General features: G+C 44.2%; 2 protein-coding genes and 1 long non-coding RNA gene across 16 annotated transcripts; 2 read left to right on the forward strand and 1 right to left on the reverse strand.

Moving 5' to 3' along the window:
* Positions 1-23,401: 23,401 nt before the first annotated feature.
* On the forward strand, positions 23,402-74,202 carry LOC123768546 (uncharacterized). 5 transcript variants are annotated; one of them, XM_069336340.1, is made up of 18 exons: positions 23,403-23,723; positions 24,128-24,332; positions 25,859-25,981; positions 29,835-29,928; positions 33,302-33,455; positions 36,729-36,824; positions 39,458-39,663; positions 47,522-47,650; positions 49,601-49,766; positions 53,116-53,247; positions 56,562-56,643; positions 60,426-60,844; positions 61,771-61,910; positions 63,583-63,696; positions 65,964-66,082; positions 67,667-67,964; positions 68,825-68,972; positions 70,837-74,202. In XM_069336340.1, the coding sequence occupies exons 2-18, from the start codon at positions 24,146-24,148 to the stop codon at positions 71,287-71,289; spliced, it is 3,060 nt and encodes a 1,019-aa protein (XP_069192441.1). In that variant the 5' UTR covers positions 23,403-23,723; positions 24,128-24,145; the 3' UTR covers positions 71,290-74,202. The 5 variants fall into 5 exon arrangements, with proteins under 5 accessions (XP_069192444.1, XP_069192441.1, XP_069192443.1 ...); XM_069336342.1 differs by having other exon boundaries at positions 49,610-49,766; XM_069336343.1 differs by lacking the exon at positions 63,583-63,696 and having other exon boundaries at positions 23,402-23,723.
* Positions 68,830-115,657, reverse strand: LOC123768425 (uncharacterized). 10 transcript variants are annotated; one of them, XM_069336349.1, is made up of 9 exons: positions 96,818-96,962; positions 96,535-96,660; positions 95,907-95,954; positions 92,876-93,028; positions 89,579-89,703; positions 86,830-86,974; positions 84,575-84,679; positions 80,921-81,008; positions 68,830-68,965 (listed from the first exon to the last, which is right to left on the reverse strand). In XM_069336349.1, exons 1-9 carry the CDS (start codon positions 96,839-96,841, stop codon positions 68,949-68,951), a joined length of 831 nt encoding a protein of 276 aa, XP_069192450.1. In that variant the 5' UTR covers positions 96,842-96,962; the 3' UTR covers positions 68,830-68,948. The 10 variants fall into 10 exon arrangements, with proteins under 10 accessions (XP_069192450.1, XP_069192448.1, XP_045614899.2 ...); XM_069336347.1 differs by lacking the exons at positions 68,830-68,965; positions 96,818-96,962 and adding an exon at positions 115,630-115,657 and having other exon boundaries at positions 80,120-81,008; XM_045758943.2 differs by lacking the exons at positions 68,830-68,965; positions 96,818-96,962 and adding an exon at positions 98,221-98,268 and having other exon boundaries at positions 80,120-81,008.
* Positions 98,459-110,853, forward strand: LOC138371452 (uncharacterized). Its single transcript, XR_011230487.1, has 4 exons — positions 98,459-98,782; positions 101,682-101,844; positions 103,103-103,201; positions 110,755-110,853. It is a non-coding gene; the product is annotated as an uncharacterized lncRNA (long non-coding RNA).
* Positions 115,658-144,179: the final 28,522 nt, after the last annotated feature.

The raw sequence follows: 144,179 nt of genomic DNA on the forward strand, positions 1-144,179 counted from the left end.
AATCATTTAAAAGTTAATACATTTCACCTCCATAAGGTCCCAACTTGTTTAAGGTTTCAACTGTATCATCCAGCTCCCAGCCCCCCTATCATCCAGCTCCCAGCCCTCCTATCATCCAGCTCCTAGCCCCCTACCGTCCAGCGAGAGAGAGAGAGAGAGAGAGAGAGCGAGAGAGAAAGCACTAATAGGATGACTAATAGGATGAGTGTGCTGGACACGGGCGGGAGTTCAGTGGACATATCAGCAGGTTGTTGCTAAATGTATGCAGGTGGTGTGTCGTCAATTACTCGCCCGAGGGCTTATTGTCCATCACCAACGCTCACTCACTCACTCTCACTCGCTCACACACTCACTCTCACTCGCTCACACACTCACACATACGCACACACTAGCGGGATAATTGGAATTCAATAACACAATTACTATTCTGTAATTTGTCACTAACTGTCGCGTTTTGCGCATATTTTTCAAAGGCCTTTAATCACCAATAATACACAACTAGCGAACCCTAGTAAAGAACGTATAATAACTTACACAAATATTATATTTATACTATTAATCTGTTTAAATACAAAAAAAAGTTGACATAACTGCAAAAATTACAAGCGAAAAAGTTATAACATGATTATATAAATTTAGCCAATTACTTGAATTTAAAATATTTTTACATACCATAAAATTTTATTTGTTTTTTTTCAGATACGATCAATGATTTTGCGACCAAAACGGTGGTCAAAAACACTGGACATATTTCATTTTGGCTCCCAGCTCAGGTGTTACCAAACACACCTGCCTTCCCACCTCGAGACACCTGCTGTGTACACCTGTGAACCATCCACGTGGATGTGTTCGCCTCCTCCAATCCGTGGGTCGGGTCGGACATCGTCGATGGTAAGTGTGTGGACAGGGAAGACAAGGACACTGATTAGGGAGAGTGATTTATCAGTGGAATAGGAAAAAAATAGCATGTGTCATAACGCCGTAGAGTTTCTCATACATTCTTGTCAATTTATTTTCTTGTTAAATTCAAATTTTTATTCATGTAAAAGTACATACACAGAAGATGAGTTACAAACATAAAGTTGGATTTACAGATAGCGCTAGTACATACAACACCTAAAGCCAATAATACGCAAATCGCTATGCCCGAAAATATTGTATACTGTATATATATATTTTCCGTGCTTAGTACTTTTTATAATGAGTTACTCCTGCCTATTTATAAATTTCTTTATTAGCTGACATGTTCTATAATATTTGTTAACATATTATAATGAAAACTGAATAATATAGGGGTCGTGTCTGGGTCGCCTACACAATATGTTCCTATGTAATGAGAGAAGAGATTACGCAAGTTCCCACACACAACACGGAACGGCACCACATGAGGCTTCCACACCAGCCAGTCCTCACGACCGTTCACAGCCTCACTAAACTGTGGTAGTCAATTTCCCGAACCTAACCAAGAGCCCACGAATTAAAAAACAAGACAGCGTGTCAATTTGCGAGCAGCTATGATTTTTAGTATTTCAGTTTCTGGCCTTAGGGAATTTATACGTCAAAATGAGATGTACTGTTCGAGAGGCTCCTCCCGCCTAGCACACAAACAGGCTCCTCATACACACTATAGATCAGCCTAAATATACTTTATTTATTTATTTTTATTTATTTATTTATTAATATATACACAAGAAGGTACATTGGGATTGTGAGGATACATAGCATAGTAATTACATTCTTGTAAAGCCACTAGTACGCGCAGCGTTTCGGGCAGGTCCTTAATCTAAGAAACTTATAAGTTGGTAAATACTTGCAACATTTATAAAAATGATAACAGTTACATAGCATGAAAAAAATAAAAGATGAGAGAAAAATTGTAGGTATATTAAAGCACATACGTAGCTCAGAATGATGGCAATGACAGCTTGAATGGTAGTTTAACAAAACTTAGCAGGCACAATACAGCATATGGCTAGCACATAAAAGAAGACAGCAATGAACACAATGATAAAGTTGTTTGGTATACCACACAAGGGTCGCCCACACACGGCAGTTGATAGCCACCGAACATGACGCTTGGCGGCGCCCGTACACTACAAATTGACCCTCCATACAGCTCACAAGTAGACCCCCCCCCCACACTACACAAGCGGTCTACAAACACCCCCTTTACATTCACCGCATAACACACATGTTAGTCCCACATACCACACCTAGAAACAACACACCAGAGTTCAGCAGCGGTCAAGAGAGCGAGATCTCCCTCCCGTGTTGGGGAAACACAGAACTTGTGCTATAGTACGACATTATGATGTTATGAGTCGTCTTCGGTCCAAATCCATTACCATGAGAAACCACACCCACCCTTAATCTACCTGGATTTCAAAGTAATCCAATAAACACATCTAGATATTTGTGATGGTCTGAGAGCATATTGCGGTTCCAGTAATAGTCTGCATGTAAACTGGCAAGCGAATCTTTGTCGTAAACAGAGATTATCCACAACTTATAACTTTATTGTATTATAAATCGTTGGTTTAAAATATAAAGCGTATGCTGAAAACGTTTTTCTTTGAAGAATTTGGTTTTCTGTAAACGGAATTTGTGGGAACATTGAAATAGTTTTTGAATTCCATATTATCGTCAATAATACACCACTCTGTTCCCGCCACGGACCGCTTCACATAAACCGGAAAACTATTCTCTACTTACCTTGCAAAGACAAACTAACCTAACCTAACTTTCTTAGGCCTAATACACGATATCTGAGGCCTAATGTAGTACATATGTATGCTATACTAGGCCTAGGAATATTTAAGTATGCTTTGTAGCTTTTTTTGCGACTATAAAGTGAATAGTACAAAGTTCTACTATCTAGTTGCTTAGAACGGCAATCTTTGTACTATTGTTCACATACTTACAAAAATACTATCTTAACAGGAGAATGGATTGGATTACTTTAAATAAATAAACGTAAAATTATTTTTTTATTTTAGAAAGTGGTAAAATGCATTTTTGCGTCTGCAGTTGACGTAAAATATGAGTTCGCGTACACTCAGGATACTCTACAATGTATGGTGCCAACTAAACTTTAAATTATTAAAAATACAAGTGAAAATAAACACGTTATTACCTATATATTCCCTTCAGGAGAGTGAGAGTGACACACATGTTGACATATGGCGGCTGCTGCGCCAGTCTGGGAGGAGGGACCAGGTCTGTAAAGTTATAAATAATAAATAAATAAATAAATAAATAAATAAATAAATAAATAAATGTTTATTTAGGTAAGGTACATACATAAAGAGATTTTACAAAGTTTGTTGGATTAAAGTTGACCTACGGAGTTGACCTACACTAAAATATTTAAATGCTTAAATCTCAATTTAAACATCGACATTGTATTGTATTAGGTAACAAATTGTTTTATATAATTTTATTTTCTCAAAATAACATTACAGACATGTGTGGTGAATTGATAATGTTTATACATATTACACCTTGGTAAAGTAAACACAGTACCATTCCATCACAGGCGAGTCCCAGATTGGAATTCACTCCCAAATCTCGAAATATCCAAGTATTTTCAATACTAAATAATGTTATTATATGTATTATCTGTTTTTCAATAATAATAATGATTTTTAATTTGTTTGGAAATATATTACTTTGCAGCATAAATAGTATGTTGCGTCGGTGACCTGCAAGCGACCATGCTCACTAGGTTGAAGGTCGCTACTTTGATTCAACAACGGTTGAGGTCGCTGTACCTGGATATTACAGCTGTTGAGATCGCTGTACCTGGATATGACAGCTGTTGAGGTCGCTGTACCTGGATATGACAGCTGTTGAGATCGCTGTACCTGGATATGACAGCTGTTGAGGTCGCTGTACCTGGATATGACAGCTGTTGAGATCGCTGTACCTGGATATGACAGCTGTTGAGGTCGCTGTACCTGGATATGACAGCTGTTGAGGTCGCTGTACCTGGATATGACAGCTGTTGAGGTCGCTGTACCTGGATATGACAGCTGTTGAGATCGCTGTACCTGGATATGACAGCTGTTGAGGTCGCTGTACCTGGATATGACAGCTGTTGAGGTCGCTGTACCTGGATATGACAGCTGTTGATGTCGCTGTACCTGGATATGACAGCTGTTGATGTCGCTGTACCTGGATATGACAGCTGTTGATGTCGCTGTACCTGGATATGACAGCTGTTGAGGTCGCTGTACCTGGATATGACAGCTGTTGAGGTCGCTGTACCTGGATATGACAGCTGTTGAGGTCGCTGTACCTGGATATGACAGCTGTTGAGGTCGCTGTACCTGGATATAAGTTTAAACAAGCACTGAAACGCAAGATAGGATAACGCTCGGGACCTCCTGTAGAAATACAGTAACTAAAACATCCTTATTGTTCTGTGTTCTTCTGTCAGTCTTTATATATCTTACTCTCTCGTGCTGTCTCCCTATTGGTACGTTTGTCTATCTCTTCCTCTCTCTCTCTCTCTCTCATTCCTGTTCATACTAATGCGTCAGCAGGTCACCAACACTGGCAGTTGTATCAGTGGGACATAATAATAATAAATCAGTTGGATGTGTGTGTGCAGGCCGGGCCTTGTAGCACTATCATGCACCGGCTGTGTCCTCAATCATATCACTGTGTATTTTATATCTGGACTTTATTACTAATGTGTAGCCGTGTATAATGGATGGACATAAGTTAGCTCAAAATATTAGCAGTGGTAATATTCGTGTAAAGTTAATAATGTATGGAAGGATGCTACACACACTACTATTGGGAGTGAACTAATAAAGTAAATAAGTGTAATAATAATAATAATAATCTTACTTAACGAAATATGAAAGCAAAGGAAAGTGAAGAGCATTTCGGTCCGTCAGGACGGACCGAAACCTCTTCACTTTCCTAACCAATTACACCAGGGATGACAGGCACCATGGAACCCCTAGTGACATGGCCCACGGAATCGCACCAAATTGTGCCGAACACTGCAGTATATAGTTACCTTGGACAGTTTGAAGTCGTTATCATAATAAGACACCCAGCCTGGGTAGTTTGAGAATACGTGCCCAGGAGCTAACGCTCGACCTTGCAAGCACATTTAGGTGAATACACAGTTCCGCAATATACTCTCATTTCGTAGGACTTAAGCCGGCCAATTTAGAGTCAAGAGTTGAGTAAAGAGTAATTACGGACTTGCTGGGAACTTCCTTCTCACACACACACACACCAGGAAACAGTTTAGTAATTCCTGTATTTTGTCAATAACGGCATAAAAATGGTGGGAATTATTCCAAGGGAAAATAACTTGAATCGATAATTACAAAAGCCATTCTACTACATCTTGATATTGTTTACATGATTCATGACATGATTTTACTCTGGGTCGCTTATCTTCGACAAATTTACTTTCATTCAATTACAGTATATTTGAGACAGTTGATGGTGGAAAGGATTGTGCCGTTGTGTACCTTGATTTTAGCAGCTTTTGATACGGTGCCACATGAGAAACCGATTAGAAAGATAAGTAAGTGATTATCAAAAGAAGGCACCAACCAGGGAAGACTATATGTGGTTGTTAAAGAATCGCTACCTGGAACAAAGTTCCAAGTAGCACGGGCTATGGTGAGCCCGATGTAGCCAGCCCGTCCTCCTAAGATTTCCCAACGTTAAGAAAACGGCCAGTGTAAAGTCTGCTCTCCTAACCTGCCAGAGGACCCAAAACAGAAAACGGGACAGTACGTCAATTTCGCCAGCTGCTTCCATTTTCTAGTACGAGAATTTTTTTTACCTTAAGTAACGCATACGTGCGAAATGCGACGTTCTTGGTAGGAGGCCAGGTTGATGTAAACATCAGTGCCGCAGGATATTCAAAAGGCCTCCTTAACTGTAGCCTCTGTTTAACTCAACAGTAAAATGTGTACTTGGTTGTAACAACGATTCTTCGCGGTGGGGATCGTATTCCAGGGACCTGCCCGAAACGCTACGCGTACTAGTGGCTGTACAAGAATGTAACAACTCTTGTACATATCTCAAAAAAAGGGCGCTAAACATTACTGAGGATACACGGGCGACATCTCCCGTCACGCAGGGTGCAGTCGCACCTACACAGATCTCCAGTATCATCTATTGATACCGGTAATGGCTCAAAAGGGCCACCACTTACGGGCTATTCATGCCCGTGCCACCTTTTGGGTGGTTTAATCTCTAGCAATCAATCAATCAATGAGGATGCCAATATGAGAACAAATGTGCATAAGGCGAGCAATATCAAAGGTACCGTATGCACCAAGGATTCTATCGAGGGAAAAATAACCCTGATAGACTGTCAGGAAGCACGACACATGTACGATATTCAAAGATATGCAAAGAGGGACAATAAAGAGCGCTTCATTAAGTGCCCGTGAGTTTTTTTTTTTTGAGATATATACAAGAGTTGTTAATTCTTGTACAACCACTAGTACGCGTAGCGTTTCGGGCAGGTCCCTGGAACAGGGTTGCCAGTTTGGGCTACAAGTAGCGAATTGGGCTACTTTTGAGAGCCTCGCGCTCCCAAATTTTTAATTTCGCTACTTGCTACTTTTCGGGCTAATTTAAAAGCAAATTGGGCTAATTTGGGCTATTAATGTTAAGCAACTCAATGATGCTTATTTATGGTCAAATACAACACAAAGAAGCACCCCGCGATAGCAGCCATAGACTGACAATTTACATGCGAGCACAACACGCAGTATATCCTCTTACGACCAAAGATCACATTCACTCCAAAAAAATCTTCCACTTACAGGCTATTCATGCCTGTGCCACCTCTTTGGTAGCTTAATCTTCATTAATCAATCATAAATAAGGAACAACGATTTCAAGTTCAGTTAGTTTAGTTCATTTATTATGCACCCCATACCCATCCCGTGGGCGGTAGTGGAAAGGGTTACAGAGGCACATAATGGGCTCAGGGACTGAACCCCACAATTCATTTAGCTAAGCAAGTTACAATCTTTATGAGCTAGTTACAAAATTCAATATGTTGTCACATCAACAATGGGTTCGAGATCGACCTCAACTACAGGTTCTAAATTAAGCAACTGACATATGTGGAGAGCTAGTGTCACAATTTATATGTTTGTCCTGCACACCGCCCCCCATCCACTGAGCAGCGGTGGATAGGTTCAACAAGCCACAGCTTAGGACAGAAAACAGGAGATTTTTTTTCACCCATGTGGGGCATAACAATGCACAACTACCAAATCATCAACATTATCTTGGGGTCAGAATCCACCAATCACTGATAGTTGTACAACAAGTGGAAGCTGGAGTTATAAAAGCAAACCAAATCCTTTGGAATAGTCAAACGAAATTTTGACGAAGGAAAAGGTAGTTATACAACTGTATAAATCTCTGGTGTACTTCCACTTGGATTATTATATCCACGCACTGAGACCTCATCTTCAGAAAGACATATCTGCTTTGGAGAAAGTTCAACACCGGGCGACTAAAATCTTTCCCGAACTAAGTCGACTTTCATACCAGGAACGGTTGAGGGCCACAGGGACCAGACATGACAGGGCTGCTCTCGGCAAAACATTTAAATTACTGAATAATTTGGAAGATATTGACCCAGAACACTTCTTCAAAAGGCTAGATGTAAGACCAACAAGGAGCATTAACGGTTTCGAGCTCAACAAGCCACACTGAAGGATGGAAAATATTTGTTTTCACCCATAGAATTATAACGTTGTGGAAACGCATACCCGCCGAAGCCGTAAATGCCAAAACATTGCTCGATAAAATCACCAGGGCAAATAGGGGACATTTGACAAGCCGCCGGCTTCCTATCCTCACTGAGAGATAGTGACTGGTAAATTCAGGTAAATCTTAGCTAATTAAATAATCCTGAAAAGTTTGCATATTGAAGGCAGGGCTGTGTTAGCAGCATTATACTCTCTGAGCAAAGCAATGCACTGTTGCTCTCCAACCCAGATGGTGGGCACTGGGACCCATGCCTGTGGACCTGTACTTACAACCACGTTCTTGTCTGTGGACCCTCCCAACTTTGGTACGGCTCTCATTGTGCTTGGTAGAGTAAGGGGGGTGTTTGTCTGGTTAGGTGAGGTGTTTGTTGACCAAACCACACACTAGAAAGTGAAGGGACGACGACGTTTCGGCCCGTCCTGGACCATCCTCAAGTCAATTGTGCATTCTCACAATCGACTTGAGAATGGTCCAGGACGGACCGAAACGGCGTCGTCCCTTCACTTTCTAGTGTGTGGTTTAGTCAACATATTTCAGCCACGTTATTATGACTCCTCGTCTGCAGGTGTTTGTTTGCTAGGTCTGTAGGTACACAACTGGTCGGGTTCTGGTTACACTCGGACACGAGACGATTCGGCTACTCATTTTCTGTTTTAAAACCGGATGTAATTGTTATGCTAGGCTGTATTAGGTTATGTTATTAAGGTTAGGCTGCATTGGGCTCGGTTGGATTTGATTGTGTAACGTACGTTTATGTTACGTTGTTGGGTTGGTTAGATACACAGTGTTTAGCGAGTTTCATATTTATTTAGTAGTCCTGGATACAGCAGTGTCGTAGACGTTGAGACGAAGCCTGGAGCAGAGCAGAGAGCTGAGTGTGGCCGGAGTCGCGGAGCTCTATGTGGGAGAGCGTTGTAGCTGGATGCGGTCCTAGTCTGCTGTCTGCTCTGTGTCGAAGCTGTAGCGTCTTGGATCGATTAGAACTGCCTACACCGAGTACTACATTCTTGACTGGAGATTGTACTGGTTTGCTATTCTCAAATTGCTGACTTATATACGGTGACTACACCTCACAGTAAGATAGGAGGGTGGAAAAACCGTTACCTGTAAATAGGGATAGGATTATAGCTTGTGTAATTAGTTATGCCATTAAGATGATGAGATAATGGAGCGAGTATAAGTTTACTCGCTACAGGACTCCCCCTGCCAGGAAATGGAATAAAACAATATAACAAAAATACGAGGCTACTGTTCCTGGGTAGCTGTGGAACATGTAGTCTGGTACCAAAAGATGCAGGCTGTGTGTGGACAAGCTCGGTGTAGCAGGAGAGAAGAATGTGCATGATTGTTGCGTCCTTGGGTCGCTGGTGGAGCATTTAGATCTGGAGCGGATGGGCTCGGGCACCAGGACAATAGGAGGTAATGTAGGCACGTAGTTAGGACAACGAGGTAATCACTGCTAGAGCTGAATTGTCCTGGAGGCGACGAAGAGTCGGAAACGCAAGCTGTAAGTCCTGTACTGCGCAAGGTGCTTGAGTCGGCAGAGTATCAGAATGCAGTGAACGTGTAGATGAATCTGACGAAAGAGCAGCTGTCGTGGGCGTCCCTGTAGGACAAGCAGTGCCTTGGCAGCGACGGAGAATCGGCAGGACAAGCTGTAGATCCCACATTATGCAGTTACTGATGAAGCTGCCAGGTGAGTGAGTAACGATCGTGGAGCAGCAAGCCGTAGTAGATGAAAATGCAGAGATGATCGCGATGAAAATTATAGCTGTGGCGAGGGTGTTGGCAGCGTTCCGTGACAAGCGGCACAAGGTGGTCCACAACAAGCAACAGCAGGAGTGAAGGTCCAGTGAGAATCCATGTTGTAGTCCATCGTGGCTGGGTATCGTCGAAACTCTCTGGGGTCACCAATGTAACGTACGATTAAGTTACGTTGTTGGGTTGGTTAGATACACAGTGTTTAGTGAGTTTCATTTTTATTTAGTAGTCCTGGATACAGCAGTGTCGTAGACGTTGAGACGAAGCCTGGAGCAGAGCAGAGAGCTGAGTGAGGCCGGAGTCGCGGAGCTCTATGTGGGAGAGCGTTGTAGCTGGATGAGGTAAATTTTGACACTAGCTCTCCACATATGTCAGTTGCTTAATTTAGAACCTGTACTTGAGGTCGATCTCGAACCCATTGTTGATGTGACGACTTATATTGAATTTTGTAACTAGCTCATCAAGATTGTAACTTGCTAAGCTAAATGAATTGTGGGGTCCAGTCCCTGAGCCCATTATGTTCCTCTGTAACCCTCTCCACTACCGCCCACAAGATGAGTATGGGGTGCATAATAAATGAACTAAACTAAACTGGATGAGGTCGTAGTCTGCTGTCTGCTCTGTGTCGAAGCTGTAGCGTCTTGGGTCGATTAGAACTGCCTACACCGAGTACTACATTCTTGACTGGAGTTTGTACTGGTTTGCTATTGATTGATTGATGAAGATTAAGCCACCCAAAAGGTGGCACGGGCATGAATAGCCCGTAAGTGGTGGCGTCGCCACCACTTTTGAGCCATTACCAGTATCAAGAGCTGATACTGGCGATCTGTGGAGGTGCGACTGCACCCTGCGTGACGGGAGATGTCTCCCGTGGTTTGCTATTCTCAAATTGCTGGCTTATATACGGTGACTACACCTCACAGTAAGATAGGAGGGTGGAAAAACCGTTACCTGTAAATAGGGATAGGATTATAGCTTGTGTAATTAGTTATGCCATTAAGATGATGAGATAATGGAGCGAGTATAAGTTTACTCACTACAATTGGTTTGATTTGGGTTACGTTAGGTTGAGTTGAGCTAGGTTAGTCAGGTTTCAAAATTCAAAATTCCACTACGCCACGGAGCAGTCTCTGTGGCGCAGTAGTAAAGCACGTACCCGGCTCATCGCCAGCCCTTTGACCTGGGTTCGTATCCTGGCCGGGAAGGATTGACCGGGCGACAATCCTTAACTGTTCACTCAGTAGAGAATAGGTTGTTAAACGATTTGGCGGGTCATACTCCAGGGGAAAAAATAAGATTAAGGACCTGCCCGAAACGCTATGCGTGCTAGTGACTTTACAAGAATTTAAAAACTTTTTTATATATAAATAAAAAAATAAAAAAAAACGCCGACGAATCTTCTTGTGTGCGATAATAAAGAGAGAAATTGAATTGCGATGAGACTTGTATCTGGCATAATTAAAATCTTAACTTAAATAATTCGTTTGTTAGACAATATTTGATATGCAGATCTATAAATTACATTAGAAAGGCCTATAATGCATATAAATATTAATTTACACATTCCTGGCGCTATACGCTAGGAATTTCAATATGGCGTTCAAATAATTTTAGGCAGGGGGTCTCTGGGTCGCTTACGGGTGACCGGGTCATCGACTACGGGCCGCCAGTCGTCAAGAAGCAGCGGCGGCGTGCGGTGCGTCGCTCCCGTGTAGGTAAGACTGCTACTTTTTTTTTTTTTTTTTTTTTTCTCTCTCTCAAATATATCCGAGCCGTTGGGAGGTACGCGTGAATATATAGTCTACCTCCACCTACAATGCTTAATGCAGTTATAAACCCATGGAACTACCTACCCGCCGAAGCCGTAAATGTCAAAACACTGTTGAATTTTAAGATCTAGCGTGAAAAAAATCATCAAAATAAATGGGGGGACCTTTGACAGGCCGCCGGCTTCTAACAAGAAGCGGCTTCCTGTCTTCGTCGAGGCCACTAGTGTTAGTGAATCATAAGAACATAAGAACAAGGTAACTGCAGAAGGCCTATTGGCCCATACGAGGCAGCTCCTATCTATAACCACCCAATCCCACTCATATACATGTCCAACCCACGCTTGAAACAATCGAGGGACCCCACCTCCACCACGTTACGCGGTAATTGGTTCCACAAATCAACAATTCCCTGTTACCGAACCAGTATTTACCCAAGTCTTTCCTAAATCTAAACTTATCCAATTTATACCCATTGTTTCGTGTTCTGTCTTGTGTTGATACTTTTTTAGTTAGTTAGTTTAGTTCATTTATTATGCACCCCATACCCATCTTGTGGGTGGTAGTGGAAAGGGCATGTAATGGCTGTTATCCCCTTTGTTATGTCCATTCATCCACTTGTAAAGCTCTATCATGTCACCCCTAACTCTTCGATCGCCTTTCCAGTGAATGCAACTTAAGCTTTGTTAATCTTTCTTCATATGAAAGATTTCTAATTTGGGGAATTAACTTAGTCATCCTACGCTGGACACGTTCAAGTGAATTTATATCCATTCTATAATACGGCGACCAAAACTGAACTGCATAATCTAAATGGGACCTAACTAGAGCAAGATATAACTGAAGAACACCAGGTGTCTTGTTACTAACGCTTCGATTAATAAATCCCAGTGTCCTATTTGCCTTATTACGAACATTCAGGCATTGATCATTTTGTTTTAAATTCTTACTAATCATATCTCCCAGATCCCTTTCGCAATCCGACTTCGCAATCTCAACACCATCAAGCTCGTATCTTGTAACTATCATCATTACCTAGCCTCAGAACTTTACATTTATCAGCATTAAACTGCAGACTCGGGTAAATTCAGGTAAAATATAAAAGTATATCTAACTCGTTTTCTTTGAAACGGTCTGAATAATTTGATTTCTGCAAATGAAATTTATCTGAGGGGTCACTGACATATATTGGTCTCGACGAAAGAAAGGTTTAGTAGAAATTCTGAGAATCAAATAGTTTCCGACTTTCATATTATTTCACCTGTCAGCTAATATTAGGTGAACATGCTTGTGCTTTAATTTTATTTAGTAGCCCCTCATATATAATATGGTATAGGCGGTTCCATGGGTTTATATCCCTGTGGGTGAAAATATAGCTTATGTTTTCAGTCCTACACTGCGGCTTGTTGGACTTGAAACCGTTGTTCCTTGTTTGTGTTCCATCTGACCTTTTGAAGTTGTTCTCTGGATCCATATCTTCGAAACTGTTCAATATTTGAATAGGCAGGCGATGAGTCACAATAACGTGGCTGAAGTATGTTGACCAGACCACACACTAGAAGTTGAAGGGACGACGAGTTTCGGTCCGTCCTGGACCATTCTCAAGTCGATTCAAGTCGATATTTTAATAGTTTCGGTGAGATCCATCCTGGCATGCCTAGTTTGCAGTGTTGTTAGCCCAGTGACCCTCAACCGTTCATGGTATGAAACTAGACCTCATTCTGCAATTATTTTTGTCGCCTGGTGTTCAATTTTCTCCATGAAAGGTTGGGCGCGGGGTGGGTTCTCTGTCGGCCTCCAAGTGGGTTCTCTGTCGGGCTCCAAGTGGGTTCTCTGTCGGGCTCCAAGTGGGTTCTCTGTCGGGCTCCAAGTGGGTTCTCTGTCGGGCTCCAAGTGGGTTCTCTGTCGGGCTCCAAGTGGGTTCTCTGTCGGGCTCCAAGTGGGTTCTCTGTCGGGCTCCAAGTGGGTTCTCTGTCGGGCTCCAAGTGGGTTCTCTGTCGGGCCCCAAGTGGGTTCTGTCAGGCCCCAAGTGGGTTCTCTGTCGGGCCCCAAGTGGGTTCTCTGTCGGGCCCCAAGTGGGTTCTCTGTCGGGGCTCCGGGGTGGGTTGTCGGTCGGGGCTCCGGGGTGGGTTGTCGGTCGGGGCTCCGGGGTGGGTTGTCGGTCGGGGCTCCGGGGTGGGTTGTCGGTCGGGGCTCCGGGTGGGTTGTCGGTCGGGGCTCCGGGGTGGGTTGTCGGTCGGGGCTCCGGGGTGGGTTGTCGGTCGGGGCTCCGGGGTGGGTTGTCGGTCGGGGCTCCGGGGTGGGTTGTCGGTCGGGGCTCCGGGGTGGGTTGTCGGTCGGGGCTCCGGGGTGGGTTGTCGGTCGGGGCTCCGGGGTGGGTTGTCGGTCGGGGCTCCGGGGTGGGTTGTCGGTCGGGGCTCCGGGGTGGGTTGTCGGTCGGGGCTCTGGGCAGGCTTTAGGTACTCAACTGGCGGGCTCTGGGTGGGTGATTGTTTGGGCTCCAGGTGGGTGTCTGTCCGGCTTCGGGTGGGTTCTTGGTAGGGCTTGGGGGGGTGTGGGTTCTTCGTAGGGCTTGGGGGGGGTGTGGGTACTTGGTAGGGCTTGGGGGGGGGGGGGGTGTGGGTACTTGGTAGGGCTTGGGGGGGGGTGTGGGTACTTGGTAGGGCTTGGGGGGGTGTGGGTACTTGGTAGGGCTTGGGGGGGGTGTGGGTTCTTGGTAGGGCTTGGGGGGGGGGGTGTGGGTTCTTGGTAGGGCTTGGGGGGGGGGGTGTGGGTTCTTGGTAGGGCTTGGGGGGGTGTGGGTTCTTGGTAGGACTTGGGGGGGGTGTGGGTTCTTGGTAGGGCTTGGGGGGGTGTGGGTACTTGGTAGGGCTAGGGGGGGTGTGGGTTCTTGGTAGGGCTTGGGGGGTGTGGGTTCTTGGTAGGGCTTGGGGGGGTGTGGGTTCTTGGTAGGGCTTGGGGGGGTGTGGGTTCTTGGTAGGGCTTGGGGGGGTGTGGGTATTTGGTAGGGATTGGGGGGGTCTGGGTGGGTGATTGTTCGGGCTCCAGGTGGGTGTCTGTCCGGCTTCGGGTGGGTTCTCGGTAGGGCTTGGGGGTGGGTTCTTGGTAGGGCTTGGGGTGGGTTCTCGGTAGGGCTTGGGGGTGGGTTCTCGGTAGGGCTTGGGGCTGAGTTCTCGGTAGGGCTTGGGGCTGGGTTCTCGGTAGGGCTTGGGGCTGGGTTCTCGGTAGGGCTTGGGGCTGGGTTCTCGGTAGGGCTTGGGGCTGGGTTCTCGGTAGGGCTTGGGGGGTGGGTTCTCGGTAGGGCTTGGGGGGTGGGTTCTCGGTAGGGCTTGGGGGGGTGGGTTCTCGGTAGGGCTTGGGGGGTGGGTTCTCGGTAGGGCTCGGGGTGGGCTCTTTCGGGATCGGGATAGGCTCACGGGCTTGGGGAACCTCTGTAGGGCTCGGGGTAGGTTCTTGGTCGGGCTCAGGGTGGGTTCTCGGTAGGGCTCGGGGCGGGCTCCAGGTACTCAACTGACGGGTTCCAGTTCACTCAACTGGCGGGCTCCGGTTCACTCAACTGGCGGGCTCCGGTTTACTAAACTGGCGGGCTCCGGGTGTTTGACTGGTCGGGCTCCGGGTGGGTGACTGTTCGGGCTCCAGGTGGGTGTCTGTCCAGCTTCGGGTGGGTTCTTGGTAGGGCTTGGGGTGGGTTCTTGGTAGGGCTTTGGGCTGGGTTCTCGGTAGGGCTTTAGGCTGGGTTCTCGGTAGGGCTTGGGGGGGGTTCTCGGTAGGGCTTGGGGGGGTTCTCGGTAGGGTTTGGGGGGGTGGGTTCTCGGTAGGGTTTGGGGGGGTGGGTTCTCGGTAGGGCTTGGGGGGTAGGTTCTCGGTAGGGCTTGGGGGAGTGTGTTATCGGTAGGGCTTGGGGGGGTGGGTTCTCGGTAGGGCTTGGGGGGGTGGGTTCTCGGTAGGGCTTGGGGGGGGGGTTCTCGGTAGGGCTTGGGGGGGTGGGTTCTCGGTAGGGCTTGGGTTCTCGGAAGGGCTTGGGAGGTTGGTTCTCGGTAGGGGTCGGGGTGGGCTCTTTCGGGATCGGGTTAGGCTCTCGGGCTTGGGGAACCTCTGTAGGGCTCGGGGTAGGTTCTTGGTCGGGTTCAGGGTGGGTTCTCGGTAGGGCTCGGGGCGGGCTCCAGGTACTCAACTGACGGGTTCCAGTTCACTCAACTGGCGGGCTCCGGTTCACTCAACTGGCGGGCTCCGGTTTACTAAACTGGCGAGCTCCGGGTGTTTGACTGGTCGGGCTCCGGGTGGGTGACTGTTCGGGCTCCAGGTGGGTGTCTGTCCAGCTTCGGGTGGGTTCTTGGCAGGGCTTGGGGTGGGTTCTTGGTAGGTATTAGGGCTTGGGGGTGGGTTTTGGGAGGGCTTGGGGGGTGGGTTCTCGGTAGGGCTTGGGGGGTGGGTTCTCGGTAAGGCTTGGGGGGTGGGTTCTCGGTAGGGGTCGGGGTGGGTTCTCGGTAGGGGTCGGGGTGGGCTCTTTCGGGATCGGGATAGGCTCTCGGGCTTGGGGAACCTCTGTAGGGCTCGGGGTAGGTTCTTGGTCGGGCTCAGGGTGGGTTCTCGGTAGGGCTCGGGGCGGGCTCCAGGTACTCAACTGACGGGTTCCAGTTCACTCAACTGGCGGGCTCCGGTTCACTCAACTGGCGGGCTCCGGTTTACTAAACTGGCGGGCTCCGGGTGTTTGACTGGTCGGGCTCCGGGTGGGTGACTGTTCGGGCTCCAGGTGGGTATCTGTCCAGCTTCGGGTGGGTTCTTGGTAGGGCTTGGGGTGGGTTCTTGATAGGTATTAGGGCTGGGTTCTTGGTAGGGCTTGGGGCTGGGTTCTCGGTAGGGCTTGGGGGGGGGGTGGGTTCTCGGTAGGGCTTGGGGGGGTGGGTTCTCGGTAGGGCTTGGGAGGGTGGGTTCTCGGTAGGGCTTGGGGGGGTGGGTTCTCGGTAGGGCTTGGGGGGGTGGGTTCTCGGTAGGGCTTGGGAGGTTGGTTCTCGGTAGGGGTCGGGGTGGGCTCTTTCGGGATCGGGTTAGGCTCTCGGGCTTGGGGAACCTCTGTAGGGCTCGGGGTAGGTTCTTGGTCGGGCTCAGGGTGGGTTCTCGGTAGGGCTCGGGGCGGGCTCCAGGTACTCAACTGACGGGTTCCAGTTCACTCAACTGGCGGGCTCCGGTTCACTCAACTGGCGGGCTCCGGTTTACTAAACTGGCGGGCTCCGGGTGTTTGACTGGTCGGGCTCCGGGTGGGTGACTGTTCGGGCTCCAGGTGGGTGTCTGTCCAGCTTCGGGTGGGTTCTTGGTAGGGCTTGGGGTGGGTTCTTGGTAGGTATTAGGGCTGGGTTCTTGGTAGGGCTTGGGGGTGGGTTTTGGTAGGGCTTGGGGGTGGGTTCTCGGTAGGGCTTGAGGGGTGGGTTCTCGGTAGGGCTTGGGGGGTGGGTTCTCGGTAGGGCTCGGGGTGGGCTATTTCGGGATCGGGATAGGCTCTCGGGCTTGGGGAACCTCTGTAGGGCTCGGGGTAGGTTCTTGGTCGGGCTCAGGGTGGGTTCTCGGTAGGGCTCGGGGCGGGCTCCAGGTACTCAACTGACGGGTTCCAGTTCACTCAACTGGCGGGCTCCGGTTCACTCAACTGGCGGGCTCCGGTTTACTAAACTGGCGGGCTCCGGGTGTTTGACTGGTCGGGCTCCGGGTGGGTGACTGTTCGGGCTCCAGGTGGGTGTCTGTCCAGCTTCGGGTGGGTTCTTGGTAGGGCTTGGGGTGGGTTCTTGGTAGGTATTAGGGCTGGGTTCTTGGTAGGGCTTGGGGGTGGGTTTTGGTAGGGCTTGGGGGTGGGTTCTCGGTAGGGCTTGAGGGGTGGGTTCTCGGTAGGGCTTGGGGGGTGGGTTCTCGGTAGGGCTCGGGGTGGGCTATTTCGGGATCGGGATAGGCTCTCGGGCTTGGGGAACCTCTGTAGGGCTCGGGGTAGGTTCTTGGTCGGGCTCAGGGTGGGTTCTCGGTAGGGCTCGGGGCGGGCTCCAGGTACTCAACTGACGGGTTCCAGTTCACTCAACTGGCGGGCTCCGGTTCACTCAACTGGCGGGCTCCGGTTTACTAAACTGGCGGGCTCCGGGTGTTTGACTGGTCGGGCTCCGGGTGGGTGACTGTTCGGGCTCCAGGTGGGTGTCTGTCCAGCTTCGGGTGGCTTCTTGGTAGGGCTTGGGGTGGGTTCTTGGTAGGTATTAGGGCTGGGTTCTTGGTAGGGCTTGGGGCTGGGTTCTCGGTAGGGCTTGGGGGGTGGGTTCTCGGTAGGGCTTAGGGGGTGGGTTCTCGGTAGGGCTTGGGGGGGTGGGTTCTCGGTAGGGCTTGGGGGGGTGGGTTCTCGGTAGGGCTTGGGGGGGTGGGTTCTCGGTAGGGCCTGGGGGGGGGTGGGTTCTCGGTAGGGCTTGGGGGGGTGGGTTCTCGGTAGGGCTTGGGGGGTGGGTTCTCGGTAGGGCTTGGGAGGTTGGTTCTCGGTAGGGGTCGGGGTGGGCTCTTTCGGGATCGGGTTAGGCTCTCGGGCTTGGGGAACCTCTGTAGGGCTCGGGGTAGGTTCTTGGTCGGGCTCAGGGTGGGTTCTCGGTAGGGCTCGGGGCGGGCTCCAGGTACTCAACTGACGGGTTCCAGTTCACTCAACTGGCGGGCTCCGGTTCACTCAACTGGCGGGCTCCGGTTTACTAAACTGGCGGGCTCCGGGTGTTTGACTGGTCGGGCTCCGGGTGGGTGACTGTTCGGGCTCCTGGTGGGTGTCTGTCCAGCTTCGGGTGGGTTCTTGGTAGGGCTTGGGGTGGGTTCTTGGTAGGTATTAGGGCTGGGTTCTTGGTAGGGCTTGGGGCTGGGTTCTCGGTAGGGCTTGGGGGGTGGGTTCTCGGTAGGGGTTGGGGGGTAGGTTCTCGGTAGGGCTTGGGGGGGTGGGTTCTCGGTAGGGCTTGGGGGGGTGGGTTCTCGGTAGGGCTTGGGGGGGGTTCTCGGTAGGGCTAGGGGGGGTGGGTTCTCGGTAGGGCTTTGGGGGGTGGGTTCTCGGAAGGGCTTGGGAGGTTGGTTCTCGGTAGGGGTCGGGGTGGGCTCTTTCGGGATCGGGTTAGGCTCTCGGGCTTGGGGAACCTCTGTAGGGCTCGGGGTAGGTTCTTGGTCAGGCTCAGGGTGGGTTCTCGGTAGGGCTCGGGGCGGGCTCCAGGTACTCAACTGACGGGTTCCAGTTCACTCAACTGGCGGGCTCCGGTTCACTCAACTGGCGGGCTCCGGTTTACTAAACTGGCGGGCTCCGGGTGTTTGACTGGTCGGGCTCCGGGTGGGTGACTGTTCGGGCTCCAGGTGGGTGTCTGTCCAGCTTCGGGTGGGTTCTTGGTAGGGCTTGGGGTGGGTTCTTGGTAGGGCTTGGGGTGGGTTCTTGGTAGGGCTTGGGGTGGGTTCTTGGTAGGGCTTGGGGTGGATTCTTGGTAGGTATTAGGGCTTGGGGGTGGGTTTTGGTAGGGCTTGGGGGGTGGGTTCTCGGTAGGGCTTGGGGGGTGGTTTCTCGGTAGGGCTTGGGGGGTGGGTTCTCGGTAGGGGTCGGGGTGGGCTCTTTCGGGATCGGGATAGGCTCTCGGGCTTGGGGAACCTCTGTAGGGCTCGGGGTAGGTTCTTGGTCGGGCTCAGGGTGGGTTCTCGGTAGGGCTCGGGGCGGGCTCCAGGTACTCAACTGACGGGTTCCAGTTCACTCAACTGGCGGGCTCCGGTTCACTCAACTGGCGGGCTCCGGTTTACTAAACTGGCGGGCTCCGGGTGTTTGACTGGTCGGGCTCCGGGTGGGTGACTGTTCGGGCTCCAGGTGGGTGTCTGTCCAGCTTCGGGTGGGTTCTTGGTAGGGCTTGGGGTGGGTTCTTGGTAGGTATTAGGGCTGGGTTCTTGGTAGGGCTTGGGGGCTGGGTTCTCGGTAGGGCTTGGGGGGGTGGGTTCTCGGTAGGGCTTGGGGGGGTGGGTTCTCGGTAGGGCTTGGGAGGTTGGTTCTTGGTAGGGGTCGGGGTGGGCTCTTTCGGGATCGGGTTAGGCTCTCGGGCTTGGGGAACCTCTGTAGGGCTCGAGGTAGGTTCTTGGTCGGGCTCAGGGTGGGTTCTCGGTAGGGCTCGGGGCGGGCTCCAGGTACTCAACTGACGGGTTCCAGTTCACTCAACTGGCGGGCTCCGGTTCACTCAACTGGCGGGCTCCGGTTTACTAAACTGGCGGGCTCCGGGTGTTTGACTGGTCGGGCTCCGGGTGGGTGACTGTTCGGGCTCCAGGTGGGTGTCTGTCCAGCTTCGGGTGGGTTCTTGGTAGGGCTTGGGGTGGGTTCTTGGTAGGTATTAGGGCTGGGTTCTTGGTAGGGCTTGGGGGTGGGTTTTGGTAGGGCTTGGGGTGGGTTTTGGTAGGGCTTGGGGGGTGGGTTCTCGGTAGGGCTTGAGGGGTGGGTTCTCGGTAGGGCCTGGGGGGTGGGTTCTCGGTAGGGCTTGGGGGGTAGGTTCTCGGTAGGGCTTGGGGGAGTGTGTTCTCGGTAGGGCTTGGGGGGGTGGGTTCTCGGTAGGGCTTGGGGGGGTGGGTTCTCGGTAGGGCTTGGGGGGTTCTCGGTAGGGCTTGGGGGGGGGTTCTCGGTAGGGCTTGGGGGGGTGGGTTCTCGGTAGGGCTTGGGTTCTCGGAAGGGCTTGGGAGGTTGGTTCTCGGTAGGGGTCGGGGTGGGCTCTTTCGGGATCGGGTTAGGCTCTCGGGCTTGGGGAATCCCTCTGTAGGGCTCGGGGTAGGTTCTTGGTCGGGCTCAGGGTGGGTTCTCGGTAGGGCTCGGGGCGGGCTCCAGGTACTCAACTGACGGGTTCCAGTTCACTCAACTGGCGGGCTCCGGTTCACTCAACTGGCGGGCTCCGGTTTACTAAACTGGCGGGCTCCGGGTGTTTGACTGGTCGGGCTCCGGGTGGGTGACTGTTTGGGCTCCAGGTGGGTGTCTGTCCAGCTTCGGGTGGGTTCTTGGCAGGGCTTGGGGGTGGGTTTTGGTAGGGCTTGGGGGGTGGGTTCTCGGTAGGGCTTGGGGGGTGGGTTCTCGGTAGGGCTTGGGGGGTGGGTTCTCGGTAGGGGTCGGGGTGGGCTCTTACGCATGAATATATAGTCTACCTCCACCTACAATGCTTAATGCATTATACATTTGCTCGCTATTATAACATTGAGTTTTGTAATGTCTCGAGGCTCATTGTTTCCGTATTTTTTTTTTCATCCGGGTTGTGTAGTATTCAAATGTTTGTATTCCACTAATGCTAAATAGTCTGTCCTCTCTCGGATATTGTGGAAGATTTTGAGGATCATGATTTGCCAACATTATATGGGTAGGATATTATGTAGAATACACTTCCCCATAGTGTTAAACTACCCCGTCGTCAGACTAGGCTCGTTAACGCGGCGGTCGTCTCCCCCACATCCTAAGACGCATTTATTATCGTCTTTTATGTACTGTGTATTAAAAATAGTTTTTATCGTGTATAAATTAATTTTATATTCTATAATTAGGCGTATAGTAGGTTCGGTATTTAGGTTCTGTTGGCAATTATTTTCACTTGAAGTATGTGGAGGGAGAAGCATTTACAGTTGCCTGTCCTCAGGCCAGGCTCGCCTACACCGCCGCCTGTCCTCAGGCCAGGCTTCCCTACGCCGCCGCCCGACCCAAAGCCTCATTCATCAATTTTATCGCTGTGTATTTAGAATTATTCTCGCGTATAAGGTAATATTATTTCATCAAGATAATAGTTAACAACTAAGTTTAGTGACAAGCGACAGTCCAATGTACAAATACTGCAATAGTTTAGTTTAGTTCATTGATTATGCACCCCATACCCATCTTGTGGGCGGTAATGGAAAGGGTTACAGAGGCACATAATGGGCTCAGGGACTGAACCCCACAATTCATTTAGCTAAGCAAGTTACAATCTTGATACACAGTTTACATTTGGTCAGGTCTACATCAGCAGATAATGAGAATTCCCAGAGATACTTGTAACGGAGTCTAAGCCGAGCAGTAGTAACATCTAGAAGTCTGCTGATATTATTGGATGAACCATAGATGTGTGGCTCCTCTTGCATGATAGTATGATACTGCAATAGATAAACAACTTCCTGACAGGAAGGAGCGGGGACACTCCTCCGGGAACTGAATTTACCTGAGGGGCACTAACACTAGTGGCCTCGATGAGGGCAGTAAGCCGGCGGCTTGTCAAAGGTCCCCCCATTTGTTCTGATCTTTTCCAGCTTTATTTTAAAACCCAGCAGAGGTTTGGCGTTTACTGCTTCGGCGGGTAGGCGGTTCCACTGGTTTACAACCCTGTGGGTGAAAAAGCATTCTGGCTTGTTGAGTGTGAACCCGTTGCTCCTTGCTCGTGTAACATCTGACCTTTTGAAGACATTGTCCTGATCGACATTCTCCAAATTGTTTAGTATTTTAAAGGTTTCTATGAAGTCAGCCCTGTCATGCCTGGTTTGTGGTGTTGTTAGCCCTGTGGCCCTCAACCGTTCCTGATACAACAGATGACTAAGCTCTGGTATGATTTTTGTCTTAAGACATAGCTCCATAGCTCTGGTGAGACATGGCTCCAGAGCAGCTGTGTCTTTCTGAAGATGAGGTCTCCATGCCTGGATGCAATAATTCATGTGGGGGCGCACCAGCTACAGTATAAGTAGACCTAGGCGTGCGGTTACACAACTGGTCAGGCTCCGGTTACACAACTGGTCAAGCTTCGGTTACACAACTGGTCGGGCTCCGGGGGTGTCACTTGGGTTGTGGGTTGTGCATGGTCGGGCTTCAGTTTGTGCATGGTTGTGATCCAGAAGTTGTTTGTTTGATTTGTTAATGCTAGGCTTGCGGTTAGACAACTGGTCGGGCTTCGGTTACACAACTTGTCGGGTTCCGATTACATAACTCCAGGGATGTGACTTGTTGGGCTTTGGGTTGTGCATGGATGTGCTCCGGTTCGTACGTGGTTGTGCTGTGTTTGTGTACTAGTGCTCCAGGTTTGTTTGCTAGGGCTCTGTTTATATGTTTGCTAGAAATTCGAGTTTCTTTTTTTGTTATATAGTTCAATTGTTTGATATGGCTCCATAGTTGGTTTCTTGGGCAAGTGGAGGATTTTAGGTAGGGCTAATGAGATTTTTGTTTGGTCGAGCTAGGAATGGAGCTTGGTTGTGCTCTGGGACTGTTTAGCTTTGTGGGGGTTGGATGAGATGTATACTTGCTAGGCTTAAGGTTAGACAACTGGTCAGGGTCTGGTTACACAACTGGTCGGGCTTCAGTTACACAACTGGTCGGGCTCCGGTTAAATAACTGGTCGGGCTCCGGGGGTGTCACTTGAGCTGTGGGTTGTGCATGGTCAGGCTTCGGTTCGTGCATGGTTGTGCTTCAGCGGTTGTTTGTGTACTAGTGCTCCAGGTTTGTTTGCTAAGGCTCTGTAATAAATAATAAATAAATAAATAAATGTTTATTCAGGTAAAATACATACAAGAGGTTATACAAAAATTGATATTTATAGATAGAGCTAGTACATACAATGCCTAAAGCCACTATTACGCAAAGCGTTTCGGGCAGGAAAAACATTAAAAACTAAAACTTAATACTAATTGAAATTAAAGTATAAAATGTGTTGAGAACAAATAAAAATAAAAATAAAAAAGAGGGGAACATGGCAGAAAAAGCAGCACAAATACAATTAGGTCGACAAACAGCGTTTTTTAAAAAAACAGACATGAGTTGACAATATAGGGGTAAGGTAGGTTACAGGGAGTTAATTAGGTAGTGCTTAGTTTTTATCTTAAACTGGTTGAGAGAGGTGCAGTCTTTAACATGATTGGGAAGGTCATTCCACATTCTGGGTCCCTTGATTTGTAGAGCTCCCTTTATATGTTTATATGTGTGAACTATGTTTATATGTTTGCTAGAAATCCGGGTTTCTTTTTTTGTATGTATGTGTGTGTGTGCAGAAATAATACGAATAAAACAATTAACATCGTGTAGTGCACTCTATATATCAAAATATTACTTTGAAACCCATATCAGTCACAACAAAAAATTGGGCTACTCCTATTACAAATTCGCTACTTTTTGACCGTCAGCTCGCTACTTTCAGCAATTTGTATCTGGCAACCCTGCCCTATAATACGATCCCCGCCGCGAAGAATCGTTGTTACAACCAAGTACACATTTTACTGTTTTTTTGTTATACAGAGGCTACAGTTAAGGATTTGCGCCCAGTAAATCCTCCCCGGCCAGGATACGAACCCATGACACAGCGCTCGCGGAACGCCAGGCAAGTGTCTTACCACTGCACCACGGAGACTGGTGGAGACCGACGAACAAACCCTGCCACCGGACTTCGGCGGGTAGGCGGTTCCATGGGTTTATAACCCTTTGGGGTAAATATCATCTGTTTTTAGTCTTGCATTGTGGCTTGTTGAACTTGAAACCATTGCACCTTGTTTGTGTTACATATGACCTTTTGAAGAAATTGTCTGAATCAACATCTTCCAAGGTAAATTGTTCGGTATTTTTAAGGGTTCGATGAGATGAGCCCTGTCATGAGCCCTGCAGTGTTAGCCCTGTAGCTCTCAACCGTTCCTGGTATGAGAGTTGACTTAGTTCTGAAATGATTATTGTCGCCTAGTGTTGTATTTTCTCTAACGTAGCCATGTCCTGAAGATGAGGCCATCATATCATACCTATATCATATCGTAACTCATGTTTGTACAATGTGAATACAATATATTTAGTCTCAAATTTTCTATACAGTAATTGCATGCATACATAATATATTTTACAGATTCCAGTAACAGGAAAAATGCCCACAAGTAAAAGGCACAAGTATAAGGAAAAGCAAGGATGTAGAGTTAATTCAGAGGTGTTTGTGTATATAAATACAGGCCCTCAAATCAATGCTAGGGTGGAATGGAAGCAAGTCAGTGACCACTCTGTCACCCAGGTAGATCCTGATTCTGGTGTTCCTGTAGGGAGAACATATACATTTGGTAAGTTTTGTTTTTTGTATTTATGTACCTTTATGTTTATCATATGAAAATCCTAACCAGGGGAAATTGCTGAAACTGGTCCATCTTGATAATGCATTGGACTTGTTTCCCCTTCCCTCTGTTTAAGTCCCTTAACATGCTAAACATACACTCATTCCACATATTCTCATGTGCTATTTACATGTACAAAATCTTGTTCCTAAATGCTATTCTAAATCTGAAACTTTTCCTTGATAGGTGTAATAGAACCCATGACCACCACACTAGAAATAAATATCACTTTGATATTCCTAAAGTCAGGCTAAATCTGTGCAAACACTCCATGCAAATAAAAGGACCCAGTCTATGGAACTCACTCCTTAATGAATTAAAAAAATTTCCAACCTGTGCTTTATTCTAAACTGAAACCAAAAAGTACCTAATTTCATTATCATAGTTTCCTACCATGTTTCAAATTCACCTGTATCTTGTATTACCCACTTCTCCAATGTTAGTACTTAAGAGGTATACCTTCACCAGTGTAATCACCTCAGTCAATATATATATAACATTGTAGTTATATGTTGATCTAAAATTTTGCTACAATGTACCTTTTCATCTTATCTGATATGTTAGATTAAGAACCTGCCCAAAATGCTATGGGTGTTAATGGTTTTGCAAGAATGTAATAATACCAATTTTATGTAATCTCACCCACCCATTGTACCTTCTTGTGAATAAAATTATCATCATCAAAGCTTGGGGTCCAGGTAGTTCAGTTGGGTTCGTTCTCGATGCACAATCGAGAATTCCGGTTTCGAATCCCGGGCTGGACAGAAATGGTTGGGCACATTTCCTTTTACCTAATGTTCCTGTTCACCTAGCAGTAAGTAGGTACTCAAGTTCTTGTGGGGTTGCATCCTGGGTGGGGTCATTTATTCGGCCTGGGGGGAAGGGGGGACCTCGATAAAAGCCTAACGTGTATGAACACACACACACTCTGGCTTCCTGTTCCCCAACACAATAAATAAGTTGCCCGAAACGCATTGCGTAATAGTGGCTTTAGGCATTGTATGTACTAGCTCTATCTATATATCAATCCATTAATGTAACATCACTTGTATGTATATACCTTACCTGAATAAACATCTGAATCTGAATCTGAATCTGAAATTATTATAAAATTATTATCATGCAAAGTACATAGTATTTATGTTTTGAATGATGTTGCCCCATAGTTTGTAAGTGTTGCCAAATAATTATTATTTATTTGATGTTCCAAAATAATAATCCGTGTTCAATTTAGTAATGAGATACACAGTACTGTATATTGTACTGTCATATTCATATTTGATAGTATGATTTTTATGAACAGTATGGATATGAATTTTTGGAAACTATACATTGTACTTAGACTTATTGTATTTGAAATAGTTAGTAGGCCTAGTCTAACAGTTCAGTACAGTATTAACATTTGTTGAGATTAAATTATTCATGAGATATTTGTTCCAGTTTGGAATTACTGTATAGCATTATAACTTTTTCAGATAAAGTCTGTTTTGGAAAGTCAAATGAGTATATGTATGAGGAGTCAGTGAAGAGTTTGATCAAAAAGTTCCTCTACAAGAAGTTTAGTGGTGCAGTTATTCTTTATGGCACCTCTCGTACAGGTAATCAAAATATATAATCAAAGGCTGTTCTGTTGTTATTAGTACTGAAATTGTTTTTGCAATTAATATTTACTAAAGCTCTTTGGTCTATGACTGGTTTGATTCCTGCAGTAGGACAAAGACAGTTGGAAAATGTTGCATTTCACCTGATACCTCTGTTCACCTAGCAGTAAATACTGTACTGTAGGTGCCAAGGCATTAAGCAATTGCTGTGGGTTGTATACTGAGGAAGGTCAGTAGTTTACTGAAGGGAACCTCGATAAGGTTAAGTACAGGCTTCATGTCTCCGACAATGGGAAACAAATCGGTAGTTGTCACAGTAACAATAAGAACTCTGTTCAGCCTAATAAAAAAAAATTCTTTATCTTGTATCAGTACTGTACAATGAAATATGACCAGTGCATATTTTGATTTATAAATAAGTATTTATAATAATAATAATAATAATAATAATACCCAGAAATCACAATAGCGTGACATATCAAATGACAAATCCACAAGGGCCTTGATGAGGGCTCGAACCTACGCACGAGATGTTCCCAGCTGCGCCTTAGTCAACTGAGGTGCCACTCTCATCACGCCCCTTGTGGATTTGTTCAGTTAATAATAATAATAATAATAATAATAATAAATAATAATAATAATAATTTTTTTATTATTAAACTGAAACACAGTAAATAATTTATTGCTGCATACTAATAATATAGCAGGCAGTTCAGGCCAGTTCATAGTAACCAAGAGTTTAACAGATGGTATAACATGTACTCTACAATAACTGCATTTTCCTGCCTCTAGATTTTCAAGACAAGATTGTCTTTTTATTTTCTTCCATTCCTGTTTTTGTAATATTCACTCATACATCATTCTCACTTTTCTGGAAGAGCCCCTTGGTGATGCCTTGAAGCCATATCGCAGAGATGCTGCCCTCTACTGAGTTGGATCAGCCATAGGAGTGCTATTGGCCTACCAGGGACCAAAGTCAGAACCTGGCTCCCTCAGAGGCACAGGGAGCTGGGGATTGGTGTTTTCACCCGCACCAAAAAAACATCCAGAAAGTTGGTGAATCAGTATAAACTACTGCAAGGTTCACATAAAATGAATCGCTAAAACAGCCTACCAACTCCACAAATGAATGCTTAAATAAGAACATCTAAATGGTTCACTCAAAACTTAATTTGAACTCTAGTGTGGTGCCTAAGGGGATCCTGGGCCAGCAAGAGTCCATCCTGTCACTGATTGGAGCAATCTGACCTTGGTGAGTCACTGAACCATGGCGAGTCCTACTTCTTTTTAAAGATAATTGAAGGGAATCCTTTGGGCTCTGTTCTGTAGGGTCCATATGTTTGTATATCGTTCCTAACCTTCAGTATTTGTTCACAAGCATGTATTTACAAACCTCACTTCTTGCATGGAATAGATTTTATCTGTGCTATGAACTGCATGTGTTTAGAACAACCCTTCCACATGCAAAGTGTTTAGTGTTTCTCCCCACACTGACAGAGTGACTTCTCTGGTGTATTCGAGAGTTTGCCCCTGAGAGGGCCAGATCACTTGGGTAGAGAGCCTTACTGTGGGTAGTGCACAAGTTTGTGACTTTTTTTGTAGGACCCTATAGTTAGGGTATTCTGTTTGTTTTGTTGTGGGGTATGCTATTGCTCACATGCTTGTTTATACAGCACACCACAGACATCCTTCATGGCCAAGTTTATCCTGTAGGCTGCATTCAGTGTCTGCTCTTTTGGAAAAGCATCCCTAGTGCCTGGGTATTCTGCTTGATAACAATGCTTCAGGCCATGGTAACTCCCCTGTGGGTCTACAGTGTGGCTCATGATGGACTGACCTGTCGAGCCTGCCCTTGTTCCATGCATATTTTAAGGGCCTAGTTTGAGATTTCCAGTCAGTGACCTCTTTCCCTGATTCATGCATCTCTGCTCTGCCTGCAGCAGCATTGCTGTCTGATGTTGGATTAAAGAGAGTACTATGGCACATTTGTTATTCAAGCAGTCGTGGGAGTCTTAACTTTGCCTGCATGTTGTTTATTCTGGGCAGGGCTAGGCACAGGGCAGGGTTTATACTGGGTCCTCTGGTTCCACCCATTTTGTCACTGCTGAGACCATTACATTCAGCACCTCATCTGCCTTTCATTGGCTCTTGCTTCACCAGCTTCCTCTCCTGGCTTTTTGGGGGTGTGGTTAAGTGGTACTTTCCTTCTCTGCCACTGTGTCTTTTTTTTTTTTAAGATATATACAGGAGTTACATTCTTGTACAGCTACTAGTACGAGTAGCGTTTCGGGCAAATCCCTGGAATACGACCCCCCATGAAGAATCGTTTTTACAACCAAGTACCCATTTTACTGTTGAGTTAAACAGAGGTTACAGTTAAGGATTTGCGCTCAGTAAATCCTCCCCGGCCAGGATACGAACCCATGACAAAGCACTCGCGGAACGCCAGGCGAGTGTCTTACTACTACACCACGAAGACTGGTGAACAGACTGGTCTTTGCTGTTGCTTCAGTAACCAGTGCTCACCAGTCTTCCATGGTCAGTGGTCAGTTCACTTTATTGGGCACACAGGATGGCATGTGAGTTTGCAGCAGTATGGCATGCCCTTCGGAAGTTTCGTCTTCATTCGAGCTCCATCCTCTGATGCCCTTTCAACTTCTTCCTGGTAGTTCATTTGCTGAACTGTGAGTTGCTTCAGTCCTTCCTTTTGGAGCTGAGCTCTTTGTGTAGCTTGGCTTCTGTCTTATCAGGGTTTGGTTCTTCAGGTTGTTAATGTGTGTGGTGTGTGTAACATTTTCTTGGACAGTTTATCTCCCTTTAGTTCCATTCCCATGGAGTGAACTGTCGACGACACGTCCTTCTGTTGGCTTTGCGAGATGTTTTATTAACCTAATAATAATAATTATTAACGTGTAGATTTGGGTAGCTTTTGGTAAATGCATGTTTGTTTTTGGTTATATTTTATTTTAAAAGAGTACTATATTTCTAAATTGAATGAAGTCAAGCTCAAAATAAAAGTTTGTGTTATTCATATACAGTACTTATTTATCAGTTTCAGTGCTTCTTTATATTAAATTTCCTGAGAGAGATGGGGATGGTGGAAAAGAGGGAAGGAGAGGGAGGGGGGGGGGAAGAAAGGTAGAGATGAGAGGAGTGAGGAAGTGGGGGATAGTAGGCGGGAGGGATGAGGGAGGAGATTGGTAGAGAAGGTGGAGAGTTGGGAGATTTGGAGAGAGGGTGAAGAGAGTGGGAGAGGGCAGGAGACAGAAGACAGGGAAAGGAATTGAAAGATAAGGGGAGGGGAAAAAAAGAGAAGAGTGGGAGAGACCTGGGCATAGCCGGGTATCTCATCTACAGAAGATGTACACTACAGTCTACATCAGCGACAGAATTGAGTTAGTAGACCATTGGGCACTGGGAGCTCTGCCCCCCTCCCCCCTTCCCACTGGTAGAAGTAGAGCTAACAAACTTGTGCCTGTTTCAAGAGATTTGATAGTTTGTTTACATTGTTTGGGAGGTCGTTTGGTGGTTTTGAGGCTTCGGTCTCATTGAACCCAGTAGTGGTCTGTATTGGTTTGCTGAGTTTCTGGATGCATTCCTAGTGGGGTGGAGGAGTGTCACCTACTTCCTGTACCTCTGTAAGAGGACCAGGTTCTGGAACTGGTCCCTGGTAGGCCAAACAGAATTCTACAGCTGATGTGACCTAATAGCTAGGAGCCATCTCAGCAAGATGGCTCCTAGCTTTAGGGAGTCAAAAGGGGCTTTCCCTGTCAGAAACAGTTGGATATCATTTGAACAAATTGTCATTTAATATAATTGTCAAATTTACTATAAATATATATTTGAACAGGCAAGAGCAAATATTACAGGAAACTTTTCCACCTGGCCATCAATGATATCATGAACTATTTGAGGACCTTAACAAATTCTTCGTGTGTGTTGAGGTAAGCTAATAGGGTTTTGGTATATTGTACTGAATAATTTTTATTAGTTCTTGGTAATACATCCTTAGCAATAAATATATTTTAAAGAAATTACTAAAAAGGCTGATTGTGTACTTGATAGCTACAGTATATGTTTCCTGTAGAGACCTATATATTCTATTGTCAACCCATGTCTGTTTTTTTAAACAACGGTGTTTGTCGACCTAATTGTATTTGTACTGCTTTTTCAGCCATGTTCCCCCCTTATTTTTATTTTTATTTGTTCTCAACACATTTTATACTTTAACCCTTAAAGTGCGCATCACTTCATATGAAGTGTAAATCGTTTTACCAGTCAACTGCGCTTCACTTCATATGAAGTGTATGGGTACCGCGCACGATTTGAATGGCCCGCGGTGTAGCTGGGGGTCCCATACGCTGCCCAGGGGCTCTAGTAAACAGCGGCCATTTTGAAAAAAAATCCAGCTCACGCTCCGATGGCATGGGAGGCCTCAGTTTAGCGAGAGTCACCATGGCGAGCGCACGGTCAAACGCCTCACGAGCACGCATCACTCAGTCCCTCACCCCAGAGCAAATAGCCCACGAATTATTCTCTGAAGGTGAAGAAAGTGTGTTTGACGATTCAGACAACGATGAGGATTATACACAGTTGTCGGGAGATAGTAGCAGCAGCAGTGAAAGTGAGAATGACCGCCATGCCATGGCGAGGCCTATACGCTCTCCCATGCCTCCTCGCCCATTTTCTACCCCAATTCTACCACGACCTCACAGTTCCTGTGGATATTTTCTGTTTGAGGGTGACAAGTCAGAGGGAGGTGACTCCTTCTCTGGGTTTAGTGACTCAGATCAAAGTTTTATTGAGCCTGTGGCTGGTACCAGTGGTGTAACTGGGCGAGAAATTGTCGCGTCAGCAGCATCTCGCCCAGCCAAGCGCCACCGCATGGCACCACATGAGGGACCAAGACCCTCGTGTTCACGTGCACCCACCTCACGTGCACGTAGCCGCCGTGCTTCTCGCAGACGGTATTCAGCTCCTGGTCGCCGGTATGCATCGCTTCCTCGCCGTCTTTCCTCTGCATCTCGCAGGACGCCTGGTGTACTTGAGTGGAGTGATGGTGACGATTTTATTCCTAATATTCCTCACTTTGACGATAAAGATGTAGGGATTACAAACCTTTTCCCTAATCAAGGTGAGGACATGGCTGAGATGGAATATTTTACAGCATCCTATGATGAACCACTCATGGAATACATTGTACACCAAACGAACCTGCATGCTGCTTACCTGATTGAGAGGGAAATCACAGAATTTTCACGACTGCAGCGTTGGAAAAATACCACAGTGGCGGAAATGTATGTGTTTTTGGCACTCTGTTTGTTGATGAAGCACTGTCACAAACATGCAATAAATGACTATTGGAGCAAGGACAAGACAATACCAACACCTTTATTCGGGAAATATATGTCACGAGACAGGTTTCAGATACTCCTCAGGTGTCTACATTTTGGAAGTGTTCAGGACCGAACACCTGATGATAGACTGTGGCGAGTGAGGCACTACATGAACGATGTTATTGGAAAATTCAGAGATTTTTACGTACCAGCACAGAAGCTGGTGGTTGATGAATCTCTCATACTTTTCAAGGGACGTGTTCCATTCAAACAGTACATTCCCTCAAAACGAAACTGATTTGGCCTGAAATTTTTTGTTCTTTGTGATTGTGAGACAGGATACGTGTTACACATGATTCTGTACTCGGCTAGTGATGTAGACATTCCCGGTAACGACGAACATGGATTCTCGGGGAGTGTAGTGAAGACCATCATGGCTCCGTGGATGAACAAGGGACACATTTTATACACAGATAATTACTATACAAGTCCCTTGCTAGCTCGGTTCTTGCTAGAAAATAGAACCGGATTGGTTGGTACAGTAAAGCCACAACGAAGGGAAATGCCTGTGTTTGACAACGACATTGCAGTTGGTGAGTGTCAGAGGAGGAAAAGTGATAACATTCTGTCAGTTCGGTGGAAAGACAAAAGAGAGGTGAACTTGTTGACAACAATTCATGATGGAACAATGGTGAACAGTGGGAAAGTGAGCCATAAAACAAACGCACCACTATATAAGCCAGACTGTGTTTTAGACTATAATATCAACATGCGGTTGATTGATAAATCAGACATGATGATTGGCACTGCAGAGTGTGTGCGGAAGACATGTAGGTGGACGAAAAAAGTGTTCTTCCATCTTGTGGACATGAGCATGCTGAACTGTTTCAACATGTACCTTGTGAGAACTGGACGTAAGCCCACTTTCCGTGACTTTGTATTTGATGCTGCAATACAGTTATTAGGAAAGTTTGCAAAAGATGTCCCAGGTATTCAGCGGCCCATCATAAACCCACTGTTGCAGCATGCTGGTACTCCACGCCTCGCTCACACTGAAGGCTTCCTAGCACACAAACTTAAGTATTTGCCACCTGGTGTGAAGCGTGCAATAGCCCAACGTGATTGCTTGGTGTGTAAAACAACGACACGTAGAGACAAGAAACGGAAGCTTGTGCAAACATGGTGTGAAACGTGTGGTATCCCATTATGTGCTGTCGACTGCTTCAATGACTACCACAGTCTAGAAATCTTCTAAGTGTGCTTCAAAGTGTGTATAGCGTGTGCGAGTGTGTAAATATGTAAACATATAAGCAGAACATATAATATAATAGACTGTAATGACATATTATATTGCCGTAATTGAAAACATTTGTGTGCGCCTGTGTATACTCAAATATGTAACAATTATTGATACAAAATATGTTCAAACAGTATTTGAAACACAATTAGTGAAAAAAAATTAGATAAAATGCGCTTAGACATTGTAAATAAATAGCGCGAAAATATATTTGTGGCAACTCTGGCTGTTTGAGGACCGCGCGCAACATCTCCCGGGCGTGTACTGCATGAGCGACCATGCAGATTGTGACGTCATCGCAGAGCTTCTCGGCTCTATTGCAACAAAAGTAAGTACAATAGAATTTTTTTTTATTTTTCCCGTGATCAGTGAACAGAACTTAACAGATTAGCAAAAAAAAAAATTTTTTTTTTTTTTCAAAATGACATGCGCCTGTGTGGATAGCAGGATATTAGACCCCGAGCATGTTAAGGGTTAAACTCAATTAGTATTAAGTTTGTCTTTAATGTTTTTGCTGCCCGAAACGCTTTGCGTAAAAGTAGCTTTAGGCATTGTATGTACTAGCTCTATATATAAATCCATCAACTTTGTATCTTACGTTGTATGTATGTACCTTACCTGAATAAAAATTGATTTATTTATATATATTTATTTATTAGCAACTAATGTTAGGTCCATGTACAGGATGACATGTGTTGATGTTTACAAGGAAAACGTGGAGGACTTGCTTGTCTGTGATTTATTTAATGCCACACCTGCACTACAGCTAACTAGGGATGCCAATGACTTTGTTGTATGGTCAGGTGCTAGAACACCATTCATCACATCTAAAAAAGAGGTAATATGAATTAGTAGTTGTTCATTTTATTTTTTATTGAAATTATATAATGTATATAATATATACAGTACAGTATATACAGTGGAACCTCGAATGACGAGCGACTCCAGTTACGAGCATTTCGAGTAACGACCGAGCCACTGGCAGAAAATTTGTCTCGATTGACGGGCTTTCGCTCGATTAACCCTTAAACTGCGCAACACGTCATACGACGGGTTGAGTAACTTGCTATAAATTGCGCATCACGTCATATGACGTGATGGAGTACCGCGCAAGATTTGAGTGGCCAACAGGGTAGAGGGAACCCCATACACTGCCCAGGGGCTATAGTAAACAGTCGCCATTTTGTAAAAAAATCCAGCTCACACTACCAACGCATGGGAGACCCCAGTTACCCAGTGGTCACCATGGCGAGCACATGGCCGAACGCCTCCCGGGCATGCACCACGCAATCACTTACCCAAGAGCAAATAACCAGTGAATTATTTTCTGATGGTGAAGAAAGTGATTTTGATGTCTCTGACAATGATAAGGACTACACACAATTGACCGATGATAGTAACACAGACAGTGAAAATGAGATACAGCCTCCTCCCATGGTGAGGCCTACACGCTCACCCGTGCCTCCTCACCCAGTGTCTACTCCAATTCACCCACGACCACACAGTTCCTGTGCTTATTTAGAGTATGAGGATATTTTGGGCGATGAGTCAGAGGAAGGTGGCTCATTTTCTGGTTTTAGTGAAGTGGATTCAGAGCATAGTGTTACCGAGCCTGTTGCCAGTACCAGTGGTGTTACCGGGCGAGAAATTGTCGCGTCAGCAGCGTTTCGCCCACCCAAGCACCACCACATGGTACCACATGAGGAACCCCGGTTGGTACCACATGAGGAACTCGTCGTGCCCCTGTTGCGTCTCGCAGGACACCAGGTGTACTTGTGTGGAGTGATGGTGACGATTTTATTCCTCTAATTCCTGCCTTTGACAATAAAGACGTTGGGATTACAGAGCTTTTCCCTGATACTGGAGAGGACATGTGTGAAATGGATTATTTTACAGCATTCTATGATGAGCCACTCATGGAATATATTGTTCACCAAATGGACCTTTATGAGGCTCATCTCATTGGAAAAGAGCTGACAGAATATTCACAATTGCAGAGTTGGAAAAACACCACTGTAGGTGAAATGTATGTATTTTTAGCAATATGTATGTTGATGAAGCATTGTGTCAAACACACTATCACAGATTATTGGAGCAAAGACCAGACTATTCCAACACCTTTCTTTGGAAATATATGTCCCGAGACATGTTTCAGATACTCCTCAGGTGTCTTCATTTTGCAAGTAATGAGGACCAGACAGAAGATGATAGACTTTGGCGAGTCAGGCACTATATGAATGAAGTGATTGGAAAGTTCAGAGATTTTTACGTACCAGCACAGAAGCTGGTGATTGACGAATCCCTTGTGCTTTTCAAAGGACATGTTGCCTTCAAGCAGTATATGCCCTCCAAATAAAACAGATTTGGATTGAAATTCTTTGTTCTTTGTGACTGTGAAACAGGATACGTCTTACACATGATTCTGTATTCTGCTAGCGATACAGACATTCCCGGTAACGACCAACATGGTTTCTCAGGTAGTGTGGTGAAGTCACTGATGGCACTGTTGAAGCGATCATATGAGTCTGAGGAAATGGAATTGGAACAGAAAGCTTTACAAGAGACAAAGAAAAATCTGAAATATTTTTTCACATATGCAAAATCAAAATCAAAAACCTCGACCAATATTGGACCATTAATTACAAATGAAGGTACGTACATAAAGGACAACAAAGAGATTAGTGAAATTCTAAGAAGCCAGTATGAGGCTATGTTTAGCACACCAATAAACATGAAAGTTGATGACCCAGACAGCTTCTTTATGAATGACATTCAAGCTGCAGATAATATAACGAATATTACCACAAACTCGGAAGACTTTGAAAGAGAAATTGACAAAATGCCTATGCACTCAGCTCCTGGGCCTGACTCATGGAATTCAATATTCATAAAGAAATATAAAGAACCAGTACTGAGAGCACTCAGCGTAATATGGAGAAAGAGCCTGGATACAGGGGAGATACCAGCTGCACTTAAATCTGCAGATATAGCTCCGTTGCACAAGGGGGGGGGGGAATAAAGTCTTGACAAAAAATTATAGGCCAGTTGCACTAACATCACACATAATAAAAGTGTTTGAAAGAGTGATTAGGAATCAAATTTTTAGTTTTATGGAAAACAATGAATTGCACAACCCAGGACAACATGGATTTAGAGCGGGAAGATCCTGTCTGTCACAGTTACTCAACCACTATGACAAAATCACAGAAGCCCTAGAAGAAAAGCAAAATGAAGATGTTGTATACACAGACTTTGCAAAGGCGTTCGACAAATGTGACCATGGGGTGATAGCTCACAAAATGAGGTCAATGGGAATAACTGGAAAAGTAGGATGCTGGATACTCAATTTCCTGTCGAACAGAACACAAAGAGTAACAGTCAATCAAATAAAATAGAGTTCAAGCGATGTTAAAAGCTCTGTACATCAAGGTACAGTCCTTGCACCATTACTGTTCCTTATTCTCATATCAGATTTAGACAAAAATACACGTCACAGCTTCGTATCGTCCTTTGCAGATGACACAAAAATCAGCATGAAAATTACCTCTGCTGAAGACATTGAAAAACTACAAGCAGATGTCAACAAAGTTTTCGATTGGGCAGCAGAAAATAACATGATGTTTAACAGTGATAAATTTCAGGTACTCAGGTACGGCAAAAATGAGGATCTGAAACATAATACAGGGTACAAAACACAATCGAATCTTCCCATAGTAGAAAAACAGCATGTCAAGGATTTGGGAATAATGATGTCCGACGATCTAACGTTTAGGGAGCATAACCAAGCAAATATTGCGTCGGCCAAAAAATAATCGGATGGATTACGAGAACTTTCAAATCCAGGGATCCCATCACAATGGTTGTACTCAAGAGATGGTGGCAATAGGTAAATTTCCCTAAGGCCCAGGCAAGCTGTGGAGTGCCCTGTATTGTAATATATTAGAATCATTTATTTTCCAGGTTTTGCAGAGCTGCACATGCATTTGTAATGTTGATAACCCTTTGTTGCTTGTTCTTAACATAATTCCTTTGAACAATATTACTGTACAGTATTTATATCTTTTTCAAGAATTAAATCAATTAAGTTTACAATACTTTGATTTTCCACCAGATGATGTTTTTGTGCAGAAAAGCCTACATTGAGCATATAAGGCGAGGGAGGAAGGACAAAGATCGCTTAAAGTCGGATCATACTATTATACGCCTTGTAAGTAGTGCTAATGTAACTTTTAGCCCTTACTTAGAGAACCATTTATTTCAAAGGTAGCACAATCTATGTAGGATGTAGTAGGCAACATGCTGACAGTTTATTTCCACTCTTTTATTCAACCTATTAGACTTGTACTGAATTCTGAATTATATCTAGGATCACATTTGTTAAATAGTCAGAAGAATTACTTTCTAAATGTAATTTGAGAGGTTTATTAATGAGGTGTCATATTTGTGTGGAAATACTGTAGCATGGAAATAAAGGGAGGCAGTGCAACCTCGGTTCAGCGAATCTCCGTCTTGGTCGCACACTCACACAAAATACACATGCACACGCACACGCGTGCACACACACACACACACACAGCAGCGGTTGTGTGGTGCCCATATCTTAAGAAGCACATCAGCAAACTGGAAAAGGTGCAAAGACATGCTACTAAGTGGCTCCCAGAACTGAAGGGCAAGAGCTACGAGGAGAGGTTAGAGGCATTAAATATGCCAAAACTCAGACAGAAGAAAAAGGTGATATGATCACTGCATACAAAATAGTAACAGAAATTGATAAAATCGATAGGGAAGATTTCCTGAGACCTGGAACTTTAAGAACAAGAGGTTTTAGATTTAAACTAGCTAAACACAGATGCTGAAGAAATATAAGAAAATTCACTTTCTCAAACAGAGTGGTAGATGGTTGGAACAAGTTAGGTGAGAAGGTGGTGGAGGCCAAGACCGTCAGTAGTTTCAAAGCGTAGCGTTTCAAAGCGGCAGAGTTCCCCATAAGAGGTTGTTCTGGAAACTGGAACATATTGGAGGGGTGACAGGTAAGCTTCTAACATGGATGAAAAATTTCCTAACTGACAGAAAAATGACCGTAATCAGAGGCAAGATATCGGATTGGAGGAATGTCACGAGTGGAGTACCACAGGGTTCAGTTCTTGCACCGGTAATGTTCATTGTTTACATAAACGATCTACCAGTGGGAATACAGAATTATATGAACATGTTTGCTGATGATGCTAAGATAATAGGAAGGATAAGAAACTTAGATGATTGTCATGCCCTTCAAGATGACCTAGACAAAATAAGTATATGGAGCAGCACTTGGCAAATGGAATTTAATGTGAATAAATGCCATGTTATGGAATGTGGAATAGGAGAACATAGACCCCACACAACCAATATATTATGTGAGAAATCTTTAAAGAATTCTGATAAAGAGATCTAGGGATGGTTCTAGATAGAAAACTATCACCTGAGGATCAAATAAAGAACATTGTGTGAGGGGATTTTGCTATACTTTCTAACTTCAAAATTGCTTTTAAATATGGCGAATGATGGCGAAATTGAATTTGTTTACAGAAATTGTTTACGACTTTTGTTAGACCAGTCGCCTGATAGCTTAGTGGACAGCGCTCGGCACTTGTAGTCCTGAGGTTCCGGGTTCGATCCCCGGTGTATGCAGAAACAAATGGGCAGAGTTTCTTTCACCCTGATGTTCCTGTTCACCTAGCAGTAAATAGGTACCTGGGAGTTAGACAGCTGCTATGGGCTGCTTCCTGGGGATGTGTGTGTTTGTGTACTCACCTAGTTGTGCTTATGGTGGTTGAGCTCTGGCTCTTTGGTCACCACCAAAGGGTATGTGAGATACACACACCCACACACTGGTGTGTGTGGGTATGTGTGGGGGGAAAGTAAATTCAGTTGATTGAGTGACAGCTAAGAGGCGGGCTGAAAGAGCAGAGCTCAACCCCCACAAACACAACTAGGTGAATACAACTTGTCTCATTAATTTCGCGTCATCTGCAAACATTGACATATAGGACTTGACTCCTATAGGCATGTCTTTCATGTGTATTAAAAATAGAAATGGTCCCAGTTCCGATTTTTGAGGTACTCTACTTGTTACCGTTCGCCAGACTGATTTCTTGCCCCTTACTGTTACTGTGTGGAGCTATCTCAGTGCGGCTAGGTACAGATAGCCACCAAGGTCTTCCCAGAAAGTGGCATTTCATTACAGGCAACACTTGATTTTTTGTGCATTGTGACAGTCAGTAACTTAAATATCTGGAGATGGTCAACTTAAGGCAGTGAGAACACCTATAGGTTACACTTGCATATGTAATGAGAGAATTACATTTGTAAGGGTCATAAGAACATTTCTAATGGATGTTTGTGTTTAAGTTTTACTTGAAAAAGTTTTCCTTGGTGTATAAATTTTGTTGTACAGTATATTTGACTTTGATTTATTGCTTCCTCTTAATACTACAGCCTGAGGCTACAAACTTAATATACCCAGTTTCAAAAGGAAAAGATGATAAGGTCATTGTAAAATTTGTATAAACTTTTTTCTCTTTTTTGTTTCATCTCTCAAGTTGATTTCACTTATTTTAGTCATATTTTCAAATAATAACATGCTTTGATGGCCTAAATGCTCAGCTGCTGACTTATATCTACACAATATACTGTAATATACTGTACAATAAATTCATTACAAATAATTTTCATTATTCCAAGATGTAAATAAAATACAGGTATGGTAGATTCATTTGCAATTATTAATCATTTATCATTGTTTCATAATTTATTCTTTGATAAATGCAGCATGGTATATAATGTATCATTGTGTCCCAGATCCTGGAGAGTGCACCACACAGTACAAAAAATGATAAATGGGAGGTCACAAGTATGTTTACATCCTACTTGGATTTCGTACTAGTGGCTGGCTCAGAACTGACACCAACATATACAAGTTTGGCTGAAGAGCTAAATGTGGACCTTCTCACCAAGTCGTTCTTTAGTCTTCATAATTTTGTTAACCAGACACAAATGGATAAAAAGTGAGTAGATTTGATTCATTTTATATTGCCTTTATTTTGCTATTTATAAAATGACACCCACAGTTTGTTCATTTCTTCAAATACTGTATTGCAATGTGCAGTGCTGTATTCATTAACCAGGTACAATATCTAGCAAATGGAACGTGTAAGATTCTTAGTTCTAAAGATATTGCAGCAGATCAGTCCAGCACTTCCACTTTCGTAAGATGCTGTATTAAATTTGTCTAGCTTTTCCTTTCCTTTGCCTTTTATTTTATGTCAAGTTTATTAAAATATCTTTGGATTTATATAACCTTTACAGTAACTTAACCACTGCACTGCGCAAAGCGCCTTTAGGCGCTCAGAGAGTTGTGCTTTTTGTTTTCTGGGGGGAGCCCCGTCGGCTCCCCGGAGCTATCCCAGGCTGATATGCTAATGTCAGACTTTGGCATCAGTCATGTGTATGGAGTTCTTAGGCCTACCGGGGACCACGGCCAGAACCGGGCCCCCTCAGAGAGGCAAGGGGAGCAATGGCCTATAGAAGCCCCCGTGTTAGTGGAAGCATTCTATGTCTGCCATCGACCGGAACAGGCACCCAGAAAGGTAAGCGCCCCAAAACAAACCCCTATTCTGGTTAAAATTGCTACCTAAAACCGAACTAGTGGATAGAACTCCCCAACCGAAAACAAGCAAACTAGTGTGACGTCACACACTGCCGCGCCGCTGTCTGCGCAGCTCCCCCCTCCCCGGGAGGGGGAAGGGGGAGCCCCAGACCCCCCGCGCCGGCTACCCACACCTCAGTTCTTGAGGCTGATGCTATAGGCGATGGTCGTGTGCTCTGGCTCCGGTGTCGCTACTGCACTGTGCTTTGCGTGTGGTGTTAGTTTTGTGGGTGCGAGAGCCAGGAGTTATCTTCAGTACTCGGGCTGCATGCGCCTAGGGCTGCCTTCCCTAGGTGCCCTGTAAGTACTGCCCTTGGGGCTTGGGGCCACCTTCCACAGGCTCCTCGGGGTTTGCCTCTGCTGGTCCGTTTTACCTTTCGGTTTTTCGGCCGCCTGTTGGGCTCTTGGGTGTTCTGTTCTCCCTTGTTACCGGCAGGTAAGAGGCAGTTTGCACTGGTAGGGGCGCAGGGTGCTGCTCAGCTTGTATTTCCCGACATCGCGGCCGGCTCTGTTCCTTGGGGTTCGCTGTCCTCTTGCGGGGTTTTGTTTTTCTTTTTGTTTTTGCCTGGTGGGGGGTTCTGTCATTTTATTCAGTTTGTTTTTGCCCTTCCACTGTTCTCATCGGTGGCGCCCCCTGCTAGGTCCCCGTGAGTGTACACGTCCCTGGGGTTCAGCTTTAGAAGTTTGCTTGGTAGTTTTGGGCGCCGGTTTGCAGCACCCTGCCTGGGACTACCTGAGCGCGAGTCCTCTTAAAGTAAACGCTCAGGACCCTGGGAATCCCCTAGGGGGCGCGTGGGTCCGATGGATGTGACCCCGGAGTCCCCACTCGCTGTGTGCGAGTTTGAGGGTTGCTCGGTCCCCTTGTCTCAGGGTGACCCTCATTGTTTTTGCCTCTGCCACGCTGCCTTTTGGGTCGGTGATACTTTCGACCCTGAGTCCTGTGAGTGTTGCTGCTTGCTTGTGACTCAATTTACCCAATCCTCTGATTCTATTCGGGTACAGGCGGCACGTGCGTTGCAGTCTAGGTTTCGTCTGTTGCAACGCGCTCGGTTGGTTGCTTCCCCGGATGCCCCGGGGCTGCCCCTCTTTGCTTTTCGAGACCCGGACTTGGGGGTGGGGGTCGCTTCGATCCTGGTTCAGTCCGCACCTCCTCGTCCTTCCCCTTCTGTTCGTTTTGGTCCCCCGCCCCTGCTTCTGGCCCCGAAGCGTCTGAGGGTTTCGGGGTCGGAGCAGGGGTTACTTGATCTCGAGACTCGGGCAGCTTCGGGGGTTGCCCCTTCCGGGGGGGCGGCAGAGGCATTCGAGTCTTGTCTCCCGGCCGAAGCTTCAGGGTCTGACCAGTGGGCCCCTCTTCCTCCAGCGTTTCCGGCTGCTCCGTCCTTGTCTTGTGGGGTCGGGGCTTGGGGAGAGGACTCGGCCTCGGGTCCTGTGGTGACGGACCTCGAGGCTGGGGAGGGGCTGACTTGGGGGCCTTGGGCCCCACTGGACCCCGCCTGGGTTTTTCTTCCCACTGAGCGGGGCTTATTGTTACAAGGAGTGGGGTTTTCTTTCCCCCCCTCTGCGTACGAGTTGGATTTGGTGTAGGCCCCTCCCCGGGTACGGTTCCGTGTTCCCCCGGGTACGTCGGTTCCGTCCTTCCGGAGGTTTTCGGCTTATCGCATCCAACCTGGTGTGGTGCGAGCGGCCTTTGCAGCTTACCTCCTGCGTGACCCGGATTATGCCTCGGAAATGGATCCGTCCTCGTTCAGGCTTGGGACTTCGTTCCCTTTCTGGCTCCGTTACGAGGTTCCGGAGTCGTCCTGGCTAGCAGACTGCCCCTTGTTTGGTCTGGATTCCTGGCATTCCTTCTGTCGTTCCCGCGCGCTGGAGTGGCGGGAAGCTTCCACGGTGCTTCAGGTTTTCCTGGAGGGTGAACTTGAGTACCTGAATGAGTGCTTGTTTGCCCCTGCCCTTCCCCGCGATGTGGGCGTTATTCAGCTCCATGTGCAGGTTCCCTCCCTTTCGGCGGCGCTCGTGGCGGAGGACTTGCGCGCTCGGGGCCTTTTGTGTTCGGCCTTGCGGTTCTTTTCCCTCCTGGAGCTGTCTTCGGATTGGCTCGTGGAGGATGTGGGGACGCTTGGGTCCGTCCCGGGGTCCGGCACCTTGTCCTCGGCTGCGCGTTTGTCGGCTGCCTTGTTGAAGCTGTTCACGCCGATTTTGCGGGATGCGGTTTCCCTGTTCTATGCTTCCCGTCTCGCGTGTCGGCAGGCGGTGCTGGGTTCCTCCATGGGATCTGCTTGGGCTCTGGCTCATAGGCGTTCTTCACCTTTTTGTCCTCTCCTGTTTGGGGAGTCGGCCGTGGCGCAGTTTATTCAGGCTGCGTCGGCGGCTTGTCGTCCGATGTCGGACTTGTTGGTTTTCCGGGGGTCCCGGGGTGGGTCTTCCCGGAAAGGTCGTGCCAGGGCTCGGGGTTCCTCTCGTCGTGGTAGGCCTCTGGTGTCAGGTTTGGGGTTGGCTCCTCCTGCGGATCCTCCCTCGTCTGGTCGGCGCGGTGTTCGCGCTGTGCGGGGTTCTGGGTCTCGTAGGGGTCGCCGGCCCTTTCGTGGTTTGCCCCTTTGACGGGGCGATGGGGAGCGCGGCTTGCGCTGTTCGCCCGCGCCTGGTCCCACGATTCGTGGGCCTTTCGGGTCGTGTCTCGCGGCCTGCGGTGGCGTTGGGTGGCCCCTCCCCGCTTTGGGGGGTCGGGGCTGGCAGGGCAGGCTTCTTCCCCTGCGCTCTGTCGAGTCATCTTGGAGTGGGTACGCTTGGGCGTCGTCGAAACGACGTCGTCCCTCAGATGGGTTTCCCGTCTGTTTCCGGTTCCGAAACGGGACTGCGCGGACCTGCGGTTCATTCTGGACTTGTCCCGTCTGAACCCCTGGGTTCATTGCCCCTCCTTTCGGATGACTACGCTGTCTCAGGTTCGGCTCCTCTTGGAGCCGGGAGCTTGGATGGTGTCCCTGGACCTCTGGGACGCTTATTGGCATGTCCCGATTCATCCGCGGTTCAGGGACTGGCTCGGTTTTGTAGTGGGGCGTCTGAGTTACCGCTTTCGTTGTCTCCCGTTCGGGTTGAACCTGGCACCTCGCGTGTTCACACGCCTTACACGGGTTGTGGTGGCTCGTTTGCGTCTCCTAGGTGTTCGAGTGTTGGCCTACCTCGACGACTGGCTGGTTTGGGCTCCCAGCCAGTCAGCTTGCTTGCTAGCCAGGGATTTGGTTCTTTCCCAGCTCGCCGGGTTCGGGTTCTTGGTGAACTGGAGGAAGTCCCATCTGGTTCCCTCTCAGGTTCGGACATGGCTGGGTCTCGTGTGGGACTCTCGAACCGCCTCCTTGTCTCTCCCTCCGGAGTCTCTCCTGCGGCTGCAGTCCCGCCTTCGTCTGTTTCTGGAGGGCCCTCGGGTCACCCGGCGGTTGCTCGAGGGGCTGTGCGGGAGCCTGAACTTCGCGATGGTGGTCTACCCGCCGGGTCGGGTTTGGCTTCGACGGCTGTTCTGGTTCCTTCGGGGTTCCCCCTTCCGCCTCTCTCGCGATCGCAGAGTTCGACCCCCGGGGGACTTGCGTCGGTTGCTGCGTCACCGGTTTCCTCTTCGGGTTTTTCGGGGTTCAGTGCCTTGGCGCCTACCCGAGCCCTCGCTCGATGTGTACACGGATGCGTCGTCTCGGCTGGGGTTTTGTGACCAGTGCTCACCAGGCCGGCCAGGGGCGTTGGGATCCGTCCTTCCGTCGAGCTCACAGTACGGTGCGGGAGTTCGCGGCAGTGTGGTTTGCTCTGGGGAGGATTCGGGTGGCCCGCGGATCGACGATTCGGCTCCATTCGGACTGCTCTCCGGTGGTTCATTGCCTGAACCGCGGGGGTTCGATGCGGTCCTTGTCTCTTTGGGGTTGGTCGCTTCGGGTGACTCGTCTGCTGAGTTCTCGGGGTTTGGCTCTCCTGGCGGTTCACGTACGGGGCGTGTCCAACGTCTTGGCCGATGCCCTGTCTCGCTTCGTTCCTCTCTCCACGGAGTGGACGGTCGACGACGAGTCTTTCCTTTGGCTTTGCCAGACGTTCGGGCGCCCCGAGGTGGACCTCTTCGCGTCGGCGTGGTCGAGGCGTCTTCCCGTTTATGCGGCGCCCTTCCCCGATTGCGAGGCCGTCGGGGTCGATGCCTTTCGGCTCGACTGGACGAGGTGGGGGTTCCAGTATCTCTTTCCCCCGGTTCGGCTGTTGCTCCAGGTCCTGACTCGCTTAGAGACTTCCCGGGGGAGAGTTGTTCTTCTGGCCCCTTGGTGGCCGGCCCAGCCTTGGTTTCAGGCGCTGGTTGCTCGGTGTCCGAACCCGAGGGTTTTTCCCGCGGCTCCGCCTCTTTCAGCAGATCGGGCCGGTACGTCACGTAGCTGGTTCGATCTTCTCCTCGAGTCTTCGCGTATGGTTTTTTTGACTCGAGTCTATCATCATCTCTATGGTGATCAGGTGGCCTCCTTGTTGGTGTCCCACCTGAGGGCTTCTTCTCGGCGGCAGTATGCAGTTTTCCTGGCGGTCCTTCCGTTTCTTTTTGCGTCTTCGTCGTGTTAGCTCCTTGTCTGTTCGGGTGGTCTTGTCCTTCCTCTCGTGGTTGTTTGAGGACCGTCATCTTATGCCTAACACTGTCGCTTCGTATCGTGCGGCGCTGGCGGAGCCGCTTCAGCTTGCTTTCGGTATCGATGTTACGTCTGCGCCGTTTCGCAAGCTGTCTCGTGCATTGTTTCACCTCCGGCCTGCTCATGCGTCGCCTGAGCCGTCCTGGTCTTTGGACAGAGTGCTCGCTTTCCTTTCATCTCCTCGTTTCGTTGTGGCCCCTTCGGTCCAGGATTGTTTTTCCAAGGCACTTTTCTTGTTGGCTTTGGCCTCTGGGGGTCGGGTAGGGGAGCTTCATGCTCTCCTCCGGCGCAGGGGTTTCTGCTCTTTTGGTCGTGGTGATAGTTTTGTTCGTTTGCAGCCGTCTCCTTCTTTTCTGGCGAAGAATGAGACTGCTGCATTCCGGAGGGGTCCATGGGTGGTTGATGCTTGGTTGGTCTGGCCGGGGGTGCATCATGTTTTGTGATCGGCGGTTGCAGCCAGTTGTCTCGGCTTCGAGTTGAGGGGTGAGCGACGACCGCCTCCCGGGTAAGTCCCTCTTTTCTGTCTGTGGGTAGTTAGCTCCGGGGAGCCGACGGGGCTCCCCCCAGAAAACCAGCGTTGAATGTAATGAAACGCCATTTTCTGGGTGAGTCCCGGAGGCTCCCCGGCATCCCTCCCTCCCTCCGGTCGGCGGTTTTTCGCGTTTTTGACATCCAGCCTCAAGAACTGAGGTGTGGGTAGCCGGCGCGGGGGGTCTGGGGCTCCCCCTTCCCCCTCCCGGGGAGGGGGGAGCTGCGCAGACAGCGGCGCGGCAGTGTGTGACGTCACACTAGTTTGCTTGTTTTCGGTTGGGGAGTTCTATCCACTAGTTCGGTTTTAGGTAGCAATTTTAACCAGAATAGGGGTTTGTTTTGGGGCGCTTACCTTTCTGGGTGCCTGTTCCGGTCGATGGCAGACATAGAATGCTTCCACTAACACGGGGGCTTCTATAGGCCATTGCTCCCCTTGCCTCTCTGAGGGGGCCCGGTTCTGGCCGTGGTCCCCGGTAGGCCTAAGAACTCCATACACATGACTGATGCCAAAGTCTGACATTAGCATATCAGCCTGGGATAGCTCCGGGGAGCCTCTGGGACTCACCCAGAAAATGGCGTTTCATTACATTCAACGCTGGTTTTTTAATTTGGCTATATTTTAATGTTTTTTAATGTTTTCATTACTATTTGTGTTTTGAAATGGAAATAGTTGATTTTGGAAACATTTTGACATTAAATTTACCTGAACATTTGTAAAAATAACAAAAATATGTCCTTGACAATTGCACCAAGACGTTTTTGCCGAAAATAGGTGAGCAGTGCAAGGGTTAAGGGACTCAAAGCACTGGAATTGGCAAAAATATTGAAAACTCAAGATACTGTACAGTAAAACATGTCTACAAATACTCAAGGGATATGGCAATGCTCTGGTGCAAAGTGTCTTTATGATGTATATATGATATATTATACTGTACCCTTTTCTGTGGGGAAGCCCCGTCGGTTCCCTGGAGCTATTGGACTGATATTAGATAATATTAGTACGGGGCTTCAGTCATGTGCAGTTGTCATGTCTGCCGGAGACCACTAGCCAGAACATGGTCCCCTCAGAGAGGCACAGGGAGCAATGACATATGAAACTCTCATACATGAAAGTATTCATGTCTGCCATCGACCGGGGTTGAGCACCCAGAAAGGTAGGCGCTCCAAAACAGACCACTCCTGATAGAAAAATTGCAACCTGAGACCAAACAGAGGCTTTACCGCACGCCCCTCATTTGTGGCATTTCACTGAGCCGGCAGCCAGACCGTCAGTTTGTTGGCTGAAGCTAAACTGGGTGGAAGTCTGCTCTGGTTTCAGTTGCCTGATTAGCTTCACCCTGCTGGTGTCCCTGCTATGCATTGACTGTGGCCAGGAGTTCTGTACCAAGGGCTGTATGCGCTTAGGGCTCCCTTCCCTAGGTGCCCTGTGAATGCACCTCTTGGGGTTCAGAGTTATCTTCTCTGGGTTTTTCGGGTCCCCATTCCCATAGAGGTAGCAGCTGCTGGGCTTTTTGCCTCACCCTTGGGGTCAGCTTAGGTCTTGGTACTTTCGTTTGGCCGTAGGTAGGGAGTTGTTGTTGCTGGTTGAGGCACACGGTGCTGCCCAGCTTGCATAATCGCAGCGGCTGTGCGTCTTTCTGGTCCCCTGGGTTGTGGAGCTTCCTCGGGGTTATCTTTCCTACTTTTAGTTTTCTTTTGCCCATTGAGAGGGGGTCGGGGAGCTTCATGCTCTCCTCCGGCTCAGAGGCTTTTGCTTGTTTGGCCTGGCTGGATGTTTTGTTAGTTTGCAGTTGTCTCCTTCCCTTCTGGCGAAGAATGAGGTTTTCTTACTGCAAATTATGCAAGAAATCTCTTCATGAATGCTTCTGTCCTTCCACAGTAATCAAACCCAGAACTTGATGACTGTGACCCAGCTGTTCTTACCACTGCTTTACAGGTACAATAATTTTTATTGTGATTTTCTGCACCAAACTCTTATAAAAAAAAAATTCAGCAGATTAGTTTCTATTAAAGTGTGGTAAAAACTCAGCATGCTTTCTCTTTCAGTGAACTCTATGACAGTCGTAAGTCAACACTGATGCAGATACTTCGTGAGATGCTGATTGGCAAAGGTCACTCTGTGTTTGTGTGTTTTTGTGATTCAGCTGACTTCCACCATACTCGTGCTACACTCAAGTATGTAATTACCAATTTTTATTAAACTTACTTATAGTTATAGAATAGATCTCTGCTAGTGATGCCCTGTCTTTGTATAGTTTGCCATAAATATTTGTATACTACAGTATATTGTACTGTTAGTATAGAATTTAATCTCCAGCTGCCTATTACAACTATCTGTTGCTATTTGTGAAGAATGATTCTTCTTGTTTTTTCTGCATTGAGTTTTCAGCAGTTTAAAACTATTTTGAGCACTACGTGATGATGCAAATTACTCATTCAGTCAAGATACCGAGTCACTTCTAGGTCTCGTCAGTAACTGGACAAACAAAAGAATTGTATAACTTAATAAATGAAAATAATGAATGTGCTTTAAAATATAAAATTTCATTTACATACCATGAAGTGTTTCAAGAGATGGGATCAGATTGACAGAATAATTTTAATTTTCTAGGGTAATTTTCTAGTAGGAAGCTAGCTTGTTGAGATAGCTTCCCACTTTTGATCACATCAGTCATAAGAGTCCTGTTGGTTTACCGAGGGCTAAAGCCAGAACCTGGCTCCTGCTCTTAAAAACACAGAGAACTGGTTTATTGTTACGATCACGCCCACACTGAGAAAGCATTCAAAACTAGGCGAAACAATGCAGATAACTGCATGGTTAATTGACAGCCAGTACTTAGCACTATGACTGGATGTATGTATGTAGAGTATAGTGAGGGCTTGAACAGTTTTTACTGAAATAGTTATGCAAATTCAGGTGTTGTAGATAGACTTGCTTGAATTGTGCTATAGTGTAGCTGCAGATCATCAGCTAGTTTGTGTAAATTGTCTATGGCTGTTAAAGCTTAATGTTGGTATACTTCAAGGGTAGAGTTTTTAAATGGGCTGTGAAAACCAATAAAGGCTTCACCATGACAGGGTATAATTTGATTCAAAGGAAAAAGCCCTTGAACAAGGGGTTGGAAGACATTAAAAAGGACTGTAAAGCATTACTTTCCAGCCTTTTTGGGTTCTTTACCCCTTGCCTCTTGAATGTTGAATTCCAGCTTCTTGATGGCTGTTCTCCATCCAACCACTGTCATAGAATTCAAGTAACATGGAACAAAATGTTTGCCTTTAGGAGTGAACCTGCCAATACCTTTGCATAGGTTTACTTTCTCATGCCCCTAAAATGTTTTAATTAATACTGAGAATTTAAAAATAAACCTTTAGGATAATAAACAAAGAATATTGCATAAATCAAGCTTTGAATTTAAGCCTTACACCATTTGCTGATAACTTAATACTTTATAATTTTTTGTACTGTACAGTATATGCAAGAAGGTATAACGGGTTATATTGTTGTTGGTTTTGGTAATAAATTAATACATTCTCTCAAAGCTACTAATGCACATGTATTTACTGTATACTTCAAAATTATAGTCAAACTTTAAGTACATTCCTTGCAAACAAAGAATATCAATATCAAAATACAGTACTGTATGGGTGTATGGGTAGGAAAAATTGCTCTATCACATGCATTTGTTACGTCCATAGCTGAACTCATTTGGCTCCTGGCTGTCATTTACATGTTTGAGGTTCGATTCCCCAGTGCCAGAAACCTATAAGCATTTTGAGTCATTCCTCAACATTGGATCCATTCAAGTTTAGCTCATCCAGTATATTTTGTGTGCAGTATTATATATTGTGTGCAAAGGAATCACATTAACATGATGTATCAGTGAGAAAATCAATTGGAACCATGAAGAGGTTTCAAACCTGCACACTGGGTACTCCCAAGGACATGTTCTAAACCACTGAATACACTATAAGTAGTAATGTAACCTGGGATTGCATAGTATCTTGGTTAAATGATTTAAGGCATGCACTTGGGAGCACACAGTGTGCAGGTGTGAATCCTCCTTATTGCTCCAATTGATTTTCCTCACTATATATTGTATTACAAGTATATATTATACTGTATAGTAATTTCAGATTTGGAGTGGCTGCCGCTCGGCTTATTCAACACCCCAGGAAAAACAAATATCCTTTCTGTTATAGTATGCTAGGCACAATTGCTAGAAAGTTAAAAGAGAATGTGGTAGTGTTGAGGAAAAATAGACTAAAATTAAAAAGTATATTGGAATTTGAGGTGAGTTATACTCTTAAACTGTGGCTAAGAATGGTTTGGTGCTTACTAAATAAATATAAATTTTTGTATGCATGTATATATGTACGTATGTATGTATAGGTAATTATACATTACCTAAGTGGTCCATAGCCTAATGAGTATCCTAATTACCCTTTCATTATATATTATATATATTATCTCTGGATCAGGTGTTGGTCTTTCGCTTTTTCTCTTGGTTCACAATCATCCCTTCAGTCCACAATCCCTTTTTCAAGGCTGTTTTCTGTGGTACCCCTCCGACTCCCTGGAGCTATCAGACTGATAGCTTTATTAGTCTGGGACATCAGTTAATGGAGTTCTGCCTACCGGGGACCATGAGCCAGAACCTGGCCTCCTCAGAGAGGTACAGGGAGCAATGGTCTATGGAAACCCTCATGTGTTTGGGAACATTCCATGTCTGCCATCGACCAGGGTTAGGCACCCAGAAAATTAGGCATAACAAAAACAAACCCCACCTGGTAAGAAATTGCAACCGAAGACTGAACAAAGAGACAGAATTCCCCCAAAAACATAAGGAAACAAGCAAACGTCATTCACTCCCATTGAATGATAGTTAAGAAGCGAGTACCTCTCGCCTCTCTCGGGCGTCGTCCGTGCTGCTTGTCACCGCAGCCCTCCCCTCCTCAGGAGGGGGAGGGGGCAGGGGAGAGCTGCCTTGTTTCACTATTAGTCCACCTAGGGTATTTTGGTGGTCCTCCTCTAGGCCCCTATGCTTGTACACATCACAGGAGTTCAGTTTATAGCCCATCTCAATCTTTGTTTACATTTGGGGTCCACCGGCTTAGCAGCACCATGCCTGGGCTTCCAGTAGGCAAAAACCCCATCGATGCTTGGTTGACTGATGGATGTGTCTTGCGAGTCCCACCTCGCCTTGTGCAAGCTTGAAGGTTATACTGTACTGTGCCCTTGTCTCAGGGTGACAGTTTCCTGTTTTGCCTCCATCATGCTGCCTGTTGGGTCAACGACACCTTTCCTGCGGAGTCTCGCGAGACATGTTCTCTGCTCGTGCTCCAGTTCACTCATTCTACTGTAACTGAGATTAGGGTTCAGGCGGCTTCCGCATTGTATTTTAGGGTCAGGTTGTTGCAACATCCTAGCGCTAGGTTGGTTGCTCGCTCGGATGTTCCGGGCTGCCCTGTTTTGGTTTTAGGGACCCTGACTTGGGGGTGTTAGTTGCTCTTACTTTAGCATAAGGAAACAAGCGAGTACTACTGTCCATGCCCGGGAGTCCTTCCTTGGTTGGCGGTTCTCGCCCTGCTCCTGGCTCCTGAACATCTGAGGGTTTCGGAGTCGGGGCAGGGTTTAGTTGGTGGTGAGACTCGGGCGGCTTCGCGGGCTGCCCCATTCGAGTCAGAGACGGAGGCATTCAAGCCTGCTCCTCCTGCCATGGCTTCTGGGTCCTACCAGCAAACCCCCCCCCCTTCTTTGCTGCCTTTTCCCTGGACTCTTCAGGGGTAGAAGGTGTGGAGGATGGCTCTGCCCCGGGGTCTGGCTTGGAGGCTTCTGGGGTTGGGGAAGAGTCGTCCTGGGGGGCTTGGGTTCCTTGATCTTGCTTGGGTTTTGTTGCCCTCTTTGCGGGGTAAGTTGTTGCAGGGGGAGGGGTGTTCTTAACCCCCCTTCCCTGTACGAGTTTCATTTGGGGTCAGCTCCTCCCCAGGTTCCCTTGGGTTCCTCGGCTCTTTCTTTCCGGAGGTTTTCTGCCTCTCGAGTCCCGCCTAAGGCGGTTCGGGAGGCTCTTGCTCCTTAACTCCTGCGAGACCCAGATTTTGCCTCTGTGATGGATCCGTCCTCGTTTGAGTACAGCTCTGCTTTCCCATATTGGATGTGTTACGAGGTTCTGGAATCTTCCTGGTTAGCAGACTGCCCTTTCTTTCGCAGAGAGCGTGGCATGGGTTTTGTCAGACCCGCACGCTCAAATTGCAGGAGGCTGCTACTGTTCTGCAGGTTTACTGGGGAGGGGGGAGGTGATTTTTAGTGCCTTAATGCCTTTTCACCCATGTGCTTCCTTGGGATGTTGGCCTTGTGCAGCTGCACGTGCCGATTCCTGCCCTTTCGGCGTCTTTGGCGGCTGAGGTATTGCATGCTCTTTGCACGCAATACAAAGGTCTTGAATCACAAGACCTTTGCCCTTGGTCTTGCGATTCTTTTCCCTTCTTGAGTTGTCCTTGGACAGGCTTGGGGAGGATGTTGTGACGTCTGGTTCTGGGCCCTCGCCTGGGGCATCAGCCACGCTGTTGAAGCTGTTTGCGCGGGAAGAGGTGTGTCTGTTCTTTGCCTCTCACCTTGCGTGTCGCCAGGCAGTGCTCGCTCTCTCCTTTGATTCCGCTTGGGCCCTGGCTCTTAGGTTTTCATCACTTTTCTGTGGAGAGCCCCTTCGTCTCCCCGGAGCTATACCGAGCTGATGTGTATATATTAAACCATGACAACAATCAATCGAAGGAGTTCTAAGCCTACCGGGGACCAGAGCCAGAACCTTGCCCCCTCAAGAGAGGCACAAGGAGCAATGGCCTAAAGACATCCCCGTGTAATTGGAAGCAGTCTTTGCCATCTACCAGGTCAGGCACCCAGAAAGGTAGGAATCTCAAAACAAACTACTGCTGGTCAAAAATTGCAAGCCGAAAGGCGAACTAGCAAACAGAACTCCCCCAATTAAAAACAAGGAAACAAACATGTCACCACAACCGCCGCGCATCCGTCTGCACAACCCCCCTCCCCGGGAAGGGGGTGGGGGGTTAAGGACTCCTAGGGGCTAATGTAACTCATGTACGGAGCTAGCTTCAGGGAGCCACCCAGGCCTAACCAGAAAAAGGTATTCTCATTACATTTAATAATGACATATTTTTATATTTTTTTATTTTAACATGTAATTGATTATCGTAGTTTTATATTTGAACCAAAAAGGAATAGTAATTTTTCCTGTAGTCAGTAGCTTATTTGAACTGAACTAAAGATGGAGGAGAAAAAACTTAATAATCTGGCTGCTTTGTGCTGGCCATGTAATATTATGATGTCCAAAGTCAATGCACTTTGAACAAAACATGAATAATGCTCATCCCACAATTCAACCATTTATGTACATTTTGGTATCAAGAGTTCATAATTTCACTGCTATATTATTTTATATTTGCTTTTGAAAATACAGTAGTTATATTGAATGATAAATATTTTCTAGTCATCTGCTGCTTAAGATAAATTTGTTTGCACTTGTAGTCCATTAGACATGCAAATAATTTCTTTGTAATATCTCATCGTGAATTAGCCTTTCATAGTACTGTAATACCATATCTGAATTATTTGTATCTATTTTCAGAGCATGGAAACTGAGAAAAAGCTTCATGAACAATTTGTGCATCAGATGCATGACTACTTTACTGAAATTAAGGTGCTTTTAGATTTGGTTTTCCCACTACATCATAGTGATAAACCAGTGGACCAAATGCAGGTAGGCACTTTAAGCTTTTACTAAAGAAATATTAGTTCTAGAATACTAAATGCTATACAGTAAATGGCAAAGTAGGGAGGAATATGGCTCTGTAAAGGGGAACAAAGAATTAAGAAATGAGTTTATATTACATGCTAAAGAAGTGTTTTATTCTGTAGGAGATAGAGGTGTTAAGAAGCATGGATGGGATTAGTGAAGATAATTGTTTAAAAAGTACTGCAAAATATTCAGCCCATCCTCCTGTTTTGATAGTACTTATAGTAACGATGAGGACCAAACTACATATACCGACGTACAACGAAATTAGAAAGTAGAAATCTGAACTATTGAGTTGTCAAACCGGAAAACTATTTTTTTTACATCTTCTTTATGAATGACATTCAAGCTGCGGATAATATAATGGATATTAACACGAACTCGGAAGACTGAAAGAGAAATTGACAATATGCCTATGCACTCAGCTCCTGGGCCCGACTTATGGAATTCAATATTAATAAAGAAATGTAAAGTACCAGTAGCGTGAGCACTCAGCGTAATATGGAGAAAGAGCCTGGATACAGGGGAGATACCAGCTGCACTTAAATCTGCAGATATAGCTCCTCTGCACAAGGGTGGTAGTAAAGCCTTGGCAAAAAATTATAGACCAGTTGCACTAACATCACACATAATAAAAGTTTTTGAAAGAGTGATTAGGAATCAAATATCTAGTTTTATGGAAAATAATGAGCTACACAACCCAGGACAACATGGATTTAGAGCGGGCAGATCCTGTCTGTCAGTTACTCAACCACTATGACAAAATCACAGAAGCTCTACAAGAAAAAGCAAAATGCAGATGTATACACAGACTTTGCAAAGTAGGATGCTGGATATTCAATTTCCTGTAGAACAGAACATAAAGTGTAACAGTCAAATAAAATCGAGTCCAAGCGCAGTTAAAAGCTCTGTACCTCAAGGTACAGTCCTTGCACCACTGCTGTTCCTTATTCTCATATCAGATATAGACAAAAATACAAGTCACAGCCTTGTGTCATCCTTTGCAGATGACACAAAAATCAGCATGAAAATTACCTCTGCTGAAGACATTAAAAAATAACAAGCAGATATCAACAAAGTTTTTGATTGGGCAGCAGAAAATAACATGATGTTTAACAGTGATAAATTTCAGGTACTCAGGTACGGCAAAAATGAGGATCTGAAACATAATACAGGGTACAGAACACAATCGAATCTGCCCATAGTAGGAAACAGCATATCAAGGATTTGGGAATAATGATGTCCAACGATCTAACATTTAGGGAGCATAACTAAGCATATATTGCATCAGCCAGAAAAATGATAGGGTGGATTACGAGAACTTTCAAATCCAGGGATCCCATCACAGTGGTTGTACTGTTCAAGTCAGTTGTGTTGTCCTGTCTCGAGTACTGCTCAGTACTCACTTCCCCCTTCAGATCAGGAGAGATTGCAGAAATAGAGGGAATACAGAGAACATATACGGCACGCATAGACGCAATAAAGCACCTAAATTATCGGGATCGTCTCAAAGCTTTCCAAATGTACTCACTAGAAAGGAGATGAGAGAGATACCAAATAATATAAACATGGAAAATACTGGAGGGCCAGGTCCCTAATCTACACAGTAAAATAACAACGTACTGGAGTGAACGATATGGAAGAAAATGCAGAATAGAACCAGTGAAGAGCAGAGGTGCCATAGGCACAATCAGAGAACACTGTATAAACATCAGAGGTCCGTGGTTGTTCAGTGTCCTACCAGCGAGCATAAGAAATATTGCCGGAACAACCGTGGACATCTTCAAGAGAAACTAGACTGTTTTCTAAAAGAAGTTCCGGACCAACCGGGCTGTGGTGGGTATGTGGGCCTTCGGGCCGCTCCAAGCGGTCCAGCGTTTGGCCTGGTGGACCAAACTCTCACAAGTCAAGCTTGGCCTCGGGCCGGGCTTAGGGAATAGAAGAACTCCCAGAACCCCATCAAGCAGGTAGCAGGTAAGCAGGTAAGAGACAGTTAACATCAGTTATGTTACTTTTTGTTAGTATTGATTGCATTTCCAAGGGAAAACCAGTGATGACACACCATCACAGAAATATCGCTGTGGTTGTCCCAGGAAGAAGTTTTCAAGCTCTGTAAATGTTCTAAAAGGTACAATAGAGAGTACCCTTCATGTCTTATGGTATAGCAAGGTAGAGCTTACAGTAACACGAAGAGTATTTGCAGATATAGCTTGAAGGTAATCTGCAAGCGACAACTTGAAACCATTCCTGCAATGGTGATGCAGTGTAGGTATGTCATCCTTCCTGACTGTATGTTCCTGTCCAATTGACATAATGAAGCAATATCAGGGAGCAGAAGAATGATCTGAAGGCCATTTTTCATATTACTCAAACATATTACTCAAACTGGATGTTTTGTGAAATGTATTTAGAGAAAGTTCTGTGATGAATAGTTGTTACATTTGTGTACAAAGCTACATAAATGTAGCATTGAAAGTTGAGCATGTATAAATAATTGTCCTGTTTTCTGTGAGGGTTTGTATGATGGCTCCTTAGTGCTAGATACCTGGATACCTACACCAGGTCCTTGTGAATCATTGTAAACCTACTAGGGACAGTGGCCAAAATCTGGACCCCACTTGAAAGGGCACAAGGAGCAGGGAATACTAAATCTCCCTAACCATGAAATGGTTACCGTAAAGGTAACCAAATCCAAAATATATAATCAGCAAGGTAAACAAAGCATAGAAAATGAAACAAAGAAACCCCCCCCCCCTCCTGATATAAATGATCCACATGGTCACAAAGAAATCCTCTCATTAGTTCCACCTGTACACCACCAAGGGTCTGCACTCTCTCCTCCTCGATCCCCTAGCTTTCAACTGCACTGAACTTACCTGGTGCAATCATTTATGACTTCATGGTTATAGTCCTCATTCCCACCATCTCTTTGAGTCATAATTATTCAGATTAGTGATGACCATCTTAGACACTGTTTTTGTTCTGCAGAGAGTCATTTGCTTATATATTTGTTCTGCTCTTGGCCGAGTTTACTTCTGTGAACAGCACTGTACATTGAAGAGAACCCAAGGAGCAGCAGCTTAGGATGAGCTGATATTCCCTGCTCCTTGTGCTCCTTCATAGGGGGCCAGGTTTTGGCCTCTGTTCCCTGGTAGGCTTATAATAACTTGTAAGATCCTTGTATGGATTGAATTGGGTGGAGCTATCCAGGTAGCTAGCACCAAGGGACTACCGGTAAATGGAGTTTCATTATATTCAGTCCTGGTTTTTCACAACAGACAAGGAGACGTCCAGGTCGCAAGAAGAAATGCAATTCACAACCAGTATATTTAAAATATTGGGAGCCACTTGAGAAAATAAGTGAGTAAGCCTATTGTGTGATAATAGTTAATTCTTTGTTTTTCCTTTTCCATTTTCTTAATTTCACAAGATTTAATCTTTATTTTTTCTCTTTTCTGGTAAGAACCCTTTGGTGGCTGGGTCCCTTTAGCTATCTCGCTGAGATGGCACCCCGGTACTTGGCCATATCAGTTGCTGGAATCCTGTTTGGCCTACCTGGGACCAGAACCTAGCCCCCCTCACTGAAGTGCAGGAAGCAGGGGATGATTATCGTCACCCTCACTTGGAAAGTATCCAGAAAGTCAACAAAGTTTTTCAGACAACTAAGAGTCAGATAAAAAGAAAAATGAAGCAGTATATGACTGCAAATATTCCACCCACTAGTTTGTTCGAACTCCCTCCTAGTTACAGCTGATCAAAAACAGGTGGTACCACCACCACCAGCTGCTGCTGGCTTCCCCTGTCAACATTCCTCAGTCTTTTTCCTGATGTCTAACAGTTTGGACTACTCTTTGCGTTAGCGGCCTTTCAGGTCCAAACTATTTCTAAACGGGTGTTGGTCAGCCTTTGGACTCTGTCCTGTGGGGGACCCATTTGCTTGTGTATCATTATATGATTTGGTGTTAGCTTCAAGTCCATGTGTTTACAAACCTTACTTGTTGTGTGAACTTTAGAAAGTGTTCTCTTCAAGCTACATGTGCTTAGGGTAGCCCTTCCCAGAGCACTCATCTAGTGATACCCCTGCCCTGTCAAGGTAACTTCCCATGTGGGTTTGGCATTTCGTCCCATAGAAGCTCGCCCACTGTGTAGGGTGCCTCGCCCAGAGTGGTGCAAGGGGGTCTTTGATTCCTCTTGGAGGCTCCAAGGTTGGAGGCATTGTGGGGTTTATTGACAAGGGTTCACGTATTTGTACATATGACATGCCGCTTTGCTTTGTTTACTTTCTGGATGTTTACTTTCTTTGTTTACTTTGTGAGGGTGATCATCACAATCTTGTTACCTGCCCCCTCAGTGAGGGGGCCAAGTTCTGTCTCTGGTAGGCAATTAAGAACTTCTAAGGTTGAAGTGACTTATACAGTAGATATGTAGCTATCTCAGTGTGACTAGCTACAGGGAGCCACCAAGGCCCAACAAGAAAGAGGTGATACATTATATTCAATGCTGGTTTGTATATCCTCATTGTATGCTGTAGCATATGCACTTACTAAAATACATATCTCTGTCTATCCTGCACTTAGCCCTTTAACTGCGCAACGAGCCTGTAGGCCGATGTCTGGGGTGTGCTACGCGCCTCCAGGTATTTGTATTTTTCACGTTCCATTCATAACTCCCGCGGCTACATGGGGTTCACATCAGCTTCCTCAGGGCTCTTGTAAACAGAGGCTATCTTTAAAAAAAATCATGGTCCACATTCCCGGGTGTGAGAGCCTCAGTAGTGAGTGAGCATCCAAGGCTGGCACTCGCAGCATGAGCGCACAGCACTGCTGTTCAGAGTGTGACCACAGCATCGCCTAATAATGGCAAAATATATATATAACCTGTATTATTTAGCCATGATAGTATTATAGAAGAGCCTGAGTGTGATAATGACTGGGTACAGTACAATGTTCAAATATCAGTGATTCAATGCTGTTCACGATGTTCACAGCGCTAGCCACAGCACCACAGCATTATTTCGTCCATCTAGGAATCTTCAAACAACTTCTTAGGTTCCTTTTCAAGATAAACTTGTGGTCAATTATTCATTTACAGAAATTAGTGACCAGGATTGTGGTTATAATTAGCGTTGTGCGTAGTATTGTAGAATGAGGAATTTTGGTGAGGAAGGGAGAGAATTGAGGTAGTCACACTGTGTGTGTGTGGCAACCACTCTTATTTTGTTCACCATATCTTGAGGTTATCTTGAGATGATTTCGAGGCTTTTTAGTGTCCCCGCGGCCCGGTCCTCGACCAGGCCTCCACCCACAGGAAGCAGCCTGTGACAGCTGACTAACACCCAGGTACCTATTTTACTGCTAGGTAACAGGGGCATAGGGTGAAAGAAACTCTGCCCAATGTTTCTCGCCGGCGCCTGGGATCGAACCCAGGACCACAGGATCACAAGTCCAGCGTGCTGTCTGCTTGGACAGCACGCTGCTCCCCTTGGTGAGGAAGGTGACGTCGTAATTGTAGTGTCGTCTGCTGTGTGACTTCTCATGCAGTGTATGGTGGCCACTGTACTGTTTGGACACAATACCGGCTTACTTGCATAGTTCTGGTAAATAAAACATGTAGATAGATATATATAACATGTGTAAGTAGTGTATTAAAAACAATAACAGTATGGTGGGAGGAGTAATGTTGGCGAGTAAGATGTTAGAGTGAGGGAGGGCCTGTCTGGGTGTGGCTGTTCACACTCTCAATGTTCTGAATGCGTTGATGGTAAATGTATATAGTGTGTGACTGTGTATAGTGTGTACATATGTTGTAAATATACATAAATGAACATGAAACATTGGTGTGAATAACTGTATGATGGGAGGGGCAATGTTGGAGGAGTGCGGGAGGGCTGGCTGGGTGTGACAGCTCACACTCGCGGTGTTCTGAATGTGTTGATGGTGAATGTATATAGTGTGTGACAGTGTATAGTCTGTAAATAGATTGTATGTATACATAAATTTGCATGATACATGGTAAATATGTGTAACATATGTGTCATGCATGTAACACAGTGTCCTCGGACAGTACGGATGTTTTACTGCCATAGTGTAGCGTACGTGTTCATTATACATAGGATTAGCACGTAAAAACAAATAAAATGTATTTGGAACTGTGCGTAAAAAATGAACAAAAATATATTCGCGGCAACTCGCATGCCCCGCCCTGGGCGCCCTACTGGCCCCGGGAGCATACGTCACGGGCGAACGGAGAATGATGACGCCACGCCCCAACTTTCGGACCCCATAGCAGCCAAAGTAAGTACAATTTCAATTTTTTTTTTGACATACCCATACTGAGGGAAGGGTTTTTGACACTTTAAAAAAACAAAAGAATTTTTTCGAGAGAATTTATTTCCTGCACACTGGATGGGGGGTTGTCATATTTGGAGGTGGCACAGTTAAAGGGTTAAACCAACATATTCCTGAATTACACAATCATACCCCTAAACACATTCCCTCATTCTCTCTAGTATGAATACTCAATGTCTGAGACAGGAAGCCTGTTAGACAGAAGAATAAAAGTAATTATAGAAAGTTTATTGGCCTATATGAAGCAGCTCCTATTATATTCACCCAAACTCATTCATGTATGTGTTTAACCAATGCTTGAAAAATTTCAGTGATCCCATGTCTATTATTTTACTCCACAAACTATTCCATAAATGAACAACCCCACATTATTTTCAAAATAGTATTTACTCAAGCCTTTCCAAAATCTAAACTTACCCAATTTATGTGTACTTATTGACGTCCACCTAGCTAACAATTGACAGATATATAGGTGAACATATATTTGTTCGCCTTTTTACTGCTAGGTGAACAAATATATCTAGTGTAAAGAAACATGCCTAAATGTCTTGCCGTGCCCTCAATCCCTACAAATACAAAGTGGTAATAACAATAAATGAGCATGTTCTGATAGATGTACTGTACTTTTAATTCATTCACACACAAGATTTAATTTTTTTCCTACAATGCTTCATTGTAAATGACAGGGCATAATATTGATTGTCCAATAGTTAACACACTACAGTACTTTATTATATTTGTAATAATGCAGTTAATTTTAATATTATTTCAATTACAAAAACTTTCATATTGCAGATTATATTGGCAAATGGAAACCCCATTATCCAAGTAATAAAAAAGAAAAGCATCGAAATGCTTATGATGAAAATGAGACGCTGTTTATAACAAATATCTATGATAAAAGGTTCTTGGATAATCCTAAAATGAAGAACATGCAGAAAGATAAAGTTGGTTTACCAATGTATTATATGATGACTGGAAGTATAAAGAAACATGACAAAAGTAAATATTATGGGGGTTATGTTGACATTAAAGGCCTTGAGGCCAGAAGGTGCGATGATGGCACGAAAGAAAGAAAGCAGATGTCTTTCATAAACTATGTAAAGGGACCCTTGATTATTTCCAAGAACTGGATTGCTCACAATCTTCACAAAATCTCTGACTGCAACTTAATTAATGAAGCCTATTTACCGAGAGATCACAAACCCATGAAGGTAGGTTTAGTGTTACTGATATTCTTATCACTCAATCTTAATTACAAATTATTTGGCGAATAGTGACAATTTATATGAACACCATATGCAGTCATTGTTTTGTTGATCTGGGCCACTGTGGTATAGTCATTAACCAATTTCTTTATTATTGCTCTGTAGTTATACCAATGACAAATACAATATGGTTATAATACATCCATTTTGATGTAATGGATGTATTTTATTTTTTTATTTTTATGTTCAATCTTTCGTTAATTAGTTTACACAATATAGTGTTTAACAAAAACAGTGATTCAGTACCAGCATTATATTATAGGCTTACAACATAATATATAATCCTGTTGTACATAAATCTATTTCTGGCACAGCATAGAAGTGTTTCACAACCCACTCTTCTGCTATGATTTGGGAATGTTATCCAGGCATGAATTTAAATACTGGCAGGAAAGACAAATTCATGATTTTCAGATACCCGCAGGCTGTTGGTACATGATAACCTCATAGTAAGCAAGTATAATTGATAGTCTAGAATATGTTTGTGGGTTGTGGTCAACTTCATTACATTCAACAGATGTATTATAACCATAACCATATATACTCTACTAACATCATTGGTATAAACATGAGTACTAATGAAAAATTGAAAATGAAGATGACTGCATTTAAGAGAGTTAATGATGCCTCACCAACCATTCTAGGCAATGGGATTGAAGTTTTCACTTGAGTTGAGAGTTAAGAGTGTTGCCACAGATAGATTTTCTCTTTAAGGTTAAATGTGTATCTGTTAATAAAAAACATAGTAGGCAAATATAATCAGAGTGAGTGATTACTAATAACTGCATATGTATCCTACTTTAGTTTACTTGGCAGCCATTTTAAGGCTAATTTGAATGCAACTGAAACACTAAATAATATTGTAATTGCAGGTTTATTTTCCACTGAATAAGCTAAAACCAGCTGAGCATATTGGTTGTGCTGAAGATGGTTATACTCATTACCACCGACTCTTGTGGTGGATACTTCGCCACATTTATGACACAGGTGCTATAATTTATGAGAATGAAAAGTGAGTAAAAATACTCATTCTTTTATATATACTGTGTATATATATATTTTCTGGGTGAGTCCCGGAGGCTCCCCTGAGCTATCCAGGCTGAATGGATATGTATAACTTTCTGGCATCAGTCAATGCATGGAGTTCTTGCCTACCAGGGACCATGAGCCAGAACCTGGCCCCCTCTAGAGAGGCACGAGGAGCAATGGCCTATAGAAACCCCCCGTATAATTGGGAGCATTCTATGCTATGTCTGCCATCGACCGGGATAGGCTCCCAGAAAGGTAGGCGCCCCAAAACAAACCCCTATTCTGGTAAACTATTGCGACCGAAGACCGAACAGGTGGACAGAACTCCCCAAGCGAAAATTAGATAACCATCATGACGTCGTCATGTCGCCGCGCCACCGTCTGCGTAACCCCCCCCCTGCCCGGGAGGGGGAAGGGGGGATCCCCAGACCCCACTGTCGGTGACCCAACCATTAGTTCTTAGGCTGGATGTAAAAAACGCGAAAAACACCGCCGACCGGGGGGAGGGAGGGATGCCGGGGAGCCTCCGGGACTCGCCCAGACTCGCTCACTCAGCACTGGTCACACAGTCCCAGTCGAGAGACGACCTGTCCGTGAACACATAGAGCGAAGGCTCGGGGAGGCGCCAAGGCACTGAACCCCGAAAACCCCGAAGAGGAAGCCGGCGACGCAGCACTAACATAAGGTCCCCGGAGGACAAACCCAACGATCACTAGAGAGGTGGAAGGGGCGTCCCCAAAGGAACCAAAACAAACCCCAAAGCCAAACCCAACCCAGCGGGTATACCAGCACAGCGAAGTTCAGACTCCCGCACAACCGATCGAGCAACCACCGAGTGTATTACAAACTGCCACGTGAGCAACACAAATGCGAACAAGCCTGAATGGTCCCCAAGCATATATGCATCTGCAAACTCCACACCCCAGAAGTGGGGTGAAGTCCCCGGTAGGCCCATAGAACTCCATACACATGACTGATGCCAAAGTCTGACATTAGCATATCAGCCTAATAAGCTCTGGGGAGCCTCCGGGTCTCACCCAGAAAATGGCGTTTCATTACATTCAACGCTGGTTTTTTAAATAACCTTGGCCTAATCATATTTAAAATCTCCCCTTGAATACCATCATCTCTACCCTCATAATCAGTTTTTTCCTGAAGAACAGTATCAAAGGCTTTACTACAGCCTAAGTATATACTGCATTGTCAAAATCTTTTCCACTATTGATTGTTTCACATAGCCTTTGATGTAAAAAACTAGTAAGTTTGTTAAGCATGAATGAGCATTAGTACAGCCACTCTGCTGTTCCTTCTTCCATTTTATCTTTGTGAGGGTTGCACGCCTCCTGCAAGTAGTATTAGAGGGTTACTGCACTCAAGTTCAACATAGTTTTCCTTTGTAGTATATTTTGAATGCATTTATCTTTTATGCAGCATAACAAGGGATTGTGGTAAAGTATTTACTATCTCACAACAATAACATTCAACTATTGTCTGTTTTTCCACTTAATTTTATGCATAATAAGGTGAAATAATATCAAAAGTTCTTCACAAGTATGATTTTGTATAATTATTAGGAGTGATAATGAGAGCCTGTAGCTGAGGAAGCTGCAGCCATATATGTTAAACTATTACTGAAAATTCTTATTTTTTTACAGAGAAATATTGCAAGTTAAAATGCCAGATTTTATTGCTCTAAAAGAAGTTTTCATCAACCTGTATTTGACTCCATATCGTAGAACCATAAGACATTGGAAGATTAAGGCTGTTACGTAAGTACCAAACATATGATGCTACACAGTCCCACAGTCTACAACATATGATCCTACATGGATCCCCGCGATCCATGGCTCTTTATAGCCGGTCGCTCCACCCACCTTCTGGGTTCTCGGGGCTTAGCTCTCCGTGCCGTTCACATTCAGTGAGTGGCCACCGTCCTGGCAGCCGGCATGTCTCGCTTCATTCCTCTTTCCACAGAGTGGCAGGTCATCGCTGTCTCCTTCCTGTGGCTTTGTTAGACGTTTGGGCAGTTTGAGGTGAACCTCTGCGCGTCGGAGTGGTCCCTACGTCTACCCATTCCCTGACTGTGAGACCATTATGGTTGATGCTTTTCAGCAGGACTGGGTGGGTGGGGGGAGGGGTGTTGTTCCTTTAACTTTCTTCCCCAGTTTAGCTGTTGCTCTGGGTTTTTGCTAGGCTCGAATCTTATTGGGAGAGAGTGATTCTCCTGGCCCAATGGTGGCTGGTCCAGCCTTGGTTTCAGGTGCTGCTTGCTTGGTGTCTGAACCCAAGAGTTTATCTGCAGATCCACCTCTTTCAGCGGGTCGGGCCGGTGAGGTACCTCGCTGGTTTGACTTCCTCTTCTGCTCTTCATGTCTGTGGGTTTTTGATGTGGATGTATCACCCTTTTTCTGGTGATCCAGTGGATTCTTTGATGGTGTTCCACTTGCAATCTTCTTCTTATTGACTGTATGAAGTCTCCTGGTGGTCTTTCTGCCATTTTCTTTCACTTCGTGTCGGTTAGGGTTGTTTTATCCTTTCTTTCTTGGCCTTTCTGGGGGGAGCCCTATCGGCTCCCCAGAGCTATCCAGGCTGAATGGATATGTATAACTTTCTGGTATCAGTCAATGCATGGAGTCCTGAGCGTGGCCAAAGGGAGATCATTTGTTTATGGGCAGTGTACACGTGTTGGTGTTCCACAACCCTTATCATCAGGTCGTGTGTTTCATTACATTCAATGCTGGTTTTTGTTGGTTTTAGCCTCTGGGGGTCGGGTTAGGGAGCTTCATGCTTTTCTCCAGCACAGGAGGGTTCTGTTCCTTTGGTCTTCGGGTGGGTCGATTTATTAGTTTTGCAGCTCTCTCCTTCTTTTCTGACAAAGAATGAGATGGCTGGTTTCCGGAGGGGTCCGTGGGTTGTTGATGCTTGGGTAGGACGGGGGTGCATCATGTTTTGAGTTCGGTTGTTGCTTTACGTTGCTACCTGTGGGCCACTGGTTCAGTGACAAGGGCCATGCTCTTTATGGCCCTTGTCATAAGGGTAATAATTAGGGTTATCAAATTTAGTCATCCTACGGTCTTCCATCATGCCCATGATGTGAGGAAATATGCTGCTTTTGCAGCTGTATTTGGGAATATGTCTTGGGTTGACATTCGGGCACGGGGGTTTACGAAATTGAACATGGTCCTGGCCGCCAGATATCTTGTCAACGTTCCGGGCCCTCTGCGGCCTTGTGTTGCTTTGGTACGTCTGTTGTGGCTTGTTGTCTCCTCTTCCTCGTGAGACCTGCGGTGCTGCCGCCTCCCTGGTAAGTCTGTTTTTCCTTATCTATGACCAGTTAGCTTCAGGGAGTCAACGGGGCACAACACAGGAAACCAGCATTGAATGTAGTGAAACAGCATTTTCTGGGGGAGCCCCTGGAGGCTCTCTGACACCCTCCCTCCCTCTGGTCGGCGGTTTTCATCATTTAGCGGACTGGTGGGGTGAGCTTCTGGCTCACCTGGGCAGGCTTCCCCTCTCCCATTTGGGGGGGGGGGAGCCTAATGAGCAGGCGCATCAGTTGGATAACGATTTACTTGTTTTTGTTTTCTTTACTTGATTTAGAGGAGGGGGTTCTTTAGCTCTGTTCGGATGTAGGCTGCAATTTTCACCAATAGAGGGTTGTATGGGTCCGCCTATCTTTCTGGGTGCTTTTACCGGTGATGGCAGACATGACATACAGTACTCTAAATTTAGTATGTTCATATGGCTATTGCTTCCTGCAACTCTTTGAGTGGACTAGGTTCTTGCTCTGGTCTCCGGTAGGCATAAAACAACTCCCGTAACTAATGACCCAAACTAATATTGCACATGTTAGTTTGGATAGCTTCAGGTAGCCTCCGGGGCTCACCAAGAAAATGGCATTTCATTACATTCAATGCTGGTGTTTTGGGGGACATCAATTGTGTTTAGTAGTAGTAGTAGTAGTGGTGGTAATATTATAATTTACTGTACAGCAAAAACAAAATCAAATTTTTTTTAATCATAACTAATTTTCCAGGTATGATGATGGCAGAGTTTATATTCAAGATGATCATTCTTTAAAAAGAAAAAAAAACAAAATATCCCACGAGGCAGCTTTCAATGCCTTCTTACGAGGGCAAGTACTACCTCAGAAAGGTAAAGTGGTATTGTATTTCTTTAGCAGGAAATTTGTAGTTAGCAATATATTTACCTGCTGCTGCTCTCAGTAACTTTTCTCGGGGGGTGGGGACTTGGAGCGTGTGGGCTGGTGGCTCCCTGATGCCATCTTAAGATGGCTTCCCATTCTTGAGTCATATCCAACCCATCCTCAAACCAGTCCATTCCATTTTGTACACTCTGGTTTCCAGTGTAATGATCTGTACAGACCATGGTTCTCCCCTCTCCCTTTTCTCCCCCTCCCCTTTCTCCCCTTGCCATCATTTGTCTCCCCCTCCCTTTGGTCATCCCTCCTATTTGTCACAGTCCACCCTCACTGGTCATAACCCTGAGTCAAGAGGTTCTCTTTTGGCCCTCTCCGTTCGCCACTCCATTTATCCCACTCAATTTATCCCACTCAACATTCCTGATCTTGGTTGTGCGTGTGTGGCTTTGGGTCACAGGTTGCAGACAGTTGTCTCGACTTCAAGTTGAGGAGCATGTGGCAGCAGCCTCCTGGATAAGTTCCTCTTTTGCTTATCTTTGGTTATATAGTTCCTGGGGGGGGGGGGCAATGGTGCTCCCCACAGAAAACCAACGTGGAATGTAATGAAATGCCATTTTCTGGGTGAGCCCCCCAAATGCTCCCTGGCACCCACCCACCCTCCCTCCATTGGCAGTTTTATTTTGCTTTTGATGTTCAGCCTCTGAAATGGAGGTGTGAGTAGCCAGTGCATGGGAGGTTCCGGGTCTCCCTCCCCCCCTCTCCCAGGGGTGGGGATGACGTTTGCTTGTTTCCTTGGGTGTTGGGGGAGTTCTGCCTCTGTTCGGTCTTCAGTTGCAATTTTCTTACCAAGTGTGGTTTGTTTTGTTATTCCTACCTTTCTGGGTGCCTAACCTCGGTCGATGGCAGACATGGAATGCCCCCAACCACATGGGGGTTTCGATAGGCCGTTGCTCCCTGTGCCTCTCTGAGGGGGGCCAGGTTCTGACTTGTGGTCCCTGGTAAGCTGAACCCCAGAGTAATATATAACATATCAGTCTGATAGCTCCAGGGGGCCTCTGGGCTCACCAAGAGAATGGCGTTTCATTACATTCAGTGGTGGTTTTTTAATATTTGAGAAAATCTCGCTTTGGGAAAAGGGTACAACTTTCAAATGTAAGCAATAAAGGGATTAAAATATGTTGCATGCAAAGATGCACATATTAACAAAGACTTAATACATTATCTCATATTTAAAAGATTATGGGAAAAGGTATCAAATGGAAGACAAGAATATCAGTTACTTGTCAAAAAGATGTTCACAGATGAGAACTTATTTGGCCTTAAATTTATTTAAAAGCTCTCTAATGGGGAAATGAAGTACTAAATTTTCAGTGACAGCCTCCAGTTTAAACATTTGAGTTGTTTCTAATTAACTATAAGTATAATGAAGATTATCTAAACATTGATTTATCATATCCAAGAACTTAAATTTTATTCAGTAATTTATAAGATACTTACATAAAACTCAGCATTAAATGGGACTTAGTTGAGACATACATAATTACAGTAATGTATTAAAATAAATTTCTTTTACACAGAGGATTGTTGCTACAACAAGGAAAGTGTTAAATACAGAGGAGATTACTGGAATGTCTGCTGGGGTGAAGTAGATGGCTTAGGTTTGTTGTACAGTTCTAAAGTGGATATAATGGACCATTGGACTAAGCTATTCCAGTGGCATAAACCACAATCAGGTTTAGAAATAAATGTTGTCCCCCCTGAGGCTGATGCTCATGAATATAAAATTAGAATTGCGGAATCGGTGAGAACGGTCACATATAAGACCCATCTCTACAAAGCACCAGCTGACACTAAATCATGGAAAGAATACCAGTGGTAAGTAACACAGCTCAGTTTAGGTTATCACCAGCACTAAGAGGTCCATCATTACTTGATGAAATGTTATCAGTAGCTGAACATGCATCAGATTACAAAATTTGTTGGATTATTGTGTGCAATAGTCATGTATGCATCAGTGACTATATTAGCTCTACTGACAGTCATAATCTAACCAAAACCAGTTAGATATAAAACCTGAGCAGGAATAATATTATGATGCCATAGTGACAACACACCGTGTACATACAATACATTACCATATATAAAACAGTTTTATCTCTTATTTTGGTTAGGTTAGGATAGGCTGAGTTGGGTTGCATTTGGTTAGATTAGTTTTACTTAAAGTATAACGATGATGTAGAGTGGGGAAAATTTGTTGAAGTCTTTGATCCTACTCACCTAGACATGATTAGTATTTTATTATTATTGGTGATATTACTACAGTATATACAGTATTAGGTTAGGTGATAAGTCTTGTAAGTTATCTTCAATATTTGTCATTACCTCAAGAATAATACGTACAGTAAATAATATGGTGATGTCCTGAATATTACGGAACCTTGTTCATTGGTCACGTTTCACAATCAGGGGTAGGGTGACTCATTGCTTGTCTGATTAGCCAAAATATCAGATAGAAGGCATCAGTCAATCATAGCAACCTCCACATCTACACAATACCTGGATTTTGAATGTTATTTTCTGTACTCCTATATTTTCTTCAGATAGTATTCATTTTTAAACTCTATTATGAAAAACAAAATTTTTTCTTCATGTTTGAAAGCCTAAATTTACTTGTGGGTTAAGCTAAAATATCTTACTGTATGAAAATTAACATACACTATTTTTATTTACTTCAGGAACGAGATGTTAGATTGGTGGGCAGACTACCAGTTTGGAGGAGTTCCCAACATAATAGGTGGTGAGGTTGAGGGAGAGACGGTAACAGCTTTGAGGTTATTTTCTTCTGCCAATCTGCCTCTTTTAGCAAAACTCTGGTGCTGTAAGGTAAGAGAGAGAGAGAGAGAGAGGAGGTGGCGGGTGTGGACAAGATGGGTAGATTTGCTTATGCATGAACCAAATTGGGCCACCATTGGGTTACTTTTCTTTTGCAAACAGAGTGGTAAACAGTTGGAACAAGTTAATTAAGTGAGAAGGTGGTGGAGGCCAAAACTGTCAGTAATTTCAGAGCGTTATGATTCAATATTCAATAATTATTATACGACAGAGTTCTGGGAAGACGGGACACCACAAGCGTAGCTCTCATCCTGTAACTACACTTAGGGAATTATAATATGGCACTGCTGTAGTTTGAATTTAATTAATTTTGCTTCATTATATATACAGTACTGTTATTTTTGTACAGTATTGTATATTCAATGACTGACTCAAATTAAAAAAAAATTCTGCCTACAATGCCATGGAAGGTTGGGTAGAATATATGGTAAATGTCAACTTCAAGTAGAAGATTGTCCTTTTAGTTAAATTCTACACATTCAATAAATAAATTTTTAGTTGTTAACTTATGGATACATCAATTAACATATTAGGGGTTCCCCCAAAATATAGACAGCTTACATCAGTTGACTTTTTCAGTATATAAATTAGTGATAACTGAGTCCTGCTTTGAAATCCATACAAGAATTGTATCAAGATTTGACATTTCTCTGGCTGTTACTGTATTAATATGAGAGAAAACCTTGTTACAACACAAGTTATTAATCAAAAGAGTTTTGGAGCAGTTAAATAATTAAGTTTGAGACATACAATTGACTTCCACAGGAGAAATTATAAGATTATGGAGAAACTCTATCCACGTTTCAGGATTGTATATGACAAAATCTAAATTCAATAAACATGAAATTCTGTCTATCCAATAAAAAACAGTTTATGGACTTTTTTTTTTGTAATTCCATAATTTTGTTTACTAATTTGCAAAGAAAAAACTTGATTTTTCATATACTTATAGCATTACAAATTGCTTATACCTGTACTATAGTGCGGTATGACAGCTGAGTGAATTAGGTATTCCAAGGATTATTGGAACTGAGGACTACCTTAAAAATTAAATATATGTTGAATGCTCAGTCACATGTCTATTAAACTAGAACTACTTCCTATTTTCTGCCTTGATGTGCTGGCCTAGGTTTGATGAATAGTTTCGTAGTTTTAGATCTTAACATATTTGTCTCGAAGATTTACATACATCATCCCACTCATCCCTGAATTATAATTTGATAACTAAATACAAATTCCAATGGTTTTTGTAGCTAAATTTGTCATGTCATTTATTTTTAGTGCCACATATGATGCATTCATTCATTTTATTTAATAATAGGATAGAATTAATTTTGGATTATAATGCCACTTTTACAATCACAATTCTTAGTAAACGATAACTTTTCTCATATCGATATTTTCCGGAACTTGAAAAACCGTATACTGTATAGCTCAGACGTCCAATAACTTGGGCTGGACGGTAGTGCAACAGTCTCGATTCATGCAGATCGACATTCAATCCCCAACCGTCCAAATGGTTAGGCATCATTCCATCTCCCTGTCCCATCCCTAATCCTTATCCCTTCAAAGTGCTATGGAGTCATAACGGCTTGGCACTTTCCCCTGATAGTTGCCTTCTGGATGGAATATAAGATATCATGGGCAAATATTCTGAAGCATTTTCATTAGGGAATACGGCAGTGTATCCCACATGTTTAATGAGCATAAAAGGAAAAAATTACTATGGAATCCTTTCTGGAGCTGTAATTAAATCAATTAGGGGAAGTAAATAATCATAATAATAATGTGCTGTAAATAAGAGTGCTCATAAACACAACTATAATTGCATGTCAATATTTTGTTTTATTTTCAGGAATCTGGTTGGGATCCCAATATTTGTGAAAAATATATGTCCTCAGTTCTGCGTTTCATCAAAATGTGTTGCAGCAAGATTCCTAGAGAGGTCTTATCCTTTGAACTAAAAGAGAATGGTGATGTTGTGTGCATCAAGAGAAATTTTACCATAAAAAACAAAAATTTTGACCCCAACCAAATTTTGCCAAAAGAATTCATTCAAGAGGTATATCCAGAGTCTGGAAAGAAAAGGAGACCAAAACCTAAGATAATGACAGACCAGCCAATCCCTATGCGTCGTAGAATTAATAAAAGAAAAAATGCACCAGCTTGGCATCATTTTCTGCATTACAAACCAGGAGATAGCTCTTGCTCAGGCACGTCATCATGCTCACCAACAGTAGCAGCAGTATTTGGTTTACAGTCTCGACACTCCTCTGATGACCAAATGAAAGCAAAGAAGTACAGGTAACCTCTTGTAAACCAAGACAGATGGACAGTGTGACAAGAAATCAAATATTAAAGCAATGTTAGACAGGTTATATAATTAAAAGCAAACCAGAAAATTGATAGTTGAACAATATAGGCCAAACAGAATACCTAAAGTTGAGGATAGAAAGAATTACACAAGTTGTCTGAATACAAAGGGGAAGAAAATACTCAAGAGTTAGGAAGTTAAATTAGATGGCAAGCTCACTAAGTGAAGAATCTTATGAAAAAGTTAACGGGAACCATATCTAAGAAGAAGAAAGGTATAATTTCTAAGAACATTATAAAACTCAATGGATTTTGTAATTCTCAGGTTACAAATTATTCCATTCCTTGTTTTAATGGGTATGCTATCACTTCTAAAAAGTATTGTAGGAAAGAAGTTAAAGAAAATACAAGATGGAGAGGCACAGGGAGGAACAAGATGTATTATGTTAAGAGGAACAAAATTAAATGAGAAATAAGACCTATAGTTAGAAAAACTACAAATATTAAAATTTTTTTTTTTTTATTGCTTTATATTTTTCTTCAGGAGCCAAATGGTAACTCCCTGAAGTTGAAATAACCCTCACAAATGAATTACATTAGTTTTAAAGAGTCCTGTGTGGCCTATTGGGGACCAGAGTCAGAATCTTGCCCCCCCCCCCTCACGCAGGCACAGCATATTGTCGTGATCACCCTCAGTGAGAAAACATTCAGAAAGCATGTTTTCTTCTGGTTTCTTGGTTTCTATATTTTGGGCCTGGTGTTCAAATCCAGGCATTTTTCCATGGGTTTCCATTTTTCCTCTCAGCAGATCTGTCTAGTGACATGCCTTTCTGGTTCAACATTTTCTGCCAATCTACACGTCTGGACTTACTAATGCAAGTCTAATCATTTGTTCGGTATGCAGGTGGCCGAGTTGTTGGTGTCCCACCACAGTATATAATTTCTTGGCACTCCTTTCATCTCTTTGTTTCTTTGTTGCATTTCTTCTGTGTCTGGTCCGGTGGTTCTGTCCTGTTTGTCTTGGTTGCTTGTCGATTGCCATCTTATGCCTAATAATGTGCTGTCACCTCTTATCGTGCGACCATGGCGGATCTGTGCTTATTGGTCTTCGTGTCTTTGTTGTGGATGTTTCCTCTCCTTCATTTTGTAGTTTGTCTTGTGATTCCTTTCATCTCAGGCTAGCTCATGCTCCTCCTGAGCCATCTTGGTCTCTAGATCGGATGATAGTGTTTGTCCTTCCTTCAGCTCTTGGTTGCTCCTTTTGTCTGGGGTATGTTCCTTGAAGCTCTGTTTTTGTTGGCAATCGCTTCTGGTTGTCAGATGGGTAAACTTTATGCTCTTCTCCAGAGGCATGGGTTCTGTTCTTTTTACTCTGGTGGGCGATTTCTTCGTTTGCATCTTTCTCCTCCTTTTCTGGCAACAAACAAGATGATTGGCTTCTGTAGGGGCTCTTTGGTGGTTGATGCTTGGTTTGTCCAGCAGAGGTTGCATCATTTGTCAGGTTGTGGCAGTTCATTGTTATGGCGTGCCACCAGCACTGCTCCCATGAATGCACTATTTGTTGACCCGGTTTCCTTGGTTCACTGTTTCATGGCTCATTTGTTCCAGGTTGTCCACAGTCTCATAAAGTCTAGTCAGACTGCAGTCTACCCTTGTTTCCATGATGTTCCAGTGTTTGTGGCTTTGTCAGTGTTTTCATGTCGAGTGCTGATATTCGGTTTGGAGGTTTAATATGATCTGCGTGGCTTGTTACTTGATCAATATATCTGGTCCCCATCAGGCTCATGTTCCCCTGTGTCTGGTTTCCCATCTTAACAACTCATCTTTGTGATTTGCATTTCTACTCTTCTCTATATGTCACATGTTTTACTTCTCTGTTGTTAGCTTCAGGAGGACACCATTTGGATTCTCCAGAAAATCAGCATTGAATGTATAATAATGAAATGTTTTGCAAATGCCATGATTCTCTACCCTTACCCACTACCAGTTGGATTGGTTCATGATCTTTAAGCCCCAGACCGAGGCTAAAATTGTGTGGGCCAGGAGCTCCCAGTGCTGCTGTAACTGGAGAAGGGAGGAAAGGTATGTTCGAACTAGTTTCTGAGTTAATAATTTGTAGAGTCGTTTGGTTGTCTTTCTAAACTTCGCAAGTGTCTGTATTGCTTTCCTTACTTTCTGGATGTTTTCTTGGTGAGGATGATCGTAACAATCCCCTGCTCCCTGTGTCTCTAAGTGGGTGGCAGGTTCTGGATTCTGGTAAGTTCATTCAGACAAAGGGGACATTTCATTTCATTCTATACTGTTTTTTTTTTTTATGTGAATAGGCTGAGAGTGAATAAGAATCAACAGTAATAATAGTTCTCTCAAAGATAGTAAAAACATCAAGTATATTTGTGAATTTATTATTAATACTGCTAAGTGTTAGTTTTATTGGGATATATTTTTTACAGGATTTTCTTTTCAGCCAATCTGATCCAAGTCTTACAGTTTATGAAGTACAGTTCTAAATATTCCAGCTGGCCATAAAGAAAGGAATTGGCTATTATTTCTATCCAATATGAGAGTCAAGCTCAGGTATGTCAAGAATCATTTTGAAAACAAGCTTTTAACCTGTTCATAAATTTGGGGCTTAAACTTTAAATGTTGTACAACTCTCTTTACTGTTTAAATCTTCATACTACTGAAAGTATTAAAGTACAGTATTAAAGTTTTGTTAACTAATGGTATACAGGAGTGTTTCAAAGTGCTGTTTATTTTGGTATGACAATACTTTAGAGGAGTATCTTTTTAAAAAGTAATCACTGTACCATAAATATTTTTGTCAAGTTACTATATCAGTATAAAATGCTATTGTGTAATATGATTTGAGTCATATTACAATTAGAGTATGATAAACATTTACAGTCCATTTTGGTTTAATTTATCAATGTATAAAAAAATATGCAAATTCCAAAATACCAGCATTGAATGTAATGAAACGCCATTTTCTAGATGAGTCCCGGAGGATCCCTGGAGCTATTCAGGCTGATATGGATATCTCTAAACTTGCCATCAATCGATGAGGGTGGAGTTCTAGGCCTACCAGGGACCACGAGCCAGAACCTGGCCCCCCCTCAGAGTGGCACGAGGAGTAATGGCCGATAGAAATGCACATGTGATTTGGGAGCATTCTATATCTGCCATCGATCGGGACAGGCACCCAGAAAAGTAAGCGCCCCAAAACAAACCCCCTATTCTGGTAAATAGACAAAAGAGTGGACAGAACTCCCCAAATGAAAAAGAGCCAACAAGCATGACCTCACACGAGCCTCGCCGCATGTCTGCGCAGCTCCACCCTCCCTGGGAGGGAAAAGGTGGAGCCCCAGACCCTCGCCCTAGCAATCCTCACCCATTCTGAGGCTGAATATCAAAAAATGCAAAAACTGCCGACCAGAGGGAAAGAGGGTTGCCGGGGGAGCTTCCGGGACTCGCCCAGAAAGTGGCGTTTCATTACATTCAACACTGGTTTCTGGGAGGAGCCCCTACGGCTCTCCGGAGCTACTTCACTAAAGACGAAAAAGAAAGAAGGGGACTTTCCCGGGAGGCGGTCAGTGCTCACATCTACACTCGAAGTCAAGACAGGCTGCAGCCGCCGACCCAAAGCGACACAGGCCCGACCGGGCCCAGGAAGGTAAACAAGGTAGCGTGCAGCCAGGACCCTGTTCGACCGCCAAAACCCCGTGCCCGAATGTCAGTTCAGTACATGTTACCAAAGACGGCAGCAAGAGCAGCAAACTTACGAATGTTGTGGGCACTAGGATAGACCACAGGCTGGCTAGACTTAACTTTCGCACTCTTTTGACTATCCGAATAGTCAACAATTTTTCTTCCTAGTACTCTCGGTTGACTCGTCGATACGTCAATAATTTTAAAATATTTGTTAAGAAAAACACAAAATTTAAATTTTATCCGATCAATCTGAGAGTGGTTTTAAAATAAGCGCCTTTAGAATGCACACAATTTGATACAATATTGAAGATGTAGCCTGACAATGGAGGTCAGAACACTTGAAAGATTATAAATACTTTTGTGGTCTAAATATTAAAATATTTTTTTTAAATTCCATTTATTGTGCTATTATGGGACTAGTTTTAAAATGCCTGCCAATAGATTGCGAACAATTTGATACCAAAATGAAAGATGTAACACGAAAATTTATGTTTTCAAACTGAATGAGTATAAATATTAGGCTGCAGCGTGTCAATTGGTGCTCGTTCACAGGTAATGGTTGGTCGACTTCAGGCTATGCTGCAGGAAGTCACACCGGGCTTTTGGACCTTATATGCATATACCCCTGTAGGTAATTCTATTGCGAACAAAATGATACCAAAATGAACGACGTAGCACAAGAATTAAGGCGAGAAAACTGAAGCGAGTATACACATTTTACTGATTTTGTGCACTCACTGGTAACTTTGCCGAATTTAGGCTTTGCTGTGGGGAGTCACGCTGGGCTTTTGGACCTTATATGCATATACACCTGTAGGGAATTCTATTGCGAACACAATGATACCAAAACGCCTGTACCCACGAACAGAGAAGAAGGGAAACCGGATCAACCCAAAGCTCATCCCCGGACACAAAAGCCATGGCACGCAAATAACGGCGGAGGGCCGCAACCGGACACAACACATGATACACCCCCAATCTGATCAACTAAGCATCAACAACCAAAGGACCCCCTCCGGAAAGCAGCAGTATTATTCTTCGCCAGAAAAGGAGGAGACAGCTGGAGACGAATAAACCTATTACCATGACCAAAACGGCAGAAACCCTTGCGCCGGAGAAGAGCATGAAGCTCCAAACCCGATCCCCAGAGGCCAATGTCAACAGGAAAAAAAGAGCCTTAGAAAAACAATCCTGGACCGAAGGGGCCACAACAAACCAAAGAGAAGAGAGATAGGAGAGCACTGTCCAAAGACCAGGCGGCGCTTGAGCATGCCGGAGATGAAACAATGCACGAGACAGCTTGCGAAAAGGCCCAGAAGTAACATCTATACTGAAAGCAAGCTGCTGCGGCTCCTCCAGCGTCCCAGGATATGAGGAGACAGTATTCGGCATAAGATGACGGTCCTAGAACAACCAGGAGAGAAAGGACAACACCACCCGACCCGAAAGCGAAGTACTGTACAATGACGAAGAGTCAAAAAGAAACGGAAGGACCGCCAGGAAACTTCATACTACAGTACTACCAAGATGAAGCCCTCAGGTGAGACACCGTCAAGGAAGCCACCTGATCACCATACAGATGGTGATAAACTCTAGTAAAAAATATCAAATGTGCCACCATAAGAGCAGTACTGAAACAGAGAACAGCACAACAAGTCACAAAACCATACGTATCCTCATCAGCCGAAGAACTGCAGGGTGGATCGCCGGCGCGAGGGTCTGGGCTCTCCCTTCCCCCATACCGGGGAGTGCTGAGCTGCGCAGACATGCCATGCAGCTCCTGTGACATCATGCACGTTTTCATTTGGGGAGTTCTGTCCACTCGTTTGTCTATTTTTGTCGTTTTTAACCAGAATAGGGGTTTATTTTGGGGCGCTTACCTTTCCGGGTGCCTGTCCCGGTCGATGGCAGATATACAATGCTCTCAAATCACATGTGCATTTCTATAGGGGGCCCCCTCCCCCTCAGAGGCTCCTTGTGCCTCTGAGGGGGAGGGGGCCAGGTTCTGGCTCATGATCCCCGGTAGGCCTAGAACTTCACCCACATCGACTGATGCCAAAACTAGGGATATCCATATCAGCCTGGATAGCTCCAGGGAGCCTTAGGGGCTCCACCCAGAAAATGTGGCTGTCCATTAGTAAAATGAAGTATGTACTTGCATTAAATAAGGTAAAGGCAGAGACCATTGTGTGCAGTGATCTATTGGAGATACGCTTGATGCATTTGGAGAAATTAAACTGCAGTACATGAAATGCAAAAACACATGAAAATAATTACAATAACTGTATCGGGAAGCACATAGTCTCGCTGCTTATAATTAATTAGGAATACAGTGGAACCTCGGGTTACGAGCGTCCCTGTTTAAGAGTTTTTCGGGTTACGAGCCCGATTTGTTCGGAAAATTTGCATCGGGTTACGAGTTTGTTGATACACGTATGGGCCGACCTAGTGCATGGTGGCACGGCGATCGTGCCTCAGTTTACCAGTGCCTCGTGCCCAGTGACTATCCCGCCTGAATTCTTCACAAGGATTTATAGTTTTTTGTAGGATTTTTGGCCATTTGAGCATAAAAGTTATTATATATAGCTCGCCATGGGTCCCAAGAAAGCCAGTGGTAATGTTTAAGGCAAGAAATCGCATATAAGGATGACAGTAGAGGAAAACAAGAGATCATTTGGAAGCATTAAAATGGTACTCATGTTGTTGAACTAGCTAGGCAGTACAACAAATCCAGTCAACGATATATGCACTATACTTGCCAAGAAAAAGGACATTATGAGTGCTAAAGTGGCAAAAGACATATCAACAATCACGAAACAAAAACCACAAATACTTGAGGATGTGGAAAAGTTGTTATTAATTTGGATACACAACAAGGAGTTAGCGGGTGATAGTGTTTCAGAGGCCATCATTTGTGAGAAAGCCAGGGTATTGCACGAAGACCTTGTAAAGAAAACCCCTGGAACGAGTGCAGATACGATAGACTTTAAGGCAAGCGGGGGATGGTGTGACAAATTTAAAAAAAGGAGTGGTATTCATAGTGTTGAGGCATGGGGAGGCTGCCAGCTCAGACAAACCAGCAGCTGAAAGATTTATTGAAGAATTTAAAGAGTTTGTAGAGGGTGAGGGATACCCACCGCAACAAGTGTTTAATTGTGACGAAACAGGACTGTTTTGAAAAAGATTGCCTAAGAGGACATACATTACCAAGGAGGAAAAATCCTTGCCCGGACACAAGCCTATGAAACATAGGTTTACGCTTGTGCTGTGTGGAAATGCGAGTGGCGATTTGAAAATTAAACCCTTGCTTGTGTATCATTCTGAAAATCCAAGGGTTTTCAAAAAGTATGGTGTGCAGAAAAACCAAATGTGTGTGATGTGGAGGGCTAATAATAAGGCATGGGTGACTAGGATTTATTTTACGGAGTGGGTGAATGATGTGGTGTGCTCTGCCATACAATAATATCTGCAGGAGAAAAATTTGCCACTCAAGGCCCTGCTTCTCCTCGACAATGCTCCTGCTCATCCTCCAGGCATTGTTGAACAGGTACAGTAATTTTCTCACAGTAAAGTTCCTTCCTCCTAACACCACTCCTCTAATTCAGCCTATGGACCAGAAAATCATAGCAAATTTTAAGAAACGTTATGAAAAGGTACTTTTCCAGAAATGTTTTGAAGTGACTGAAGCAACAAACCTCAACCTCAAAGAGTTCTGGAAACACCATTTTAACATTTGTAGTGCTTTAAAATTCGTTGACAAAAGCCTGGCAAGAAGTGACTCAAAGAACCCTGATCTCTGGCTGGAAAAAATTGTGGCCTGAATGTGTGTCAGAACTAGACTTTGAGGGGTTTGAGCCTGTAAATGAAGTGCCTATTGTTGAGGAAATTGTTACTCTCTGCTGGAAGCTTGGGCTGGGCTTGGAATTGGATGGTGCTGATGTGGAGGAGTTGGTGGAAGAACACAATGAAGAACTGACCACCGAAGAACTCCAAGCCCTTCAAAAGAAGCAGCAAGAAGAGGCAGCTGAGGATATTTCTCCAATGAAGGAGGATGAGGCAGAAGGTGTCCCTTCCGCAACCATTAGGAAGTGGTGTCAGATGTGGGAAGAAATGCAAACTTTTATTGAAACGACTCGCCCAGAGAAAGCTGTAGTAGGCCATTGCATTAATCTTTTCAATGACAATGTGATGCCTCACTACAGACAAATGTTGCAAAGAAGGGAAAAACAATCTTCAATGGATCATTTTATTGTGAGAAAATCAAGCAGTGAGCCACAACCAGGACTTAGTGGTATGCAGGCAAAATGTGCAGGCAACTCCAGAAAGATCTTTACTGCCTGATGTTATAATGGAAGGGGACTCTTCTTCCATACAGTAACACCTCTCCTCCTCCCCCCTCCTCACCATCTTCCATATGCCAACAGCAGTCATCAGCAAGGGTAAGTAATAACTTGAACATACTTTTGTAGTGTGGATTTGGATGAATTAGGTAAAAAATTTAGTTTGAAGTGAAGTTTTTGGGTAGTCAGGAATGGATTAATTCATTTCCGATTACTTCTTATGGGGAAATTAGCTTCGGTTTACAAGCTGTCTCCAGGAACAGATTAAATTCTTAAACCAAGGTATCCCCTGTATTTGGGAATGTGGTAGTTAATACTATAAAATATAAATATATTTTTATTGAAAAAACATGCCATGTTAGATTGCATAACTACAGATTGAGAAGTATTTTGGTCAGAAGATTAAAGCAGTTGTAAATATTCTCAACCATGATATAATTTTTTTATCATAACTTTTGCCTTTCATAAACATAAGACAAAGAATCTAAACACTTATATAATTATATTATGGATAAGCAGTTGCTTTAAAATATAGCTGCTAATTAAAATAAAACTGGATGGAAGACTTCAGAGGGCATACATGCCACAAAATGGCATTGGTGCACAAAGTTGTTAAATAAAAGTAGATTCTCAATGTTACAGCTTGCTTAACATAAACTACAAATGTTTTAAAAATTACACTGAAACAGGGAAGCAAGAAAAGAATGAACAGATACATTTATGGATTGGAAAAAAATTATATTTTATTATATATATATATATATATATATATATATATATATATATATATATATATATATATATATATATATATATATATATATATATATATATATATATATATATATATATATATATATAATAAAAAATGTGTGTGTGTGTTAATTACACACACAAAAGATACACACACAGCTATGTGGGAAAGTTATTGGAAAACTTCTGGAACTTGCCTAATATAAGCCAGCAATTTTTACAAGTTTCCATATTCAATAAGAACTGCCAAAATTCCTTGGAAAAATGAACTGAAAGAAAATTATTTAAATCTACAAATTAAATGTCATTACCCATGTACAGTATTTCATTACCAACTAAATGTAATGCATTCTAGAAAAAACTAATTCTTTTGTAGAGCTCAAACTCATAATAACATGCACTACTCCCAATTAAATAAATAAAAAAATTACAAATTAAGAATTTAAATGTATTACTTGATGTACTGAAATAATTTAAATGAGTATTTTGGGTAAAACTATTACATAATGACAATTACAAAGTGAACATTGTTCATGTATTTCAGTAATGTGTAGTGGAAACAATATCCATATTAACTTTACATACAGAGTATTAACCAATGCATTCAAGGATCATTACCAACCTAAATTGAACAAAACTTGATATGATTCATTTAATTTTAAATTTGTATATATTTTTATATCACCGTGTTACAAAATTAGAGTATCTTCAGCTAATGCCTCCTGAGAATTATACAAATTTGGGTGAAAGAGTATTAGACATTTTCATGTCTAATATTTGAATTAAGACTAGAGGAAGCATGTGATAATAATTTACAGAGCTCACCTGCTGCACTTGCTGTTTTGCTAGCATCATCTAAGGCTTCCTGCATGAACTTGAGTCGCCCATTACTAGCTTTTTCTTGATCATCATTCTACAATAGTAAACAAAGTAATTTCCTTTCAGGCAAATTGAAATTATAAATTTATGATGAAAGCATTACATAAAAGAATATTAAGGAAAAAGTTGAATGAAATACCTCTTTCTGAGCATCACCATTGTAGCTCATCCCGGCTGATGCACTTGCCATTACCTGGCAAACTAGCCATGCTTGATGCCTTTGAGACTAAATGCTCACTGGGGACAATAACCTGTACCCTCTGAGGCAGGTAGCACATGGGAATAGAAATACAGTAATAATAATAAAAACAGCAACGAGGCAAACCAGCCACAAAAGCATCAAATGAGGATCACACAGGAAATCATGAATCAGATCGTGAGGAAACTTCTCGGGCAGTCACCCCTGAGTCAACACCTGCATCAGAGGAGCTCCAGGATATTTAAAATTCCTAAGTACCGTAGAAAAGATTAATGACCATGAGTGGTGTCCAAGGAAACATAGGTGTAGTGTATTTGAAAAATGTGAGATAACATGAATGTGCCAGGGGAAGTGAAAGAGATGAGAAAAAGTTGCATAGTTTAAACTATGCATAGCATAAACATAGTGCAGACAATGAAATTCAAAATGGCCACCAGCAAGAAGAAAAACAGAATAGAGCTAGATTTGTTGGATTCAGTAAAGAAAGTCTACACAACAAGTTGCCAAATTGGACATGATAGTTCACAATAATGTAGAAATAATCAGTAAATTGAGGAAATTAAAATGTTAGGAAATTACAAAATGATGAAGGGAAATAATGGTTATTAAAAGGATATCTTTCAAAAGAAGACAGAGAAGCTGAAACTGAACCTCGTCGAGGCAAAACGTCTAAGTGAGAGCAGGAACGAAGCAGAAATCAATTCTTTTTTCTACAAGGCAAACCAACAAAATCACTAGAGAAAGGGGGAAGTTAAGAATAAGGAGAGAGGGAACCTGTTCCTGAAAATTGTATACACCAACATGGAGTGAGATCAAAGATGCTGGAGTTAAGTGATGTAATACAGCTGCAGATGCCAGACATTGTTGCACTCACAATGACGAATCTTTAAAATGATATTTTAAATGAGTTCATATTTCCAAGGGACTACTAGTTAGTCAAGGTGGTGGCATAGCTGTGCTGGTGAAAGAACACTTAAAGGTAAACAAAATAATGATTGCCAATCCAAGAGAAGTTGACATAATAGCGCTGGAGATCCGCGATCAGGATGATAAACTAATAATCATAAGTGTATATAGTCCACCACCATGCAACACATGGTGGTGGACTATACACAGGTTAACCTATACACAGGTTCTGTGTCCCTACGCAGTTCCGCAGGGACACAGAACCGAACCCGGGGGAGGAGCTGAACCCAAGTCCAAATTGTATGCAGAGGGGGGGAGAAAACCCTACTCCTTGCAACAGTAAGCCCCGCTCAGAAGGACGGAAAATTCAGGCGGAGTCCAACGAAGTCCAAGGCCCCCAAGTCAGCTCCTCCCCCAACCCCAGGAACCTCCACTTCAGGCCCCGGGGCTGAGTTGTCCTCCAAAGCCCCGGCCTCACAAGAAAAAGCTGGGGCAGCTGAAAGAGCTGGAAAAGAAGGGGCTCACCGGTAAGACCCTGGAGCAATGGCAGCAGCAACAGACTCGAATGCCTCCGTAGCCACCCCGAAACTGCCCGAGTCTCGGAAACCTATAACCCTGCCTTGACCCCTAAGCCCTCAGACGCTTAGGGGCCGGAAGCAGGAGGGGGTGGGGGCCGAATGAACCGCCAAAGGGGAAGAACGAGGGGGCACAGATGGAACCAAGGCCGAAGCGACCAAAGCCTCAAGTCCGAGTCCCTATAGGCAAAGCGGGGTAGCCTCGGGGCATCTGGGGAAGCAACAACCCGAGCCTGTTGCAATAACCTAAACCTATTCTGCAATGCGTGCGCAGCCTGCACCCGAAGAAAATTATCATCAGATTGGGTGAATTGAGTCACAAACAAGCAACAAAGCTTGCAGGACTCGGGGTTGAATGTGTCACCGACCCAACAGGCAGCATGATGGAGACAAAAACTATGAGTATCGCCCTGAGACAAGGGGACAGAGCAACCCTCAAACTTGCACAAAGCGAGAGGAGACGCAGGGGTCTCCTCCATCAGACCCAAGTGCCCCCGCGGGGTTTTCCAGGATCCCTAGACTGGGTCTGCTAAGAGATATCCCAGGCAGAGTACTGCTAATCGGCACCCCAAACTACCAAGCAAACTGCTAAAAGCTGAACTCACGGGACGTGTCCACTCATGAGGCTGAAGCAGGGGGTGCCACCACACAAAATGACCCTAATATAAGAGAGAGGGAGAACACAAGGCAGACCCCCCATCAGGCAAAAAGAAAAGAAAAACCTCGCAAGAGGACAACGTACCCGAAGAGAACAGAGTCAGCCGCTGTTGAAGGTGAAAACTAGCTACGCAGTACTCAGGGCCCCACTAGTGAAACACTACCACTTACCCCAAGGCATACAAGGGTGGAAACCCACTACACACTCGCGAGCGCTAAGCAGCGAAAGGCCAACAGAGGTAGACCCAAGGTGACTTGTGGAAGGGAACCCCCAAGCCCCGAGGGTGGCACTTACAGGGCACTCAGGGAAGGCACACACAGCCCGAGTACCTGAGAATATTACTCCCAGCTCGCACGACCACCGTAAGAGCAGCACTGAAAACAATGAACAGCACTGAGGAACTGGGGTGAGGATCGTCGGAGCAAGTGTCTGCAGCTCCCCCTTCCCCCTCCCGGGAAGAGGGGAAGCTGTACAGACATGCGGCATGGCTCATGTGACGTCATGCCTGTTTGCTTGTTTTTCTTTTGGGGAGTTCTGTCCACTCGTTTGATGATTTTCGTTGTTAACCAGAATAGGGGTTTGTTTTGTGGCGCTTACCTTTCTGGGTGCCTGTCCAGGTTGATGGCAGATATAGAATGCTCCAAATCACATGTGCATTTTTATGGGCCATTTCTCCTCGTGGAGCAATGAGCCAGGTTCTGGCTCATGGTCCCCGGTAGGCCTAGAACTCCACCCACATCAACTGATGCAAAATAGTTAGGATATCCATATCAGCCATGGATAGCTCCGGGGAGCCATAGGGGCTCCCCCAGAAAAAAGTAAGACTCGCTATGATGAGGCGGCTCAGCAGGGTCAGATGGATCCAACATCAGCAACAGTACTGGATATTGGCCAAAGCGGAAAGCTGAAGCTCCTGGGCCACCACCTGTTGACAGTCATTTACAATCGTATGAGCTACTTTTGAGTAAACTGCTTAAAAGAGTCATTTGGCTTCGATTTTGTGAACCACGCAGTTGTCTGTATCACTTCGCTCGATTACTGGCTGCTTTCTCAGTGTGGGTGATTGTAAGAATTCCCACTCTCTGCCCCTGTGAGGGGAAGTCTGGGAGGGGCCTGGTTATGGGTTTGGTTCCCATTAGACCAAATAGGACTCCTATGACTGATGTGACTCATTGGGAGCCACAAAAAGGCCCCCCGAGAAAACGGGTACAGTAATAGAAGCTGGATTTTCAAATATGATTGAACAAAACTTTTCAACGTACCCTTTTTGTGTATGAAGCAATGGACACTTCTGATTTTCCAGTTTTGTATTCTGAAAGCTTTCCCATGTCCTCATCTGTCCACAATTCATGTCTCAACTGCAACTCCTGATCAAGAAAGAAATACCAATTTTTGTATGAATTTACAAGTATTATCTGAAGAATGTATACTCAAAAGCTTTAAAAATTATATATAGAAAATGTTGAGGAACTAGACCTATATCTGCAATCCAAAATAATTCCGTATGAAAACAGGCATGTCAGAATGTACAAAACAGCCTCACTGAAAATTAAGGATGCAATAAGTACTCTTAAGAGATTAGATTATATAAACATTTAGGGTGGCCACTGTTCAGGGGGTATGTACCCATGATGGGATTCAGCTGGTGTACACAGGTTTAACAAATTTCCACACTATACATAATCAATAATTAACACTTTCATAACCACTTGAACTGGTCAGTACAGCATAGGTCTCACTTCTTGCAGGTCGGCATTCACTCCCTGATTGTTCAAGTGGTTGGGCACCACTCCTTTCCTCTGTGCTATCCCAGCTCCATGTTTGCATATTCCTTCCAAGTGCTATATAATAATACTGGCATAGCACTTTCTCCCCATAATTACCTTAATTATCTTTCAATCCATTCACAATTTTTATTTATAATTAATATTATTTAATAACACATTCAATTAAAATTGCATGTATATTTCAACCCATCCTTCTGTAGTAATTTTTGTATACCTATGTGGACTATAGTTATACATAGTATCATCCAACAAAAATCTGCCATCAGAACAATAACAAACTGTTTTCAGATAACACACAGCCCCTCTGTTTAAATCACTAAACATGCTAAACATTAACTCACTCCACACATTCTCTTGTGCCTTTAAACCTACAAAATTTTGTTCCTAAATGCAAATCCTGATCTGAAACTCTTCCTTGACAGATGTAATGGAACCCATAATCACCACACCAAAAATAAATATCTCTGATATCCCCAGATTCAAACTAAATCTGTGTAAACACAATACAAATAAAGGGACCTAGTCTATGGAACTAACTTCCTACTGAATTAAAAAGCTGTCCAACCTATGCCTTATTCAAAAGTATAAACAAAAAGTACCTAATTTCATCCACACAGTTTCCTACCAGTGCTGCAAACTTGCACTGTATCTTGTGCTACCCACTCCTCCAATATATGTGCCTAAGCCATACATCACCACCACTGTAATTACTGCTATCATCTTATATCATGATTGTTGTGTTGAATGCAAATTTTACTACAATGTATCTAGAATTAATCCTCAAATTATGCTACAATGTACCTGTTGAGACTTCTCGAATTTTACAGTAATGTACCTATTAATTTTCTTCAAATTTTTTACAATGTATCTGTTAACATTCTTCATATAGTTCAATGTGTGGAACATCGCTACTGTATGCTCATAATTATGGGCTCATATATGTGACATGTATAATATATTCTATGATCAATCAAACAGTGTTTTTGCTGTTATTATACTATATACCGCATTTTATATAAGTCTCAACATGTTTTGTTCACCATAACTGTACAACTAAGCTGGTATGGTGTCCAAACATCATAGTGGCCACCCTACACAGCATGACACGTCACACCAGCAGATGACACCACCTCCCTCACCAAAATGGCTCCTCCCAATATACTTTTCTGAGGGGTGCCACTTCGGCTTCCCGGAGCTATCCAGGCTGATGTGGATATATTAGACTTTCGCATCAGTCAATGTGCATGGAGTTCTAGGCCTACCGGAGACCATGAGTCAGAACCTGGCCCCCTCAGAGAGGCACGAGGAGCAATGGCCTATAAAAATGCACATGTGATTATGGTGCATTCTATGTGCCATCGACCAGGATGGGCACCTAGAAAGGCGCCCAAAAACCCCTATTCTGATTAAAATATTGCTACTGAAAGCCGAACTTTATAATATAATGTTATAATTTAACATTCTTAGAAGAGCATTCATGTCAAGTTCCTATCACTGATCTTAAGCAACTCGCACATTTCTTCACTAACCTTCCTCCCATTTGAATACTTCTTCATAAACCTTTTACTCTGCTCTTAGCATTCCACAATATGTATAACTGTACATAGTGCATTTTCCAATGTCTTGGCTGCCTAATTCTGTCAGAATGAGTGGGTTAAAATATGTAAGGTTTAAACTACATAGATCAAATTTGTAAGCATATACATAACATTAATCTTTCTTACACTTACCTTTGTTTGACTCTCCTGTAAAATGCTCTGTAGAGAAGCCATATTGAAATTTGTCATGTTGAGCCACTTTTCCTGAGCAACTTGCAGATTTTGTACCTCCTGCTCTAGGATAAGCATCTCACCTCTCTGGTATGTGTCAATATTGCTGCAGAAAAAAATTAAGCATTAATATTGTTCAGAATCTAACTGTATGGAAAGATTAGACACGACTAATAAACATGCCTAAAACATCAATTGTTATACGAAATTTGTAATGATTCCACACTGGTGATAAGTGCTTTGCTAAATAGGTCAAACAGCAATTAATAGGGATCCTGCAGCAATTGACTCATCCTGGTCAATTCTGCAGTTATTCCGTTGCCTACTCCCATCCAGCTTTCTCTGATACAGTACTCCTAACTGCACTGCTTTCTCGATCCAGAATAATGTATCCTTTGTTCCCTTTCGTTTTCAGCTAAATGTTCATTCCACCGTCACCTGTATCTTTTGCTTCTCTCTGGGAACTTGATTTCTTGGTAAGTGATCATTTATCACCTGCGCTCTCTGCCTCTTTGGGGTGAGCAATATTTTGGCCTTTGATCCCCAGTAGGTTTTTAATGACTCACAAAGGCTGATGTGACTTAACAGTGTGGAGCTATCTCAGTGCATCTAGCAGCAGGGAGCCACCATTTTGCCCTTCAGAAAATAAGGTCTACTAGACACCCAAGCACCATACAAGCACAGTGAGGTTTTGAACACCCAATCAAAAGTGAAAACCAACATCCAGTGTTATTGCTAAAAACCAAAAGCCTAGGCAGCAGCCTTTGACAATGAAGCAAAGAACACTGCTAAAGTAGCAAATGCCCCACACCAGGAAATGAAGAAAGATAGCTGAAAAGCTGAACAGAACAAATCACAGGAAGAACCAAGAGCCAGAATATAGACCCAGTGATAAGAGACAAGGTGAAGCAGTAGAACAAACACCTAAGCAACACAAAGAGCATGCAAGAATAACCAATGAGTGACAACCAGACAAGGAACTTGTGAGATTACTGATTCTGTCCTCTGGCTATGACTGGAGCTTATTTACTGTTAAGTGCCTTCCCCTTAGCCCCAAATTTGTAAGCCAGATGTGAGATTATCCTTTCAGGTCGATTGTAACCACATACCCAGACTCTACACAGGGAGGCCAGATGTGTTGAATGAGCAATCCGAAAGGAGAGAGATAGGCGAGAGTAAACGCCAAAGATCCCATAGTACAGGAAAAGGATGAAGACCAAGGTGGTCTTCCCCTCCACGATGCACCACAAGTCCTTTTCTCACTGTGTCGGACTCTGACGCAGTGAGAGTCCGGAACTCTGGAACTGGAACTCGCTTGCAATGAATAAAGCTGGTAGAGGATGGGTCCTCACACCGAATTTGATATTTCAGCGATTGCGGTTAGGAGCTGGAGCCTGAACCAGCTCAAGTGCCTTTTCAGAACAATTGTAAGTAAGGTAATGAATGGGGGCAGTACTGCAGAATGAGGGAATGACATAAGGGCCTGTGTAAACAGAATAACAACTTATTCAACAACTTAATGACTTATACACAGCCTCACACTTTACGTTAAATCAAGAGACACTTTAAATCTGACAACTACCACTTTTCAGTAGGTCTCCTTGACCCACCACTTGACAGGTGTATAGACACACACAAAGTCTAGACCCACTGGACAGGTCATCAACAACAATGAACTAACCTGAAACACTTTGTGTACACCCTTGTCAAATCAACTACTTCACCAACACACTACAGTACATCAACATATGAAAATGCATACACAACAATGTCACAAAGACAATCGCCTCAATAACACACCCACAAGTAATTTACGTCACTTTACTCAATGCCAATAGGACATACAACAACACAAGTAAGTTGCTTCAGAGGGGGTTGGGGGCTTTTGTAGTCCGGCTTCCCAACGGTTTTGTGAGGGGAGTCCTCGTGTCCACCCCCCACTACCATACTAGTTAAAATTACCCCACTGACTGGGTAGTATCCTACTCCTGGTAACGGAGTCCTGCATTATCCATTGCAGCTGACCCAGGTGACCCAGGTCGCAACTGTTGACCGCATTGTACACGTGGCGATGTACGGAGTACTTTGATCCCAAACTTGGGCAACTCTGGATTCCAAATAACGGAGTTGCCTCCTGCAAGCACCCGTGCTTGCTATGCAAGCAATAAGTTTTTGCGCTGAGAGAGCACTCTCTCACAGAATTGGACCAGGCAGGAACATGGACAAAATACCAAAGAGCACCAGATAAAAAAAGTAAAGAAACACCCAGGAATCCCAGCCACAAAGTGGGTCTCAAAGGATTTCACAAGAAGGACACAGGCATGCAAGCAATTGCCAGGAGGGCACACCACAACCCAAAACTGGGCCCCATCTGCCACCACTGAAACCTGAAGGTGGAAGAGGTGACCTGAAAAGCCCTAGCAAGCCTGGGCTTGCCAGGAAAGAGAAAAAGAGCAGAAAACACATTTGGATAGATAAAGGATTGTCCAGTGTTTCCCTAGTATCAGCATCACCCTGCAGGGAGAGTTTGAGAAGATCTCTACTGCATCAATATACTGTAGATTGTCCACCTGTCTAGAGGTCAGGTTCTTTGCCTTTGAAAGCATAGTGGCATAGCTCAGAAATTTGCTATAAATTTTATATATAAATTAGCATAGGATGAGAAGTATTTTACATGTTAAAAAATCAATTTAAAAACAATAAATCTTACTGTTCAAGTTTGTTTAATTTAAAGATGCTGGATTTCAACTGTGGCATTTGGTTGCACAGTTTCTCATTATCTGTTATTTTCTTTTGTAACTGGTTTATTTTTCCCTCTAGACACTCACACTCCGCCTGCCATGGAGAACAACATTATGAACATTAAGCTTCAAAAATATGTAAATTATTATTATCTAATTGGTAAATAGAAAATTTAACACAGGTATTAACTTGCTGAATATATTGAGATTAATGCACAGAAATATTATGGATGTGGGTCTACCCTGTCAGGAAAAGAAAGATTAAGGCTTATTCAAATCCCTCAAGTCAAGGGCTGGGTTATATGTACATTATGAGGTTACCTATCCAGTTCTTTACCTTAACCTTACTGGCAAAATAATTCATACGTTCACTATTAAGTAGGAAGGGTGAAAGAGCTTACAGCTATGTTAAGAATAACAAGGGTTATTCTTAAAATAACCAAGTAAATAAATAAAATAAGAATAACCAAGGGTTATTCATAAAATGTTTCTTAAAAACTTAATTCTTAGTATTAAAAACCTAGCACTGAATGTGATGAAACACTTTGGTGGTAGAGCTGTGGTTGCTTCTTGAAGCTATCTCATTGAGATTCCCCCAATTTAATGGGCTACATCAATCACAGGAGTTGTGTTTTGCCTACCGGGGTCAGAGCCAGAACCTCATCTTCTTACAGAGGCACAGGAAGCAAGTGAAAATATGCCACCCCACCAGAAAAACATCCAGAAACTCAGCAAAGCTTTATGAACAAATGCAAGGTCTACAGAAAATGAAGCATTAAAACAGCCAACCTCTGCAAACAATTTAAAAGAAATAACTGATTCACCCAAAACTAGCTCGAACCCTATAACATTAGTACCTGTGGACAAGCTGCACAGTACCCAACCGGGCCACAAGCAGCCCAACCAGGCCACAAGCAGCCCAACTGGGCCACAAGCAGCCCAACCGGGCTACAAGTGGCCCAACACGGCAACCCGGACTAGGAGCTGACAGACGTTCCAATAATACGGGAAGTAGTGAAAAACCTTCCCGAACCCTCGAGAACACAGAAGCAAACAGCAGTCCCGAAGGCGCACAAAGGCACAGTCCCACCCGAGACCAGAAGTCACGTAGAACCCCAAGAACGGGGAAACATGACGAAGACACCGTCCCAAAAAGGGGGGAACATCCACCCACAGGACGGAACCAACCGACTCAAAGGCCAAGGAACCAAGCCCGGGGAGGAGCTGACGTCCAACAACAAGTACAGCGAGTGGGGAGGAAAAACGCCACTCCACGTAACCACAAGCCCCGCCTAGAGGGGGAGAAAAAAAACCCACGGGGTCCTACGGGGCCAAAGCCCCCAAGTCAGCCCCACACCAGCCCCGGGAACCGACACGACAGGCCCCGGGGCCGAGCCATCCCCTCAAAGCCCCGGCTGTACCAGAAAACCGGGGCAGCCACGAAAATACTAAGGAAGGGAGCCCATTGGCAGACTCTTACAACACGGCTGGAGGAACAGGCTCAAATGCCCCCATCACTACCCCGGGAGGGGAATTCCCCGAGACTGCCCGAGTCCCAAAACCATCAAAACCCCGCCCAGATCCCACAGACGGTAAGGAACCGGATGTAGGCAGGAAGGGGGGATCCAGGGGAAAGACAAGGGGGCGTGGAAGGAACCGAAGCAACCAACACCCCCAAGTCCCAACATGAACCAAAACGGGGCAGCCCCGGGACTCCCGGGGAGCAAACAAACGAGAGCGTTGCCACCACCAAGGCTCAAAGTGCAATGCCCCTGCTGCCCGCACCTGCTTAGTCAGCACAACCGGGTAACCAAGCCACAACGAGCAACAAAACTCGCAGGACTTTGGATCGAAGGTGTCATCGACCCCACAGGCAGAAGACGGAGGCAAAACAGAGTCACCCTGAGACAAGGAGTGAGAGCAACCCTCAAACTCGCTGGAAGCGAGGGTGGACTCTGGGGTCACATCCATCGGACCCACTCGCCCCCAGGGGTTTCCCAGGGTCCCGAGCGTTTACTATAAGAGGATTCGCACTCAGGTAATCCCAGGCAGGGTACTGCTAACCGGCACCCAAAGCTACCAAATAACTTTCTAAGAGCTGAACCCCCGGGACGTGTACACTCACGGGGACCTAGCAGGGGAAACCACCAGAAAAATACTCATAACGCAAGGGACACAAGGGGCAAGAATGAAGGCAGACCCCCCACCAGGTAGAAAAACAAAAAGAAAAAGAAAACCCCGCAAGAGGGCAGCGTACCCAAACGGAACAGAGCCAGCCGCCATGATTGGTGGAGACAAGCTGCACAGTACCCTGCGCCCCACCAGTGCAAAACTGCCCCTTACCCTAAGGCGAACAAGGGAGACAGAACCCACGAGCACACAAAGAACGGCCAAAAACCAAGCAGTAAACGGCCTAGCAGGGGCAGAACCCAAGGAACTTGTGGAAGGTGGCCCCCAAGCCCCAAGGGCAGTACTTACAGGGCACCTAGGGAAGGGAATCCTAGGCGCATGCAGCCCAAGTACTGGAGACTCACTCCCGGCTCACGCACCACCTAGAAGACCGGTGGTGTTCAGCACTGTACCACACGCTAGATACAGTGCTGAAACAACTACTGGAGCCGGAGCACACAACCGGTGCCTATAGCATCTGCCGAAGAACTGATGGGTGGATAGCCGGCGTGGGAGGTCTGGGGCTCCCCCTTCCCCCTCCCGGGGAGGGGGGAGCTGCGCAGACAGCGGCGCGGTGACGTGTGACGTCATACTAGTTTGCTTGTTTTCTGTTGGGGAGTTCTATCCACTAGTTTGGCTTTTGGTAGCAATTTTAACCAGAATAGGGGTTTGTTTTGGAATGCTTACCTTTCTGGATGCTTGACCCAGTTGATGGCAGACATAGAATGCTTCCAACCACACGGGGGTTTCTATAGGCCATGCTCCCCTTGCCTGGCCCCCTTGAGGGGGCCAGGTTCTGGTCGTGGTCCCCAGTAGGCCCTAGAACTCCATACACATGACTGATGCCAAAGTCTGACATTAGCATATCAGCCTGGTAAAGCTCCGGGGACCCGACGGGGCTCCCCCCAGAAATCTAGCATTTAATGTAATAAAATGCCTTTTTCAAGTGTTTACCTATCAGTGATTACTGGGGAGTGGGATTTAGCCTTTTATGTCCTGCCTCCTAGCTATTTATAACTGATATGTTAATTACCTCTCTCAACATCGTTTTCATATTTTTTTAAAACTCATGAATTATCTTATCCAAAGTCGATTACCTTTTCTTCAGCCAGGTGGTCAAGTTTCTGTAGCTCTTCAAGCAACAGTTCCTTTTCGGCTACAACTGTTTGTATCAGGTTGTGGATCTCGCTTAAAACTGCTGGTGCTGGTGGGTTCTGGTATGTGTAATCAGTCTCAAATATACCACAGGCCTGTTCAAAACAGATAGTAAAGTGTTACAAAATGATAATGGGTCTGCTCGTGTTTCTAAAAGTACCGAAAGACATTAAAAAATGTAATACAGTAATTAATAAACACATTAATATTATAGCATGACCCCGTTTCATAACGGGCCTGACAGCTGAGTGGACAGCACGTGGGATTCATAGTGCTAAGGTTCCGGGTTCGATCCACAGTGGAGGCGGAAACAAATGGGCAGAGTTTCTTTCCCCCTGATGCACATGTTCATCTAGAAGTAAATAGGTACCTGGGAGTTAGACAGCTGCTACAGGCTGCTTCCTTGGGATGTATAACAAAAAGGAGGCCTGGTTGAGGACCAGGCCGCGGGGACGCTAAGCCCCGAAATCATCTCAAGACGATAACCCTGCATTCACACTTGAGCTAATCATAAGTACCGTTATCAAGTTATTCATATTGTGAGAAAAAGCCATGCATACAAAATAGATCAGTGTGCAATGACATAATAATTTCTATGCAACACCAGAGTAGCTCCCCAGAGTTTACAGCACTAGTAATTCCTGTATACCCCAAAGATGCAAGACATGGGAATCAAAGACTATCTCGCAAATGTGAAAGAATGTTCCACAGAAAGTTGAACAACGAAGCAAAACCATAAAAAATCTCAATGTGAAAAAATGAAAATGCTATAAAATCCAGTCAATAGGTGGAAAAGGCAAGCTACATCTGCCCCAACTCTCCAGGATCTGGTTGGAAGAGGAGCATACTCAAGGGAAGAAGAGAAAAGTAGCATTGAAGCACTACACATTCATGTTTAGGGCACAGGACATTAAAGAGACAATGAAAGACCAACACTCAGTGGGACTGCCATAATCCTCTAGCCCTGAAAGTGGCTGTAATATATTTGCAAACAAAGCTGTGATAGTGAAATATACATACACATCATTGGCTGGCTAAACCTGACAACCCATTATGGGAAATATGGCACATGCCCTAGGTGCCACTTGAAGGGGTCACCACTGAGCACTTTTTATTAACGTTAGATAAGCTATCCTTGAGCAGTGAAAAAAAGAATTTTCTTCAGATGCATAATGTCTTTGATTATTATTATTAATAATAATAATAATATTATTATTATTATTATTATTATTATTATTATTATTATTATTATTATTATTACAAGTATTATTATTATTATTGTGTTATGCCACTGCTGCTGACAACAATGATCTAAAGAAGAAGTGTGAAAAATTGGTTGAATTGTAAGTAGCATTTCAGGCAAGTCCGAAATCCTAATTTTCCCCGGTATATGACCTAACAAATTTTTTAACAACCAGGTACCCATTCCCTGCTGGGTGAACAGAGGCTACAGTTAAGGATTAGCACCCAGTGAATTCTCCCCAGCCAAGATACGAACCCAGGCCAAGGCGCTCACAAAATGCCAGACGAGTATGTAACCACTTTGCCACAGGGACTGCTTAATAAAATACACTGCTAATAAAACCTAACTTAACAAAACTTAACATAACCATGGATAGACAGTAGATAATAGCATTAACTATGTGATGGTTTTGAAGCAATTATCTCCAGAGTACCACCTCCCTAAGAACAAGAAGAAAGCAAGACACCTTCAAGCAAACCCCAGAACCTGGGTGTCCAAGCCAAGATGCATCAAGAAAAGACCCACTCCCCCACAGAACAATGGTCCCTGGTGAGCACTAACCCTGGTGACAGGACAAGAGAAAAATCCAAAGCTGGAACAAATAAGGAACAGCCAAGGCTTAAGAGTTAGAATAAAAACCATAGATGTCTTCTCAACAAAGAAATGCATGGAAGACTCGCCCCAGCATCTTTCAGTGTAGGAAAAAAGAGTTGACATGGGGGACCACTGGGAACTGTAACCCCTCTGGAAAACAGGAAGTAAACAAGCAGGTGAGATGATGAGAATACAAGCTATGTAGCATGAAGTCATAAACAGCAAACTTCTGTTATCCCTGTAATATCCACTGTGTAAAATTATGTGAAGTATGATCTAAATGACCTGGTTTTTATGTGTAATCTCTCATTGTCATGCATGGCAGTTGCAGTGCATGCACTGTTACTAATCATTACAATTAAATATGAGGTGCACAGATAAATCTAAAAACCCATGTCAAACAACATCCACATGACATATTTTTGTACTGCCACTAAAAGGATAAGTATCGGGGTACACAGTAAGCTAACTGCTGTTGGCAGCAGCAGTCAAAATGGGAGACAAGCCTCACAGACAAGCCAGTAAACACACCTCCCTTGAGAATACCAACACTTTCCCAGCAATCCAGGACATCTGGAGATGAGCCCACCTGGCAATCCAAAGCAGTGTGCCTGGAAATCCAGGGTGGCTCGCCTGGGAATCTGGGACACTCACCCTGGGTATCCATAACACAGACCTGGTGATCCAAGGTGCAGGCCACATAATCCAAGGCACTTCCCATTAATCTATTAGCCTCTCTTTTTCCTGATGTTCTATTACACTCACTGGTAAATTGAACTGAAAGATATTGGAGTCACTTATTCAGCAGTTTTAAATTTTGGTAGTGCTCTTTTGGCCATGTCAGCCTCAGTATTGGGTTGATCTCTGATCCCCATGTTCCTCCCTATTACATATGTAGATGGAGCAACAGGAAATTGCAAGGGCCTTGCCCTCTGTAGACAACGAGTCTTTGATACCTTGTGCAAGTCTATCTGGTAACCACCAGTGCATAAGTTATGTAGAGTCACTTAGGTGGCCATACAGAAATACATGCAAACCCTAGGTGCCAATCAATTAAGAATTATGAAGTTGGCTCAGGAACTTCCACCACAAACACATGAATATAGACAGACATGTACACACACACAAACACTCACCTGTGGATTTGGATGGGTTGTGACACTGGATGACGAATTAAGCTGTGCCTGCAGTATAAAATATAATATCAATACCTATGCAGTACTATACTGTATTTTATATTATAATATTAAAATTAATACAAATATTTAAAGTGCAGCACAAAAATTAAGTGCCGAGTGTGCTGTAATCAAACGTCCTTTTCTAGTAAGCCCCGATAGCTACCAGAGATTAATTCTAGTACCACCAAGTAATAGCCAAACACACCAGGCTTTTGAGAACTATCCATCACAAGCATATTTCAAATATATTAACCTAGATTAGCTCATCCTCATGTGAATGTGATGTGCTGCTTCCATTTCTTCTAACCACAAGGAGAGAGAATTAATTTAAACACCCTCAGATTTAAGGTTTTTAAGCATCTTCCTTACACCAATGTACACAAATGTAAGCTGATATGCAAAGGCATGTACCAGACTTCACACAATTAGCACAAACCTAAACAAAAATTATGTCCCATGAAAAATAAAGTAGTCCTACTGGAGAGTCCTAATGATGTGATGAATTTGATCCTGGATATAATAACTTTTTGATCATCATATTTCAATTATTAATATTGTAAAATGACACTTGTTATAAACAACTCACCCCTAGTTGGCTGATGTATGATAGAAATCTGAAACTCTTTGAGAGTCCCTGGAATGATGATACCCTCTTGTGCAGCACATCCTTGTTAGTAGGTGTTAGTGTACTAGTTTCCATAATTAAACTTTCCTGCAATTGCAAAATTTGTTTACTAAATGCTATCTATAAAAGGTTTTTAATTATTTTTTACACACTTAACATACAGTACAGTACAGTCAAGCTGAACAATTTAAAACTAAAGGTTATCTATCAACATGTGTTTACACATGTGAAAATGCTTCATTACCTTTACTGATAATGTTAACAGCATGGCAAGAAATATGATCCTTTATCAACCAAGTGTGTTGATGGATCAACTTTCCAACCAACCTTTCCTTTCCAACAAAATAAAATAACCAACTTTCTTTCCCTAGAAATCCACAATGTTATTGGAAAATCATAGGCATACCTAGGTGTGCGTAAGGTGTAGTAATTAGAGATTTAAAATATTAATAAATTAATGTATCGCATTAAATCATCATATACCTTCTAATTATTTTTCCTTTCAATAAAGAAAATATATTTTTGTCACAACAATTGGCTTATAGATATCATGAAGGATATAGTGATCTTTGGTATTTTGTTGAGCAGTATAGTACAGTATACCTATACAAACCACAAAAGCTACTGTACAAACAAAAATCCAGTGTTAATATAATGCAACACTTCTTTCTGGTGGGTCCCTCAGTAGCTTCCCTGGCTACCCACATGGGAGCATCCAAACCATGGGAACCACACCAGGTTCCAAGAGTCACAAACAAGGAGCAACAGTTTCAAGCTCAACAAGCCACAATGTAGGACAAAAACAGGAGATGTTTTTTCATCCATAGGGTTATAAAGCAATGGAACTGCCTACCAGACAAAGCTGCAAATGCCAAAGCATTGGTGAAATTAAAAATTTAGCTCAATAAAATCATCAGGACAAATAGGGGGGGGGGAAACCTTTTGACTAGCCACTGGCTTCCTGTCCTCGTCGAGGCCACTAGAGATAGTATCCCTAAGGAAAATTAGTCAATGCTACACAGTGCAGAGTTACAAACCCATTAAGATTTCAACTTAGATTCAACAGAGCAGAAGTTGTTAAACACGTGGGACAAATTCTTACTGAAGCGACCATACGAGTCATAAATACTTATACTCCGCCCAAGTAAAACAGAAACAAACAACATTTAGTGGGCCAGCCAGAGGCTTAGGGCCCGCACAGGAATATCCCTGCAAAAAAAAAAGAAAAGTCAGTGCTGGATTTTTTATGACATTTGATGATCTACTTTGAGTGCATGAATAATTATCTGTTTTTCTTATGTTTTTCTGATCAAAAACTGATCAAAAAGGACAAAATTTAAAGTAAAACTAGATTATGTAAAACTAGATTAAAGTAAGATTATGTTTCAATCTTTCTTGAGACGTATAAAAATCTTACGTTTATTAACGATTCTGCGTGAAATAAGCATTGTTCTGAGATGAATATTGCGGATTTCCGGCTCTACGACCGATGAAAAATGCAACTTTTATACAACTACAAATATCTTTAGTTTTACTTTAAATTTTGTCCTGAAAGAGTTTTCATATATAGATCCAGTTTCTGCCGTTCTTCTGACATAAAAAGACCTTTGGTTTAATAAGTTATTAAGATGTTTTCAACAATATTACTAGGGCGTTCACCGATTCTAACATGGGCGACCCTTTTGGAAACGCAACACATGGGTTGACCCGATTGACAGACTGGTTATATTCCAACAGGGTCTACTGTTCCGAACCTTAATGGAATCTGACCCATATATCCGCAATATTCATCTCAGAACAATGCTTATTTCACGCAGAATCGTTAATAAACGTAAGATTTTTATACGTCTCAAGAAAGATAGAAACATAATCTTACTTTAATCTAGTTATTATTTAATCTTTAATCTACACTGGCGGGCGGCGTTCTTGCCAACTATATGGCTGTTAAGTTGAAAATTGTAACTGTTAAGAGCATTCTATTGTGGTTTTAATATTGAACAATTATACATATACGAAACAGACAAATCTGGTGTCCGAAATAGTAAAAATATTAGTGTGCGATGTGATCAATGTAAGGGGGATATTGGGTGTGCCTCGTATCCCCTACAACAACAAGAAGTTCGAGAGCGATGAGGCCGCCACCTACTAGCTTTAGGATGTCGTCGAATCTAAATCAACAATATACTACCGCAGCTACTTTCTCGGAAACGTAAGTACCTGCCGCTTTACTTCTCTGACCCTGCCTAGCCTGGCCTGGCCTGACCTGGCCTAGCCAGACCTGACCAGACCTGACCTGGCCTAGCCTTACCTAGCCTAGTCTGACCTGGCCTAGTCTGACCTGACCTGGCCTAGCCTTACCCAACACTAATCACCACACGTGACAGCCCAAAGGAATCGCAAATAAGTACACGTAACAAGTCATATGCCCGGACACTTTCACCTTGGGGACTGAGTGGTAACTATTGTATAGAAGAGCCGGCTCCCTGAGAGTGGTAAGAGGGCGTGATAAGAGGCTAACGTGTGGTCTTGAAGGAAGTCGATAAAGCAGACAATTTTCAAAAGGAAGGGCAGCATAACGAGCAGACAGGAATGGACAGACAGTCGGTTATCCCATAATGTGTAATACGCCCCGCACAGCATGGGTGGAGTGGGGGGGGGTTGTAGCAGGGCACAGTATGGTGATGGTGCGGGTGAAGCACACACCCACTGAATTCCTGCCATCAATAATTGTTTTCATAACCATTAGAACAATGGCATCCCTCCAGCCACTATCCTTCCACTGACCCCCTCCTCTGGTCCTCCACCTCAGACAATAACCCCCCACACCCCCTCTCCCTTCCAGACATCAGCATGTCAAAATCAGTACCATAATGTGTTTAAACTATTTAAACTAAGTCATTGTGTATCTCAAGGTATCTTAATTCATTTGAAAGTGTACATGTGCATTCGTTCATATACTCGCCTAATTGTGCTTGCTGGGGTTGAGCTCTGGCTCTTTAGTTCCACCTCTCATCCGTCAATCAACAGGTGTACAGGTTTCTGAGCCTATTGGGCTCTTATCATATCTACACTTGAACCTGTGTATGGAGTCAGCCTCCACCACATCACTTACTAATGCATTCCATTAGATATAATCATATATGATTACACATAATCATAATCATTCCATACACATAATCATATATGTGTACGTCAACGTATACATACATGCGTATATATACCTCATATTAAAATACTGATAAACGAATGACCATGAACAAATTAATTTATAATTGTAGCATTATATATAATTTTAATAGACTAATTACGTGTTTATACATTTGAATGGTCCAGACAGGTGGCCAGCCTTGGACATATACACTTCTGGTAGGCACAATGACCTCATGTTAGACCCTTGATAGATTATGTGAGAGAGAGAGAGAGCTGGGGCAGGGAGGTGTGTGCCCCAGGGAGATAATCCATGCCCATGCCCCGCCTCGAGGTCAGTTCTCGAGTCACACCAAGAATAACAATCGAGCAAGTTGTCCTGACCAGGATGTGGCATATTAGGGAGGGTTGAGGAATAGGAAGCCTGTCTGATAGGGCTCTTGGCAAGCAGCTCTCCCTCAGTCTACCTATCAATATGGAAGAAATGTATCTAGGCCCTCCTCCCCCCTGCCTATTCTCTCTCCTCCACCTTTCTTCCTTCATTTCCTCCCTCCTTCCCTCCCCCTCACTGGTGAGAGAGTAGGAGTGTGAGAGTGGTTAGAGAACTCGTAGTTCTCACGCTCGTGAAATTGTCTGCGACCCTGGAGGAGTAGAGCGGAGGGGGGGGTGAAAGTAGGTGACGATGGAGGAGTAGAGGGGAGCATTATATGCAGTGAACGTAGGTGTCTATGGAAGAGTACATCATAACTGAGGGTGAAAGGAGGGTGAAAGGAAGGTGACGATGGAGGAGGAGAAGGGAGGGGGTGTGAAGGTAGGTGATGATGGAGCAGTAGAGGGGAGGAGGGGGCAAAGGTAGGTGTCTATGGAAGAGTACATCATAGAGGGGGGTGAAGGTAGGTGGCGATGGAGTAGAGCAAAAGGGGTGGGGGTTGAAAGTAATCCCGAGTTTAATTTTTTAGTTAAATATAGTGACACCTCGGCTTACAAATAAATATTTATGAACTTTTCGGGTTACGAGCCTAATTTCTTCGAAAAATTTGAATCGGGTTACAAACTTTGCCTCGGGAAAGGAGTTTGTTGATATACGTATGGGCTGACCTAGCGCGTGGTGGCATGGTGATTGCGCCTCAGTTTACCAGTGTCTCCTGCCTAGTAAGTATCGCGCCTGAATTCTTTGTAAAGCATTACATTTGTTTTGGGATTTTTGGCTATTTGAACATAAAATTTGTTATGATATATCTTGCCATGAGTCCCAAGAAAGCCAGTGGTAAGGTTCAAGCCAAGAAAACACATGTGAGAATGACCATAGAGGAAAAACAAGAGAGCATTCATAAACATCAAAATGGTGCACAGGTTGTTGAACTAGCTAGGCAGTACAACAAATCTGTGTCAACAATATGCACTGTACTTGCTAAGAAAAAGGACATTATGAGCATTAAAGTGGCAAAAGGCATATCAACAATCCCGAAACAAAGAACACAAACACTTGAGGATGTTAAAAAGTTTTTATTAATTTGGATACACAACAAGGAGTTAGCAGGTGATAGCATTTCAGAGGCCATCATTTGTGAGAAACCAAGGCATTTGCATGAAGACCTTTTAAAGAAATCCCCTGGAACGAGGGGGGGGGGGAAAGATGAATCAAGTTTGAAAATGTGAAAAGTTTGTGTGACAATAGAGCCTCGTGGAAAACTTTTGCTGTGGTCATTACCTGGTGGAATGCACCCAGGATGGAGTATTAGGGCTATACATCTTTTAAATCATAAAAGTAATAAACATTTCCCATCAACCTTACAAACAATATTAACCTATTTTCATGTATTTCCCCCATGTGCCTTTTAACAAAGTTGCTAAATTGCCTTTATCATTCTGTAAAATTTCAATTACAGTACTGTATGTATAATTTTGTTAGTATAAATGGACTGAATATTCTGAAATTGCTATTAATTTTACAATTTCAGATTCAAAGGTGGTCTGGACACCCAATTTGGTCAGACAGGTGAAGAGAGCATTTAGGATAGTTCGAAGAGATGAAGATGGTCGGAATTGTGTTCGAAGAGGCAAATGCCCCCCTTTGCTCCTGACATTATGTTCAACCATTGACCCCTGCACACCTAACACAAGGTAGGTTGAAAACTCCTCCTTCATGTCATTGGTTCATTAGCCAGAAACTTAGGGCCCATGCAGGAATATCCCTAAAAAAAAAAAAAAGTGGCCCCAACAATGCATCCTCCAAGTCTGGAGGATGAGCAGGAGCATTGTTGAGAAGCAGGCCCTTTAGTGTCAAACTTTTCTCTTGCAGATATTTTTTGATGGCAGGGCAAACCACTCTACATCACAGTTTTTCTGCACGTTATATATATTTTTTAAAACTCTTGGATTTTCAGAATGATACACGAGCAAGGGTTTAATTTTCAAATCGCCACACAGCACAAGAGTTAGCCTATCCTGACACAAGTTAGCCCAAGTTAGCTTGTGTCCGGGCAGTGACGTCTCCTCTTGGGTAATGTATGTCCTCTTCGGCAATTTTTTCCAGAATAGCCATGTCTCCTCACAATTAAACACTTGTTGTGGAATATATCCATCAATACAGTATCTACAAAATCTTTAAAATCACGAACAAATCTTTCAGCCCCTACTTTGTCTGAGCTGGCACCCTCACCATGCCTCACAACACTATGAATACCACGTCTTTTTTCAAAATTTCTCAAACCATCCCATACTCACCTTAAACTCTTTCGTATCTGCAAAACTCGTTCTAGGGGTTTTCTTTATAAGATCTTGCATGAAGATTTCATTGTTGACCAAACCACACACTGGAAATTGAATAGACGACGACATTTCGATCCGTCCTGGACCATTATAAAGTCGATTGTGATGAGATGAGGGAAGCAAGAGCATTAAGTAGGCAAGAGAGAGAGGTGAGGAGATGGCAAGTATGTACGTATGTACGTATGTACATGAATAAAACATGTACATACTTATACATAACGTGTGTAAACAGTGTAATAAACACAATAACAGTATTTTGGGAGGAGGAATGTTGGCGAGTAATGTGTTGGAGGAGGGAGGGAGGACTGGCAGGGTGTGGCAGCTCACTCATGTTTTTTGGGCTCACCATACCAACATAGTGGATCGTTATGGTGAATACATACGTAGATGGGTATATACAATGTGTGTGTATAGTGTAATAACAGCAAAAACACTGTTTGATTGTAGAATATGTCGCATATATGAGGCCCATAATTTTGAGCATAGTGATGTTCTATACTTTGAATTATATAAATTCCACAAATTACACACTTTTAAATAATATTACAGCAAAAAAAAGGAAGAAATGAATGAGAAACTTCAAAATAATTGCGCAACATTTTATTCGCAGCAACTGCCGTCGCACGGGGTGGCGGGGCCGACAGACCCCCATCGCTCCAACGCTCAGCGCCCATAATTTGCTCAACTTCCCAGCTCCATCACAGCTAAAGTAAGTCACATACAATATTTTTTGTTTAGTTTCCCCGTGATCAGACTCTGCATTTTAACAATATAAGAAGAGAAAAAAAATTTGTGGAAAGAATTTATTTCTTGTGCACCAGGGTGTTATTTGGAGACAGAGCAGTTCAGTGGTTAACTACTACATTTTTTTTTCTCCCACACACGCACCCCCCTAGGAAGCAGCCTGTAACAGCTAACTCCCAGACAGCCTGTAACAGCTGACTCCCAGATACCTATTTACTGTTAGGTAACAGGGGTCATCCCCTTTTGTACAAAGAATCTGCTAAAGCTTTTAGGGCTAATCTTTGACACTCGTTTGTCTTTGTCGCCCCATATTTTTTACGTCCGAGTTGAATGCTCTAAGGCCCTTAACTAACTTTAGGTCATGTCCCATACTTCTTGGGGAGCTAATCGACACTGCTCCTCTCTTTACATTCCTCTCTCGTTCTGTCTAAACTCGATTATGGCCCTGTTTACTCGTCTGCTTCTCCTTCTACCCTTCACCATCTGGACACACTGCATCATACTGTACTGGGTTACGGCTCAGCTCTGGTACCTTTCCTTCGACACCTACCCTAAGCCTGTATGTTGAAACTGGCGTCCTGTTTCTACAGGATCGCCATGATCGCTACTGTCTTCTCCACCTTGCACGGTCCTTACAGCACCCTCACTCTTGCTTATGTCATGCCTTGACCTTTACCCATCCTGTGGTTCCTGTTCCCCTTCACCACCTATCTCTTTCTGTACGGTTGTCTCTCTTACAAAATGCTCTTTCAGTTTGCGTTAGCAATATTTCCCCTCGTGTCATTCCGTCTTTGCCCCTATGGAGGGGTCTCCGTTCCTAAATTCTGTAAGCCTTGACCCACATGACTAAAACTTTTACCCCTCCTACAGTTCTAAATCGCCTTTTCCTTGAACACTTTTCTTCACACTTGCACTCTATTTCCCTCTTCACCAATGGGTCTTAAGTCTGCAGACGGTGTAGGCTACTCTGTTGTTTTTCCTGACTGCACCTTTGTGTCTCCTGCCTCCGGAGACTAGCATCTTCATGGCAGAACTTTATGCTATTCTCTATGCTCTTCATCAACTCTTTTCTCGCTGTCAATCCTCCTCTGTGTTTGTAGTTGACACTTGCAGTGCCCTCATGGCTCTAGAATCCTTTAATCCAGTCCATCCTTTGGTAGTTGAAATTCAACATTGGCTGTTTCTTATCTCTAGTAGATTTAAGACAGTGGAATTTCGCTGGATTCCCACCCATATTGGCGAGTTCTTAAATGAGCGTGCGGACACTGCCACTAAGGAAGCTATCCGCACCTGTCCCATCTCCCGTAAAGGTATTCCTTATTATGACTTTTACCCAGTTATTCATTTCCCCATTCTTGCCCGTTGTCAGGGTTGTTGGTCTTCTGTTACTGTTAACAAACTGCGTGCTCTTAAGAGTGGTGTGTTCCCGTGGCCTTCCTCCTACCACCGTAACCGGAGGTGGGAAACGGCTCTGGCGAGGTTGTATATCGGTCATACACATTTAACTCACGGGCACTTAATGGAGCGCTGCCCTGCTTCTTATTGTCCAAACCGTTGTCTCTACATGTCCCGACTTCCAGGACTTACGTGTCTTGCTTCCCGACCATCCCTCACTGTCAATTGTCCCTCGATAAAATTCTTGGTAAATTCAATACCTTTGATATTGTTCGCCGTATGCGTTTTTGTTCTTGTATTGGCGACGTTAGTGATATTTAGCGCACTATGATTATCCCACACATTTGATGGTTTGATAATTACTGTACTGTACAGTACTTTGGTTTGGAATGTATCAAATAAAGTTGTTTCATGTATTCAAATGTGTGAGAAAATCCACTGGGGCTGTGAGATGAAGCGAACCTGTAACAAAGGCATTGCCAGTTGCATACTCTACCACCACTGATGGTAAAAGTCTTACAACTGGATATCTTGTGTGACGGGTTATGGTATCACAGCTATACTGAACAAAGATGGTATGGCTCTCCCTCACATAAATGAAAGAAATGCTGCTATTGGCCTTGCAGTGTGTAAGTTGCAGGTGGAAACAAATTAAAATTATCAAATAAATAAACAATTTACTGAAATAGTAATGAACAAAAATAACACATGACAATACTTGACTATCATGTAATGCAAAGGTGAACAAGTTAGTATGACCTTAAATGCAAAAAATAAACTATAAGCAATGAATAAAAGTATGAAGATATACTGGTGTTCTAAAGACAGCTACCATACCACCATGGCATCAGTCACACGACGTTGGCTGGAAGCGGACGACGGGTTAGAGACACGAAGGTGATCCTAGAGCACTAAGGGAGAGATTGCCTCTCCAGGGAGGCAGCGCTCTTTATATAGTCCGGCGGTGATGACTCATCCAGTGTCAACACGAGGTGGACATCTGGTCAACTAGCAAACTGCTCGTTGTGGCTGGCGGTGCCTTTGTGTTGAGCTGTACCACTGTCAGTTGAAGGCGGCTAACTGCTTGTTTGTGGGGACAAACTGCCAGTTAGCAGTGGCGCCCGGCTTGCCTCTGAGTCGTACCAGGCCGTGCCAGGCCCTGGGGGGTATGGAGAGGTGGCAGGACTGATGACTCTTCTGGGCTGGTGTAGATGTATAATACTGACAGTGCAGAGGCATTGAAGGTGAAGGGAAAAGGCAGTTCCACTGCTATGCAGGGGATTCACATGACACTTGTGAAGCCACAGAAAGTCTGGAGGCCCTACTGAAGCCAGTCCAAGTATTAAATAAAACCCCTGAAGTACGCCGGTGAAGGGTAAAGTGAAGGGTGAAGCAAGACCGAATGCCCCAACTTCAGGCACACACACAAAATCACGTTTTGGTCCCGCCTCTCAACTGTGTATTTGAAGTTGGGGCGTATGGTGTTGAACTGCTTCAGCCTTCACCCGAGTGCTTGTAGGTCTTACGTAAGACGTTGACTCAAGGAGTGGCCTCAAAACTTGCTGTGATTTATGGGGAAATCCGGTTGTAAGACTTTTACAAAGTCAATAATATACTGCGGTAGAGTATGCAGCTGCCAGTGCCTTGGGCAAGGGTTTACGTCGCCTCACAGCTCCAGTAGGATTTTCTGCTCGGTGTATATCAGGTTGTGATTTTGTGTGTGTACCGTATTGTTATGATCGCCGTCTGATAAGTCCTTTCTGGCCTCAAGAGTCATTTTTACCCACCTAGAAAGATTGCAGATGGCCAAAGCAGTTATTTAAGTTAAGAAGGGACAAGTCTTAAACAGAATTTTGCATAATATTTGACTGTAAAGGGGTAAATTGAGGTAGATTGAAAAACAAAATGGTGAACCGGGCAGGCGGTACTCACAATTAGGCGAGTACACTCGGGAACTTTTAAAGTGCAACCAAACATGCTTTAGGCTCTCACAACAAGAGGTGAGTGGTGGTGGCTCAGGTGCTCAGCCAATCAGAGCACCTAAGGAGGGAGGGCAGGAGTGAGAGGGGGGTGGTATGTGGAAGTTTGGTGACAGTTGTGTGTAGTTTGTTCATCTTCATTGTAAGTTTCAGGGCTTGGTGTGCATTTCTCTAGTAAATTTAATTAGGGAAAAATTCAGGTGTTTGATTTTATAAATCAACTTTTTAAATGTTGAGTTGTTAAAGCCTCAAAGTGCATGGAGTTGGTTTGGGAGTATGGCATCCTCATGCTGTTGCGTGCTCGCGTGAGGTAGCAAAGGTGATGTAAAGTTGTGGGGTGTGCATGCTTGGGACGTCCTCTCTCGGGATGGCTGGTGTTAGACCCGCGTGTTTGTCGGTTGTTGAAAAGCCGTCATCCTTTGCTGTTGTGGTATTGATTTTACATTGTTCATCTTGTAATTAATACTGTAGTGCGATATCTAGGGCTACCATTTGTAGGTTTAAAATGTCTAATACAAACAGTTGTCCAATGAGTTTTAATAGGAAATATCATCCACCAAGCACCATTGTACAATTATATTAATTGATAGTATATGGATTGTGCAGAACTGCTTAGAATGATCTTTAACACTTGGCTATATTGGTCATGTCAAATACCTGCACGGTGAATGCTCAAAGACCCTTTCTTTATTCAGTGTTGTCACATACCTCATGGGGGTATGGATAGGCAAACACTCATTCGGTTAAACTTGCCTTGTAGTACTTTCAGAGCTCAGTAATTTGGAATCTGGTTAGCACTTTCCAAATAAATTGACCTTTAAAGTGAATTCCTATTTAGGTTTAAAACATTATACCGAATGCGAAACTCGGATTATATAGCCGAACACCAGAAATGTTGTTATTCAATTTGGTTGCCTAAAGCACATTCAAGGACTTCACATTACATGGCATTCCAGGATTCCTCTATACCTTGCCTTATGCTGTAAACATTGCCACAACCCTGTGTTTTATTGATTTAAATGGCCACAGGGAGGCATACAACACTGCAGATTATGATGTCATTAGTTATCCACTGTGCCGACAAGTGGGCTGACTGATGTTCGTTGACACCTGTATCGTGCTTCAATTTAATCGCCAGGAGATCACCCTCTCACTAGACTCGTCTGTAGGAAGTACAGTATAGTATCTCAAATTACCTTGGATCATAAATAGCATAAGACTTGGGGGTAGGAGAGGGTTGCAGTGTTTGTCATGGCTCTCAGTTGTTCCTGGTATTAGGCAATTTAGTTCTGGAATCATTTTTGTTGGCCAATGTTAAACTTTTTCGAAAGATGTTTTTCTGAAAGTGAAGGGGGGGGGGACCTCTATGCTTGGATACAGTTATCTAAGTGAATACTTAGATTTATACAGTAGAATAACTACCTTCTTTTCCTTAGTCAAAAAGGTTGCTTGTTTATTTCTAGGGACTTGTATTTTCTTTTATTTTTAACTGCAGCAACTTTCAGTGAATGATAGATTCTTACTGAAAGGACCTTTACTTCATTGTTGTTGCTTTATGGTCATCTCATTGTGTACAGGGATTCCGCGAAGCTTTTGGGGTTAGTCTTTGACACTCGTTTGTCTTGGTCAGCCCATATCTCTTGCCTCCGAGTTGAATGCTCTAAGGCCCTTAACCTCCTTAAGGTTTTGTCCCATACTTCTTGGGGAGCGGATAGGCGCACGCTCCTCTATTTGCACTCCTCTCTCGTCCTGTCTAAACTCGATTATGGTTGCCCTGCATACTCTTCTGCTTCTTCTACTCTTCGCCGTCTTGACGCTTTGCACAATACTGGGTTACGTCTCGGCTCAGGTCTTTCTCTCTCTTCAGGACTGCCGTGATCGCTACTGTCTTCGCTATCTTGCGCGGTCCTTCCAACATCCTTCCTCTCGCCTCTGTCGTGCATTGACTTTTCCTCCTCCTGTGGTTCCTGTTCCTCTTCATTGTCTCCCACTTTGTGTCCAGTTATCTCGCTTACAGGATTCTCTTTCTGTTCATATTTCTAATGTTTCTCCTCGTATTGTTCCTTCATTACCTCCGTGGAGAGTCCCCCTTCCCAAGTTTTGTACGTCCTTGACTTGTATTACTAAAGCCTTTACCCCTCCTACAATTCTGAAAAGCCTCTTCCTTGAGCACTTTTCTTCGCACTCCCACTCTATTTCCATCTTCCCTGATGGGTCTAAGTCTGCGGATGGTGTGGGCTACTCTGTTGTTTTTCCTGACCGTACTTACATGTGTCGCCTCCCTTCGGAGGCTAGCGTCTTTACGGCAGAACTTTATGTTATTCTCTATGCTCTTTGTCTCTTGCTTTCTCATTCCTCCTCTGTGGTTGTAGTTGATTCTCGTAGTGCCCTCATGGCTCTAGGGTCCTTTAATCCTGTCCATCCGGTGGTCATTGAGATTCAACATTGGCTGTTTCTTATTTCTAGTAAATTTAAATCAGTAGAGTTTTGCTGGGTTCCCAGCCATATTGGTGTTTCAATGAGCGTGCGGATGCTGCCGCTAAGGAAGCTATCCGTTCTTGTCCCATCTCCCGTAAAGGTATTCCTTATTCCGACTTTTATCCTGTTATTCATTCTTCCCCGTTGGCAGGGTTGTTGGTCCTCTGTGGTTGGTAACAAGCTGCGTACTCTCAAACTTAGTGTGTCCCCGTGGCCTTCCTCCTACCACCGTAACCGGCGGTGGGACACTGCTTTGGCACGGCTGTGGGTTGGTCATATCCGCTTAACCCACGGTCACATAATGGAGCGTCGCCCTGCTCCTTATTGTCCGAATTGCGTTGTTCCTCTTACAGTTGTGCATATCCTTGTTGAATGTCCTGACTTCCAGGACGAGCGTGTGTCTTGCTTTCCGACCGTCCCTCGCAGTCACTTGTCCCTCGATAGAATTCTAGATGAATCGGATACTTTTGATATCGTTCGCCTTATGCGTTTTTGTTCTCGTGTTGGCATTCTTGGTGATATTTAGCGCCCTCTGATGGTGCTACACGGCCTTCCTGGTTTGGTGCCTTCTTTTGGTAATTACCTTACCTTCATTGTTGTTTCATTTTAATGTGGTAGTTGTGATATGGATTGTTCCGGCTGACGTGCAAGGTCTTGGATTTTTTTCTGTTTTAAATTAAGAAATTGCCAGTCTTGTTACCATTTGTAGAGTTAGAGATCTGCATTAAGGCCTCAATATTATATTCTTTATTTTTTTTTTTATAACATGTTATCAGCAATTTTTGGGGTTGGTAATATTTAGATTGTCAGTGATGTATATGACAAGGGTTAAGATCCCTTGTGGTATGACAGCATTTTTCCCCGTCATTTCTTTAACAAATGAAAGGGTCCTTTCTACCATGTACCTGTTTGTTGCTTCTTGGTCTTTCATTTGGTACTTTGCAACATTACCAAAGGCCATTGTTTTAATAGCCAATTACCATTTCTAAAAAAAATGAGCAGGTTCATTAGGCAGGGTTTGTTTTTAGCAAAGTTTTAAAAAAAAAAAAAAATTTCATTCCTTCAGGACCTTACAGATGTTAGGGCAAAACAGATTACTCTCAATTAGTTTTAATCTAGGTAAAATATTTCAGAATATCTGAAGAGTTTGGCAGACAAGTCATTTAAGAGCTTTGATTAAATTTAAGTTACCAAAGACTTTATGAAAACCATGTTGTATAGATGCTAGAGTGTCACTTTTCTAATGTTTTTAAATTAACTAAAGATCATTGTTAAATTTACATCATAATTTGTACAAAGCTTGTGTTGCATAGCTTTAAATTTACTTTCAAATATGAAAACTAAAAGACTAAAGTTTCTTCCACTTTAATATTTCAGACTAATTTGCAATATTTTAGTTTGTAAATTTAATAGGTAGTCCACTTTTACATCTTTTCAATGCATTTTGCATGCACCTATGTAACAAGTTACAAATAGGTGTAAATTTTAATAAGTATTTATTTTCAAAGTAAAAAATTCAGATGTTTAAACATTGCATCAATAGTAGTAAACAATTTCCAGCATAATTTCAGGATAAGGTATATAATGTAGTTTCATTAAAATTGTTTTATTAAATAAGTTTTACATATAGTATTTATAATACATCTAATATTTATTACTATTTCAGGTTGTGGGACAGATGCTCCTAGATGAACAGAAGATCCAAAAGGCCAAGACAACTCCAGAGACAATCACCTGTAAAAGAAAAATAAACATTAAACAGGGACACTACTTTTATTATCACCAATGCCTAATAAGAAGCCCCAAAAATCCTAACTTCCTATCTTTTAAGATAGGCTCAGCAAGGCCTATCCCTTACTCTGGTTTCAGTGCAGAGCTTGGTCCCTGAATGGGTGCAGTACATCCACCACTTTAGTGCCATCAACACATTGTACATATGCTTTATGAGAGCACTGTACAATGCATGCCAGGCACTAAAGTTTTAGATGCATCCACCCATTCAGCAAACAAGCCCTGTGAGAATTAACAATGTAACCATTGTTAAGGGTCCCTAAACCTATGCAAATCTAGTCCATCTATTAGATGGGCAGTAGAGCAAAGCTCTGAAAAAGCCAAGCCAGGGATATCTGCAAGACTGCCTGGTCCCCTTTTATGAAATGGGGTAGGATCAGTACAAACTGCATCACCCTGTGGGTTGTAACAGTAGGACATGGTTACACACCTATAAATGGACTAGATAAGAGAATTAAGATTAGGTCATTGATATAGCTAAAACATCAAATTCAAACTCACCCACTTTCATAGATTTCATTTTGCAGAGTAAATGAGCCTCACTCCAAGCCAGTCCATGCATCATAATCACTTTCACCTGAAAAATATTTCAAATTAATTTCAGATTTAAAGCCAATCTTGCTTTACAAATTCATATGGAAAAATTTCTTTAAGGAATTTACCTTTCCTACATATTCTAGTAAAAGTAGTAAAGACCTAATTTAGCAATATAAATATATATCACATCAATTTGCCAAGTTCCAGTAAATGTCATTTGAGAAACTATCCACAACTGCACTTCAATGGCAATTTACATTTATCTTTAGCCAATGCTATATTGTTTAAGTTATTACTATTCTTTTACTTTTATGCAAATCTATTCAGATTAACCTTTACTACAACTCACCTGATTCTGTTTAAGCAACTGACAGCAACTTCTGGACTTTCCAAACCACATTCTGGAAAAATATATAAATTTAAAACCAAGCTAAAGTAAACATTGAATATTTTTTTTTACTTTCAAGGGAAAAATACCATCACTTAGAACAAAACTTTTCCTGCCATTAACTTTATTTGACTCATGATTACCCTTAACAGTGTTATACATTTATAGATTAAAGCTTCTTTAACAAACATTTAATGTTAACTAAACAAGATTTATATTTCATTAAAATTATTAATAAAACACCCTCAACTATGCTGTTTAAGATCTAATGCCCCACATTAGAATTTTCACAATTTCAATACATTCCTGAAATGACTAAACTTGCAGATATGGTACCCACTAGCCTAAGCCTAGACTTCCATACCCTAATATGTAATAGGTTTTTAGCAATTAACTTCTACCCTCTAATTCCAATGTACACAAGACTACTTACTGTAGATCTGCAAGCATTTTCCTGCAGCTTTGTTGCCAGGACCTTCCACAACCTGTCATGTGAACAGTAAATATTACTAAAAAGTTATTTGCATAGCAATGTTATTTTGTTCATACCTGTACCACCAGTTTAACAGTTCCCGTTTTAAATGGCACACTAAGTATCTTTGTCCCATTATTAATTACAAACAAAGCTATAGTCATTTCAAGTCAACATCCTATACAAATTTTATTTTCCAACAACTTTGTTCATGAACATTTTTCTGGAACATTGCAAACAAACTTTAATTTAACAACTATGTATAACATTTGAATAAAAGCAATACAAAATTTATATATACAAATTCTTATTCTTTTGCAACCACTGCTTACTACTAGGGGGAAAAATTTATTCTGTATGTAAGGGGGAGATTCTGAATAGCAAGTGCCAATAGGCACTGCCACTGGCTTATGGCAAAAGATTCTGTAGCAATACAACTATAAGCCACACTTTCTCCCCCCCCCCCTTCCTCCCAACTTCAGTGTCATAAGGGAGGGGGGGTGTCTATTTACTGTACCACTTACATTTTAGTGTGGGCTTCATCCACTATTCTGACGTTAGCTGGAACATTTGTGCCAGCTGCTGGTTTGAAAGGGAGGCATACCATGTGCCAATTCAGGAAGCTTTCCACGTTCCTCACTGCATGTCAGCTCAGGACCTCACTACCATGTTGGGAGGCAGTTGAAGACTAACCAATCAACATCCCAGGCTGGAGAGCAGTGCCAGCTCGGGGAGAATTTACCACCTGCAAAAAATTTAATACTCAATCTACACCATCTATCTCATCCTTACCTAGCCCCCAAACCTTACATTTGTCAGCATTAAACTGCATGTGGTAGTCTTAACCATTTCAAAACTATATAGGGCATCGGTATTTTTTATTTGCCAATTCTGCAACTATTGCAGTTGCAACCATAATCTTGCGAATAACCGAGGTCCAAGGAGACCTTTTAGGCACTACTTTCAACACTTCTCCCAACTTAACACCATTTATACCAATTTCCTTTGGTATAGCCATGACCTAATCAACTTCAGTCAGCATTCCCAATGATCCGAGCCACTATCAATTTTGCGCCACTATCAAAATCTCTGCTGAAGTCAAGGTACGCAAAATCACAAACCTTATCACTATTTCCTCAACTATGCAACCTAATCCATGAACATTTAGTAATAAAACTATGCGATTCATGTATCTAGTCACGTTTCTCAAAAAGAGTAGAGAAATGGCACTTGCAATGTTAGATTCTAGTAACTTTCCTCAATAGACTAAGCTAATTAGTCACTAACTTAAGCGTTAAAGTTAACTCAAACTTTTCCTTTAAAACTTGCTATATTAGGAATTTTCCACGACCGGCCTTTACCCGACATAATTAAATAGGGTAAAAAACGGTATATTAAATGCAGTAAAACTATGGTAAATTCAATATGATAAACTTGCATTCTTTAAGCATGGGCTGCATAGTAAGTGAACTAAACTAAATGTTAAGCACCCTGGCAAACCACTTCGTTCTATTCAGTTTATTTAATCACTTTGTCCGGCTAGAATTTTTAGATTAAAGGAATACCCTCCCTGGTAACGGCTGAACTAGTTAACCAAATACAAATATTTAGGTAAAATACTTTCATAAAACCCGTCTACTTCCCCCACCAGTAGACTTGTTCAGCTAAAGGCATAATGTAATGTTCCACTTCAGTAAATAAAGACTTAATAAAACACTACCCCATCTGTGTAGTTATCGGTTACCTGACATTCTACGCTTAAAATAACCCATCTATTCCCCATAATTGTTCGATATAACTTACCTCTCACCCGCTGGTCGAGTACACAGCAGTATATATCCTCCTCCATCACTCACCGCGTGGATACTATTTCACTCGGGCCGCAAATTGCCTCAAATCACCTACGTTGTCCATAAACATATATAGAAGAGCAACTGACCATAACACCCGTATAGCGATCATCACATAACGTGGGAACATTAGTAGTACTGCTGTCAAAACATAGATGGCGCCAGGACAAACGGTAATTCCTATGGACTCGCCTAGTTATGCGTAGGGAATTGAGCTTCAGCTGTTTGGTCCCGCCCCTCAGCTGTATTCACCTAGTTGTACTCACCTAATTTGTGCTTGCAGGGGTTGAGCTTTGGTTCTTTGGTCCCGACTCTCAACCGTCTGGACCGTTGACTTCCTATGAGGCCACATATTTACTTATTTCATAATGGAAGTATATTATTTTATAGTAAATATATGTTTTCTCGTGTTCTGCATTAAGCACCAACATTATAGTGAATAAATATACCATATTTCTTCATTATTTAAGTAATGCTAGGAGGCTTTGAGTAGCTTTGGGGTCATTAGGTGAACAGAATCTCCAATAGATGGGGCGAGAGTCGCGCTATCTCTCGCCCGAGCGAGTCGAAACTTATTTTAGAATTGATATATCTTTGTCCTCCAACAAGATATATTTCCTTTGGTGCACTCACAATAACGAGCATATCTCTGTCTTTCTGAAGGCATATAATATTTTAGGCTTTATAAGCGTATCTTTGTTAATTACACACTATATTGGCAAGTGCGTAGGCTTCTGCATTCCATGACCGACAAGCTACTGAATGCCACTATAAAAACGTATGTATCTTCACTTGAGCTTTATATATGTCTATGTTAAAGTATTTAAAATGAAGCTTATATTTCTATCTTTCTTGAGACATATAAAACATATGTGTTTATTAACGAATTTACGTGAAATAAGCATTGTTCTGAGAGAGAGTTGCTCTGTCGATCAGTCTGTGCGGGGTCGGAGCTCGGCGATTATTAAAACACATGTATCTTCATTAGAACTTTATATATATCTATGGTAAAGTATTTAAAATGAAGCTTATATTTCTATCTTTCTCAACACATATAAAAACATTTGCGTTTATTAACCAACTTACGTAAAATAAGCATTGTTCTGAGAGAGAGTTACTCCGTTGCTCGATCTGTGCGGGATCGGAGCTCGTCGATTAGAAAAATACACGTATCTTCGCTTTAAATACAAATATGCCCATGGTAAGGCATTTAAAATGAAGATTATGTTTCTATCTTTCTTGAGACGTATAAAAATCTTACGTTTATTAACGATTCTGCGTGAAATAAGCATTGTTCTGAGATGAATATTGCGGATTTCCACCTCTACGACCGATGAAAAATGCAACTTTTATACAACTACAAATATCTTTAGTTTTACTTTAAATTTTGTCCTGAAAGAGTTTTCATATATAGATCCAGTTTCTGCCGTTCTTCTGACATAAAAAGACCTTTGGTTTAATAAGTTATTAAGATGTTTTCAACAATATTACTAGGGCATTCACCGATTCCAACATGGGCGACCCTTTTGGAAACGCAACACATTTATTTATTTATTTATTTATTTATTTATTTATTTATTTATTTATTTATTTATGCATATACAAGAATGTACATAAGGAATGTGAGGATACAAATATGGTAATTACAGTCTTGTAAAGCCACTAGCACGCGCAGCGTTTCGGGCAGGTCCTTAATCTAAGAAAATTTTAAGGAGGTAAATACTTGCAAAATTTATAGACAAAAAAATGATAACAGTTACATGAAATGAAAAAAAGAAGATGAGAGAAAATTGTAGGTACAGTATATTAAAGCACATAGGTAGCTAAGATTGATTGCAATGACAGCTTGAATGGTAGTTGACAAAAATAGGTAGGCACAATACAGCAGAAACAATATAAGATTGATTGCAATGACAGCTTGAATGGTAGTTGACAAAAATTGGTAGTCACAATACAGCATATGGCTAGCACATAAAAGAAGACAGCAATGAACACAATGATAAGGTTGTTTGATATTACATACAAATTAGGAGATTGGGTAACACTAGGTACAGAGCAAATTTAAAGCTCAGTGTAGGAAACTAAGAAGATGAAGTTAGGTACTTTTTGGTTTTGCTTTTAAATAAGGCAAAAGTTTTACAGTTTTTCAATTCACTAGGGAGTGAGTTCCATAGACTAGGTCCCTTAATTTGCATAGAGTGTTTACACAGATTAAGTTTGACCCTGGGGATATCAAAGAGATATTTATTTCTGGTGTGGTGATAATGGGTCCTATTACATCTGTCCAGGGAGAGTTTCAGAGCATGGTTTGCATTTAAGAACAGGGTTTTGTAAATGTAGTTGACACAAGAGAATGTGTGGAGGGAGTTAATATTTAGCAAGTTTAGGGATTTAAACAAGGGAGCTGAGTGTTGTCTGAAAGCAGAGTTAGTTATTATTCTGATAGCAGATTTTTGCTGTGTGATGATGGGCTTAAGGTGGTTTGCAGTGGTAGACCCCCATGCACAGATACCATAATTAAGATAGGGGTAGATTAGTGCATAATATAGTGAGAGGAGAGCAGAGTTAGGAACATAATATCTGATTTTGGAGAGTATACCAACTGTCTTAGAGACTTTCTTAGTTATGTGATGAATGTGGGTGCTGAAGTTGAGTCTCTTGTCTAGGAATAGGCCAAGAAACTTGCCATCATTTTTATTACTGATGTTAATGTTGTCTATCTGTAGCTGAATTGCATTTGATGATTTGCTTCCAAATAAGATGTAGTAAGTCTTTTCGATGTTTAATGTTAGTTTGTTCGTTGACATCCATAAGTGGACTTTTTTTAATTCATTATTCACAACATTATTTAGTGTATGTGGGTTGAGGTTTGAATAGATAAGGGTAGTATCGTCAGCAAACAATATAGGTTTGAGAATATTAGAGACATTAGGCAGATCGTTTATATATATAAGAAATAGAAGAGGTCCTAAGATGCTGCCCTGTGGGGCATGGGTTGACCTGATTGATATATGGGTCAGATTTCATTAAGGTTCGGAACAGAAAACACCGACCTTACCTAACCTACTTAGTATGTTAAGATAAGCATCTTATTGCTTCGTAATTACAATTATTACCTATACCTATAATAGGTTAAGTAACAGTTGTAATTACGAAGCTATAAGATGCTTATTTTAACATACTAAGTAGGTTAGGTAAGGTCGGTGTTTTCTATGAAGCTTTTCAAGGGAAACTATTATGTTTAGTATGTCACCTATGCACGCAACTAATAAGTCAATATTGACATTAAATTTGCGAGAACGGGTTGCATAAGGCACCCAGAGTCTGCCAATGCAGACTACTTATCACGTGCCTCTGAATGACTATCCTTTGTGATGGAGACTGTTTAGCATCACGTAGCTAGCTTTGTGACACACTGTACTCCCCTTCATATTGTCTAGGGCAGCTGCACAAATGCAGATGTACCTAAATGTGTTAATAAAAATAAAGCATCAGAATTTGTGTATACTCACCAAGTTGTGCTTGCGGGGGTTGAACTTTGGCTCTTTGGACCCGCCTCTCGATTGTCAGTCGACTGGTATACAGATTCCTGAACCTTGTGGGTTCTGTCATATCTACCATATCTGTGTGTGTGGGTGTGTGATAAAGATATACACAGACAGTCAAACAGACGCAGCAACTGATCGCGCACGTCACTGTTAAGTCCCAATATACCTCCTACACCGCAACATATTACCAATCGCTTCTAGCAATCATCGTACATCTGACTGCCGTGTGTGACACACTAACCCGGCTAATTCTCGTTCGCACTGTGTCATTAAACACAGCACAACCACATAATTAAACGGTGCTCGAATATTATGAGAGAGAGAGAGAGAGAGAGAGAGAGAGAGAGAGAGAGAGAGAGAGAGCTAGAGAGAGAGAGAGAGAGAGAGAGAGAGAGAGAGAGAGAGAGAGAGAGAGAGAGAGAGAGAGAGAGAGAGAGAGAGAGAGAGAGAGAGAGAGAGAGAGAGAGAGAGAGAGAGAGAGAGAACAGAAACATGTTACACAATAACTATGTTTCTGTTGTCTTCGATGTGTAAGCAACGGCAAATATGTGTGGACAATATTGAAACTCAAAAGCAATCTTTTTTTTTTTTTTAAACAATTTTAAATTTTCCCGGGTAAAATACCAGGCAAGTGTAGCGGTTGCCAATATTTCGTTTTATTTGATTCTCGGCTTAGACATTCCAAGGTTAAGTTGTCTGCTAGCTTATTTGTTGCGTAATAGGTTGATGCATCAATTAATTATAAACAACATTACTCTAGTGTTTCTCAACGTGACTCCTGAGAGAGCAATCTGTGTCTGGACAAGATGGGACTAACATGTCTATAGACGGACACGTAAATAACAGATGAATCTTGTTTATTTCCTGTCATGGTAATGCAGCGAGGATCACCTCATCTGTGTTCCCTGAGACGTGATCTCAGTCATCTTATGAAGGAGTCTCATGCTCATGTCACCTCAATATGTCATCTCATTTGATACCAAGTCCAGTTATATGTATCATCGCTGGCATAAAGTCGCACAGTGTTAAGAAAACGCTCCGAGTACCTTTGGGTTGAACATGAGTGAAGCAAAAGTCATGTGACCTGCCAAGCGAGTTCAGCAGCAACCCAAAAACCCCGAGCGCCAGTCTGCTCCAGTGGCCCTTCCTGCGCTCCGCCAGTTGGCTTCTGACGCTCACCGGGTAAACATTGGCCTTACAACGAAGCCGCGCCATCAGCTCTACGTTATTTACTCCCAAACTTTAGAGGCAATGAAGACATTGTTGCCTCTCTGGAGCCTCTGGGTGGTTCTCCTAGTGGCGGATGGCGCTGCCTGCTTCCCGGGGCTTGAGAACGACGACGCTAGGATCGGAAACTATATAGATGACGGAATTGCTGAAGAAGAGCTTCGATTATCCGACACTGATGTAGTCAACCCGAGAGTCGTTGCCTCTTCCGAGGTCACCCAACACCTCCAGCTTCCCTTCCAGGAATTCCAAGTTGTGGTAAAGAATGCGCCTTCTGACGATATCTCTGAAAAAAACAAATGGAATCTGAAGAAATCGTCTAAGGTTAATTTTCAGCCGAGTAGACAGCTCGAGCCTCCTACGACGGAGTTTAGTAGCATTTCCAAGAAAACGGTGAAGCTGACCACAGTTTCACCTAATTTGAGCACTCAACAGTCCAGTCTGAAAAGTGATTCAGAAATGTCTCTCGGAGCGGAAAATGCAGAGGCTCTTGGTTCAGATTCAGAAATAAAGGTGCCTTCCGGTGCATTTCCCGCCAAGATGCAGAAGCCTTTTTACAATCAGAAGGCGAAGATGCCGACCCAGATTTCCTTGATGGGCAAGAAACACCAGAAGCCACCTCAGTTACTGGAGCCCCCAACGAGGGATTTGGAAGATAAGTCATACAAAATTGGGAGCCTGATAACTTCGCCTGTCTCCCTTCCCGCCAGTTACCTCCAACCTCCGACTCGCGAGTTCGCTGGCTCCACTTCGCGGCGTCTTCTGCCTCCCACCCGCGAAGTAACTCTTCCAGCCCACGTACTCGTGACGCCAACTACAAGACACGTCTTTCCCCTGTCCCGCGAGATGGTCCCTCCTCGTCGTGAGTTCGCCGCGCCTCCTCCTCGGACCCTCCACCCACCCACCAGACAGTTCTTCATGGGGTAGACGCTCACCCGAAGCTCTGTAGTCGTGTTGGAGTTATGTTTACATGTCTGCCCGTGTTTTGTGTCATGCTTCCCATTCTTATTAAAGCATGCGTGTTCCCCCATGATTGATGTTGTTGTGACTTTTGAAATTAAACCATAAAATTCTGCACGTGTTTTTCTTCATGTATTGCACGCTTGTCTAGTTGCAACTGCTGCATCACACGCATAAAATTGCTGTTTTTTTTTTAAATATAAGACTTTTTCATTAAAATATATTTACAATATATAAATATATATATTTTATATTGTATAAAATCACGCTGTTGGTATTTTAGGATAAATTTTAAAGATTGAACGGATTGAAAGAACTCTTTTAAAATGTTGTTAACAAAAATTGAACGGATTGTATATCTCTCTCTCTCTCTCTCCCCTAATTCAAAAAAATTCCAGAGTCAGGCAGGATCGTGTAACCAGCAAACTGTCACAACGGATCCTGACACAGCAGTTGTCATGCCAATACTGACCAGAACAATAGACCAACACCTTCACTGTCTGCCACATCTTGCTTAAAGACCAGCTATCTCAGGTGGCTTGGCTTTCAGTAATATAATAACTTTCCTAGTGGCTTGGCTCTCTATCTGACTCGGCACTTTTTGAGTGGGTAACTGAAGTAATGTGTTGTGATTTATGTCCCTATAAAATAATAGAACCTATGTGACACAAATGTCAGTTTCGGACAGTCTTTTTTTTAACAAACGGATGTTCAAATTTACCGACACCTTGGGATTTGAAAGGAAAAAAATGTTTCCAGCTGCCTTATTCGATTCTAAAAGGCAGGCTGAGGTGAAGGAAGTCTTGAAACAAGTATCCGGTGAAATGAGATACACAACACTACGTTCTTTTATTACGGGCTCACCATAGCCCGTGCTACATGGACTCTTCGTTCTGAGTAGCTAAATCTAAAACAACAAACTACGTTCCTGTCGTAAGGAGTTGATAGCCGTCTCGTTTGATATGTCGCGACGTCTCGTCAATACGTTGCTAGAAACGTACTGACGAGACGTTGACGGATAGTGGACAGATTTATTTGGATATTAGACGGGTCCTTTCCAAGGGGATCTAGACTTTAAATTATAGAAATGCTAGAACTTTAGACGGTACGGTGACAAGGAGTAGACAGGGGGGCGTGTCAGGACACAAGACAGGGTGGTGTCAGGGTGGGGGGGGGGGGGGAGGGGTTGCTTTGGGCGTTCCAACAGAATATTCATAAGGCGATGGGCGGATGTCGTCGTGGGTCAAGTGCCACACTTTCTCCTGCCAACCTTATGCCCCCTCCTCCACCCACCCCACTGACCCCCACCCCACAGCCCACGTAACCCCTCCCATCCCCGCACTATGCACAAACGTGGCCCAACAAAGACGTGCCGCAAATTATGTACAAATATGCTAACATCAATGCATTCACGAATTGACACCTGCATCTGCTCGAACACCGTGAACAATCTAAGCCTTCAGATAAACTCGTAAAGGAGAGCAATAATAATATATTGACTAATAAAGAACACACGTGCGCGCGCACACGATATACAAGAAGGGTGATAGGCAGGAGGCTCTGAACTACAGGCCAGTGTCCCTAACCTGCATACCATGCAAGATGATGGAGAAGATTGTGCGAAAAAAACTAGTGGAACATCTGGAGCGAAAGAACTTTGTAACACAACATCAGAATAGGTTCAGGGATGGCAAGTCCTGCCTAACAGGATTAATTGAATTCTACGGCCAGGCAACACAAATCAGGCAAGATAGAGAGGGGTGGACAGGCTGCATATTTTTGGATTACCAGTAAGCCTTTGATACTCTACCAAATAAGAGACTAGTGCACAAGCTGGAGATGCAGGCGGGAGTGAAAGGGAAAGTACTCCATTGGATAAGGGAGTTCCTTAGGAACAGAAGACAGCGAGTCACTGTGAAGGGTGAGGTCTCAGATTGGCGAGGTGTCACCAGTGAGTCCCGCAGGGTTCAGTCCTTGGACCTATTCTGTTTCTTATATATGTAAATGATCTTCCAGAGGGTATAGAATCGTTCCTCTCATTGCTTACTAATGATGCAAAAATTATGAGTAGGATTAAGACAGAGGAAGATAGTAGGTGGTTACAAGATGACCTAGACAAACTGAATGAATGCTTCAACAAATGGCTACTAAAGTTCAACCCGAGTAAGTGTAAGATAATGAAACTAGGCAACTAGGTGAGTACATACACACACACACACACACACACACACACACACACACACACACACACACACACACACACACACACACACACACATACATACATACATACATACACACACACACACACACACACACACACACACACACACACACACACACATACATACACACACACACACACACACACACACACACACACACACACACACACACACACACACACACACACACACACACACACACACACACACACGCAATTGTTACCACGGTGGTTAGGTTATCACAACTTAAAATATATTTCCCATTTCTAAAACATTTGCACCACCTGCACCCATTTCTCGACTCCCCCCCCCCTCCGTCCCCCAGTGCCCCCCTATTAAAAAATACAGCCTGACGCCCCCCAAACTTAGGCGCCGGACTCCTCGTTGCGTCACCCGGTAATTAGACATTTTATGAGTGTTTTTGTTAACTATTGTTTGACGCTTGGCGGCTTTATGTGCCGCACGCCGCTGGGGGCGCCTTGTTAGGGCGGCGGCGGCGGCGGCAACCATTGAGAGGAAAAATAATGATCTCTGAAATAATGAAGTGGTGAAGTTACCACTTGAGTCGAGGATCAATGTCCCAGCGGCCCGGTCTACGGGGCGGGACGAAGGCCTGGGAAGGGGGTAATGTTGGAGGAAATGGTAAAAAAAATGGCCAGTAGATCGTAGACCAAGACTGACTGTGAACTAGAGTGGAGAGGGGGAGGTTGATATGTAGCATAGCTCTGTCCATCCCACCACCTGTGTGGCATAACCCTCTCTCTTCCTTCATCTCCCATTCCACCATACAACTATCCCTGTACCCCCCCCCTTCCTATCCTCTCCTCACACCATACCCTTACCCTCCCCCCCTCTCCCCCTAACCTACCCAACCCTTCGTTTCCACCTTTCTCCTCATTATTCTATTATTAGTTTAGTATTTTCCTTGACCTGCGCGAACTCTCGGGCTCTATGCAACTTCTCATAACCCGACACCAACGCGAAAGTATATTGCAACAACATTTTATAAGATTCAGAGTTGGGCAGGTCGGGCGGGCGGTAAGTTCACCCTGGCTAGGTGTGGCCAGGGGTGTGGTGTCCCTGGCCAGGGGTGTGGTGTCCCTGGCCAGGGGTGTGGTGTCCCTGGTCAGGGGTGTGGTGTCCCTGGACAGGGTGTGGTGTCTCTGGACAGGGTGTGGTGTCCCTGGCCAGGTATGACCTCATCATTACTGCAAAATCATCTTCAGAAAATGGAGAACTTTGCAATTTATATCACGAGTCCCGACGATCGAAATTTCGGGTTTGATAAATTAGCACAAGACGTTGTCTTGCCTCAAGGTTAGTGACACAGGTGAGGAGGATACCTTGAGGTGCTTCTGGGGCTTAGCGTCCCCGCGGCCCGGTCTTCGACCAGGCCTCCTGGTTGCTGGACTGATCAACCAGGCTGTTGGACGCGGCTGATCGCAGCCTGACGTATGAATCACAGCCTTGTTGATCAGGTATCCCTTGGAGGTGTTTGTCAAGTTCTCTCTTGAATACTGTGAAGGGTCGGCCAGTTATGTCCCTTATGTGTAGTGGAAGCGTGTTGAACAGGATGGCCAAGGTGGCTATAGATCAGTAAGCGTAAGGTCGCCCCTGGTTTTATATATGTGACAGAGGCTGCAGAAACACGCAAACCATAGATTACCAAGAATTCTAAATGACCCGACCAGGATTCGTACCCATAACGTCCAGGATCACACCCCCTAAACGTACAAAGTACCGTGACTAGCGTACCATTGTTCGTCTGGTGCGCTGGTCACAGGAACCAAATCAATTCAGGCAAGGTCATGCTGTTGCAAGTTTGTTACAATCTTGAGAGCATCACTTGACTGCCAGCATCGGGCTTCGAACATTGACACACAAGTCCTTACAACGTGCCATCGACTGAGCACAGGTTACCGCGAGCCAAGTTCCACGCCCAGTACTGCGAGTTTACACATCCTGGCGGAGTACCTTCACCAGTTACCAGCCCGACATCTGGGTTATGAAGTCTTTTTTTTCCTGCTCCAGTACCCCATGGCGGGGGGGATCCCCGCGGCCCCACCACAGGCCGCCCACCTCCAGTATGGCCCCGGGGGGAAGAGAAAGGAGTGACGAATTGATTTGAGTAAATGTAGAGAGTGTCGGTGACGACGGGCCGACACCACAACACCATCGTGTCTTGATTACATGTCAAGAGTGTTTCCTGGTGGGTGTGTTGCGGTCTGGTGAGTACCCCGAGGGGGGTGTGTACGGCACTGTCGGGTCCCTCGGGCAGTACTGTTGGGTGGGCAGTACTGCCGCTACTGGCGTCAGTACAACACAACTACCACTACCTTGTGCGGCTCCGAGGGGAAGCAACGCTACTCTCTGTCACAGTCCTGGTTGATGGCTTGATCTATCCGACTGTTGGTGATGGTTGTGGGTGTCGGGAAAGGGGTGGGAAGAAGGGGTGGGGGGGGGGGGGGTTGTGCAGGAAAGTCGACGGGCTTGATTTTTAAAAAACGAAGGGGAAGGGTTGTGGAGGGGGAAGGAGAGGTTGTGGAGGGGGAAGAGGGGTTGCAAGGGTTGGGAAACATCGGCACCTACCACCACCACCACCACCTACTGTGGGAGGTGGTGGTGGGTGCAGGCAGGTGGTGGAGAGGTGACCTGCCATGTTGAGGTGTTGGTAGTGGGAGAGAGATCGTGTGAATTGTGGAGGAGGGGGAGGAAGGAGGGGGTGTTAGTGGATTCATGGTGGGGAGGAGGGGGTATTGATGGGTGTAGTGGTGGAGTAGGTTGTGTGGGGGGTATATGGAGTGTTGGGGGGGGGGTGCAATGGGTGTTCATTTAAGATGAACAAAAAATTCTGCTATAACATTTTCAACATATTTAGGTGTCTGGTCATTCCTCCCACTGACCTGCAGGATATGAAGGTGTTGCCGGGCTCGTGTCCAGAGCCAGCTGTGTTGCTGGGCTCGTGTCCAGAGCCAGCTGTGTTGCACTAAAAATATACCCATCTGGCCGGATAGTTAGCCACACAGGGGGGCATGTGATCACCATAGTCGGCCCTGGCCAACTGTAGACAAAACCCCGTGACCTAGCTCCGGGGCTCCGCCTGGCGCACGGCTCTGACCACTTGACCTAGTTGTCACCGGGAAGCGCTTTCTACCGGCCCGGGAGGGAAGGTAGAAAGCAAAAAGAAAGCAATATGACCTTCACAACTCCCCCCCCTCCACCCCCCCGAACCACGATGTGGGGGGGGAAACGACTTGGTTCCTGGTGCTTAACAACCCTCGTACATCGTGTTTATTACGGAATTGGCTAATCCGTTACAAATGCGACGTGTTAGCACTCATTTAAGCGACGCATTAGTGATGTTGTGGTTAAGCCAGACGGTCGCATTTTGTAGGGAGTGGCAGATTAAGAGCTGCGTGGGTGTGTTGGGTCGAGGTGTCAGCTACGTCTATCATGTCTGGTGTGTGTACACGGTGTCCGGGGTGTGTACACGGTGTCTGGTGTGTGTACACGGTGTCCGGGGTGTGTACACGGTGTCTGGTGTGTGTACACGGTGTCTGGTGTGTGTACACGGTGTCCGGGGTGTGTACACGGTGTCTGGTGTGTGTACACGGTGTCCGGGGTGTGTACACCTGGTCACCCGGCCCTCTAAAGTAGCACTTATCGGTTCGTCCCACCAAATAGTTGCTATATGTACTGTTGGGCCACAACAGTTCAGGTTTGGTACTGTTGTATAACCCGAGAAAAGCTAAAATTGAAACTGCTATATTAGGCCTAATATAGCACATGTATGTACTATATTAGACCTAGTATAGCACATGAATGTACTATACTACATGCTATACTACATATAGCACATGTATAGTACATACATGTGCTATATTATTAGGCCTAGTATAGCACATGTATGTACTATATTAGGCTTAAGATAACGTGTATATTAGGAGGTTCTTTAGTCACTTTTTCGATTTTCTAGAAATGCCATTAGGCCTAATTTAGTAATGCAACACGTGAACTATTGGGGGATTGAACACCACGCATTTGTACGTTTGACCAAACAGTCGCTATACGGTCGTTTTATGCCCATCCTCCTTACGTGCCCCGGTTCGATTCCCAAGACAGGACGAAGACGTTTTAGCACGTTTTACCTGATGCCTCTGTCCACCCAGCGTTAATTAAGTGCGCAGGAGGGAGGTAGCTGTTGTGGGTAGCATTGTGCGGGGAAGTTCAGTAGGCGGCCTAGGGGGAGCCAGTCTAACAGGCCGCCCTGTCCTCGACCATTGAATATAAAAGTTTTATTCACATATACAGTAAACAACGCAGCAGGAAGCCAGCGGCTGCCACAAGTGGCCCTGGGGGGGCATCACTGTTGTAAACTCCGCATTTGTGAGTTTACGGAGTGAACCTTCGGCAGCCTTACTGCCATCCTGGGCACCCCCCTGGCACCATCACCACTCCCCCCCCCTCCACCCCCCTGGCACCATCACCACTTCCCCCCCCCCTCCACCCCAGGTAAGCAGTTTACACAAGGTCGAGTAATAACCTTCTGTAAACTGGTTTACTGTCTGTTTATGCAGACTTGTTAAATAGTCCTATTTGCTAGATAGTTTTTTTTTACCAAATAGGCACAGTTTATGTTATTTTAATAACTGCAAAGTTCAGTCTGAAAATCACATAAAAAAATTTCATTATTGAATTATAAATTTTCGGTAAATAAAGCTGTTTTGGTAACGTAAGATAAGGTTTGCTGTAAGTTAATTTTGATGCTAATGTTAAAAATCGAGTGTTACACTTTTAAGCGCGCACATATTAACCCACGCACAAGCTGAAATCTTTGGAAATTACGTAGACCAACTGGCGTGGGTACACGAGCCTAGGTTTACTGCACCACTAAGTGGGTCTCCATCACAGCTCCAGCACTCAAACCACCTCAAAGTTCAAAAGCAATCCAGCTGGGACAGCCCCATCCTAGACTGAGCAGCGGCAGTGTGTCTATAGACGTCAACACCACGTGAGATTGCTCGCCTTATATCAGTGGCAGCTCCCCATGCTGGGGACTTCCCTCTAGCCACTTGGGCTAGACGGTAGAGCGACGGTCTCGCTTCATGCAGGTCGGCTTTCAATCTCCGACCGTCCAAGTGGTTGGGGCACCATTGCTTCCCCCGTCCCATCCCAAATCCTTATCCTGACCCCTTCCCAGTGCTATATAGTCGTAATGGCTTGGCGCTTTCCCTTGATAATTCCTTCCTTCCTTCCTTCCTTCCTTCCTCTAGCACCCTCCCCCCCCCCCCTCCCATGCGTCTCGAACCGCAGGCTCCAAACTGCAGTGACACTCCACCTTGCTGTCGTCGTTGTTGTTGTTTTAGATTCAGCTACTCGGAACAAAAAGTTGCAAGTAGCACTGGCAATGGTGAGCCCGGAGTGGACTTACCTGGCACAGGAACGGAGCTGTAACTCAGCCTTGAGTTACAGATCCTTGCTGTCCTAATCCACACTAAATAGAGGTATATTTACAGTGAGGTGGTAGCCGACAGCCACGGGCAGTATGGCCTGCTTTGCTTAAGCACAGAGGGCTAGTAATCGAGGCACAGTGAAGTTAACGACATCTTTAAGAGAAGCTTTACTACGGCTGGATGTCCAGCAAAGAAAGAGCCCCATTACATAATTTTATTTATTTATTTATTTTATTATTTTATATATATACAAGAAGGTACATTGGGATTGTGAGGATACATAGCATAGTAATTACATTCTTGTAAAGCCACTAGTACGCGCAGCGTTTCGGACAGGTCCTTAATCTAAGAAACTTATAAGTAGGTAAATACTTGCAAAATGTATAAAAATGATAACAGTTACGTAGCATGAAAAAAAAATAAAAGATGAGAGAAAAATTGTAGGTATATTAAAACATATAGGTAGCTGTAATGTATACCGTAAGTATAATGTACGTATACATATATGTATATAGTACGTATACGTATATGTATACAGTACATATACGTATATGTATATAGTACATATACCATACTATAATGTACCGGTGGTCATTCAGATGCGATGATAGTGCACCTTTGCAAGAAAGGCAGGCAGTTGGTGTGGGACTACACACGTGTATCAACTTTAAAGTCAATGCAGGTGTTATTCAGTGTTGCAGATCCGGGTGGTGCTGCCACACACACAACGAACCAGTCAAGTCTCTTACGTTCAGAGAACTGCATCACCAGCACAATTTTGTCCCCAGTGTTTTGGAGGCACTCAGTGCCTGGGGCAAAAGTGCCACTAGTTTTTTGGGGATTGTGGGTTCGAAGCTCATCAAAACAACAAGAGACCCAAGAGCTGCAAGCTTCTTTTTCCAGCGCATTAATGTGGCAATAAAGAGGGGGAACGCACACCTCATTCCTGGCTCCTGTCCCCTATCTGAAAAGCGAGGAATTCAACAGCCCGCGAAAAGTAACTTTGTACCTTGTATGTAGCCAATGTTGTAAACCATTTTGTGTAATAGTTTAAATAAAATAAGAGATATAGTCTTCTCCTACCACCCTCTATATATGTGAGCGCACATGGGAGCCCCACAAGGCTCCCCTGGGGTGCTGCATATCCTCTTCTTTGAAGCTGAGGGTCCCAGTGAGCGCAACCAAAGGTGTATGTCCTTAGAACATATTATTTATTTCACCATGATGAGTGTCTGGGGGTGACAACAGAAAATGGGACGTTGTATGACGGCGCAGAAAGTGCTGAGCGAGCTGACATAACTGTACACGGCCGCCCCCGAGCGCCCGCCGCCACCCGCCCCACTAAACTAGACCAGGACGGGTTCTGGTTTTATTACTTGTCTTGCCATGGCACACTGCCATATGCCATGCTACGGGGGCATGATCCATGCCACGATGCCATTTTTTTGTTAATTTTGCCCCGAGGGGCGAGTTTATTGGGCAGCGTCACTCATCCTGTGAGTGGACACACCGGCATAGTGGCAGTATTGGGTAGCGCCACTCATCCTGTGAGTGGACACACCGCCATAGTGACAGTATTGGGCAGCGTCACTCATCCTGTGAGTGGACACACCGCCATAGTGACAGTATTAGGCAGCGTCACTCATCCTGTGAGTGGACACACCGCCATAGTGACAGTATTGGGCAGCGCCACTCATCCTGTGAGTGGACACACCGGCATAGTGGCAGTATTGGGTAGCGCCACTCATCCTGTGAGTGGACACACCGCCATAGTGACAGTATTGGGCAGCGTCACTCATCCTGTGAGTGGACACACCGCCATAGTGACAGTATTGGGCAGCGTCACTCATCCTGTGAGTGGACACACCGCCATAGTGACAGTATTGGGCAGCGTCACTCATCCTGTGAGTGGACACACCGCCATAGTGACAGTATTGGGCAGCGTCACTCATCCTGTGAGTGAACACACCGCCATAGTGACAGTATTGGGCAGCGTCACTCATCCTGTGAGTGGACACACCGCCATAGCAGCATGTACAACACTCCCCAATAGGAAGAAAACCCGCTGGGTTGTTCATCCTGTCACTTGTACCCAGACACAGCTGAGACTTGCTTAACTGTCTCAAGTGAACAGCTCCTCAAACAAGAAGATTAACATCTGTCAACCCTTAAAAGCTTACGTTATCTTGCGGGTGCAAAATGGGGGAAATCTTTTAAGAACAGTATCAATATATATATATATATATATATATATATATATATATATATATATATATATATATATATATATATATATATATATATATATATATATATATATGTATTTGTCGTACCTAGTAGCCAGAACGCACTTCTCGGCCTACTATGCAAGGCCCGATTTGCCTAATAGGCCGAGTGATTTTCTATATTTTCAATAATTTTTTTTCCAAATAGTTTATTTGAATTATTATTATTTTATATTAAGACCATAATTTATTGACTGAGTTGTGTTAGTTTAGGTTAAGATAGGTTAGGGTTAGTTAGGTTCGGTTAGGTTAGGGTTAGTTAGGTTCGGTCATATCTCTACGTTAGTTTTAACTCAAATTTAAACAAATTAACTTATACATAATGAAATAGCTAGATTTATCATTTTATAAGAAAAAAACTAGAAAAATATATAAATTCAGGAAAAATTGGCTTATTAGGCAAATTTGGCCTTGCATAGTAGGCCGAGTACGACGTTCTGGCTACTTGGTACAACATATATATATATATATATATATATATATATATATATATGTCGTACCTAGTAGCCAGAACTCACTTCTCAGCCTACTATTCAAGGCCCGATTTGCCTAATAAGCCAAGTTTTCCTGAATTAATATATTTACTATAATTTTTTTCTTATGAAATGATAAAGCAACCCTTTTCTCTATGTATGAGGTCAATTTTTTTTTATTGGAGTTAAAATTAACGTAGATATATGACCGAACCTAACCAACCCTACCTAACCTAACCTAACCTATATTTATAGGTAAGGTTAGGTTAGGTAGCCAAAAAAAGCTAGGTTAGGTTAGGTTAGGTAGGTTAGGTAGACGAAAAAAACATTAATTCATGAAAACTTGGCTTATTAGGCAAATCGGGCCTTGAATAGTAGGCTGAGAAGTGCGTTCTGGCTATTAGGTACGACATATATATATATATATATATATATATATATATATATATATATATATATATATATATATATATGTCGTACCTAGTAGCCAGAACGCACTTTTTGGCCTACTATGCAAGGCCCGATTTGCCTAATAAGCCAAGTTTTCATGAATTAATTGTTTTTCGACGACCTAACCTACCTAACCTAACCTAACCTAACTTTTTCGGCTACCTAACCTAACCTAACCTATAAAGATAGGTTAGGTTAGGTTAGGTAGGGTTGGTTAGGTTCGGTCATATATCTACGTTAATTTTAACTAAAATAAAAAAAAATTGACCTCATACATAATGAAACGGGTAGCTTTATCATTTCATAAGAAAAAAATTAGAGAAAATATATTAATTCATGAAAACTTGGCTTATTAGGCAAATCGGGCCTTGAATAGTAGGCATAGAAGTGCGTTCTGGCTACTAGGTACGACATATATATATATATATATATATATATATATATATATATATATATATATATATATATATATATATATATATATATATATATATATTATATATATATATACACATACCTATGTAGATACAATCGAGAATTCTGGGTTCGAATCCCGGCGGAACAGAAATTTTTGGGCGCATTTCCAATCACATAATATGCTTGTTCACCCAGCAGTAAGTAGGCTCCCAGAAGTTAGTTCATTGTGGGGTTGCATCCTGTTGGTGAGAGGGGGGGGGAGGATCAGTAATTCGCCCTTTGGTGGGGGGAAGAGGACCACGATTTTTGCCTAACATGTAACAGGCATCCATATACACTAGCTGCCTGTCCCCCGACACAGTGAATTGCTTATTGAATTTTTGTTTTTCTCTAGTTACCCCAGAAACGTTTTCTGTTATATAACGAAATTTATAGAAAATAATGTTTGATGACAGACTTGACATTTTCTCGATTACCTATATGTTTAATTATTTGATTAGTTCTGACAGCTTTTTTTGACCTTTTTAGTCGAGCAAAAGTTAATAAATTTATTATATGAATATGTTCTAGGTTATATTATTGTGCTAGCATTGCAAGAATGTATATTTAACACCAAACTTATTATAAAATCCAAGGTACATTTTTGCACTACACAGGGGCCTGGTGGTGTACTACACAGGGGCCTGGTGGTGTACTACACAGGGGCCTGGTGGTGTGCTACACAGGGGCCTGGTGGTGTACTACACAGGGGCCTGGTGGTGCACTACACAGGGGCCTGGTGGTGTGCTACACAGGGGCCTGGTGGTGTACTACACACGGGCCTGGTGGTGTGCTACACAGGGGCCTGGTGGTGCACTACACAGGGGCCTGGTGGTGCACTACACAGGGGCCTGGTGGTGTGCTACACAGGGGCCTGGTGGTGTACTACACACGGGCCTGGTGGTGTGCTACACAGGGGCCTGGTGGTGTACTACACAGGGGCCTGGTGGTGCACTACACAGGGGCCTGGTGGTGTGCTACACAGGGGCCTGGTGGTGTGCTACACAGGGGCCTGGTGGTGTACTACACAGGGGCCTGGTGGTGTACTACACAGGGGCCTGGTGGTGCACTACACAGGGGCCTGGTGGTGTACTACACAGGGGCCTGGTGGTGTGCTACACAGGGGCCTGGTGGTGTACTACACAGGGGCCTGGTGGTGTACTACACAGGGGCCTGGTGGTGTACTACACAGGGGCCTGGTGGTGTACTACACAGGGGCCTGGTGGTGTGCTACACAGGGGCCTGGTGGTGTACTACACAGGGGCCTGGTGGTGTACTACACAGGGGCCTGGTGGTGTGCTACACAGGGGCCTGGTGGTGTACTACACAGGGGCCTGGTGGTACACTACACAGGGGCCTGGTGGTGTGCTACACAGGGGCCTGGTGGTGTACTACACAGGGGCCTGGTGGTACACTACACAGGGGCCTGGTGGTGTACTACACAGGGGCCTGGTGGTGTACTACACAGGGGCCTGGTGGTGCACTACACAGGGGCCTGGTGGTGTGCTACACAGGGGCCTGGTGGTGTACTACACAGGGGCCTGGTGGTGTACTACACAGGGGCCTGGTGGTGTGCTACACAGGGGCCTGGTGGTGTACTACACAGGGGCCTGGTGGTGCACTACACAGGGGCCTGGTGGTGCACTACTCAGGGGCCTGGTGGTGTACTACACAGGGGCCTGGTGGTGTACTACACAGGGGCCTGGTGGTGCACTACTCAGGGGCCTGGTGGTGTACTACACAGGGGCCTGGTGGTGTACTACACAGGGGCCTGGTGGTACACTACACAGGGGCCTGGTGGTGTACTACACAGGGGCCTGGTGGTACACTACACAGGGGCCTGGTGGTGTACTACACAGGGGCCTGGTGGTGTGCTACACAGGGGCCTGGTGGTGTACTACACAGGGGCCTGGTGGTGCACTACTCAGGGGCCTGGTGGTGTACTACACAGGGGCCTGGTGGTGTACTACACAGGGGCCTGGTGGTGTACTACACAGGGGCCTGGTGGTACACTACACAGGGGCCTGGTGGTGTACTACACAGGGGCCTGGTGGTGCACTACACAGGGACCTGGTGGTGTACTACACAGGGGCCTGGTGGTGTACTACACAGGGGCCTGGTGGTGCACTACACAGGGGCCTGGTGGTGCACTACACAGGGGCCTGGTGGTGTACTACACAGGGGCCTGGTGGTGCACTACACAGGGACCTGGTGGTGCACTACACAGGGGCCTGGTGGTGCACTACACAGGGACCTGGTGGTGCTTGTAACCAGCGGTGCTTCTGGCAGTGCTGTTCTATATAACTGTAGCCTATAGTTGTTTTTCAATGTTTTTTGTACTTGCTCTGTGTGTATAAATTACTCTCAGGTTTTGTGTTGCGACAAGTGACGTCGAGTCACGAGACGATGGCCTCCTCCCTCCCTCCTAGGGGCTCTGTATACGAAGGAATTCTCGTAATAAACTTTCGGTCCAACATCCAGTTATGGGGTTAATGAACCTTGCGAGGACGCCCCCTCCATGAGGTAGCCTGGAGTAACCCCCTTCACGATCAGCTCCCCATAGGATCGGCCTCAGTAATCACCCCATGTTCGGGACCCCAGCACGAGGAAATCCTATTAACGAGTCCATTAATCTGCTGGGAGCCCCTACCCCCGCCAGCCAGCGCTACCAACCAATATTTGCCAACCAGGAGGAAACCACAAAACTCTATCATTACACTATAGTCGTTACCCCTTACTGCTGATGGGGTCCCTGGTCGCCCCTCCGGCCTCCGGACTTTACGCTCACAGTTGGCGGCTGAGAGCGCCGTGGGGGAAGGCGTAGTGTGGTGTTTCCGATATAATGAAGCCGTGGTGAATGTTGGGGATGTAATTTAAGTGGTATTTACCTCAATTATTCGGCGGGTATTTTATGGAGCTTCCGTCCATGGCGGGGGAGCGCGGGAAGGTTTAGTGGTCGGGAATGGTCGCTCATGACACGATTTTGCGTATATGGGTGTGAACCGTGATTGTGTATTCACCTGGTTGTGCTTGCGGGGGTTGGGCTCGGCTCTTTCGGCCCGCCTCTCAACTCTCAATCAATCAACTGTTACTAACTACTATTTTTTTTTTCACATACACACTCGGGAAGCAGCCCGTAACAGCTGTCTAACTCCCAGGTACCTATTTACTGCTAGGTAACAGGGGGCATCAGAGTGAAAGAAACTCTGCCTATTTGTCTCTGGCTAGTCCGGGAATCGAAACCGCGCCACAGGATTACAAGTCCCGCGCACTGTCCACTCACCTACCAAACCCTGTGTGTATGTGTGTGCGCGCGCGTGTGCGTGTGTGCATGTGTTCGTCTGTGTGTGTGTGTGCGCTCACCTATTTGTGTCTGCAGGATAATATAAAATATATATATAAAATGTATGAGTGAGTTTTAGTAATTAATGGCGTCAGTGAAAGCAGCTTTGAGAGCGCTGTGTGCAGTGGGAAGCATTTGTCAAAAGGGCGGCCAGCTGACGTAATGGACTTGTTGTGTTGTGCTATGGTGTTGTGTTGTTGTATTGCCGTGTTGTGTTGTCGTGTGTTGTAGTGTTGTGTTGGCAGACGCTCTCACTACTCTTCTGTGTTATTCACTGTCATTTGCACCACACCTCTCGGTACCTCTCATCTCCTTCCCGTCTCCTCCCCTCCACTACTTCCACTCTCTCCCTCCCTCCACCTGTTCTCCTTTCTCATTCTCTTCCATGTCTCCTTTCCCTCATACTCCTCTGCAATTTCCTTCCCCCTCAGTTATCCCTTCCCCTCTACACCTCCCTCGTTCTCTACTCCTCTTTCTCACCCCTTTTCTCAAGTTTACCCTTTTCCCCCACTTCTGCTCTCCTTACACATCTCCCCCTGGACACCTCCCTCACCCTACACCTCCCTCACCCTACACCTCCCTCACCCTACACCTCCCTCACCCTACACCTCCATCACCCTACACCTCCATCACCCTACACCTCCCTCACCCTACACCTCCATCACCCTACACCTCCCTCACCCTACACCTCCCTCACCCTACACCTCCATCACCCTACACCTCCCTCACCTTACACCTCCCTCACCCTACACCTCCCTCACCCTACACCTCCATCACCCTACACCTCCCTCACCCTACACCTCCATCACCCTACACCTCCCTCACCCTACACCTCCCTCACCCTACACCTCCCTCACCCTACACCTCCATCACCCTACACCTCCCTCACCCTACACCTCCATCACCCTACACCTCCATCACCCTACACCTCCCTCACCCTACACCTCCATCACCCTACACCTCCCTCACCCTACACCTCCCTCACCCTACACCTCCATCACCCTACACCTCCCTCACCCTACACCTCCCTCACCCTACACCTCCCTCACCCTACACCTCCATCACCCTACACCTCCCTCACCCTACACCTCCATCACCCTACACCTCCCTCACCCTACACCTCCATCACCCAACACCTCCCTCACCCTACACCTCCCTCACCCTACACCTCCCTCACCCTACACCTCCCTCACCCTACACCTCCCTCACCCTACACCTCCCTCACCCTACACCTCCCTCACCCTACACCTCCATCACCCTACACCTCCCTCACCCTACACCTCCATCACCCTACACCTCCATCACCCTACACCTCCATCACCCTACACCTCCCTCACCCTACACCTCCATCACCCTACACCTCCCTCACCCTACACCTCCCTCACCCTACACCTCCATCACCCTACACCTCCATCACCCTACACCTCCCTCACCCTACACCTCCATCACCCTACACCTCCCTCACCCTACACCTCCCTCACCCTACACCTCCATCACCCTACACCTCCCTCACCCTACACCTCCCTCACCCTACACCTCCCTCACCCTACACCTCCATCACCCTACACCTCCCTCACCCTACACCTCCCTCACCCTACACCTCCCTCACCCTACACCTCCATCACCCAACACCTCCCTCACCCTACACCTCCCTCACCCTACACCTCCCTCACCCTACACCTCCCTCACCCTACACCTCCCTCACCCTACACCTCCCTCACCCTACACCTCCCTCACCCTACACCTCCCTCACCCTACACCTCCATCACCCAACACCTCCCTCACCCTACACCTCCCTCACCCTACACCTCCCTCACCCTACACCTCCCTCACCCTACACCTCCCTCACCCTACACCTCCCTCACCCTACACCTCCCTCACCCTACACCTCCCTCACCCTACACCTCCCTCACCCTACACCTCCCTCACCCTACACCTCCCTCACCCTACACCTCCCTCACCCTACACCTCCCTCACCCTACACCTCCATCACCCTACACCTCCCTCACCCTACACCTCCCTCACCCTACACCTCCCTCACCCTACACCTCCCTCACCCTACACCTCCCTCACCCTACACCTCCCTCACCCTACACCTCCCTCACCCTACACCTCCCTCACCCTACACCTCCCTCACCCGTAAGTTCACAATTGTCTGGAATTCGACGAAAAAATAAAGTTTCAAAAAAACGTAAAAATCTGTTTTGCCAGAAATCGGAGAAAAATTTTCGAGTTGAGAGAACTTTAAATCCAGTTTTGCAATTAACTTCCGGTAGTCCTATAACTCCCGGGGTGGTGAGGTCCTGTAACACGCTACATTATCATTATAACAAAACAATGCACATTTTTAGATAACCATCATGGTAGTTTTAAAAATATATATATATTTTTTAAATTTCATGAGCTTAGATTTGTAACGAAAAGACACACACACGAGACAGCCACAGAGACGTTAGAAAGAACTTTTTCAGTGTCAGAGTAGTAAGTAAATGGAATGCATTAGGCAGTGATGTGGTGGAGGCTGACTCCATGCACAGCTTTAAGTGTAGATATGGTAGAGCCCAGTAGGCTCAGGAACCTTTGGTTGATTGACTGTTGAGAAACGGGACCAAAGAGCAAGAGCTCAACCCCCGTGAGTACAATTAGGTGAGTACACACACACACACGTGTTAGAGGGACAAAGAATTTTGGCCATTATTGGTCTAGACGAGGTACGAGGCCCAGGGACTGAAGCCCAACCCTGCACCTTCCAATAGGTCAGTTTATAAGCACAGTAATAAAGGGCGGAGTAAAATAAAACACTGATGTAATATTCAATATTTTGTTTATTCATTCCACCACAAGATTAACATTTAACAGTCAAGAGATAACAGCATCAGTCCTAGGAGTATCTAGAGCCACTCTACTACCACGACACAAGAGTCGCTATACCCTACACAAGCTGTACCGCACGCACACGCACGCACACACGCACACACGCGCGCACACACACACACACACACACACACACACACACACACACACACACACACACACACACACACACACACACACACACACAGTAAGCATGACAGTGGAAGCAGTAGTCGCATTTTCAGATTGCACAGGTGCATCCCATTTGCATCTTTATACTCGCTATAAACACAAATACCTTGTGCACCACCTACGTGAGACAAGTCCTAGAATATGAAGCTCAGTCGTGGATTCCCCCACCTCATCACAAAAAATATGGAAACTTTTAAACATACAGAAGTTTGCTACGAGGCTCATCCCAGAATTATGTGGAATTGGCTCCAAAGAATGTTGTATGTGAGCGTATCGCTGTTATAGAAGAGCGAGAGGAGACATGATAAAGAATATTAGACACAGACGAGCCATAGAGACGCGTGAAAGTGTATAACGTAAGAACAGCTAGAGAACAGAATGAACAAGACGAGGAGAGAGCAGAAGCCAACTCCATTTACAACTTTTTAAAAGTAGATATGAGGATATGTTCAGATAAAATTAGGCCCGCGGCGGGGAAGGCGGTGTTCAAAATCTTTAAATCGATCCTGAAAGTACAAAAAGTGAGTAGATATAGGTGGGTATACACACACACACACACACACACACACACACACACACACACACACACACACACACACACACACACACACACACACACACACACACTGCTGCATAACACTGTAAAGTAAACAACAACCATCACTATACAAAACGATAGTGAACACGAGAGGGGGAACACCGAGCCTCCTGCCTGTCGACTGAGGGAGGAGCTGTTGAACATCCCAATTACACTGTTTCCTCACCCTCTAGGGCTATTGAGGAGTACAATATACATTTTTGTTGGTTCATTAACATCTACACTAGTAAAGCTCTCACAGACACTCCCATACCAGTGGCGGCGTCGCAGGACCTGGGGAAAGCCTCATGGCGCCTCGGGAAGCGACTCTCCCTTGCTCATTATTTTACATCAAAATTTGCCATTTGTTTAGCCTATGTAAGTCAAAGTAGCATTCTCTAGGTTTAAACTGAAATATAAAATATTCAATTTTTCAATGAAATGATTACTTAGACTACTAAGTTTAGGTTTGAACTAGAATCTATAGTTTGAATAATTTATAGCCTCAAAAAGGCTAATATTTAAAAAACAAATTTCGTAGTTGCAAAATAGATTATAAATGGAGGCTGTCTGGCCAGACTTGCGACACCGACACACATAACCATCTTAAAATGGACAATATTCATCATGAATCTCTTCAACTCTTAACCGCGTTACTGTCCAGAAAAATATAAAAGAAAAACATTTTGTCAACATACCATGTAATATATTTTTTCTCTACACATGTTCTATGTCTAATTGCGAAGATTTGGTAATGATCACAGAATTCTATGGAAAACTTTGACAAGTCACTAGAGTACAAGAGCACACACTTACAATGCAGTGATCATATGGCATAATCGACACTGGTATCATTATTGCTGTCTTAGATTCACTGACCAACCAGCATGGTGTGGCCTCTGGTGCTGTCGGCAAGCATACACCCTTAAACTACGCTCCTGAGGTGGATTGTGTCTCACGGGTGCTTGTTTGCTCTGCTCAGGGTAGTGTGTGAGGATTAGACAGAACTGCGACAACATTTGCACCTTGCAGTTTTGTTGAAGCCATTATATACAGACATCAAGCTAAACTCCTTTGATACCGTTTGCGTACATATTTGAGGAGAGTTGGCCTGAACGTGGAATGGTAAGAATCTATTACATTATTAAGCTCTTGGGACCGTTTCTCGTCATATCAGGTTCACCTTGTGGCACACTGAGAACAACGAACGCTGCCCTGAGAAGTACACAGCTCCACAGGGCAGTTAACATCCCCTGAGAATCGGGCAACCCCTCACAAGAGCGCAGTTTGGAACTTCCCGGCACACAGAGTCAACACCAAGGGTTAAGACTAGATTGTCTGAAGATTCACGTAATTCTCTTCCAACTTTACACAACCCAGAAACGTATCTGTTACCAGTTGTCGCTCTGGGATGGATAGTTTGCATGTGGCCACACGAGGCGGCTGTCTCGCGTGGGCTTGTGAAAGGTTAATGGCAAGAGCCTGTAAAGCCTCTGGCAACACAAACATCACTCTTCACGAAGGTAATAAACAATACACATTAAATGGCAACACTTTATACTCAACACCCCTTGATGAATTTAATATAATTTTTGTTATATCGACACAATGCAAAATGTATGAATGACGGCTGGCACTATTTGTTTACTATAGCTAACTATCCAACTTGTACAAAGAACACAGTATAATGTGTGTTATAGCGTGCTTCCTGATCAATTTCTGGTGGAGTCGCGTCCTAACACATCAACATTATGTATGATCTATGTTCTATAGCTTACAAAAGTTGAAGGTATTTTGGAAGCATATAAATATAAAAAAACATATCCTATAACCATATCAAACAAAAATATATTTGTTGAAACTGCTTTAACGTCAGATAACTGAAGGTTGAAGTGGTGGCAAATCAAGTAGCCTAAACTCAGCTAAGAGATAATATAAAGTTTTATATAAAATAATTATTGCGTGGACATTTGGCGCATATAGAAAACTGAGCTCTTTATTTCCCCGTGAAGGTGGGGGGGAGGTTGGCATCGAAGGAGGGGGACCCAAGCCGGGTCAATACAAAGAATAATCTTCTTGAAAAAAGTGAATTAAGATGATCAAAGGGAGGCGTCCTGAGCAGCCGGCCTCGGGGGCACCTCAGCCAAGACGGGCCGCCTCGTTTTCTCTTCTCTCAACGCCCGTTTTCTGTTTACAGCGATAAAGTTTACGGGTAAACTAATGTAGTATTCATGGTGTTGAGAGCTATTAATATTTCATTTGTATCTGAAGCCGATTTACAGACAATACAAATATGGTCGGGTGGAACTAACAGTATACTATATTTATATCGATGACGCGGTCAATATGCAAGTTAATTTTGCTAGAGAATGTTCCCATTAACTGTTAAATGTTTTGCACTGTTTCATGCACATCGTTAATGTGCATAATTTGGCAAACGATTTAGCGACAAAATTAACACATTCGTAATTATAGGTGATCAGTGCTGGGATATTCAGTGATCTACCCTATTACGAATGAAACTTTCTAGGAAGGTACGAAAATTTCTGAAATGTTCAGGCAACATTAAACCTTCAAGGTCAAGATTAGTCATTATAAAGTGTTCAGCTTGAGAGAGCGTAATACGAAGGGCCGAATGTTTCCGTGTTCGTGTGGGGGGCTTCGTGGCTCTGGCTGAACACACTCTATCCACCACTACACTCTGGAGACACTTTGCCAAGTGCCACACCACTCGCCCCACCGGTGTCAACACCCCAGTAACGAGACCAAGTGAAGTAGTGCCAGGCAACACTTGACAACACGCGGTGCCACTGGCACTAACCACCAGGGTGCCACTGGCACTAACCACCAGGGGGCCACTGGCACTAACCACCAGGGGGCCACTGGCACTAACCACCAGGGGGCCACAGTAGCCAACAACAGCTCCAATTCAATGTTGACATGAGGTTATTTAAACGTCGACGCTACACTGATTCGTCTTGAAAACTACGTTGATTCGACGCTGAAACTACGATTACTCGACGCTGATTCACCGATAAAACTACATTGTTACTACGTCGATTCAACGCTGAATCAACTTTCATTCGACGTTGAAACTACGTCGATTTGACATTTATTCGATGTTGAAGCTATGTTGACTCGACATTGAAGAGACGTTGATTAGACACTGAAACGGCTTTCATACGACGTTCATATTGCACATTGCAAAAAAACAAAAATTATTATTTTACACTGAAACGACTTCGATTCGAAGTTGAAACGAGGGAGAACCGACGCCATTCTAGGAGACTGTGGCCACTGAACGAGTTTGTTGTGAAAACGCAGAAATGTACGCGCATAAAGTGCTACAGAGAACAAGAGAACAGACAGCCCAGCCTCCCAAAAGTGATGGCACTTATCGTAAACATTTGCTGAAACGTGACATGTTTACTGTTGGACTCAAATAAATTTCACATTTTGTATTATAAACCTAACCTGTTGAAGCAATCCTAGGCCTAATATACACTATCGTAGACCTAATATAGCAAATATCTATGCTATATATGTAGCAAATATATGTATAGAAATATGTTTGCAAATATGAGCCGGTGGCTGAGCGGACAGAACAGTGGACGCGTGATTCTGGGGTCCCGGGTTCGATTCCGGGCGCCGGCGAGAAACAATGCGCAGTTTATTTCACCCTGATGCCCCTGTTACCTAGCAGTAAATAGGTACCTGGGAGTTAGTCAGCTGTCACGGGCTGCTTTCTAGGGGTGGAGGCCTGGTCGAGGACCGGGCCGCGGGGACACTAAAGCCCCGAAATCATCTCAAGTTAAACATTCCAAAGCCTAGTGGAGGTTAAGTTTGTTTTGTGTCATTTTTTTCTCTGCCCTCTATAAAGCTGATAGTACAAAATGTGAACTTTTGTGGGTCCAACAGTATATATTTGTACGTTGATCAAACAGGGGCCATATATATGTACCTGTATTTTTAAGAGGATGGGTTGAGTTTTGACGCATCAATACAGGAAAATGTAATAATAATAATATTAATACACAGTTTTATCTGTCTAATATTGATAAGCTCCAAGTCTGACATCTGTTCTTCCATATTTATTTGTATAAAGATATTTGATCATTCTCTTCATGGTATTTTAAGTACCCATTTATGTGGTCTAAAACTATAGTTTTCGTAACATTTTATGGGCGACGATGTGTAGTCATAATAATGTATTATCGTTTCATTTCAAGTTATAAAATTACACGCAAAACCAAATTGTTGATGTTGGTTAGAAACTAAAGAGTCAGACAAGGAAGACCAGTTGTCTAGGTACCCTGTGACACTCAACCTGGCGAGGAGGACGTCGCCCTCAGCTCCTGAGGGCGAGAGGCGCTAGGTCGCCCCCAGCTCCTGAGGACCAGAGGCGCTAGGGTGCCCCCAGCTCCTGAGGACCAGAGGCGCTAGGTCGCCCCCAGCTCCTGAGGACGAGAGGCGCTAGGACGCTCCCAGCTCCTGAGGACCAGAGGCGCTAGGTCGCCCCCAGCTCCTGAGGACGAGAGGCGCCAAGTCGCCCCCAGCTCCTGAGGACCAGAGGCGCTAGGTCGCCCCCAGCTACTGAGGACGAGAAGCCGACCTCCGAATGTTACCTCTAAAAGAATCCAGTTTCAAACAGGTCAAGTGTCGGAGGGCTTGGTGTCGTTGCCGTAGCACGAGACAACGATATGGAAGACTCCCTTAGGTCCCAAGAGCATCTGTGGCGTCCCTGACCGTCCCCTAAACATTGGCAAACAGCCGTTGTAATCCAACCGCCTCCCAGAGACCCTTGTAATGCGCGCCAAAAATAACCGCCAAAACAGCCTCATCCGCCCTCTGTGTATACAAATAAATGCCAGAGTAACAAGCAAATGTTTTACCTAATGTAGTTGATGAACATGTACGAAACAAATACAAATTATGTATTATATTTTTATAATGCAATATTATGTATTACCTCGTATGAGAAAGGTGCTCGTCCAAGTGACAGGCGGACCCAAAAATGCGTTCATAAAATTTTTAACGCAGTGCGTATTCAAAATTTTTATTTTCTCAAGTGTAAGGTAATATTATTCTGCACTAGAATGTGTTGAATAGTTAGGCCTAGGATAGGTTAGGCTCTGTTGACAATTTGTGGTATTTGCAGTTGGTGGACGAAGCACTTATACACAACCCGTCCTCAGATCAAGTCCATTCCAACCAGCGGTCGACCCCAAAGACGTATTCAGCAATTTTAACATGCTGTTCACTAAAAATAGTAATTTTCTAAAATATAAATTAATATTGATATATATTAGCTTACTGTCCATATTTAGGCACGGGTTAGGTTAGGTGTTTAGGTTCTGTTGGCGATTATTTGTATTTGTAGTACGTGGGTGAAGCATTTATAGCGTTCTGATTCGAACAAAATTCGTCAGTGAAGCACTTGTTCCGGATATGTTCGAACGTCAGCAGTTGTGAGTCGTGTGTAAACTGCTTTTCATTCATAAACAGGGGGTTTGGCGGGTGCATGGAATGGTCTTTGGGTCTTTGTTTAAACCTGATGACGTGTTGGTGTGTTTTAACCAGCCCGTCCTCCAAACAAAGATCCAAAAGTGATTCCATGCACTCGCCAAACCCCCTGTTTATGAATGAAAAGCGGTTTACACACGACTCACAACTGCTGACGTTCGAACATATCCGGAACAAGTGCTTCACTGACGAATTTTGTTCGAATCACAACGCTATAAATGCTTCACCCACGTACTACAAATACAAATAATCGCCAACAGAACCTAAACACCTGACCTAACCTAACCTAACCTATGCCTATATATACACAATATGCCAATATATTATAATATTTATTTATACTTGAGAAAATTCCCGTTTTAAATGAACAGCATGTTAAAATTTATGAATGCGTCTGTGGGGTTGACCGCTGAATGTAATGGACTTGAGTCGAGGACGGGTTGCATAAACAGCGGGTTTGGCGGGTGGATGGAATGGTCTTTGTTTAA

The sequence above is a fragment of the Procambarus clarkii genome, chromosome 35 (assembly GCF_040958095.1).
Source record: "Procambarus clarkii isolate CNS0578487 chromosome 35, FALCON_Pclarkii_2.0, whole genome shotgun sequence".
NCBI lineage: Eukaryota > Metazoa > Arthropoda > Malacostraca > Decapoda > Cambaridae > Procambarus > Procambarus clarkii.

Bases quoted from the DNA above. Each gene is read 5' to 3' on its own strand.
- LOC123768546 (XM_069336340.1), top strand. From the start codon at position 24,146: ATGCCCACAAGTAAAAGGCACAAGTATAAGGAAAAGCAAGGATGTAGA. The intron at 53,248-56,561 runs GTAGGCACTTTA...TTTTCACAACAG, and splicing joins AACCAGTGGACCAAATGCAG to ACAAGGAGACGTCCAGGTCG. The intron at 63,697-65,963 runs GTAAGTACCAAA...CTAATTTTCCAG, and splicing joins TGGAAGATTAAGGCTGTTAC to GTATGATGATGGCAGAGTTT.
- LOC123768425 (XM_045758943.2), bottom strand. From the start codon at position 98,244: ATGTTAGAATCGGTGAACGCCCTA. The intron at 89,704-92,875 runs GTAATCGACTTT...TCTCCATGGCAG, and splicing joins ACCACCTGGCTGAAGAAAAG to GCGGAGTGTGAGTGTCTAGA. The intron at 81,009-84,574 runs GTACGTTGAAAA...TTACTATTGTAG, and splicing joins TTGCTTCATACACAAAAAGG to AATGATGATCAAGAAAAAGC.